The sequence below is a fragment of the Vigna umbellata genome, chromosome 4, assembly GCF_029865625.1.
Source record: "Vigna umbellata cultivar VRB3 chromosome 4, Vumbellata_1.0, whole genome shotgun sequence".
NCBI lineage: Eukaryota > Viridiplantae > Streptophyta > Magnoliopsida > Fabales > Fabaceae > Vigna > Vigna umbellata.
This window is the reverse complement of record NC_142168.1, coordinates 5108519-5224394: the sequence shown is the minus strand read 5'-3', so window position 1 is coordinate 5224394 and position 115876 is coordinate 5108519. Positions and strand designations below refer to the sequence as shown.

General features: G+C 33.5%; 3 protein-coding genes, 1 long non-coding RNA gene and 2 pseudogenes across 13 annotated transcripts; 1 reads left to right on the top strand and 5 right to left on the bottom strand.

Annotated features, from left to right (window-relative positions):
• Positions 1–7933: 7933 nt before the first annotated feature.
• On the bottom strand, positions 7934–24662 carry LOC148199090 (uncharacterized). 2 transcript variants are annotated; one of them, XM_088114377.1, is made up of 15 exons: positions 24423–24662; positions 24213–24314; positions 22730–22779; positions 21543–21641; positions 17010–20063; positions 16618–16851; positions 15790–16506; positions 14834–15646; positions 13529–14242; positions 12614–13441; positions 11635–12375; positions 10700–11530; positions 9277–10026; positions 9102–9173; positions 7934–9005 (listed from the first exon to the last, which is right to left on the bottom strand). In XM_088114377.1, exons 5-15 carry the CDS (start codon positions 19995–19997, stop codon positions 8229–8231), a joined length of 9465 nt encoding a protein of 3154 aa, XP_087970503.1. In that variant the 5' UTR covers positions 19998–20063; positions 21543–21641; positions 22730–22779; positions 24213–24314; positions 24423–24662; the 3' UTR covers positions 7934–8228. The 2 variants fall into 2 exon arrangements, with proteins under 2 accessions (XP_087970503.1, XP_087970504.1); XM_088114378.1 differs by lacking the exon at positions 21543–21641.
• Positions 24663–40399: 15737 nt separating this feature from the next.
• Positions 40400–45416, top strand: LOC148199089 (uncharacterized). Of its 2 annotated transcripts, XR_015786014.1 has the most exons (6): positions 40403–40678; positions 40769–40825; positions 40920–41005; positions 42520–42567; positions 44840–44944; positions 45264–45416. It is a non-coding gene; the product is annotated as an uncharacterized LOC148199089 (long non-coding RNA). The 2 variants fall into 2 exon arrangements; XR_015786013.1 differs by having other exon boundaries at positions 40400–40678; positions 40769–41005.
• A 2053-nt stretch (positions 45417–47469) lies between these two features.
• On the bottom strand, positions 47470–49361 carry LOC148199088 (FT-interacting protein 3 pseudogene; annotated as a pseudogene).
• Positions 49362–53941: 4580 nt separating this feature from the next.
• On the bottom strand, positions 53942–92697 carry LOC148199087 (uncharacterized). Of its 7 annotated transcripts, XR_015786172.1 has the most exons (18): positions 92587–92697; positions 92246–92325; positions 92047–92101; positions 88914–88987; positions 85730–88804; positions 78542–78775; positions 77718–78428; positions 76689–77501; positions 75495–76238; positions 74545–75369; positions 72707–73450; positions 71759–72586; positions 69045–69791; positions 68107–68934; positions 67602–67662; positions 58342–58509; positions 58206–58252; positions 53942–54215 (listed from the first exon to the last, which is right to left on the bottom strand). XR_015786172.1 is itself a non-coding variant. In XM_088114018.1 (16 exons), exons 5-15 carry the CDS (start codon positions 88736–88738, stop codon positions 67645–67647), a joined length of 9501 nt encoding a protein of 3166 aa, XP_087970144.1. In that variant the 5' UTR covers positions 88739–88804; positions 88914–88987; positions 92047–92148; positions 92246–92325; positions 92587–92697; the 3' UTR covers positions 53942–54215; positions 67602–67644. The 7 variants fall into 7 exon arrangements, 6 of the variants coding, with proteins under 6 accessions (XP_087970144.1, XP_087970140.1, XP_087970143.1 ...); XM_088114018.1 differs by lacking the exons at positions 58206–58252; positions 58342–58509 and having other exon boundaries at positions 92047–92148; XM_088114014.1 differs by lacking the exons at positions 58206–58252; positions 58342–58509.
• A 1059-nt stretch (positions 92698–93756) lies between these two features.
• On the bottom strand, positions 93757–95488 carry LOC148199086 (2-hydroxyisoflavanone dehydratase-like; annotated as a pseudogene).
• Positions 95489–105669: 10181 nt separating this feature from the next.
• Positions 105670–115193, bottom strand: LOC148199085 (uncharacterized). 2 transcript variants are annotated; one of them, XM_088111531.1, is made up of 5 exons: positions 114987–115193; positions 114779–114878; positions 106511–107266; positions 106281–106415; positions 105670–106190 (listed from the first exon to the last, which is right to left on the bottom strand). In XM_088111531.1, exons 3-5 carry the CDS (start codon positions 106568–106570, stop codon positions 105828–105830), a joined length of 558 nt encoding a protein of 185 aa, XP_087967657.1. In that variant the 5' UTR covers positions 106571–107266; positions 114779–114878; positions 114987–115193; the 3' UTR covers positions 105670–105827. The 2 variants fall into 2 exon arrangements, with proteins under 2 accessions (XP_087967657.1, XP_087967658.1); XM_088111532.1 differs by lacking the exons at positions 114779–114878; positions 114987–115193 and adding an exon at positions 107370–108255.
• Positions 115194–115876: the final 683 nt, after the last annotated feature.

The following is a 115876-nucleotide window of genomic DNA, read 5'->3' as shown; positions in this document are numbered from 1 at the left end:
TACACCCTTGACGACCAGTTACATGACATCCAATGACATTGTGTGTCTTGAGGGGAAGAGCATCGATGATAGGATACCTAAAGTAGCTTGGGTAGATAAGAAGACATATGATGGGTCACAATGTAGGAGGTCATGACCAAGACAGAAAATTGAAGGTTATGCCCTGTGTAACTAATAGTTTAGTTGGCAGATAAAGGAGTGTGAAAGTGTTTCTGTTCTAAAGGATATAAGCATGATTTTAAATTGCAGTCTGCAACCGCAATTGTGAGCACAACATTACTGTTGTGGAGCATCTTACAAAGGCAACAGTCCACAAAATAATGCATTCATAACATAACTACAATGGAACCTCAGCACCATTCAATTTCACATTTTTGTCAAAAGAAAAAGGAAACAAAGATTCAAATTTCAATCTTCTAATGTAACTCCTTAAGTTTCAATGGTTAAATGGATGGGATGTTGGGGAAGTGCAAGAGGCACTTTAGTTGGCAGATATAGGAGTGTGAAAGCGTTTCTGTTTTAATGGATATATGCATGTTTTTAAATTGCAGTCTGCGACCGCAATTGTGAGCACAACATTACAGTTGTGGAGCATCCTACAAAGTCAACAGTCCACAAAATGATATATAATGCATTCATAACATTACTACAATGGACCGCAATGGAACCTCAGCACCATTCAATTTCACATTTTTGTCAAAAGGAAAAGGAAACAAAGTTTCAAATTTCAATCTTCTAACGTAACTCCTTAAGTTTCAATGGTTAAATGGATGGGATGTTAGGGAAGTGCAAGAGGCTGTCCACGGTGGTGTACTGGAAGGTTGCATGATGTACTGATGAATAATTGTAAAAGATATATCAATAGTTAAAATAATTGAATAATTTATGATCAGATTAAACATAACAATTATAATGACCACAACCCACATCACAATAAATACAACAGCTTCAACTACAAGAACAATCTCAATCGCAATTCAGAACCATGGGTACAAGGTTAGAGAGTGATACGATAAAATTTCCAAAGGCTTGTACAATACAATAATCTGATACGAGTAAATCCCATTCTCCCTCCCAGGTGCAATAAAAAATCAAGTTTTTCATTCTGGAGGATGATAAAGTTGTGGTTTGTTTTTGCTTCTCATTCAGTTTAATAAAGTTGAAGGTATCATGGTCCAGCGTGATTAACATTTGAATTACAACGCTCACAGAAATCAGGTGTTTATCCTACTTTGGTTTCATTTTTTTCCTTTTGAGTTGAAGGCAATTAAGCACCACTAAAATGGGGCAGAAATTCATGCCAAAAATCACATTTAAAGCCTGAATCAAATAGACATACAACCATCATATTTAATGGGGGAAAACCAGCTTCCAATGTAAGTTGTTAAACTTGAAATAAAATGCATGAAACTCTGCTATGACAGGACTACAATATTTAGAAACTTAAATACGGAATTTTGACATTTTACTCCAATTTAATGCTTCAATTCTACAATATCAATCCAAACAAAAAAGATGCAAAATTTGCATGATAGAAAATTCACTTTTAACTAGATAAATACATATAAATCAAATACACATAGAAGAAAAAAGGCCAACCTATGATGGCAGTAGTACCTGATAACAGCCTTCTTGAAACCCTATGATTTCATCAACTAAACGTGCTTCGTTGGTTTCTTGAACGTCCTTAGTTCTGAAAGAAAATCACAAATATGGTCAGTTCAAAAGCACAAAGTGCACAAAAAACTAGAATGTGCAAAATGTTCATAACTTGTGTAATTCCAAGTTACAGTTCAACCTATAAGTCAGAGGAGTTGGGACTTTCTCACTTCCTAAAATTCTGTAAATATGAGTCAACTCTAAAACAAGTTCATGTTCCCACACCCATGAACCTAGTTAACTCGCCCGTAAACTTGTTTTGTAGTAGACACTACATAAGCCCCCTTTATATATTTGTTTACATAGATCACTCTGGAAAAACTGGTGCAAATATTTAGCACCATATTCAGGATTTAAAACCGAGGCCTTTGATTAAATAGGAAAAATTTTGCATGTTAATTCACACATGTAATCACATTTAACATCTTAATCCTTATGCTCCTTTTAGGTGATGAGAGGAGTGCAAGTTGCAGAGAATCTAACAAGGCAGCAATTGATGTAGGTGATTGTTGCTCCAACATCATACATTTTTTTCTGCCTTCAAAATCTGAAAAGGTTATGCTAAGCATGCTTGAACAACTTCATGCTGAGCCAATGAAAGTACACAGCAACAACAATTATAGGGAGAGTCAATGTCACCAAGAAGCAGTAGTACCTGTTATATTTGTCAAAAACAAAATCAGAAAAACAATTAGTTTCTCTTTCTTCCTCAGAGAGAGACAATATTAGTTACAAAGATAACAGAAATTGCTTATACAAAAAATGATAGCAACAACACATAATTTATTCCAACGATATATCTAATTGTCCATGATTATCAAACAAGTCAAATTTATTTTTCTTATTTTAGTCCAAGAGTTCAAAAGAGGATGAAAATTTGGTTGTGGTAGACAGACAGTGGTAAAAGGTAGAACTCCTAACCTAAGGAGTTAATGCATATGAAGCATATACCCAAATTTGGAGGATCCAAGCCCTTATGAAAGAAAGAAAGAATCACTTAGGAAACTAAGACAAACATCATGCTGGACCAAGAGTAAAATGGTACTTCATTAACTACTTCATCACAAAAAACCTCTCTCCTCAAGTCCAACAATTTGTTGGTTCTTCTGATTTGATCATTTCCCTAACAATTTTTTTTCAAAGCATCATCAGTGAGGCTATTATGCTACCAATTTCACTGCCTTGAGTATCCAAGATGTTTGATTTAGGCTGCAATAGAGTATGAAATGTTTCATGAGACGGTATACATAAACTACCCCTAATCTTGACTCTTAAGTGACGGGCAACTTTGGGGTGTATTCGAACAACTTTCCATTAGCCATAGACACTTTTCTTATTCTAATATAGATCTAAAAGACAAACTCATTTTGCCCCTCGGAGATGTATGAAACAAGCAGACGCAAACGTGTTACAACCCTCAAGCTTTCACTTACCCGATACACAAAGTGACAAGAAAGTCAAGAACAGAACCTTGTCTAATTTCTTACCACATTCGAGTCATCACCAAACACAAATTTCAAACTAAACAAATCAGATTCGTGTCATGAAAGGGACAACCATTTACTGTGTATCAGGAATGTGTTCGTGAGACGCACAATATAACACACTCGCTATAATCAGCATATAAAACAAAACAGCAATTAATGTCAATATTAGGAGCAATCAAATGGTTAATTACCAGTCATTTTGCAATGCAGAAATGAGGGGAACATGAGAAGGTGGCAAAAGCTTGGAAATCACAGCAACAAAGAAAAACCCAACAAAGAAAACAGAACCAATTGACAGAAACAAGCATCCCCACAATTTTCTCTCATCAAATGAAGCCAACCAACGCATTGCATCACTCAACCTTCTCCACAATCAAATACCTCTGAAGAGATTTCTGAAAACAAAAATATGAGAATAAAATATTTGAGCTTCGTTCTATGATTAGAAAATGTAAATTATAAATGGGATTTCATTTATTAAAAAAAACAATTCACCCAAGAAAACAGTCGTGCTTATTAAAATAGAGTGTTAACTCGTAAAAACGTACGACGACTATACGATACCACAAACATTGCCCAAGTTGAATCGTAAGCAAACTCGGTTTTGGAGCGGGATCGGTGGGCTCGCCGAGAACTCAGTAAGCTCCACCAAACTCGCGAGCTTGCAGTCGTGTTGGTGAGTTCAGACGGTATTATTTAAACAAAAACGACGACATTCATTGTCGTTTCGCGTGCGAAAATAAACGAAACTTACCGCGATTAGGGTTCGTTTATCTCCTCTACTGCTCGCGGGGTAGGGTTCCTTTTTCTGTCGTCTACTGCTTGCGGAAGACCGACACAGCTGCCTCTACTCGCGGATGCTTTCGGGGCTCTCTTTTCCTATCCCCACGGAAGGCACTCTTAGTTCGCGAGGCGCTGTGGTTCTCTTTGTTCTCCACGCCGTCGTTGTTGCCGCAGTTTGTGTGACGTCGTTGTCGTCCGGTCATCGGCGTGGTGGCGTGTGGTGGTTCTCTTCTCAGGTCACCACATCGCTGCCGTTCCTACCGGCACCGTGGTTCTCTTCTTCCTTTCGGAAGTTTGTGCTCGGCTCTTCGTGCTGGCTCTGCTGTTAGGTTTGTTTATTGTTTTCTTCACTACCATTTTCCAGAAGCAATTAATTAGTTAAGTCCACATCTCTAAAAGTTTTTAACATGAAAGCTAACTAATTATATTTTAAAATTTCTTTTATTTTGTTTACATTTTTATAATGTAATTAAATTTTACTTAACATTCTTAAATTAATGGATTAGAAAAAAACATTTTTAAACACTAATTTTATTTTATTCGAAATTGTTATAATGATATAAATTAAATTACTATTTATCTTATCATAGTATAATTTTTTTAAAATAAATATGTATAATATTTTAATGATTTTTATAGGACTTGCATATAAATCATTTGGTCAACTTAAAATTCGTGGATGAGGAGAGATCTCCTATCAAATCATTCTTTCACGAAAGTTCTAAGACTCTTGGAGCTTCTCGACCGATAAGGAGCTACCTGATTATTTTTTCAGCCTAGGAATGTTCCAAGACTCCTAAAGTGAACTCTCATTGCATCGTCATTTATACGATCTAGGGAAAGTTTCCAGAAAACTTCTAAAGCTCATCGAGACAAAATAGAAAGGGACGAAGACTTAAAGCGCATCGAAAATAGACTTTCTATACAACACGAAAGACCTCTCTCGAGTTCACAATAATTCTTGTGCATCTCTTTCAATAAAGAACATGTTTGGGCTTGGGGGGCTTGTGTACTATATGACCACCGATCAACGAAGGACTGATCGACCATCCAACAAGGAAATGATAGACCGATATGGAACGATCATTAACTGATAATTAATTTGAGCAATAACAACTATTAATGAGAATAATAGTCATTGATTGACAATTAATAGGAATAATGTCATTTATTGGTTATAAATGAGTTAGAGTAAGCTCAATATAATATTTATAAATATATGTCTGAAGTGGGAGGTCAAGTAATTAACTCTTATTACTCATCTTTGTTACAATACTATTGAGTAAATCATGAGAGAGCGAACACCATAGCTAGGATGAGAGGACCATCAGGAAGTTCATCAAGTCTTCAGAATAACTTAGAATGTTTTAAGAGATCTCAACACCTTACCCAAAACAAATTTTGACAAATAATTAAAATATTACACAAAAAGTTATGATTACTAAAAGTAAGATCTAAAGGCACACTCGTACATTCATTTTAATAATTTTGATATATTTTTTTTACTAAATATTTATAAACGGACATATTTATTTATTATTTTGAATCGAATAATAAAATTATTCTCTCAATTTTTCAAAACTTTAAGTATCCTTTTTAATTCAAATAAATTGTTGAGTTATTTCACTTTTCTAGGTTTAATTAAAGAAACATGTATAAACATTAGTATGACAAAATATGGTCAAGTTAATATATAAAACTAAATATTTTATCTAGATTTATTGATTTGAACCATATTTTGTGGGTTAGGGTAAAACAAAACACAGTTGGGAATTTGGTTCCATTCAACATTGGTACACATGGATTCGAGCTAAAAAAATTACAAGATAAAAATTCTTCATTAAAAAAATTCACAAAATCAAAAACTTCATAAAAACTGGCTGGTCTGGGTCGATCTATGATTTTCTTTTTAAACATGGATTTTTTTAAAATATATTATTAAATCTTTAATTTAGGACGATCTATCATTACTTCATCCAAATTGATTAGGGTCCACCTTTAGCCTAGGTTGGTCAACTTGGCTCGCACTAATTTTGACCTTCAACATGGGTCAGTCGTCTAAACCTTCATTACGAGTGGTCCATCTTGATCATCAACCCGATTCGTCCCATCTCAACATTTTAGCCAGATTTACTCGATCAAATTCAACCAAATTTTGGTCAAGGTTGACTCAATCGAATGTGGCCAAATTGAATTCGACCAAATTTTTATCGAACTCGACTTTGTAAAATTCAGCCTAATTTTGACCAGGGCCAACTCGAGCGAATTTTGCCAAGGCTGACTCGGCCAAAACTCGGTCAGAACTGACTTGACCTAAATTCGATTAGGATTGACTCAACATAAATTTGGTCAAGCCTGACTCTACTGAATTCGACCAAATTTGAGTTGGGGCTGACTTGATCGAATTCAGCCAAGTCCAACTTGTCAAATTTAAGTTAAGGCCAACTCGATCAAACTCGGGCAAATTTTGGTTGGAGCGACTCAGTTGAATTTGACTAAAATTTGGTTCGAACCAAATTGGATGGATTCAACAATTGAGAATGTATTTTGATTAAAGGTAAAATCTTTAACAAGAATTTAAAAAAAAATCACTTTGACTAATTAGGTTTTTACTTGATAAAAGAGGTAAAAAATTAAACAGGATTATTCATATTAATATTTAATTGAGGAATTACTTTGCTTAAATTTGCTATGATTAATTTAAAAAGTTATTGACTTTGATTAATAAGTTATTTTTGTTAATAATAACGTTTTTACAAATTAATTAAGAAGTTACATTGATTTGAGATTTAAGACAAAAATCAATTGAATAGTAGTCTTTAGAAGATTAATGATAAATCTTATTTAAAAAAAACAGTGCAACCTATTGTAATTTTATTGTTTAAGTCATTTTTATATTTTTAAAATTTTTATTTTATTTTATTTTATAAAATTTTTTATCTTAATTTTTTATTATTATTATTATTATTATTATTTTATTTGATTAACCTTTTCGGTATAGATTTCATAAGTACTATTTTGTTAAAACTATTTTGGTAAAGATCAATTTCGAGTTTATTATTGAGAGACAAGTTTGAATTATCTAGCCATATTAATATTTTTCTACTTTCTTGATAATGTTGAAGTTATTATAGATAATTAATATTTATTTAATTGTTTCAATGATAATGTTGTCAAATTGGGAGTCATTGAGAACATAGTTACAAATGTAAACATTTTAGTTTTTATTTGATATTTGTTATTTTAATTTTATTTTAGTTTATTACTAACTTGCTTTTTATTTTTCTATTCCTCCTAACATTTTTTACTTATTTCCTTTTGTTATTTTAATTTTTTAAGTTTATTATTTTTAATCATAATTTTTGTTTGATGAGTTTTGTGAAAAAAATTGTGAAATTAGTTGGACACTTTGACTAAGAAAAGATAAAGTAATTAAATTATTCATTGAGCGCTCATATCTTTTCTATAAGTCTATTCAATGACCATTTAATTTATTCTTTCAAAAAACCTCTTTCAAAAATGTATTTTTTTTTTGTTGAAAATAATCAACAATGTATTTTTCACATGAATTATAATTACTATTTATGGTTTTCAACAACAACAACTTGTGACATGTACTATTGCACCTACTAGAAGCGCCTACTAGAAGGAGACTAAATATATGTGAACTTAATGATCTATGGGATCATCTTTTTTGGAGTATGAATTTATCCACGAGAATAATCATATGTTACACTTGGTTCTCAACATCAATAACATGCACAACACAAGTTGCAACAACCAATGGTCATCCTTTATGGACAATATGAAATTAATGCTTGGAATAAGAAGAGAGCTAAATGCCATGGATGAATCTTTGTGTATTAACCCCAATAGAATTGTTTGGGATTCAGAAGTGAAGGAAATCATCTCACCTACTAATGAAAATCCACCCACCATGCCTAATGCCAATATGTGATCAGGGTGGTAAGGTGCCTGTAGAAGCGAAGCCAAGAGACTTTCGATACAAAACATGTCGATTAAGTCATTAATCAAGTTTAAAAATGTTTGGATTGTAATTAAATCAATCTTACACAAAAACCAATTAGGAAAACTATAAATGCGGATCCAGGTAAAGTGGTTGATTATGCATTTATTACAACATTTATTATCCTTGCATTTGAACTTGAAGTGACTTTAGTATTAAAACACCTTTGATAGGTATTCCCGATTGGTTGACCAAATACATTCATGTGAATTTTCTAACAAAATGTATTGACTTTGCTAGTTTATACCTGTCAACAAACTCAGCTCTTCCAATTAAGTTTGCTCCTGAGGCTTGAATTCATGCAAATCAGGTACATAGGAGTATTTCATTTGAGGGCATTCCTTTAAAGTCACTTGATCCAAGCATGGGAACTTTAACTTGGAAGTCCCTGAGTAAATTCCTACGATGTTTGGTAAAGATTCAAGAGACAAAAGGCTGAGCTGGTCAAATGTTATATCTTCATCTTCATCTTCTGATTCATGATCTTCCTCTTTGGACACTATTTCCTGTATTGCTTGACAATCCCGTATGGATATGTGCTTCAGTTGACCTAGTCTTTTGGCTGTTGAGGATGTGAACACATATATCAATCCATGGCATTCACCGACATTCAAAGAGGTAAGATTTGAAAAAGACAAGGTGGATGGCACCAAAATTTTCATGGTAGGGCATGAAAACACTTCCAATGTTTCTAGTGTTTTAAGTAAGGGTTCTACCCACGAGTGCTCTAATCCGATGGCATTAAGCTGTGGGAGATTCTTCAGATGTAATCTTTTCAGCTTTGAAAGTACTTTGCTACAATCAGTGGTAGGTCCTTGAGAGCAGAATATTTCAGTGAAGGAACTGCAAACCACTTCAAGATTTTCAATGTTGGTTATCTCTTCAAGTAATCCTCCGGAGAATATATTTGACTTATCATCTTCATGATAGCACATTAATTTGAGAAGTTTTAAATTTTGCAGGAGGTGTGCAACATTTGCTCCAAATTGTCCTTGTCCAATCATAGTGTCCTTCCAAGTGATTTCTTGGCGTTCAATGCTTGGCATAACCTAAGAAATTTCGGAACAAAAAAAGGTATATGAATACCAAAAGGTGTCATTCGGGGAGAGTTATGAAACCAGTAAAATTTTAGAAACTGTCCTTGCCTGGAGCTGTCCTTGCGAAATTGCCATGGCGTCTTCCTTTTTGAGTGATAATTGCACCAACTTTGGAAAAACCTAGCAATTGTTCAAAACATTTGATAAATTTCGCACTAATTTATTCATATGGAGACACGCAAACACAACATGAAAACTGCATAGAGGAAAGATATTTTGGTACCTTTTCAACCGAGAAAGCAGCTTGCTGATGTATTGAAATACCGAGTTGATCCTCTGTATCTGCAAATTCATCACTATGATGCTCAGTTTTAAACAATTTCAACTGATCACAATGATATATATCTAGATGTGTTAGCATTGGCCATTCCAGAGTGTGTTTTCCAGGGTACAAGTATTTGAGCTCTGGCAATTCCCATAGTGTTAATGAGGTCAGACAATGGAAATTGAACTTCTTAGTTTCTCCATTGATGGCTGCATCAGCCACTGCAAAAATTTCTACCAATGTTGCACAAGCTCTCACATGAAGCTTAACAAGATGATTGGCCACTGATGTTGGAAACAAACTTTTAAGGGTTTGACAGTTAGAAATCGACACTTGTTGCAAGTCTTGAAGGCTCAGAATTTCATCAGGATTCAGATTCCAGATGTGCTCCAGATTTGGCAACTGATTTAGAATGAGTTTCTTCAAAGGAAGAGAAATCGGTTTCATATCTGCTGCTGCACCATTCACATCAAATATTGCCTTCACAGATTGACAGTTGCTTACCTCAATCTCTTTCAAGTTACATAGAAATGGAAATAAGTAAAAAGGAATGACATTGGGAAAAGATTCACATTCCACCACAGTTAAAGATTTCAAATTGTTGAAAGAATTGTTTGTTGGGATTGGAGCTACACCAAGCCAAATCTCTTGTATGTGTGAATGATCACCAAATTTTAAATGCTCTATATCGCATGCAGACTTTTCCACCTGTATGTCAAACAATAATTGATTGTAATATTCTTATGCAAGACAAAATTTTCACTTATTTCAGATAATGATAAAATGAATGCTTATGCATGTTTAGTATGCCAACGTGTTTTGGATATTATGATAGATAATATTAAAAATAAATTATATTAATATTTTGTTCGGAATATAAATGTAAGTCTAAGTGCATGGTGACAAGACTTAAACTTATATTTGTGTTAAAGATAGTATAAGTCTCTCATGTAACTTTGACTTAAGTTTCATTTGTTGTTAAATCTCTCTCAAAAGACCTATATAACCCACTCATATTTAAATAAATATAAATTTTAAAATTAATTTAATTTAGCCTTTTGAACTTTAACTTTAATATAATTAATTCTGTTTAATCTTTTACTCCAACTGTTAAACTATCTCTATTTGAGTGTATCACATAACTGAAACTTTAACTAATTAATACTATTGCAGTATTTAAAATACCATCAAAAATTAATTTAATTACTTTAAATGTGAATAAATAGATGAATCTATGTAGAATTGAAGCAACAACACAAACTTTTAAATTACTAAAACTAAACTTGTGAATAAAATAAGAAGAAAAAAATTAAAGAGAATAAAAGTACAATTTAGCATAGAAAATATAACAATTGAATTTATTAGATGAAGAATTCCTTACCTGTCTTTTAAACAATCTCTGAAATGATGTGTTTAGATCATCATGGAAGAATAAATCTGAATCCTCATATGACGTTTTAATCCCCAAAAACCTTGGCGCAGTTAGGACTCCTTCGGAGAAAGTTTTCATATTGGGGCAATTAATTGCATATGCGTTTTTCAAACATGAAAACTGCATAGTGGCATTCCCTGATAAGAAGCTTTGTAGTCGAGGTAAGCAATTCAAAGTTAATGTTGTTAATCTTTCAAATATGATCTCATCACAATCATCTTCATCTTCCTTCATTGCTATTTCTTTTATTGATTCACAATTCTTTACAATTAGGGTCTCAAGTTGCACTAAACTTTTTGCAGTTGAAAATGTGAATAAATACTCTATTCGACCACAGTCCTTCACATACAACTCTTTCAGATTGATGAAAGACATTGCGCCACGCCCTAATTTTTCCAATCGAGGACAACTGGTGACCCTTAATGTTTGAAGCTTTTCAGAGAATGGCTTTACCCATGGGTGTTCGAATCCTATTGACTCAAGCTCATTTAGTTCAAATAGGGTTAATGCATTCAATGTCGCAGGAATTCCATCATGAACTTGCAATTTCTGAGATGAAAATATCTCCTTGATACCAAAGCATCTCTGCACTTGAAAATGTTCTAAATTAGGTACCTTGTGTAGGAAATCAAAAGGCAAAGTACCTTTCTCATTTTTATCATCCTCAAAGCACAATCGGAGAAGATTTAATTTGCTGAGATAGGCTTCTGGCACATGGGCATCGCTCATCAACATCATGTTTTTCTCATTTAGCGTCAATCCCTTAAGTTTGGGAACAACCTACATTCAATTCAAATCGATTCAAAAGAAAACACGGTGGAAGTTAGAAGGAAGAAAGTCGGAAAATATACAATGAAAAGGAAGAATCTACTTAATATTGTCACCTTTTCAACAATGAACAGAGGTTGTTGTAGGAAACTTATTGGAGCCTCTGCAATTGCTTCTTTGTGACTGTCATGAATTTTTGATGTGAATAGCTTCAACTTGGGACAGTACGCCACATGCATGATTTCTAAATTGGGACATTCCAGATGGTGTTTTTCAGGATAAAAGCAGTTCAGATTTGTTAGGTTATAGAGAGTTAGCAATGACAAACAAGGGAATTCAAACATTAATACTTCAGTTGTTCCGTTTTCAATTGCATCTTCCTTTCCAGCAATTTCTACCAACTTGTCATACCTCTGCTTTTCATGTGTCTTTAGTTTCCCAAGATTTCTGGCAAACAGTGTTTCCAAGCTTCCACAACCATCAACAAACAACTCATGCAAATTAGGAAAACTGACACTTTCTTGAGGATTTTTGTTCAATATACATTTCAAATTTGACAAGTCTTTCAAAATAAGTTTTTTCAGATGAAAGACTGTTTCTTTGGTCTCGGTGTGACTGTCATTCATACCAAATATTACCTGCACCTCATCAGAGTTATGGACATTCAATTCTTCCAAACTCTTCAAATGAGAAAGTACATTAGATGGGATCACAGTATCTCCTTTACTTTTTCCATCAAATTCCAATTTCTTTATATTGCCAAAAGATTTCCCCTGAAAAGCTTGTTTTACAGATCCAATTCCCCTCGTCTCAAAATAATCCAGTAGAATTGTATGCTTTGAATATTCGAAAAAATCCTTAAAAATCAGAAAACTCAATGTTAGAATAAAATTGTTTAAGTTTATATATCCCATTGTGTAAAAAAGTAGAATAAAATTAAAAAGCACAAGAATAATAGAAAAAAGGGCTAAAACAGGTGTTTAGGTTTAGGATAAAAAAGAATACATATATATGAAGAAAAAGGAAGATTAATAAAATTTAGAATCATATCTTGGTTATATTTGAATAAAGAACTAGTGATAATGAATTTCTCACCTTGTGGTAGAACAAACTCTGAATTGTTGTGTTGAGATCATAAAAGAAGGTTAAACTAGAATCATTGATTGAAGAGTTGATCCCATGTAGCATTGGCGCATTTATATTTGCTTGAGAGAAAGTTTCCATATTGGGACATTTAGACAGAATCACTTGTTGTAAAGATGAGAAATGTACAGTGGCATTTCCTGAATAAAAACTTACCAGTCTTGGTAAGGAACACATGCTTAAAATTAGGAGTCGTCCAAATACGATCTCACCATTAACATCTTCTTCTTTTTCTGTTATTTCTTGTATTGACTCACAATTCTCGATAATTAGAGCCTCAAGATTCAACAGACTTTTGGCCGTAGAAGATGTGAATAGACACTTTATTTTTCTACAATTCCTCACAAGCAATTCCTTCAGATTAATGAAAGATGTAGCACAACATACTAATCTGTCTAACCGAGAACACCGAAGAACTGCTAATACTTCTAGCTTTTCAATGTATGGCTTTACCCAAGGGTGATGTAAACCTATAGACTCCAACTCAGAAAGATTCAGTAGGCTTAATGTATTCAATTTCGTTAGAATCCCATCGTGACCATCCAGGTTTTGAGAGGGAAATAACTCCTTCAAACCAAAACATCGTCTCACAACAAGACTTTCTAAATTGGGTACCTTGTGAAGGAAATCAAAAGGAAAAGTATCCTTCTTATCTTCGTAATCTTCAAATGATATTTGAAGGTAATTTAGTTTGTGAAGGAGGTCTTGTGGTGAATGTCCATCATCCAACAAGATAATATTTTTCTCACTGAGCGTCAATTCCTTCAATTTTGGAACAACCTAGGAAGATAAAAAAAAAGTTCAATTAGGAGGAAAATAGTAAAAAGAAAAAGAAATCAAAACATTGATTGCTAATGGTTTTGTCACCTCTTCAATCGAGAACATAGGGTGTTGTAATGGACTATCATGAAATCCTGACTTGAATAGCTTCAGCTTACGACAATAGGACACATGTAACCTTTCTAACATTAGACATTTGAGATGGTGTTGTCCAGAATAGAAGCAAATAAGTTGTGGCATCTTCCAAAGAAACAATTTGGACAAACAAGGGAATTCAAACTTTTCAGTTGTTCCATGTATAGTTTCCTCTTTCTCTTCAACAATTGCTATCAACTTGAAGCACACTTGTATTGTAAGTGTCTTAAGATTCCCAAGATTTTTGGCAAGAGTTAAAGGGAATAATGTTACCAAGGTTCCACAATCATAAACAAACACTTCTTGCAAATTGGAAAAATTGACTATTCCTTGGGAGTGTTTGTTCCACACACATTTCAAATTTGACAAGTTTTTTAAAGTAAGTTTTTTCAAACGAAAAACTATTCCCTTAGTCCGAGTCTCACTCTCATCTAGGTCAAATATTACCCGTGCTAGTTTGCAACTATGCACATTCAATTCTTCCAAGTTCTTCAAGTAAGGTAGTACATGGGATGGAAGTACAATCTCTCTTTTACTTACTGCATCAAATTCCAATTTCTTCAAACTACCAAAGAAGTTGTCTGAAAAAACAGGTTTGCCATAACGAACTTCCTTCATTTCAGGATAATCTACTAGCTTCATATCCTTTGAATGCTCAAAAAATACCTTAAAAAGGGAAGAAACTCGTTATTAGATGTGTATGCAAGAAAATTATATGCAAGAAAAACTAATGAAATTTGCTTGAAAAGTATTTAGGTCTCCAAAAAGGAAAGCAAGTTTCAGCTAGGCATATATTTTTTACATAAATACATTTTTTGTTTTTGTTTTCTTTTGTTAGTTTTCTCCCTAGTTTTTAAAGGATTAAATATGTTTTCTCTCTACACGAAAATGTTTGAATTCCTATGTTATACTATTAATTATTAAATTAAGTATAATACAAAAGTGAATATTACTTTCTCGCTTGAATATCATAAAATAAGTCTACAATTTCATAAAACTTGATTACTACGAATAAGAAAATGTTAACCAATCGACTTACAGAAGGAATATATCTTACTAAATATGTAGAAATGCACATGCTTCATATAATTTTACCCATAAATGCCACAACATATCATTTATGAATGTTTGTCACTATGACAGCTATCCGATTGTAGAATATTTTATTAAAGTTTGAAATGAAATGAAAAATGGTAATAAGTGAAGGTATACATTTGACCAAAATTAACAATAATGAATAAATACTATGATTCGTACCTGATATGGAAAATATTTTTGCAGAGTTGCATTTAAATCACCTTCCCAATACCATTTGTCTTTTTCCCCGGCCACAACATGTACTTTTTGTAGGTGTGGAGCACTTAGGACTTCAGAGAATTTTGTCATTTGAGGACATTCACTCACTACTAAATTTTCCAATAGTGAAAATTTTAAGACACACTTATCAGCAGTCAAAAAACTTGTAAGATTTGGTAGAGCAAACAATTCCAATGATCTTAATTGTTTAAACTCAATCTCTTGCACATTTTCCTCTTCATATTTTTCAACAATGGCCACAATCATTGGACAAGAACTTACCTTCATAGTTGTGAGCTGATCCAAGGTTTTAGCAGTTGAGTATGTCATTAAATTTTTCATCATACAATTCACCACTTCTAAATATGTCAAGCGACGAAAAGATACCGAGGATGATGCCAAAGTTTTCAATTTTGTACATCTTTCAATGATTAAGTGTTGTACCCTTTGAAGAAGCATGTCATGCTCAAAGCCAATCTCCTCTAGAGACCACATGTCTCTTAATTCCAACTCTTTAAGTTGCATAACTACTCCTATTTTTTCACGTGAAATATCAGTTAATGGAGCCCAAATCCTTCTCATTTGACAAAATCTCATTATTAACCTTTTCAAATTTGGAAGTCTATGAAGAAACCAAAAGAGAACTTCAACATTTTTCAATCCGTGCAACACAACTGATTGCAGGTTGTGCATTTTGTGAACATTGACAATGTACTTCTGCAACCACTCTACTTCTCCCAAGCTCATCGCCATATATTCCAAGTTGTATATCACCTAAAAAATATATAAATAAAAATGTTATCAATATCTAAGTGTACTTGGAACAACATTTTTATCAAAATATTTAATATCTTTTTAGAATAAATAAAGGACTTAGTATTCTTTGATCTTGTAGTGTGAGGTTTTGAATTATCTACCTTTTCTGTAGCCAAAACAATTGGTTTGGCCTGTGAGTTTGAGATTTCTGTGGTGATCCCTTCAAGCTTACCACATCTTAGTATAGACAAATCCTTTAATGATGGCCACTCCAAAGTATGAGTTCCCCCATAGAAACTCACAAGTTCCAATAATGAACGTAATGATACAGTTTTTAGATGAGGAAACTTAAAGGTGATAACATTTTCATTTGAACCTTTGTCCGAAGCAACAATCTCCTTCATTGTCGTGCAGTTAAATACCTCAAGCGATTCCAAATTTTCTAGGTCGTATGTAACAGAAAGTGGGAAAACATATTTCAAATTTGGACTCCCAACAATTTTTATGCTTTTCAGATTATTATGTTTAAGTATTTCCCCGGTGTCATCCTTCCATATGCTCACTAAATCTAGTAGCCCTTCTAGAATAATATTATGCAAGTTTGTTTCATTTTTATCACAAGTTTGTGAAATATTCGCAAAGTCAAATATGTTTTTCACTAACTTGCAATTAGTAATGGTCAAGCTTTGAAGATTTTGAAATCTTTGCCTCATAAAACTAGGGAAAATTGTTTCAAGTTTGTGGCACTCTCTTATTATCAAATAGTCTAAGCTACGAAAGGAATGAAGACCAATATGAGATTGCCAAATGGTATTGAGTTTCTCCATGCACATGATCTCCATTTTCTTCAACTTAGGAAAAACACAATCAATATTCCCCTACAATAGAAAATGGTAGTTAAATAAGCAACTAGAAGACCTTACGAATTAATGTAATTAAACAACAAATAATAGTAAGAATCAAACTCGACACTAAATGAATCCACACACCTCAACATCTTCTGGACAAAATATATCCTCCATCATTTCACATTCACCGACGAAAAGGCTTTGGAGATTCTCCAAATGTTTAGCCATGGAGAATGACAGTAAATATTTCAAATTACCACAATCTCTCACATTTAATGTAAGCAAATTTTTAAAACAATGTTGAGATTGGTCACTCCATATCTTTTGGATGTTAATCGAGGATAACTCCAACCACTCTAATTTTGGAATCAAAACCTGTAAGAACATGTAATGTCTTAGCAGTATAATTTTTATTTTCACAAATTGATTTGTCCTAGATTAATGACAAAACTTATACAAATTAAATTAGAGATTATAAAGAAGGATTGAAGAGGATACATACTTTCATATTTTTGGATAATATTTTACATTACCTTTTCATTGAAGAGAGAATGACAAGAACTGGTGCCATCTAGCTCAACTTCAGTGATGATATCTTTGTTCACGTTTCCCCCTTTGTCTTCAAATGATTGTGCACAAGGTATCTTATCATTGGTATACAAAGAAGTAAATGCATGTAAAGATTTTAATGTTAAAAGTCGTAACTCAGGGAATTCAATATTGTCACCATTGTTAATATGGGTTTGTCTTTCAACTGAAATTATATCCTCCAAAGAATCACAATCACACACTTCAATTGTTTCAAGCTTGGTGAGGTGTCCAACCATGGAAAATGGGAAAATGTTTTCCAATTTTACACATGATTTGATCTTGATGATTTTTAATCTGGAGAAAGAGGCCTCAAGAAGTTGATTGTTACATATTTTCTCCAAATTATCAAGTTTGTAAAGATACAACGACTCCAAATTGGGAAAAGCCAATAAAGGGTGCAGCTGTTCCATTGAGTTAATGATATATTGAATGCCAAAATTGTTTACAATGGATAAATGTTTCAATTTCAGAAATCCTTCAACATTTAACTCATAGAAAACATCATGAACATTAATGAGTTCTCCCAGCCACAAATATTCAACACTTTTTAACAACATTTTAATCCATATTTCAGAATGGATGTCAATACCTTCTTTTAGGTTCAATACCAAAAGTTTCACCACTTCATACTTGTCATGGATTTTGAATTCTCCCTCCGTGAGCATGTTGAATTCACCAATGATAATCTTGTAACTATCCAACTCATCAAAAAACAAGTTCTGTGGAACACAGACAACATTTTGAATGTGAATGTCTAGGTTTCGTAACTGATTTAAGTGACTCAATTCACAAAGACTACCATTTCGACTTTGGATATTCTCTTTGGTCTCCCACTGAATCAAGCTGTCTCTCATATAAAATTCTTCCAAAATGTTCATTCTTGATATGACATTGGAAGGTATTAGTCTTAGTTTTGAGCAACTACTTAAGTCAAGAAGTTGCAATTTATCAAGCTGCCCAAATTCAAAGGGAAAACATTCAATGTTGGATCCTGAAAGAGTAAGAATTCGTAGTTTCTTTAACTCTCCAATGATTGATAAGTTCTGCCCCAGAGTGCACTTCTCTAGACTGAGCATTCTTAGTTTTGTTAAGCATATAAGTGAAGAAGGTAAACATGGCAAATTCAAACCAGTCAATATCAAGACTCTGAGTTCAATCATGTCTTTGAAAAAGTCATCTGGTATTTTCAAAAACTGATCTTTACTTTCAATATGTAAGACTTCAAGTCTAGGACAATATATACTCCCAGGAAGATCATCAACGATATAACAAGAGTGTACAAAAATAGCAGTGTAACTCTCAAGTTGATTTTTGTGAGGCCACTCATCGAGTATGCTATTTTTCATAAAAAATACCTGCTTTTCTTTTGATGATATTGAAAGAGCAACATCACGCACAATGTCGTGCATGTTAAAGCGGTTGCTAGAGTAACTTTCCAACAGCAAACTTGATTCTTTTAGCTCTTCTATCAACATATTTACTTTGTTTCTCGCTTCTCTAATTGTGTGGACTCCTTGTAATAAACCTAAACCAATACAAAACTTCACCAAGTCCATAACCAAAGCATCGTTTCCCATTCTTGCACATTGTAAAAAAACAGACTTAAGTAGTTCATTTTCTAGATGATCATAGCTCAACTTTATAGAGAACTCAATAGGTTCTTTCCCTTCTATGTAACTTTGCTTTTTCATTTGTTGATAAACATCCTCCCATACAAAGGAGCTTTTATTTTTTAATGTCCTTCCTATGGAAACTAATGCAATAGGCAAACCATCACACATTCTTGCAATTTCAATGGCTTTGTCATCATACACAAAATTTTGGATGTGTATTCCAGCCACTTTCTTAAGCAAAGTCTTTGCCTCATTTTCATCAAGGACTCCAATAGAGAAAGTTGATCTCTCCTTCACATCCATTTGATTACACAATACTTGTTTTCTTCTAGATGTTAGAAGAATTTTGCATCTTTTGTGATTACCAGATAACTTCTCTTCTGTCATGTTATTGAAATCCGAAGATAACTCTTCTTTTTCCATCTTATGGTAACCAGAATTAGATATATCATTGACATCACGTTGGCTTCCACCATCTTCATCACTATTTGGAATCCCCAGTCTGTTCAAGTCCAACCTATCCCATAGATCATCTAGGATTATAAGGGTGTTCTCCTTTTCTTTCTTTAATCTCTTTCGAATGCGATCTGCTCTCACGATCTCACTTTCCTCTTCCAATCTCATTCCTAATATCTCAGCAATTTGTCCTTGAATTGTTATGATGTTAGGATTTCTCGTTATATTTGCCATAACCACCACAGTGAACAACTTCTTTTCTTGAGCTTTCTTAGCAACTTCTTTGACTAAAGTGGTCTTACCCACACCACCAACACCATAAAGACCAATCATATTAACTGTAGAATCTTCCAATGCTTGCATAAACATATCGATAGTTTTTGTTCTTGATGCAAAGCTTTCATAGCTAATGTTCGTCAAAGAAACATTAATGGATGGGAGTACTCGATAGGAAACTTCATCAAACATTTTATTCCAAAGTTCTTCTACTTTCATTTCCTCTACCATCTTTGTAGCATTTCTGCCCAATCGATACCTCAACGACAAGTTACTCGGAAAGAAACCAATGGAACATCTTGTCTTCGAATGATATTCATCGTGAATAAATTGTTCATACTTTTCAATCTTCTCATCCAACTGTTTTAAGCAATATTGAACATCATCTTCAATTTCTTCTGCATTCATTTCTGCATTATTAACTTGATGTTGTATCCTCTTCCTAGTATTATCCAACATCTCAATGTAACGTTTAACCTCTTCAAATTTGTCATTGTAATTAAAAAAGTAGCTCAACTGTCGTTTCACTGCACGTCCTGCAATTTGCAGTGCACTTTCAGTCGTCGTAGAGACAACTGCTTCCATGCTCCCTTGATAATTGAGACCTTCTCCTTTGCTTTAATGGTTTCTACCAGGGCTACTTTTTTTTTCCTGATACATATTCAAAATTTAAAAGTTTGTGACTTATAAGGGAACCAATATATAAACATTAAGTAAATAGAATTGATAAAAGCTGATGCAAACATTCAGGAAGTTCATATAAAATTTTATAACTGCATATGACATTTGTAGTAAGTGGAGTGATGTTTTACATCATGAAATTATATCATGTATGGAATCAACACTATATTTTCTATCATTGATAGCAACTATCCGACCACTCACATATTTGATTATGAAAAAAACTCGTATTAAGTCTTTTTTAATGCATATAAAAAGGTGTTGAATGGTTTTGAAATATATCTTCAGAGGTAAAGTGGGACGGTTATGGTGGAAAACAATGTGATGAAAGAGTTTGTGGCTATTTTGAATTGTTCCCACACGAGGATGGGGTGGAAAATAATAGGATGAAAGAGTCCGCGGCTATTTTTTCAATGTATGCTTCAAAGTCTAGATGGAGGATACATACTGCTAATATTTACTGCAACTTCGGTCACCGTCAAACTGCCCTAGTTCAACATTTTATACTTTTTATTATTTCCAGTTCTGTAAATAAAGGCTTGGTGCTTATAAATTTAATTTTACATAATCAAGAAATCAAAGCGATCATCAACATCTAAATAGTGATTTGTGATTTATAAGACAACTATATTTCAGAATATAAGTCATGGGAACACTAAAAAAAGTTAGACATTCGGCCAAATGCACTGGATTTTAAAATCATTACACTAATTTATTAATATTAACTTTTGAAAGTCAGACTTTAAATAGTGTCAACCAAATGGATGTTAATAAAGTTTTGGAAGTCTCACATCGACTAGAGATAAAATCAATATATAATATATAAATGAGTGTAAATCTTTCCTTACAAGCCAGTTTTATAAGTTGAGTTAGGTCTAAAGTTCATTTTTTAATATGGTATCAGAATTAAGTTATCCTAATGATATTTATGGTTTGTTGTGCATAAGAAAAAAATAGTTGTGTGGGATAAAAATTGTTATATGGTAAATGAAATTGATAAATGTAGATGAAGGAGATTACTCATATGAATATGAAAAAGACGAATGTGAATGAAGGATATAAGTCTTGATGAAAGTAATGAATGCGAAGAAATTTATATATATAAAAAAAAGTTGTGTTTTCTAACTGGTTAATCCAATCAAGCTAACATGAAATAACACTTTTGCCATGTTTAAATATGAACCTTTGAATTAATAGGTGAATTCATAATACATGATAATGAAATATGTAATTATGTAATGAAATTATGAGGCTATACTTAATGATCCTAATTAACAGATATTATACTACTAATTACATCATTGTATAATTAGTTATTGACAATAAAGAATGTGCAATTATATACACATGTCCAATTTATTTATAAGTTCAAGACTGTGATCCAATTTATTTATCAAAAGATATAAACAATATATTTATAGAAAGATAAAGGGATACTAGAATAGGTACATATAAAGAATCCCCTATATCATCTCATAGAGCTATAGCCTCATTGCTGCTCATCATGATCACCTGTAGAATCCCCACTAGGATCATCAACTTGATCCTCTACTTGTGCATAATACATATAAGATTGGTGGGTTTCACAACACCACATAAACAAAGGATAAGTTAGTGAAGGTTTAAAATACTTACATGTAACAATTCATATCTAAATTTAAAATTAACAATTCTTATCAAAATCAAATGTTTATCACACAACACAACTCTTATGATTCAACCCTCATGGCTCTAGATAACAACATTATTCGACTATCACAACTAGTTATCTTCTTCTAATGACTAACAAAATCATAATAGGCTCTTTGAAGTCTCTTAATACACTACCTAACATCACCTTCAATGAAGTAGTTAGTTACATTCCCATAATCCATTCATAATAAATCACACATCAAAGTAAATTATGATTCTTGCCATAGTTCCACTTAGTCACTCACTCATACAAAATAGTAGATTATGACTAACATTTTGACTCTAACCACCATTTTTATTTCACAACATTAAACAATTCATTTTCAAAATTTTATAAAATCTTATAAAAGGTTATCACACCGTCTCATATGTATATTACTTAAATCCACACTCACCACATAACATTAATCATATATTTCTTAATTTTAAATTTAAATACTAATTAATTCATCATTTATTTCCTTTTTCTAATTTTAAGTAGCCTTAAATTATAAAATACTGAACACGGAATGGTTTCGTGGTAAACATACTATGAATTAATGATCTTAATATAAATTTGGGGCGAACATAATAATTAAGTTTATTTTAATTAAAAATAAAAATAAAAATAATTTAAAAAGATTAATTCTTACGTGTCATATTTATTTAAGATTTTAATATGTCACAGTATTATAGTTATTTTAACTTTTTATAATATTATGTAAAAACTAATTTAATATTTTATTATAGGGAAAGTAGCACGGAGGTTATCACCCCACCAGCGATCCTAAAGCCGGATTTTCCGGAATTTCCTATCAACAGTGTCTCATATACAAAAACACTTCTGTTATTAGACACGTTATATAAAAAAGTAGTTGTTGATATAATAGCAAAAGGAGTGAGATTGGTGTAGAAGAGATAAGATAAAGAAAAACAATATAAAAGAGTAAGACATTTTAACTCACTTGTTAACTGCTGCACGTGCTCTGTAGTTCACAGGGTTTCATGAAGTTGTCTGAGGCATACACAAAGTAAACATTTTACAAAAGTAAACATAAAAAGGAAAAGGTTCAAACTTTTTTATGTAAATTCTTAATTATTATATTTTAAAATCCATAAATAATATTTAAATTCTAATATTTTATTTTCCCAACCACTATTACGTGGAAACAGCTGTAAGACACAATTATTAAATCTGTACAGTGCTTGTCAGCATTGGCCATCTTTATTTATTATCACTATCATTAGGTCTAGGTCTGATCCATCGTGTTTCCACAAATATATAGAGTAGGTCATATATAAATAACCCTCTACGTTTCCATCCCTTTCTTTTATTAATATCATGCCAAATATTAAAACTTTTATATCCTTTAAAAATAATTACATTCTTTTTATAATTTTTTTAATGATACAATAATATATATTATTATTTTAATTGAAAATTAAATAAATATAATTAAAAAATATTATTTTAAGTTGTAAAACAATGATTTTAGTTACACGTGCTAAATGATCGTTACAAACAAAGACTAATAACTTTTATGAATTATGATTTGTAAACCATATCAATTGTATAATATGAATAAATCGAAGTAAACAATTTGTTGCATCTAAGATTAAAAATTTAATTTTTAATTTTTATAGTATTATATTAATTATTTATTTTATTATAATAAATAAAAATATTAATATTAATAAAAAATTAAAAGTACTTGTTACCTTGTCATAACCTTAATTGGGTTTTCTCTGGTGCTTGATTTCATATTAGATCATATACCAGAAATGTAAGATTTCATATTAGATCATATATCCAGAAATGTAATATTCCGAAAGAAAATTTTAAAAAATTCTAATCCTTTATAAAAATAAAAATAAAAATAAAAACACTCAATAAGTGTTGATAAATTGTGGGAGTGTTGGGCCAATGTCTCTTAGGGCAAAGAAAATAATAATTGAAGTAATGGTGGCTTGTGGGGTTGGGTTGGTGGCTGTCTAAAGTCAATGATATGTTGTGTGAATTCATGAAGTCTTTCTACTTACTTTTTTTTATTATTAATAGTTGTCTGTTTAAATATTTTTTTATCATAACGTGCTTTTCTACATATAAAATTTAAATAATTTATTTATGATTTCAACAACATATTCATATTTGAGAGTATCAAAGATGCATCACAAACAAATAAAAAGAGCACACAAATATAACAATTTTAAACAAATTCAATGCCTTTCTTGTTCCTATTCTTCCAAATATTTATTCTTAAACAAGAAAGATGCTCACAAAAATAATTTTAATATTAGCCATAATTTAAACTAAGTAAAGGATAATGAACATAAATAATAACAAAAATAGAAATATGAGGAAAAAACTGTACTGCAAGTCAGTCACTGAAGCTGTAGATACATGACTTTATATATATAGAGAGAGAGGTTTATATGATAATGTTTTACCTTGTATGAATTTGACAGTTCTGACTTAATGCATCTGAGTCTTTTAGAGGGTTCTTTGGAGAAAGAAGATGTTGTAGAGTTTGGTGAAATAATTCTTAAAGCCTTGTAATTAAGAAAAGTTGAAGAAGTTAAATAATGAAAAAGGAAGGAAGAGAGATGTGCAAACTAAAAAGTGTGCTGAGTAAATACTGTGAATAGAAGAAGACTTACAGATTGTGTTGCACTGAGCTTATCTAAGAAAATGAGTTTCTGCAGAGGATGAAAGTTGGTAGTTTGAAGAGTATGGGGTTCTTTCTAACACAGAGTTGAAGATGTAAATGAGTTTCTGCAGAGGATGAGTGATTTGAAGAGTAGGGTTCTTTCTAACACACAGAGTTGAAGATGTGAATCAGATTTTAGGAGAAGAAAGAGAGTGTTGGTGTTGTTTTACGATAAATAAATAAAGATGAATATATGGTTTGGTTAGTTGTGTTGTGTGTAGGTCCTCTCATTTGTTCTTTCTCTGATTGGTTCAATCTTGAAACATATCCCCAAATTGTTTATAGATGTGGATATTTATCAAACTTTTTTAAATAAAGTATTTGTACATTATTTTAAAATATAAACTGAAATAATTTTTTTATCTTAAAAATATAATCTAAATAAATTATGTAATAAATATCAATATAAGTAAAATTAATTTGAAAAAGCGAACTTAAATAAGTTGTACCATAAAAATATAAATATAAATGTAAATAAAATTAATTTTTTTAATAAATAATTTTATAAGTATAATTAAAAATATAAAATTATAACATCATTCAACTCCCAATAATTCTTCTATTATTAATATTTTTTAAATAAATTTATTTTAATAATTTAATTCTAATAAATGGATGGTTGATATCTACATGTATTATGTATCCACAAGTAGATAAATTTTTATTTGTCACACCGATAATAATATCTATTAGAAACATATGTTTTATATGTTATAAATTTAAACTAAAAAATATAGAGACGTGATAACAAATCAAATTAATATAAAAACTTTCTTTATAAATAAATTAGTATAAAATTTGAATATTTTAAATATAAATTTTCACATTGTTTTGATTTTCTATCGTTGACGTAAAGTTAGAAAAGTTAACCAAGCATAAGTGTTCTCATTAATTAAGTAAAATGTTCACTCGTCAAAAGTTTAGGTCCATTTGTATCATCAATTAATGGAAACTCAAAGTTACATGGCTATGTAATTCTTAAATCACATACGGACACACGGAATCACACATATGCACACACGCAGAGACTTCCACACACATGAACACTCCCACGCACCCACAAGCACACACACCCACACACGTGTAATGAAACTTTGAATCGTTACTATACTATATAGTCAAATGTCCTTACACATAAGACCGAATGAAAAAGGTCATAAGGAGGGAGAGACCGGCCAAACAGGTTAGAAACCCATCAACACGCACCATGCGATCCAGCCAAGCAACATATTGACTGCTCGATCAAGTAAGATGAAAGACCGAGCGGACACCTCCCAAATACAAACAAACAGGGATGAGACAACCAAAAGAAAACACAAAATATAGATAATACAATCAAACTCACCCACAAAACTCAAGTTATTTAATTCCAATTCATCAATCATTCAATAACTTATATCCAAATCATTGACACATTAGAAGGATCCAATTCATCAGTCATTCAATAACTTATATCCAAATCATTGACACATAAGAAGATCACATAATCTCAATATATATAATCATCGATGAAATACTCGCATGCAAAATAAGATTAAGTGTCACCTCTCACCATTATTTTACATAACTTCACCGAGTAAGTATCCACTGATACATATAATCATACTTCATTAAGATTCCCTAAACACCTCTAAACATCACCTCAAATAAAGATTATTGGTAAGCGTTACTTATCATGTAATGGATCACAGTTGGACCATGATTAGAGTTTCACTAATCTCATTCTCATCTCGAAACGTATAAATAGAGACCAAATGTAAGAAGGTAGGTAACTGCATTTACTGTGAATTTAAGATTTTACTGTGACTCCCGATCGGATTAATTACTGACCTAAGCGTCGAAATGCCTTTAACAAGTACACCTCAACGATTTGGAAAACATACAAGAAAAAACGTTGGATTAGAACATATAGAAATACCTAAGCTAATTTGGACAAAAGCGTGAAAGAGTGTTTTTTTAGAGATACTCGACTCTACACCCGAAATAGTTACACAAGAAAGTTCATTTAGAAAAATTCTGACCCTCAAATCAGTAAAAGATTTTAGAATGAGTATGTGAGTAAAAATGATTATAAGATTGTATGTACTCTATGTAATAGCATGTATTTATAGTCTTTTTAAACCTATGAATAACATGTTAATAGGTTATGTTATTTGTTAGAATAATTACTAAGTCTACTTGTTAGTGTAGTCAGTAGGACTAAAATAGGGGTAGTGTGTTTGGTTATTGATGACAAATTTATGAACACCGAAAAATGGCGCCACAAACTTGTTTAACAATCGGCAAGTGTGACCGAATCGTATCAAGTAATAAAACAAGGTAAGACCAAGTATCGTTTTCCCAAAGGACTCACGGCCTAGTTTAGCTATGTGATTTGTTGATTATTTAAGACTTAAGAACAAATTAATTGTAGGTTTCAATGCAAGAGACAGTAATTAAATATGTATGCATGAATTTGATCAATGGTAAAGAACAAAACAAACACTTCAATAGATGGATGAGTATGTTGTTGGGGTTATCAATTTCATCTTATCCACTCTCATATACTTTTAGGAATTCATCATTCTTATCATCAATGCTAATGCCACTCTCTAAATTACCTTACAAGAAGGCCTATCTCTAATTACGAGTTCATACAATTCCTAGCATTCCTAGTAATTAGTTCTTAAAGTTCAGGAGCTTAAAGGCAACCAATATGCTATTGGGAGAAATTCCCCGGATCTAGACTTCCCCGTACGTTTCCGTATCGACAAAATCAATAATCATGGCAATGAATGAGTTAAACAAAGCAAGCAATAAGCAAAGAGGAAAAACCCTAACTAAAGATGAAAGAAAACATATATCTTAATATAAGATGTTAAAACAAATTCCATATGTGAGAGTTTCACAAGACTACATTGATTCCCCAACAACAATACAAGGTTTAGTTCACCATATTCATGGTGAAACTAGATGAACAATAATGAAAGAATGAAAGATAGAACCCTAGAAAGAGGGGGAGATAGCCTGAGCATCCAAGATCTTCCTTCAAGGGGTGGAAAAGAGAGTGTTTGCTTCGTCTCTACCAAAGATACAAACCCTGGGACGTCTTAAAGCTTATATACTATTCTAAAATTACAGAAAATTAGGCCCAAGCCCAAAATAGTACCGCTCAACGGTAAGTGCGTGAGTTGTTTTCTTCCCCTCAGCGGCCAAATCACCCCTCAACGGATCCAACGTGACTGCCTGAGTGCCGCTCAGCGGTAAACTGCCGCTGAGCGGCAGTTGCGGCTTCTCCTTTTGCACTTTTTGATGTCTTTTCTGATTCCATCTTTGTCCTTCTTCACTTCTTTCACCAAGTTCACCTTAAAACCTGCACAAAAACACTGAAATCAAGCATAAACCTGTCTAGCTCTCTTATTTCTAAAAGTATAACCAAAAGCATGATTTCAAGCTAGTTTCTAAGTGTTAAAGGTTGCTTTTAGTATCAATTTTAAGCATGAAAACAACAGTTTTTCAACTGTTATCAGTTATCTCTAATCATTGTACCTAGCAGTCTAGGACAGTGACTTGACCTTCTATCTCTCTATTGTATCAACTCTTTATCTATATAAATAACAGAACATGAGAGATGTCTTTTAAGCCCTCTAAGAACATATTTTTATCTCAAGTTTATTGTTAATAGATTCTGTTTATATCAAAAATTATGTCATATATTATATAAATATTCTCTCTCCCTTATTTTAAGGAAGTTAGGATCTCACATGGATCTCACATTTGGATCCTTTGCTTATAGGACACTTTTAGGGTTTGTCAAATAATAATAATAATAATAATAATAATAATATTTGTTAGCAAAAATCAAAGATGTAGTTTTGATGATGAACAGATTTGCACAAGTCAAGATCCACAAAGACAAATTGAAGATCTCTGTATTTTATAAAGCTTTTATAATAATCAAAGTTGATGTAATAGTGCTCAAATATGTATTAGGGTTGATTCTTGTAATTTATATTTGATTTATTTAGTTAATCGATTATTCTTGAGAATAATCAATTAACACTAGCCGTTGGGGGTTTCAGATTTGAAAAACTAGCCGTTGGAGGTTTCAGATTTGAAAAACTAGCCGTTGGGGGTTTTAGATTTGAAAAACTAGCCGTTGTACTCATTATTAATCGATTAATATTTATGTTAATCGATTAAATGCGTTAGATGGCCCGTTTTCGAAGAATGGAAGGGTATTAGGCTGAGTCTATAAAATGGCTCACTCTTTATCTCAAAAAAAACTCTTCCCTTGTGCTCTAGTACTCATAAATCATTGAGACTTGTGTGCTCTTATTCGGCTTGTGAAACTCTTGTCTGTGGAGCTGGTGAAGTGCTACTACGGTGACAAAGGAAATAGCCGGTTCATCCTTGGTGTGTCTAAGGAGGTGTTCGGAAGAGAATCATCCTTCGTGAAGTATTCGGAGGAGGTGTTCATCCTTTGTGAAGACTCAAAGGAGGTGTAGGTTCATCTCTTGTGGTATCAAGAGAGGTGGTTTCTAAACTTTTACAAATTGTGTTTCTTTGTGGTTGTAATTTGTAATTGTTTTGTGTTAGTGAAAAAGGTTTATCTTGTTTGAGATAAGCGACTGGACGTAGGATTGGTAAGATCCGAACCAGGATAAAATCATCTGTGCAAATTTCTCTCAACCTTACTCTCTTTATTTGTCTTTATTATTTGCTTGGTAAGTTTAATTGAGTAGAAATTAAAAGGCACACGTTAGTATTAAAAACCCTCTTGGTTTGTTATTCCACGCTAACAATTTCGCTGCAGCGATTCTAACAATTGGTATCAGAGCTTGCTTTGATAGTCATTCAAATGGCAGGATCACATCAAACCTTTGCAGAGGGTGCATCAATCAATAGACCCCCACTATTCACAGGTGAGAACTATGCATTCTGGAAGGTAAGAATGCAAATATTTATTGAATCTATTGATTGTGAAATTTGGGATGTTATTGCGTCTGGCTCTTCTGTTCCTACTAACAATACACAGGAACCAAAGCCCCGTGGTCAATGGACCACTGAAGAAAAGAAAAGATTTCAGAATGATGTAAAAGCCCGGAATATCATTGCATCAGCATTGACTGTTGATGAGTTCTACAGGGTCTCTGTCTGCAAAACTGCTCAAGAAATGTGGGACGTACTCAGAGTGACGCATGAAGGAACAGATGATGTAAAGAGGGCAAGGAAGAACTCCTTAATCCAAGAGTATGAAATGTTCCGGATGAAGCAAGGAGAAACAATTTCAGACGTTCAAAAACGCTTCACCAACATTGTCAATCATCTCATTGGACTGGGTAAGTCATTTGATACCGATGAACTTAACATTAAAATCTTGAAGTCTTTAGACAGGTCGTGGCAACCAAAGGTGACTGCAATCTCGGAGTCACAGAACCTCAACACCATGACTATGGCGACACTCTTTGGAAAGTTGAGGGAACATGAACTAGATCTTGGAAGACTTGATGAAGAAGAAGCAAAAGCCAAAAACAAGAAGAAGAGTTTGGCATTAAAGTCGGAGGTTGAAAGAAGCAAAGGTAAATCGGAAGATGAAGACTCAGGCGAAGAAGAAAATTTGAGACTCATGATAAAAAGGCTCAACAGGTTCATGAAATCAAAAGACAAAGGAAGATTAAAATTCGAAAAGAAAGAAAATCAAGGATCTTCCTCACACCATAAATGTTATGGTTGCGGAGAAAGGGGGCACCTAAAAGCAGACTGCCCAAATCAAAAGAAGAGTGAAGACAAAAAGGAGAAAAGATTCTTCAAGAAAAAGAATGCCTACATTGCATGGGAAGATGACAACGAAACAATTTTCGATTTGAGCGAATCTGATGAAGAAGCAAACATTTGTTTAGTGGTGAACGACGACGCTGGAAGCCAAGTAAGTACATCTAGCAATTCTGATAATTATAGTCAAATTAGTGAAGATAAATTGCATGAAACTTATGCTGCTTTAATAGTAGAATCTGAAAAATTAGATAAAGCTCATAAGAAATTGAAAAAGGATTTCAAAAATTTAAAATTAAATTTTGAAAATATTTCTGAAGAAAATAAAAATTTGAAATCAGACTTTGAAAATATTCTTGAAGAAAATAAAAATTTAAAATTAAATTTTGAAAATATTTTTGAAGAAAATAAAGATTTGAAAAATAAAGTTTTATTTTTTGAAAAGGGTAAATTTACTAGTAGTGATGAATGTGCTTCTTGTGAAAATTTTAGGAAACTACTAGAACACACAACCTTAGGAGAATGTAGTAAAAATAACGAAAATAAGGTTGTTAAAAATAAGTATGTTCCTAAAATTAAAAATAAACATAATAATAGAACCCGTAGAACATGGGTAGAAAAAGGAACAACTTATAGGAACACAAACTTTGTATCATGCTTTTATTGTATGAAAAAGGGTCATACTTCAAATAAATGTAAAATTAAGCATTATGGTGTTCCAAGTGGTAGATATGTTTCGGTTGTAAAATGATTTCTTTTTTCTAAATCTAACCCAAAGGACCCATACAAGTAGTTGGGTACCTATTGTTTAATATTTAGAATTTCTTTAAAACAAAATTTAAGAAAATTTTATTCCAAGGCCGATGAAACTATTTTTTTGGATATTTTCTAATATACAAAGCATATATAGTTTTCAATCGGAAAACATTTGAAATAGAAGAATGTGTGCATGTTGTCTTTGATGAAATTGTAGACCTTGAGGCAAAACCTCTTGAGTCAGTTGAATTAGATGCAGGCAATGATGAAGATTTGTAGAAGACAACAAATGAAGCGAAGAATGATGACAATCCTCAAGATGAAGATCTAAACAAAATGTGGAAACAACCTGGAGGATTATCATTACGAAGTTGGAGGCATATCTAAAGGGGTAAACATTAGAAGAGATCTAAGAATCTTTAGAAATATCTTAGGATTGAATTTTTAAATGCGTTCCAGTTTTGCAATTTTGAAAAACTAGCCATATTTTTGTATGCTTTAAAATTCCTATCTTATATAGTTCAATGTATGTTTAAACAATGTTTTATAAGTTCTTCATCCTAAAATTATTTACTTTAAATATCCTATTGTGTATGTTTGAATGAATCTTTAAATTTGAAATATTTTTAGCTCATATGCATACATGCTTTTATTAAGGGGGAGTATTATCTTAGGGGGAGAACATCAAACACACCTTTTTAATTATGATCAAAAAGGGGGAGAAAGTGTTTAAAGCTTATTTAAGCTTATTTGCTTATTTGTGTTTATTCACTAATGCACTTTTTCTTCCATAGTTGTGTTATATCCAGATTATTACTAAAAGCTTTAAATCAAAGGAGTTTTTGATCATCATCAAAAAGGGGGAGAATGTTAGCAAAAATCAAAGATGTAGTTTTGATGATGAACAAATTTGCACAAGTCAAGATCCACAAAGACAAATTGAAGATCTCTGTATTTTATAAAGCTTTTATAATAATCAAAGTTGATGTAATAGTGCTCAAATATGTATTAGGGTTGATTCTTGTAATTTATATTTGATTTATTTAGTTAATCGATTATTCCTGAGAATAATCAATTAACACTAGCCGTTGGGGGTTTCAGATTTGAAAAACTAGCCGTTGGAGGTTTCAGATTTGAAAAACTAGCCGTTGGGGGTTTTAGATTTGAAAAACTAGCTGTTGTACTCATTATTAATCGATTAATATTTATGTTAATCGATTAAATGCGTTAGATGGCCCGTTTTCGAAGAATGGAAGGGTATTAGGCTGAGTCTATAAAATGGCTCTCTCTTTATCTAAAAAAAAACTCTTCCCTTGTGCTCTAGTACTCATAAATCATTGAGACTTGTGTGCTCTTATTCGGCTTGTGAAACTCTTGTCTGTGGAGCTGGTGAAGTGCTACTACGGTGACAAAGGAAATAGCCGGTTCATCCTTGGTGTGTCTAAGGAGGTGTTCGGAAGAGAATCATCCTTCATGAAGTATTCGGAGGAGGTGTTCATCCTTTGTGAAGACTCAAAGGAGGTGTAGGTTCATCTCTTGTGGTATCAAGAGAGGTGGTTTCTAAACTTTTACAAATTGTGTTTCTTTGTGATTGTAATTTGTAATTGTTTTGTGTTAGTGAAAAAGGTTTATCTTGTTTGAGATAAGCGACTGGACGTAGGATTGGTAAGATCCGAACCAGGATAAAATCATCTGTGCAAATTTCTCTCAACCTTACTCTCTTTATTTGTCTTTATTATTTGCTTGGTAAGTTTAATTGAGTAGAAATTAAAAGGCACACGTTAGTATTAAAAACCCTCTTGGTTTGTTATTCCACGCTAACAATTCCGCTGCAGCGATTCTAACAATATTAATATTGTAAATATATGCCAGGTAGTATATAAGTCCTCCGAGCATGAAAGTTAATTTTTGTAGATGAACCATGTTGTTTAAATGAACGAATTTATATATGTTACTTTTAACTCTTGATTGAGTTGTACTTCTGTAGATGAACCATGTTGTTCAAATGAATTAATTTATATATGTTGTTTTTAGCTCTTGATTGAGTTGTACTCAAACACTTATATTGTCACGCTTTTGTATGCTTAATTTATACTCTTGACTAAGTCTATAATCGGACACTAATAAAGTTCTTGGAGTTTCCCATGTAAGTTCATGGTCTGACACTCGTAAGAAGTAAGTTCATGATCAGACATTTGTAAAATACTCGGGTTGTTTTTTGAGTAGGTCGGATAATACTTTGGTTGTTTTCTAAGTACATCGTAAGGTATTTGGGGTGTTTGCCAAGTAGATTATAAGGTACTTTAGACGTTTTCCAAGTATGTCATAAAATAGTTTAGACATTTGTAAGTTCTTTGACCCTTACTAGATTCACATCAAGATCTGTGTATCCTGTGAATGCTCTCCAACAATCATTCTATCATATGTCTCCATTCCAAGGTCTATAAAAGAGTCCCTTGAGCTTCTAAGCTCATCAAAACCCATGGACATAAGTACTCCCTTCCTAGCATTGCTAAGAGGACCTCAAAATTGTTCATATGCATGGAAAGCACAATGCATGAATCCAATTTTGTGTGCACTGTTGAACAAACTCCTCAACCCAACCAAACCCCTTCATGAACAAGTCGAGTGACACTACTACATCTGCCAGCCAATCGCATTGGTGATCAGACGGGGCTGCAGAATGGCTGTCACGTGGAGGTTTGAACAGGTTTGGAAGGCGCCGAGCCACAAATGTTTTTGTTGGGGTTGGAGGTGCTTGAACATCCTTCGTGAGTTGTTGAGTGCTTACCAACGTGTAAACATAAGGTCACCACTCACCTTTTCTGGAGGGTAGTTTCATTGTAGAAGCCTTTGAATTGTCGTAATGGAGCTGGGTTGGTTAAGGAAATACATTGTATAAAGAAAGAGTTTTTAGTTCTTCATTCTTTGTATTCTTTTTCTTTAAATAGGTTAGAGTAGAAAGAAGAAAAGCCCAGATCACCTATACCTTTACATTCCAACAATTTCAGTTTTACGGAGAGTAGCTTTGACCATTTTTATCAGGAGTTTTGGAGAGTTTACGCTGGAAGGAAGTTAGAGAACCAGACTACAATTTGAGCAGAGTTTTTCCAACTATCACATGGTAAATGGGGTCTTAACCTCTTTCACTTGTACTCAACTCTTAATTCAATGCAGATTTACATTTTTTTTCACTATTGTTTCTGTTGATTAATGACTATTGGAAATTAAAAAATTAAAATTATATGTTATGCTATTTTTTAGGAAAATAAAAGTCATGTTGACTAGTAGAATTTATTTGCTATTTTCTAGGCACTAAGAGCACTAGTTTGTTAGTGGTTATAGAGGCCAACATTTTCGTACATTTACGTTCACTTATTTGCTTTATAAAAGCAATTGCACTCCAAAAAATAATATATTAAGCAGTTTAATATTCCTCTGTTCCATTCTCTCAGTTTTCTCTGTTCCACTCTCTCAACCTTTCCTTCAATAAAATAACCAACAAATTGGTATCTAGAGCTACGGCTTACGGGACCTATGGATGCTGAAACAAGTTTCTCTCAAGTTGCTCCTCCTATCTTTGATGGAGATAACTATGATCTTTGGGCCATAAAAATGAAGAACTTCCTAGAGGCTTTGGATCTTTGGGAAGTAGTGGAGGAGGATTACGAAATTGCTCCACTGCCTGACAACCCCACTATAGCCCAGATGAAAACCTACAAGGAGAAAAAAACCAGAAAAGCAAAGGCAAAGGCATGTTTATTTTCTGGTGTTTCAAAAATAATTTTCACCAGGATCATGTCTCACAACACAGCAAAAGCAATTTGGGATTACTTGAAGGAAGAATATGCAGGAGATGAGAGGATTAGAAGCATGCAAGTATTGAATTTAATGAGAGAATTTGAGCTGCAGCGAATGAAAGAATCAGACACCATAAAAGAGTACTCAAATACGTTGCTTGGCATTGCCAACAACGTACGATTGCTGGGCACCACTTTTTCTGATTCAAGAATTGTTGAAAAAATTCTTGTATCAGTACCAGAGAGATATGAAGCTTCTATAGCTACCTTGGAGAACACAAAGGATCTATCTAAAATCACTTTGGCAGAGGTGATGCATGCCTTACAGGCCCAAGAGCAAAGAAGACTTATGAGGCAAGAAGGATCTGTGGAGGGTGCTTTTCAAGTCCAATTTCAGAGCAATGGCAACAAACAGAAAAAGAAGCAGAACAATGACACCAAACCTGGAAGATTAAACAAGATCAGCAAGAGTAATGTTAATCAGGTTTTTCCACCTTGTCCTCATTGTAAAAAAACCAATCATCCACAAAAAAGGTGCTGGTGGAGACCTGATGTAAAGTGTCATAAGTGTGGGCAGCTAGGGCACATGGAAAAGATTTACAAATCTCATCAACAACAAGGAGAAGTTAAGGTTGCTGAGGATCAACCACAAGAGGAACAATTGTTTGCTGTTACATGCTTTGCTGCCAATAGCTCCACAGAAAGTTGGCTCATAGACAGTGGTTGCACAAATCATATGAGTTATGATCGAGAGCTCTTTAAAGAACTTGACAAAACTGCACTTTCTAAAGTCAGAGTAGGTAATGGAGCATATATTGCAGTAAAAGGCAAAGGAACAGTGGCAATTGAAGGTCAAACAGGTTTGAAACTAATTTCAGATGTTTTATATGTTCCAGAAATTAACCAAAACCTGTTGAGTGTTCCTCAATTTCTTGAAAAAGGTTATAAGGTGTTATTTGAAGATAAAAATTGCATAATCAAAGATTCAGCAGGCAAGGAAGTATTTAAAGTTAGAATGAAAAGAAAAAGCTTTGCTTTGGACTTCATGAGTGAAGAACATGCTGCAGTGCACAAAGAGGTCAGCAATACAATACTTTGGCATAAAAGATTGGGCCATTTTCACCACAATGCTCTAATATTCTTGAAGAAGAATAACATGGTCAGAGGCTTACCTGATATAGAAGAAGAATCTCCTACATGCATTGCTTGTCAGTATGGAAAGCAAACAAGACTCCCATTTCCACAAAACAAGACTTGGAGGGCTATACAAAATCTACAATTGATACATACAGATGTTGGAGGACCTATGAGCACACCATCATTGAATGACAGTAGGTATTATATTATTTTCATTGATGACATGACAAGAATGTGTTGGATATATTTTATGAAGTTTAAATATGAAGTTGCTGCCATTTTTTGGAAGTTTAAAACTTCGGTGGCAAATCAAAGCAAGTGCAAAATGCAGATGATCAGATCTGACAATGGAACTGAATATACTTCAAAAAAATTTAACAAGTTTTGTGAAGATACAGGTGTAGAACACCAGCTTACAGCCCCTTATTCACCTCAGCAAAATGGCACCGCAGAAAGGAAAAATCGGACGATTATGGAGATGGCCTAGGTGCTTACTTCATGACAAAGATTTGCCTAAAAAATTCTGGGCAGAGGCTGCAAATACTGCAGTGTTTTTACTCAATAGACTGCCAACAAAAGCTTTACAACAGAGAACGCCTTTTGAATCATGGTACGGTTACAAGCCTGAGCTGTTTAATTTAAAGATATTTGGTTGCTTGTGTTTCTCTTATATTCCTCATATTAAGAGAGACAAATTGGACAAGAAAGCAGAACCTGGAATTTTTGTAGGCTATAGCTTGATTTCAAAGGCCTACAGGATCTATCTTCCACACAAAAACAAAGTCATTGTTAGCAGGGATGTGAAATTCTTGGAGTTTGACTGTTGGAGCTGGAAAGACAACAAATTCCTTGAACAATTTGATTGTTTGAACTGGAAAGGCAACAATGAGCTTGGATTGCAGGAGGATAATGAAGATGTGGATGATGAACCTGTCAGAGGAACAAGATTGCTTTCTGACATCTATCAAAGGTGTAATGTTGCTGTCATGGAACCTGGTGGATATGAAGAGGCTGCAACTGACAAAAAATGGATAAATGCTAGGGAAGAGGAGCTCAAAATGATTGAAAAAAATCAGACGTGGGAGTTGGTGGATAGACCTAGTCATAAGAAGGCCATTGGAGTAAAGTGGGTTTATAGAACCAAGTTCAATCCCGATGGTTCTATGAACAAGTACAAGGCAAGACTTGTTGTCAAGGGATATGCTCAGATGTTTGGGATGGATTTCTCTGAAACATTTGCCCCAGTTGCCAGGCTAGACACAATAAGATTGCTGCTAGCACTAGTTGCACAAAAGGGCTGGCTTATACATCAATTGGATGTAAAATCAACATTTTTGAATGGATATTTGGAGGAAGAAATTTTTGTGGAACAGCCAGAAGGTTTTGCTCTTCAAGGACAAGAAGACAAGGTTTATCTACTGAAAAAGGCATTATATGGTTTGAAACAAGCACCAAGGTCTTGGTATAGCAGAATTGATGCACATTTAATGAGCTTAGGCTTTGTGAAAAGTCTGAGTGAGTACACCTTATATATTAAAAAGGTGAATGAAGATATACTTATGGTATCTCTGTATGTTGATGACTTATTTGTTACAGGAAATTATAAGGAGATGATTGACAAGTTTAAAGAAGAAATGGAAAATGTCTTTGAAATGACAAACCTTGGAAAGATGACATTTTTTCTTGGTATGCAAGTGCAACAAAAGAAAAATGAAATATTTGTGTGCCAAGAAAAGTATGCAAAGGAAGTGCTTATGAAGTTCAACATGGGAGAGTGTAAGTCAGCTGCAACTCCAATGAACCAAAAAGAAAAGTTCTGCAGAGAAGATGGTGCTGAAAAGGTTGATGAAAAGCTGTTTAGATCCTTAATTGGATGCTTAATGTATTTAACTGCCACCAGACCAGACATCATGCATTCAGTGAGTTTGTTATCAAGGTACATGCATTGTGCTAGTGAAATTCATTTTCAAGCAGCAAAAAGAATTCTTAGATATGTTAAAGGCACAATTGATTATGGTATATGGTTCAAGAAAGTTGAAAGCTTAAGTTTTCATGGTTATTCAGATAGTGATTGGGCAGGATGTGTTGATGATATGAGAAGCACTTATGGTTATTGTTTCTCACTTGGTTCTGGAGTTTTTTCATGGTGTTCCAAAAAACAAGAAATTATAGCACAATCAACAGCAGAAGCAGAGTATGTTGCTGCTGCAGCTGCTGTAAATCAAACTGTCTGGATAAGGAAGATCATGACTGATTTACACATAGAACAAGAAGACAGCACAAAGATTTTTGTGAATAATCAAGCTGCAATTTCAATTGCCAATAATCCAGTTTTTCATGGCAAAACAAAGCATTTTAAGATAAAACTTTTCCTTTTAAGAGAAGTTCAAAGAGAAGGATAAGTGAAACTAGTCTACTGCAAATCAGAAGATCAAGTGGCTGATATCCTAACCAAGGCACTTCCAAAATCTAGATTTGAGTTCTTGAGACAAAAGCTTGGAGTTTGCAGTTCCAAAGTCAAGGAGGAGTGTTGATTAATGACTATTGGAAATTAAAAAATTAAAATTATATGTTATGCTATTTTTTAGGAAAATAAAAGTCATGTTGACTAGTAGAATTTATTTGCTATTTTCTAGGCACTAAGAGCACTAGTTTGTTAGTGGTTATAGAGGCCAACATTTTTGTACATTTACGTTCACTTATTTGCTTTATAAAAGCAATTGCACTCCAAAAAATAATATATTAAGCAGTTTAATATTCCTCTGTTCCATTCTCTCAGTTTTCTCTGTTCCACTCTCTCAACCTTTCCTTCAATAAAATAACCAACAGTTTCATTGATTTATTGTTTTCCATTTTACTTTTCATTTCCATTTATGTTGCTTGCAATTTCATAGATTTCTTTTACGAGTTCTTGCAAGTTAAGATTCATGTAAATTCTCTCAAAATACAGACAGCCAACTCCAACAATGAGACTTTTCAATCTCTTAACAGACAGTTGTTTCCTTTAAATTAAAAGATAACAATAGATTTTAATTTTTAAAATATTTCCTTGAGCATTCAACATAATATATTAATCTATATGAAAATTCACAATATTTACATGCTCTCAATGTTCAACCACTTCAATAATTAAAGACCACAACCATGATTGGAAGATCAAATACAAAACACACCATGACTGACTAGAAAGCAAGGGGAGAGGAAGACTGGTTCAGAACTAAGCCATAGGACAAATCATCATTCACAACACAGCAAATCATGGTAGCTTTCTTTAAAAGTAAGTATCCAGAAAATCAGTAGCAAACAAAAACAAGAGCACCAACTAAGCCAACATCACAGAGACACAAAAAAGCAGCATCTTCTCTTCGAGTTCATTCTTACTGTAATTGATTGCTATGGAGTAATAATGTCTATTCAATCCATGGATTAGAGTTTGAAAAGTAAATTGCAAAAACAATAAGTAACGACAAAAAGGAAAAAACAACAGCATCTATACTTTTGGAATGAAATAAAGGAACACTCACTTGGATAGATGGCTTGTTTAGATGGCCCAAGTTGGAAGTTGTTTGACCTGGCTTGTTTAGGTAACCCAGGCGACGAAGAGGCACTTCTGGTAGTAAACGAGATGTTGTAGGATGATCTTGGGGACCCTCACCGACGGGTTCTATAAAGCCAGCAGATGTGGGCACATCAAATATTGCTGAGTGAACGACAACCTCTGTTTCCAACTCCTGGTGACTCTAAGCTTATAGATCGTAAAAAAGAAGACCTTTTACTTGACTTCTAGACTGCGATATACCCTCTTGTTTTCTCTGTCTTCTGCGTTCTGTTCTGATTTCTTAATTTCTTGTAGTCTGATGAGCTAGCTATAGGCTCCTTCGGGATCCTTGGTAAGCTCATTGTGTGAACCTGATAAAATTTTCCTTTTAGTCATGCAACGAGGAATATAAACAACATGTTTTAAATTTTTATGACCCTCCTAAAAAATGTAAGTCATGGAAAAGATACTATTACTATATTATATGTTTACCTCTTTAAACTATTTTTCCTTGATGGAAAACAACAACGATATCACTTGTTAAGTTTCTTTACTCAGGAAACCTAAATGGTAAACTCTCTTCTCACTCACACACTCAATAGCAGAAATTATACTATATGTATATGTATTTTATTCAATCTATGGTGTAAAGAAAGAAGAAAATACAAGTAAATGTCACTACAAGAAAATAGCTAGTTACCCGCGGATCATTATATACGGATTAGATCGGTATGTAATAAACATATTATATACGGATCTTATATACGGATATTGGGAAATCCATTATATACGGATAAATCCGTATATAATAATAAAAATATTTATATACGGAGGATCCGTATATAATTGCCGTACATAACGTTGGCGCCTTTGAACTTGAAGCTTTGCAGGGATAGTTCGTATCTAATATCTGTGTATAAGCTGATTTTAGAAAAAAAAACAAATAAAAATTAAACTGAAAGCTCCAAAATTTCCCCCCTCTATCACTCTCGAAAAAAACACATCTTCTCCCTCTTCTCGAACCTCTCCTCGAACCTTCAGTCCACTTCTCCCTCTTCTCCCTCTTCTCCCTCTTCTCGAACCTTCAGTCCACTTCTTCACTGCACTCTCTTCTCCGCTGTCAGTCCACCTCGCCGGCAGCGAGCCTCTGGTTCAGTGAAACCCGCACTCCACGTCACCACTCGCGATTTGTGTGGATTCAGATTTCATTTGTCGAACACGGTGAGTAATCGAAGCTTTGAGGATTATTTTTGATTTCGTTTTCTCTTTTTGTTGTTTGGAGGTTTGAAATTGTGACTTTGGAAACCCTAGGTTGGTTTCTTCGAAGTGGTAGAGATAAGCTGGAGTTGTAGTTGCGTTTTGCTCCTGGTAAGTTTGAATCGTTTAGATTTGAGGTTTGTTTGAGTTATCTTTTCTCTGGGTGTTGTTACATTGTCCTATTTTTGGTCGTTGTTTTTTCGAGGTTTGAAATCGCGAATTTGGAAACCCTAGGTTGGTTTCTTCGAAGTGGAAGAGATAAGATCGAGCTGCTATTGCCTTCTACATTTGGTAAGTTTGAATTGCTTATATTTTGGTTTCTTTTTATTGGCTGTTATTGAAAATGGGTCTTGACCAAAACTAGTCACTGAAAATGGTTTGCTTCGTTTTGGGTGCTTTTATTGCTTTCAGATATTAGTCATCATGGTTTTGACAATCATGTTAGTGGATCCTATTTTTTCAAAAAAGTGGTAACATGGTTTGAAGTTGTTTCCTGGTTTGAAGTTGTTTCCATTTGAAATGTATATATAACTATATATGGGGCATAATATGGCACGGGAAGGGCATAACAAAGAGTACATATATATTTGCAATAAGTTCAATAATAGTTGCAACATGCAGCTGGCTAGGTAGTTCCTCTAATCTGAAAACAGAGAACAATGTTGGAGGTAGTTCTTCTAATCCTTCCTTACCCCCTTCCAAAGATGGTGGAATATGTTGGAGGCAGTTCCTCCAATCCTAAACATAGTGGCATTAAGGAATAAGACCATTTATTGACAATAGCCAAAATTGGGAGGATCATGAAGCAGATTTTGCCTCCTAATGCAAAAAATACCTTTTTCTACACTCCTAGTTTATTTGCTAAAGCTCTTTGAACACACTGTGTTTTTTTAACACTGTCACAAAAACAATAATTGTTGCACACCAACCAATTCCATCCCAAAATCTACTTTTGTCTTCAAACATCTTAGCTGTCTCCCTCTTGCTGTCATAAAAGAACAACCATGCCTGTGAAATCAACAACCATACCAAAGAAACAAGATAGTTGGCTAAAACTCAATGAACCATGTTTAATGAGTCAAAACAAATGTTAACTTCAGTTTCCTGACTTTGGAACTGATCAATGCTCTCAAAGTGGTGCTCTTACGCTGATTAAAGATGGAACAATGATAAATTCTAGCAAAAGGAGAAATTTGTCAGTTAATTTCATTCATTTTGTTCCAGCTTTTAGAGTTTTCAAACTTAAGGGTGGTCTAATGTGTGTGTAGGGAAATTGACATATATGGGTGGCGTTTTGAGCCTAATGATAATGGAAATGCATATCTAACATACAACTTTGAAAAACCTGCAATGTTTGGAATCCTTACCGTAACCCCATATGGCACATTAAAATTGGTAGAGTTTTATTTTTTAAAAGAACCAAGTTTCTGGAACTTGAGGTGGATCAAAATAAATGTGAATTTTATGGCAAGTGTGAACCCTTTGGAAGTTGTGATAACTCCACATCAACAAATTCCAACTGTTTGGATTTAAGGACTTGGTTATGACTTAATTAGCATCCAACATATATTGCAATAATATTCATTTATTTAACAATATGATTAGTCTAGGCAGAGGACAATACATGAAGCAATGAAGTCATTGGTTACTCAGTAAAATAATTACATATGCATTTTAGTACAGTAGTAGATATGTTACAAAGTTAATGCCCCTCTTTTTTTGTCCATGTACCTTTATGTTGTCCTTGTACTATAAAACTAGTTTTTTTAATTGATACAATGCATGTTGTGACTTGAAATCATCAGGTAAAAAGTTTCCCCATTTTCTGGTCAAACAGTGACATCAAAACCCAAGTAAGTGGTTCTAACCTTTTATTTGTATTTAGTGTGGGGAGGTAAATTAGCCTTGTGATTGTTTGATGTTCAATTGCATTGTGTCATTCTCGTTAGTCACTGAAATTTGGTTATGGATGTAGTAAAGTACTGAAATGTGGTTATGGATGTAGTAAAGTATGTTAGTTTTAACATGTGTTGTTTCTATTTTAGTTAATTTGTAGTTTGATGTTCTGTTTTAAATTGATATACGATTCTGTATACATATTCCATATTATAAAAACTTTTAATTAAAAGATGTATTACTTATCAAAAGAAATTAAATTAACTAATGTAATAATAATGATCATACTAATATTACAGAGTGATATACAGAGTGAGAGTGATATTATAAGGGATGATAAGTAGAAAAAGGAATATATATATATATATATATATATATATATATATATATATATATATATATATATATATATATATATATATATATATATATATATATATAAGATTTGAAAGGAAAGGTGGAAAAGAGAGGCGTGTTGAGGTGTGGCGTGGTGGCTGCTATGGTACATGTGGGTGGCTTCCCTTTGTGATGAACAAGATATGCATCTTATCCTCATTTTGTCTTTTAGTGGTCTTTGATTTAGTCACCCTACTTCTGAATGCCTCACTTCTACGCATGCTATGTGTTGCTCCCAAAACGTAACACCAATCCTTCATTCTCCAAGAAAATAACTCAATGCTTCTCCTTTCCTCTCCAACTTTCCGTATGCGTGCAGCTGCTCCCCAAGACGTGACAGCAGCAACTCTTCTCGGTGACACCCTTCCACCCAATCTTAATTCATATAAGAGCTCTCTTTGCTTCCACCAGTGGCACCTCCAACACGTAACCATGCATACCACTTCACCTACTATGGTCAAACATGCACCTCCAATTCATTCTCAGCATGAACCCAAATTAAATATTCAATTGTAGTACAAAACCAATGTCACATCTACACGACTTTTGCTTCCATCTTCCATTCTCCCATCAAATCAACAAGCTATGACAATTACATCCACTAAAAGAAGAAAACAAAGTAATCTCTAACATGCTGCACGTTAACTTCCACAAAGAGTTAAAATACACTCCTTTTCTCTCCCCAAAACCGTCACACCTATTCCCATCTAGCTTCCACCTTCATTTTTTTATTCATCATGGCATAAGTCACACTTCTAGACAAACTTTTTCTGAATTTTAAAGAATGATGTGTTTTTCATTGCAAAATGCCGTGACCACTTTTCTGTCATCATATCACACTTTCTTCTAACAAAACCAAGAACTTATCTCTTCCTAAAAGCAATTAAATAAATATTCTACTCTTCCATCACAACAAACATTGAGTACAGCCGTGTAGAAGTAAAAAGCTTATGGAATAAAATAAGATGCAAGTAAAATAAGCAACCAAATGCAATTCAAATTGGAAATGATACTACATAAACACGTTAACAGCAAAGAGGGAAGGGTACGTTTTCTTACACATGTTTAGAACAATAAATTCACTCTTTGTTCAAGCATTAAGAGTAAGACACACAGAACCTATTGAAGTTAAACTCCATTCTCTGCTGGGTGCCGTGCTCATCAAAACTCAGCCAGAACTCTTCTCTTCCAGCAGCCGTGACATCTACTCTACTCCTTGCTCTCCAACCAATTTGATGTTCTGCAGAGAACTCCAGCCAAGAGAGTAGTGTCTCCCCAACAAAAACGTTGACAGCCAAAAGTTCCAAACCAAAAACCCAGAGTGTGTGTGTTGTCGTGAGTTCTGTAACCAATAGTAGTGTCCAGACTCCGAGTCGTCCCCTTCCTCTTGTGTGTCTCTTCATTTTTAAAGGGAAAACCAGCCAGCCATGAGCCAACTCTTCCGTCTAGTAGTGGCCCCTTCTCCATGTCCGTGTGCAAGCTTTTTCATTGAGGATAATATTCCCTTCAGTAGCTGCTCCCTCTTTTTATCCCAACGTACATGTTTTATGAATGCTTAGTTGTCCATGGGCCGTGTGTTTTTTTTATCTTTGCTGCACCGTGAGTTATACTTAATTTATTTATTTTTCTTTTATTCTATTTTCTATATTTACACTACAAGAAAATTGCATTTTACTATATATGCCCATATTTGTTAATATTAAGTATTATGCAATTTTTGTATCTAGCACTACATTGGCGTATGAAATTTGGGGCAATTTTTTTAAAGTCACAGTTCATAATGAAGACCATCAAGTGGCTTTTATATAAATCAACAACTTTTATTTGTTTCAGAGTCCAAATGGTGTTTGGAACATTTTTGGTGGCAAGCTTTCATGGGACTTGAAGCAATTGTATGTGATGATCCAAATTTTGAGGGGCGTAGAAATCCTTCCAGTGGTATATTTATATTATATTTATTTATGTTTCAATTATAGCAACCATGTTAGCCTGTTGGTAGCATTTCAAGAGAACGGAAGTAGAGATTTGTGGTTTGGGATAGTAGAAATTAAAGAAGATTTTGTCAGTGAACTTTTAATGGTTTCTGAAATTTGCTGAGATTTGTGGTTCAATTTGATTGATCTTTTTTATCCCCTAATTCTAAGCCATCATCTGTTAGAGAACTTTTAATGGTTTTTGAAATTTTCTTTAAATATTTTATTTGTCCATATATATTGAAATGTGTTTCAACTAAACTTTTTGTTAATTTTTGGTTCAGGCACTGCTTAAGGCTATAGGAGCTAGTGTTTACTTGGTCAGGAAACCGTTAGAAAATGTAAAATCATTCTTGTAATTGTCTTTATGAATAAGAGTTGTATTTTTTTAAGTTCTATTTATAGAATTATCTAATAAAGTTTTCATATTTTAATTATTTGGTTCAAGCACAATCATATGTAAATTTGTTACATTTGTAATCTTGTAATTATATTATACATTATATATTATGAATATATTTGGCAATTTTTCTGGCAATTTAACAGTTATGTTTGATTCTTATCAATTATATGAAATTTTTAGGTATTAGGTGTAAACGTGGAATTATCTAATTTTTTTTTTATAAAACTATAAAGTTATATACGGATTACATACGGATTATCCGTATATAATTATATAAAAATTATATACGGATTTGTCCGTACATAATTATATACAGGTAATTATATACAGAATTTATATACGGATTTTTTCGTATATAAATTATATACGGATTTTTCCGTATATAAATTATATACGGATTTTTCCGTATATAAATTATATACGGATATATCCGTATATAATTTAGCTACGATCATTTTATATACGGATTTTTGTCCGTATATAATCCGTATGTAACACTATTTTATATACGGATTTTAGGTCTTACATACGAATTTTGGTCGTATGTAATTGTATTTTTTCTTGTAGTGTGTTCTCAAGGAAGCCTTCCCTCCTTCGCTAGCCAAGAGGTCCAGTCTAATCCCAAAACAAAATATCTGATGATGCCTTTTCCCCTCATTCTATTTACTATTTATACTATATCTCTCTTCTAACAACCTAACATCTTTTCTCACCTCTACCGTTCGGATTCTTCTCACTCCTCAAATTCTACCGTTCGGTTTCTACTTTCCCTAATACAGTTCGGCCACCAACCTCCCAATACCAATCGGCTACTCACTTCCCCAATACAGTTCGGTCATTCGCTCTCCTTTTACCCTTCGGCCCTTATTTCTCTCCTTTTACCGTTCGACTCTTACTTCTCTCCATTTACCGTTCGTCCCTTACTTCTCTCCTCTTACCGTTCGGCCCTTACTTCTCTCCTCTTACCGTTCGGCCCTTACTTCTCTCCTCTTACCGTTCAACCCTTACTTCTCTCCTCTTACCGTTTGTTAACTCTTTGGCAAGCGTACCAAATCGTTTTAAGTAATAAACCGGTAAGACCGAATATTGTATCCCAAGAGACTCGTATGACACTTTACAATTGTATAATTATCTAACTAATTTAGACTAAAGAATATTTCCATTTAATGTGAATTTAGTGCAATGAAAATAAACATCATACATAAGTGATAGATTGAACTTTTTGGAGTTAAAACACTTGAAAATTAATTGATTAAAGATGATATGATATGGAATGAAGATGTTGGAGAATGATTTTACCTACTACACTCTCATGCAAATGCACATTACTACTACTTCATTTAATTGCTCATGTCAACCTACTACATTACTCAAACCCAATCCCTTGGTAGAGAGAGCCTAGACTCACTCATTAAATTCCAATCCCTTGGTAACCTAAAAAGTTCATCTGCATTAAGAATAATGGTTTAAGGCAACTAAAGGGCCAAGCTCTATCCCTAGACACAATTTCCTTTAGGTGTTTATTCCAGTTCAAGGTTCACACAATACTTCCCAATATCAAGCAAACCTAAGAATCATGCTATGGTTGATCAAGTCACAACAAGCTTTAAGAGAAGGAAATAAACACTCACAATAAATGAAAGAAGCTTATATTAATTAAACACAAGTGCATTTACAAGAAAGTTTCGTAGTTAAATCATTCCCCAACAAAATGAACTTAGCTCTCCCTAGTCATGGAGAGCTTGAGCTTACAATGGAAGAAAATGGAAGAGATGGAGACCCAAGGAGGAAGAATGGAGAGTTCCCAATGCTCAAAACCAGCTCCCGGAGGTCCAAAAATGATGTTTCGAGCTTTAGCCGCCAAGAAGATGGCACCCTCGTTGAATGGAAGCCAAATAGGTCTAGGGTGGCATGTCAGCAAAAGTCGCGCCCAGCCCCCCTCTCTAGGGCGCCCAAGCGCGAGGTCTGCGCAGGAATTGTGTGAAGAATGGCGCCCGCCCCCTGTCTAGGGCGCCCAGGCGCGAGGTCTGCGCAGAAAATGGGGCTCAGCCCCCCTTCTGGGGCACCCTGGCGTGAGAAACCTTCCATGATCCTTCAAAACACTTGCTTTTTGTAGCTTTTCCTAGGCTCCCACTCTTGGTAGTTTAGATGCACCTCCAAAGCACACAAATTGCCTAGAAACTTGAGGAATTAGTGATGAAAACTCCTATGTATAACCTAAGCTAAACTTATTCACAAAGTTAGATAAAAGAGAGGATTAAGCATGTTTCAAGCTTCAAGAGAGTCGATTTGGTAAGAAAATTGCACCACACATAATGGTAAGAATTACCGTTATCACCGTTCGACCCTTACTTCTCTCCTCTTATATTCCTAACATTACTCCACCCCTCAAAATCAACCTTGTCCGCAAGGTTGAAGTCAGGGAACTGTTACTTGACGTAATGTTCTTCTTCCCAGGTGGCGCCCTCTAATTCACGTCTGGAGGCTTGGGTGGTGGCAAATCCTCTTCCACTATCTTCCATTCTTCCTAGATCCTATTAACTTCCAACATTCTGGTCACCTCTTTTCCAAAATCCTACTCCATCTTCATGCTTAGTTGCCACCAATCTACTTTAATTTCTCCCCAAGTTGTCAAACAGGTAGCTCCTAAATTCACATCTAGCATGTATTCCACCACCTCCTTCCTCAGTGGTGGCTCTGCCCTGCTCAACCTCATTGACACAATCTGGATAGCCGGATGCCTAAGACTGTCTAGTTGAATCACAAACAGAGGATGGATGTGGTGCATCTTTGGCAACAAAGGTTGTGTATACATAGACAACATGTGTATCACAAATAAGCTTGTGAACCTTACAACCAACTACACCTCGCCCATTTTCTTCACACCAGAATTATGCAGTACTAAAAGAGGATAAGGGTGTGTGTACACCCTATTAACTTCAAGAGTGGGCAGCCTAATTCTCACCTTCCCTATTCTTGAATCCTTTGATGCACCTGATTTCTCTCCAACATGTAAAAGACCATTATCATGGACCCCTACTGTGATAATAATACATGGATCAAAAACCTCCCAAATGTATTTCTCATTCCACCTTGGAGCAAGACTATCCACAATTGTCCTAGTACGGATCCACTTCTGCCCATATATAGTTACACAATATGAATTTGTGGCTCCTCTACCATCTCTAGTCTTCATTGGCATCAACCCTTGTGCACTTATAATCCACAGCTCTAGAATTCCAATGTTGGCCTTCGATAGCTGCTTTGTTGTTGGCTTAAGATCACTACTATAATGAGTTGATTCATCGAGCACATGGTAGCCACCTTCCAAGTAAACCCTCAAGTGTATCCTACTTGAGAACTTGGTCTCTTTCTTCTTTTCCTCTTCAACAACCACATGTTTTTCAAGGTTAAACCACCTTGTGTTCATAGGCTTATGGTCAAACCTCCTCTGCACATTGTGTAAAGGACTGACACATCTTCCCAGGATTTCATCTTTGTTTGGACCAACCCTATCTTCTGCAGTCAGAACCAAAGGCTCCTTAAATGGCTCAGCTGCAAGAAACATCAAGCCCTCATTCCACATGCGATTTATGGTTTAACTTTGAGATGCTCTAGTTCTTGAAAACTGATTTCTCGTATTGGTCTTCACAAAGACTTCAGGATACCAGGTTTTGTCACTTGGTACCAAGTCCTAAGCCTCAATAACATTGACCCTGACATACCAAAGCTTAGGTGAAAGGTAAACCTTTGATCTTATGTTTGTAACAGCCTCAGGACCAACAGTTGCTGCATCAGAATGCCATGCATCAGGAAATGCCTCGTCTGCTTGAGTTCCCATCCAAACTACCAACATTAACTCTCCCTTGGCTTTCTCACGTCTCTTGTCTTCTAGTATGTACCACTATGGAGCCAAAGGGCTATCTGGTGGCACACTTTTTGGGATTTCATTTAGATCAAACATCACTCTCCCTACAGAGTCATCCACAACAACATCTTTGTCTTTCACTACTCCCTCCAGAAGAGAAGCTTGAATCCTTTATTTGGAGAAGGCAAAAACATGATTCCACTGAGGATTGGACTTTTTCTCAAAGTGCTTGGTGAGGCCCTTGTAGTTTCCAAGCTTCACTTCCACATAAGGATCCACACCACCAGTAATAATGCTAACTCCAAGATTGACAGAGACAAAAAGTAAAGAGTGATCTGGTTTTTTCGATGCTTGCGGCACCAAAATTTCCAACTCCTGGATGTCCTTGTCGACGCTTCCCTCCTGTCGCTCCGCTGTCAACTCCTCACAATCGGTGCCCGATTTAGTCTGCCAAACCTTCACGTCAGAGCATTAGTGAACATCTTCTAAGTCGGATTCGTGGTTTTCTTCCGCCAGAAGCGGAACCAATAGCTTGCCAAACCTCCATCCATGCATCTATAGACAAGCTTCATCTTCTCCTTCTCCGTCACGCTCTAGAGATTGAAGAGTGTCTCTACCTGTGCGATCCAGCCTATGGGATCCACACCTTCAAATGTAGGTAGTTCAACGCGCTTCCAACTACGTCGAACTTCTCCTCTGTTTTCTATTGATTTCTCCTCCGAGTTTTCGACTGTCGTCGTCTAGCCTTGACGGAATCACGTCTTCCTTTGGAGCTCTAATCTCGGTTCCTGGCGCATCGTTCGAATGTTCGTCGGAACTCGAGAGTCATCGATTGCACCTCCACCTTCAATTCCTCCATTGTCGACTCCATCACTGCCATTCGTCCCTTCAGTCTTCCTTCTAGTGCGTTTAATTTTCCCTCCTTTCTTCGCTACCATTCCTTCTCGCTAGCTCTTCTTCCCTCCGAAACAGATCCGGTAGGTCGGACCAATTTGTTAGGTTTCTTTACTCAAGAAACCAAAATCGTAAACTCTCTTCTCACTCACACACTCAACAGTAGAAATATTATTGTATGTATTTGTATTTTATTTAATCTGTAGTGTTCCTTCCTCCACTGGCCAAGAGGTCCAGTCTAATCCCAAAACAAAATATCTGATGATGCCCTTTCCCCTCATTCTGTTTATTATTTATACTATCTCTCTCTTCTAACAACCTAACATCTTTTCCCGCCTCTACCGTTCGATTTCTTCTCACTCCTCAAATTCTGCCGTTCGGTTTCTACTTTCCCTAATACCGTTCAGCCACCAACCTCCAGCAACCTCCCAATACCATTCGGCTACTCACTTCCCTAATACAGTTCGGTCGTTCGCTCTCCTCCTCTCTTCCAACCTTCGTTCGATATTAATATACCGCTTGGCTCTTACTTCTCACCTCTTACCGTTCGGCTCTTACTTCTCTCCTCTTACCGTTCGGCCCTTACTTCTCTCCTCTTACCGTTCGACCCTTACTTCTCTCCTCTTACCATTCCACCCTTACTTCTCTCTTCTTATATTCCTAACAAAAATGACAGTTGTTTTGTTTATCGTTATTCTGCCCAATGCCTCTTATACAATTCTCTCAGATTCAGTATCAAGGGCACTTGTAGCTTCATCCAGAAATAGGATTCTTGGGTCTTTCAAAATCGCTCTTGCTATCGCCACTCTCTGCTTTTGACCCCTAGAGAGCCGAGTTCCATGCTTACCAACCATTGTATCTAGCTCTAAAATTCATAAATCATATAAAATTATAGAGGTGAAAGGACCCTTTCTAATAAAGATAGAAGTAAAAAAAAACATATTTTGTCATGTACACTATGAAGATAAAAGTATCACTGTTAAAAAAAACATGTGAATCGAAATATAGTTTGCCAGAAATACATATTATAAGTCTAATCCTTGGATTCCTTCGATAGAGACAGGAAGAGAGAATCAAGTATTTGAAATTATAGATTATTAGAAACCAAAAGAAATACACAACTTACATAAAGCCAGTCAATACAATACAACAAATATAACAGTCACAACTTCTCCTCCTATGTATCCTTTCTGGATTATCATTTTCGCACTAAACCGAATGCCCAAAGCATAACTGCAGATAAAGACAAAGTATAGCATAGCAAAACCCAAACCAGAAGCTCCTGCCTCCTGCACTCCATTGATGTAAGCCTTGATTAAGGACTGATTGTATTTAGTTATTGCTAGCCTCTCCACAGTTAATGAAGCAACCTGCATTAGAGAGATAAAGGTGATTTATATATCAGCAGTAACAAAAAGGAAAAATGAAGAGTTTGTTTTAGCCTGTGTGCCTACCGTCTGGATAGAGCCAATTTTATGCTCTACAACACTTGAAGCTTTGGAATAAGCAGCTTTGAAACTTTTTCACCTGTTGTGACGATCACAACCATAAGATTTCTTCTCTCCATTGTCGTTTCTCGTAAATGGTTTTTACACCAGCTTGACTTTGATAATGCATTTTTGCGTGGTGATTTGGATGAAGAGGTTTATATGAAACCTCCCCCGGGATTGATTCTTTCGGAACCTCATTTGGTTTGTAAATTGCACAAGTCTTTATGTGGGCTTCGACAAGCTTCTCGACAATGGAACTCTAAACTCACAACTTCCTTAATCTCTCATGGTTTTTCTCAAAGTCCCGCTGATCATTCCTTATTTATTAGACAATCTGCTACTTCTTTTACTGCTCTTTTGATCTATGTGGATGATATCGTTTTAACTGGTGATAACATGGCGGATATTGTTGATGTTAAGAAATTTTTACATCAAGAATTCAAAATCAAAGACTTGGGCAATCTCAAATATTTTCTTGGTTTTGAAGTTGCTAGATCATGACATGGTCTTATCTTGAATCAACGAAAATACTGTTTAGAAATTTTAGTCGAATTTGGTCTCACTGGTTGCAAACCAGCACCTTCTCCTTCGAACCCTACTGATAAGCTCAAGAATGATGATGATGATCTTCTTCCAGACCCTACTCCTTATTGGAGATTAATTGGTAAGCTGCAGTATCTAACAAATAGCCGACCTGATATTTCTTTTACTGTCCAGCAAGTTAGTCAGTTCATGTCCAAGCCTAGATCCTTTCATCTCAATGCTATTTTCAGAATCTTGAAATATCTCAAAGGTTGTCTTGGCTTAGGTCTTTTTTATCCTTCCAACAATCCTCACAGACTTCAAGCTTTTTCTAATTTAGATTGGGCTACTTGTTGCATCTCTAGAAAATCCACCACTGGTTATTGTGTATTTTATGGGAGTTGTCTTATATCTTGGAAATCAAAGAAGCAATCCACCGTGTCCAGGAGCTTTATTGAAGCTGAATATAAAGCTTTAGCCTTTGTTGCTTGTGAATTGCAATGGCTGAAATATGTTGCGGATGATTTATGTCTTCAAATTCCACTTCCTTTCCCTACATTTTGTGATAATCAATCTGCCATTCAACTGGCCAAGAATCCTTCCTTTCATGAACGCATTAAGCATATTGAAGTGGATTGTCACTTTATTCGTGCTAAAGTTCTTGATGGGCTCATTGTTCTTTCTCATGTTCCTTCGAAGCATCAACTGACAGATATGTTCACTAACCACTCTATCCCAGACCTTTCAACATTAATTTGTTCAAGATGGACTCGCTGAACATTCACCACCCATCTTGAGGGAGAGTGTGAGAAATATCGTTTTTGTGCTTTTGCTATGTTTGTTATATTAGTTGGCAAGATATTTTATTTTCAGTCAATGAGTGGTGACCAGGCTGTATTTCTTTTCCTTTTTATTCTCTTTCGTTTTGCTCAAGATATGCTGAATATATATTGAGCATTCTGTTGACTCTTTTGTTAGGTTGGAATAATGAGGATTAAAGTTCTATTCATTTCACTTTATCATTTCTCTGTCATCAGTTTTCACATCAAATTAAATCAAAGTTTAAAACATGAATGAATTTCAATTTGGTGCACCCCTAGCATTCCGATATGGTTGATAACAAGGAGTAAGACAGATCCAAAAACTAACGTATTTTCGGTAGTCCATTCTACTCCCTTAAACATAAGGCATTACGAAAATACATGACAGATATCATAGAACATACACTCTCACAGAATCCATTTGACATTATAATCCTAGAAGACACCCCATGAGAGCTCATGTTTCTTTATCAACAACGGTTAAAATAATAATATATATGAATATTTACAGCCACATCGTTTTTACAAATATCCATTTTTGCGGATAAGTAATATGTACAGCTTATCCCTTATCTCGTTTACTCTTCCTCTCCTTTCCTTTATATTCTTACTTAGTCTCCACAAGGGTATGAGATAACTATAATAATTAACACCTAATTCAATTCACAGAGTCAAGTTATCAAACCTTTGGTGGTTCTCACCACCTTCAATAACATGACCTTTCTGCAACTTCATATATAACTATAGTACATTGCCTTTTCCTAACATTTTACTCGCAGTCACCCTCACGCAGGTCTATTTGAAACCTGATAGAGATATATCTCTCTGTGATGAAATACAAATATATCCCTGCCCACCGCTTCCAAAACCATGACCCCCAAAATATACAAAGAATATAAAACTTAAAAATAACAGGGGTAGAAAATTAAAAATAAAGGACTAAATTCCTAAAAGATGTAAATAATGGATGATCTTAAAGTCTCAATTCAAACACATTTTTAAGGTGTTGCAGACATGACATTGTTACGAAGTTCAATCTTCAAAGTATTTTAAGTTCAGGACTAACATGCATACAGAATATAACTAACTTAATCCCATACAATAGATGGCCATGTATATTTGTATTTCAAGCATTTCAAACAACAAAAAAGAGACTTAGAATAAACTTTTGTTCATGATACTTGTATCATCATTGTTCCCTCCGCCTCTGAGAATGCAATGCGGAAATCACAGCTAACCTAACAAAAAAATATAAATAAAAGCACAATTATATGTACAGAAGCTTAACTAATTTGTTTCAAATAAGTAATCAAATTCGTGCAATGACAAGAAATGAGAATTATATTCAACCATTCTGATGGGGCCTACAGTCCCTAGTAAATAGTTATGAAAAGGTATCTGGTAAAACAGCATACTCTTACTGTATTTCTTATATTTACAGTGATCCATGTGTAGTTGGCAACCTAATTTATTCAAATGAAATCCTACGTATTTTAAAAAGAATTCTTTTTATTGTTTTGAGATTTAATGTCCGATCTTATATGTGTCTCCACTTATTAAATAAGAGAGACAATTAAGAGAAAATGAATAAACACGGGTCTCCATACTTTACTTTTCATGTAACGAAATTCATCATACTTATCTTTTGCTTATTTTAAACTAGTTATTATAAATACCCGGTTGGTTTATGAGCATTGTTACATAGGTTAACCTGTCTGTATAATTGATAATTGTTTTATCAGTTATATTCTTCTTTATATAACTCTTCTTCTCTCTGTTTTTAATCACTAATAGTAAAATAAATATTTTCTTCCTTTTGCACCCTTTTGCCTCTTTCTCCTTAATTATATGGTATTTAGAGCGAAATTTTTTCTCCATGAGTTCGTCATCTTCCGCCACTATCAACTCTGATTCATTTCCTTCCTCTTCCAATTTTTTTCCTCATACTTTTCATATACCAATTTCTCTAAAACTTGATGATGACAATTTTCTTCTTTGACACCAATAAGTTCTTGCCACCATTCGACGACTAAAATTGATGAAGTTCTTGGATAGATAAGTGACTCCACTAGTGTTAAATGGGTTTTTAACGTCTAATATTCAACGTCAGCTAAGAAAAAAGTTAACTTAAAAAATGACTAGTGATATGTTTTGTAAATAAAATGACCAATTAAACATTAGACCTTTCATAGAGCCGATGTCATATGTACTTCAGACGTTTGTTCAAGGGGAACTCAAGTCTAATTCTTATTAAAATTTTAAAAAACTAGCTGGAAAAGAATGTTTTCGAAGAGTTTGACGTCGGACAATCAAGGAGCCAACGTCATAATGCATTAGACGTCGAATAGTCAACTGGTCGTCTAATAATTTTTAAATAATTAAATAAAATCTTCATGAAAAGACCTTTCCTGTATCCTTCACTAGTACAAAATCTGTATTTTAAATCGTCCATTGTCCTTCGGTTTTTGAAAAACTGAAGCATATAAAAATGCGGTGGGAAAACTGTAATATTTGAGACATTATATACCTCGTAAGGGAATATACTGCCTCTGTTATTCAGGAGACCGAGGCACAAAACGTTGCTGACCCACTATATTGCCTCGGTTCTACGAGGAAACGAGTCAGAAACCTCTGCCACCTCGTAGTCTCTTACAAGCTCCTTCACCCACTCAAACTTGGCATACTCGAACAGAGCCCCTTCCAAAACCCTAACCACTCTCAAGCCCAATCTTGAGTCCGAACTACAACATTCCCCTTCGGCGTCGCCTTCAGAATCTCCCTCGCTAGATCCAACGTCGTTCTTCGACGGTCATCTTCCACCTCAGGAGCCTTTGCTCACTATACAACAGGCAAGGCTCCTTACCATTTGCGTGTTCATGTTGCTGCTAATAGGAAATGGCGTACCCTGAAATTTCAGTTTTTTGTCACCAAAGGCATTCTGTTTATTTTTTTGTCTGTTAAGCTTGTAGGTGATTTGTTTCTATTTGTCTAGCCATGTATATACTTGTCCATTTGTACTTTGTGAGTGCGTATAGCTAATCTGATTCAACCCCTTCAATGCTTATGCAGGTCATTGCATCACTAACATATTTGGTTTATTTAATTGATGGTTATCAACAATATTGGCTTCGTCTTCTTTGGGGTTTTGATAGTGAAATGAGCTTTTACTACATATGTGGTAAATTGCGATTAACTTTAATTGTGTCATCAACATGCTAATGCAATATTTATTTTGTGAATTATTGAGTCCATTGCCTTGAGTTTAATGTTTCATTGTTCCAAAGTCAAAAAGATATTGGTTTTGGTTAATTTTTTGTTGGTAATTTCTAATGTAGGAGCTCTATTATTTTTCATACCACTTGGCTTATCTGGGTGCTTCATTACTTGTTATGACCGAAGAGTTCGCAATGACTTAGCTCAACCTTGTAGAGAGTTATGTCTTTGTTGCTGTCAACCTGGGTAGTAATCTTGATTTTACATATTCCAAAGCCTCAGTCATTTTTAGAACACATAATGGAACTCTTAGCATCTTCATAAGGCTTCATTATAATGCTTGTTTTCTTGTTTCATTTTAGGATGCCAAAAATTTTGCTAGGAGTGCAATATATAAGATTTAATTTAGGCTATATTTCAAATCCTTCTTTTAAGAACTTTTACTCAAAGATATATAAAATTAAGTTTCTAATTATTCATGGTTGCTTATGCTAAGCTGAAAAGGAGGAACTTGCAATGTTGTGTATGAAGAAGCGAGTCTGTGATTCAGAAGTCTAACTTTTTGTGTTGAATGATGTTGTTGCAAAGTTTGTGTAGACTGTCATTTGCCTGACACTCTTTGTATGTGGACTGATTGCACCACTTGCTTTGAGAGTTGGGGAACCATGGAAATTGAATGTGCTGGCTGTTTGGGGGGTGCTGGTGAAGCAGGGCTACCATTAGTCATATTGTCGAGTATGTTTTTGGAGTTGTAATTAGGATGGGGTTAGTTGACAGGAAGTGTTGGTCTCTTGACAAACATACACTATTATCAACATTTTATGAAAATTAAATTTTACCAATCTAACTTGGATGAAAGTTTTAAGGCTTAATACCCCTGATGGTCCCTATTTTTGTCAAGTGCGTTCGATTTAGTCCTAGTTTTTTTTCCTGTTCAATGTTATCCTAAAGAATGTATTTTTTGTTCAATTTAGTCCTTTTTGCAAACAACGTTTAAATTGTTAACAACCATTGCTCAAGCTGTGCAATCTTCTTCTGAGATGGCATTTAACTTCTGCCACATCACCATCTTCTTCAAGCTTCAGCCCAAACAGAAACGGAAACCCTACTTTCTCTCTAACCTTAGCGCCGCCACCGAACCCTAACGCCACCACCATCGTAGAAATTAATTATTAGCTGCTATTAATTTTGAATTTAGAGTAGACATATTTTATTGCTTTGCGTTCCAATGATTGCTGAAACCCGACGAAGAAGAATCGTCGATTCAATCACTACTCCGATGATTCCGACGCGTCTCCAGTGACTTGCTCCGTCTCATTAGGGCAACACCACCTCCTTTGTCCTTGATTTGGATTATCGAAAATCCAAAACGACCGAGCCAAGCAATGGAATTGCCCAACGCTAATGACGATAATAGGTTTTCGAATCTAAAAGCGAACGCGACAGCCTCAACCTCAGGTTTCACGTTCAGTAGCACCTCTTCCGCTTCGGGCCTGTCCTGGCCCAGATTCGTCAAGGTTCGGAATCCCAACAACGTCCCCGCTTTCAATCCATTTCGCAACGGTGATGCCGCCAATGTCGCCAATTGGCGATCGATTCCAGAATCTCAAAATCCGCAAAGGTTTAGACACCGCATGCCATGGTGAGTTTGTGTTCGCTACTAATACTTCTTTGCGTGTTGACAAAAACTCGGTCTCTGAATAGATGAACAAGTTGAACAAGGTGGAACAGGTTTTAGCGAATCGGACCTACGAAATGACCTGAGGAAGAAATTGAACATTAAGAAAAGGAAGATGTAATAATGCTGCTACTGAGAACTCAACTCAAGTTTTATGTCAGTTGAAGAATCTGAATGTGAATGACTCTATTGGTAGTAATATTCGCAAGAGTAAAGTTGATGTTAAACCTAGTTTGGAGATTGTGACTACATTTGGAAAATGTGAAATGGGAGCGAATTTGTTGGAGAAATTTGAGAAGTTAAACCTAGTTAAGGAGGAGGAGGGATTTGTGTTTACTGGTAAGCAAGATAGTTTGGGCTTGTCTTTTGTTGAGTTTGAAACACCTGCACCAAAAGTTGGCAAAGAGGGAAAACATAAGCAAAAGAGTAGCAAAATAAGGATGAGTAGAATTAGAGAAAATCTGAAGCATTACAGCATAACCCAACGATGACATGGAGAGGGTTTTCTTTCGAAGGAAAGTGTTTCCCAAGACCAACTACACGGTTCACCGATGGATGTGTCACCATATCAAAAAAAGCTGCCTGAAAACGAATGGTGACGTGGCCGAAGTTAAATGCCATCTCAGAAGAAGATTGCACAGCTGCAGCAATGGTCGTTAACAATTTAAACGTCGTTTGCAAAAAGGACTAAATTGAACAAAAATTACATTCTTTAGGACAATATTGAACAGAAAAAAAAACTGGGACCAAATCGAACGTACTTGACAAAAATAGGGACCATCAGGGATATTAAGCCAAGTTTTAATATAATGGTTAGTTTATATTTTTCATAGAATTAAATTAATTGGTATGTTTGTGCTTCACATTATTTTTATAAACATTTTACTATTTATTATATTAGAAAAACCATTATTATAATTATATCACATGTTCATGAACCTTTAAATTATTTAATTTCTTTAATATGTTATATATTATTTTATTCAATAAAATGATTAAGTTGTAAAAGTTGTCATTTATATGAGTTATTATAAAGTAACCGTGAAATTTGCAAACATTTGCATATATTTCATTTGCTGCGAGTTTACCACAAAAGTTAGAATTTTTATTTTTATTCCTTGATAACTATAATTTGGGAGACATAATCTTGTTGGATTATAAGACAATAAGACAAGAAAATCAAAGAAAGTGAGGGAAACGAGGAAAACAGAAGAGAGATAAAATTGAGTGAAAAATATCACTTAATTTAAAAGAAAATTAAAATTATTTCATTTTTTGCAGAAAAAGATACGAGGGTACAAATATGGAAAAGTCCAAGATACTACCTCGGTTCAAGGAGAACCGAGGCGAAAAGTCCTTTAAAAAAAAAGAGGAAAATCCTACTACTTCGGTCATCTTAGAATCGAGTATCTTTTTTGCCTCGGTCTACAACCGAGGCAAAAAGGGGTAGACTTTTTGCCTCGCCTGTATATGCCTAAGTTTTGGAACCGTTGGCTATGTGTGAAAATAATCGTTGTCGTTTCCCTTGACTACATTAGTGCTTATGATGTCGAAGAGTCAATTGGCCGATGTCATATCACATTGGACGTCAGATGGTCCCAAGGACCGACGCCTAATTCTGTTTAAATCATTAAAAAATGCAGTGCAAAAGTAATCTTTTACACCCATTAGACGTTGGTCCCCCTACTTGTCTGACGTCTAATGTGATATGACGTCGGTCCCCGAGAGTATTCGTCGATATTTTATAAATTAAAAAACAACATAAGAGAACATTTCCCTTCCACTCTTTCTTAGCGCTCTCTCTTCTCAGCCCTTTAAACTATTCTAGCAACAATTGCGAACACCACCAAAAGTAATTTTTGCTTCATTTAACGCAAATGAATGTTGCTTGGATGCTTTGGGTATGATTTTCTTTCATTTTGATAGATTGTTTTCGTGCATGAACATTATTTTTGAACAGTCACGAGTTCTCTTGACAAGTTCTGTTTTCTTCCTCACTAGCGTCGACTCCTTCACTTCGATTGTGACACCACCCTCAAATATTCACTGTTAGTTTTTGGTTTTCGATATACATCGCACTGATGTGATTTTTGTGTTTTCCTTTTCCAAATTTTTGGATACCACATTTTGCATATAGTTAGCCAAATTTTTTTAGGAATTTGATTTGATTAAATTGTATTTAATTCTAATTGCACTTTGTCTTTTGTTCCTTATATCTGGTATTGGTTATATTTTGTGTAAGGGTCTGATAAATTATTAGTCCATTGGGCCTTACATGGGGGCAAATAGGCCCATCACTCTAAGGCTAACCAGACCTTAGGAAGGGTTCCTCAGATTTCTAACTTTCCTGAGCTCTTTTCTCTCTCTAAACTCTTGTGCCCTAAAGTTTTCTCTGCCTTCTCTTTAGATTTCCAACTCTCTAAACCGTAAGAATTCGAGATAGGCGCTACCCAAGCGTTCGCGGCATAGAGAGCTTCATTTCTACTGAACGTTTTCTCCGTTCCGACCGGTAAGTCGTTTTTCCCTTTTTCATTCGTTGTCTTTGAGCCTAGGGCATGCAATATTACTGGTTGCATGTCACCAGTGAAGTTTTCTTTTCATACTCTCTGTCAAATCAAGCTCTAAGAGTTGTTGATGTCACCACTTGGGTGGTTTATAGGGCGTGGTGGAATTTTCGTGGTGTGAGACACCATAAAGGAGTGTTCCTGTGAGCTTGGTAGTTCAACTCTAAGGTAAGGGGAGCTAGTTATTTTTGGTTGAAATTAATGTATGAGATATATGCATGTTGAATCATGAATTGGTGTGTTGATTTAAATTGTTATGTACCTGTTGAGTATAAATTGGCTTGTGTTATGATGCTGGAAAATTGTGCATGTAAAAATGTATTGGTGGTAAGTTGTTATGATGGAATTGATTGCTAAAATTTAGATGGGTTTAGTGAAGATAAAAGGAATGGAGTTTTCTGCATATTTAACATATCAGTACAGGTACTGTAAGAACTTTTGTTTGAGAAATATAAAAAAAGGAAGAAAAGGGTTTCGTGAGAATTAAAGTGATGTATAGCCTTTGGGTAATTGGAGTCTAAGACACATAGTACAGTTTGCAGGATTTTATGAGAGTACGTTGTTGGTAGGATAGAGGAACCTTAAAAACCTGAGTTGGCACATCCCTGATCATAAAGCAGCCCTGGCTTGGTCCAGTCAGTTGTGACTAATCATATGTGCTTTCGTTGAAGGTGAGTTTGATGCATTCAGACATTGGGTTCTTCTCCGATGACCAATTGGGCTATTAAGGCAGTCTTAGCAAGTGGATTGTGACTTGTTTGAGTCACCAAATTGGTCAGAATAGGTACAAAGTGTTAGAATTGGGTTTGGGGTCCTCTAGTTATTGAGTGTGATGTTTTGGAGTAGAAATTGAGTTGGTTTAGTACATCTAATTCCTATCCAAATGACTAATGTAATACTTTACTTTCATTTATAAACATGTTTCATATCAATATTAGTGTTACAGATTTTAAATTGTTCAATTGGATATGTCTAAGATGCACCAAAACCAGAAAAATCACGTTGCTGTCAAAAACTGATAAGAATAATCGATTATCTCACTTGATAATCGATTATTCTAGTCAAAGAGTTGTATCATCTTCAAAGCTCTTGCAAATAATCGATTATCACATATGATAATCGATTATTGTCGTCGGAAAATCATCCAGGACAGTTTTGGGTGGTTTTCGGGGCTCTGGATATCATTTTTGGACGTTCTTTAGGTCGTTTTAGAGGTTTTGGGCCTTTCCAGAACTGTTGGTGATAGTTTCAAAGTTATTTTCCTGGTTTAAGTATGCGGTTAAGGGGTTTTGTGTTGTTTAGTGTGTCTTCTTGGACTGTTATTGTCTGTTAATGTACATGGAATGGTTTCATGTGAGTTTTGATGACTTCTTAAGTTGTTTGTGGTCTTTTGAAGTACAATTAGTATTATATCTATGTTTGTATGTAATGTAAAAGTGAAAGTATGTGATTTTCAAAGTATGTTTGATGGACGTAATTCCATGGACCTTAGAGGGGGGTTACATGGTGGTGCCTCATGTTGTGATCCATAGTGAATTCTCTTGTTTAGATTGTGTATATGTTGATTGTGGCAGAAAGTATATGATTACAAAGTGATGAAAGTATGATCCAAGTTGTAAATCAAGTTCCATATGTGTAGGATCTCTTGGTGAGATCCTTAGTGTTTTAGAATGAAAGTAGGAGCTCAGTCTTGGGGGTCATTCTGAAACTCCAATGGCTAATCATACTCAAGTAGAGGGATTAATCCATGTGGTGAGGAGTAGCAAGAGGTCTTAGTCTTGGGGGCTTCCAGTATGCCTCAAGGCCCGGAACAGGCTAACCTCATGAGTATGGCAGGGTGGGGAACCCAAGTTTCATAAGTCACCACGAGTGCAGGATCCGCCATAGCTCGAATATCATTCTAAAGTCCGGACGATTCAAGTCTAGTAGTTAACATGGTAGGATGTATGCCTTAAACTGCTTTGATTTAAGTTAACTCTTGTATGTTATGTGCTTGATATGATGCATGCTTTTATATAATTAGCTCACCCTTGCTTGTTTGTGTGCTTGTTGTATGTGTTTTCTTTTGCAATGATCATCCACTTGGATGTGAGCAGAGGAAGATGAGGTTTCTCTGGAGACAACATTGGAGAGAAATGAAGATGATGCTGCAGCTTAGACTCACTAGGAATTCTTAGTTCTCTTATGTCATTTTGAAGAACCTTGTTATGTTTTAAGTTTCAAATTCTGGACATATTTTGGAATACTCTAGTGCTTGAAGTTTTAATTTCTTAGTAAATTCTGGAAGACTGTAATCCTACAATACTTTAAGTACATCTCTTAACTGCTTTCTAATATTATAAATTGGTGATGTCTTTGCATATATATTTGCTATATATTTGGGATGTCACATTTTGTCTTTATCATTATTGTTTTTATATTAGACAAATTTTTAGTGTATGTTTTGATATCTTATTTTTGATTAAATTTTTAAAATATTTGTAGGATGAAATTTATATTTATTATTAGATTTGTATGTTTAAATAATTTTAATTGTAATAAGATTTATTATAATGATAGTTAAACATTGAGTGAACTTTAGTTCACATTTGAGATTTAGTACAAATGATTTAACTTTTAATCACTTGTATTAAATCTTGAATTTTCCGATCGAATAGTCAGAAAAAGTTATTTCTCATAATTTGCTATAATGTGTACATTAAAGTTTATGCATAAATTTTATAAACTTTCGGTTGAAATTATTTTGTGTTGTTCTCCAAATGAAAACTTGATTGTGAGCCACGAGTGATCACTTTCATTTCATGTCTTTGGAAGACCATCCTATAATACCTAGGTTGAAACGATTGTTTTCCATTAAAAAGATGCGAAGAACCTGAAATGGCACATCGATGAAAAAAGTATGATAATCTTCTTCGACACCCAGCTAATTCCCCACAATGGAAGAAGATTGGTAAACATTTCCAAAATTTGGTGTAGAGCAAGGAAACTTAATACTTGAACTTGCTACAGATGGTATGAATCTTTATGGGAACTTAAGTAGCAACCATAGTTCATGGCCAATTTTGTTGATGATTTGCAATCTATCTTCTTTATTGTGCATGAAGAGAAAATATACGATGTTGTCTGTGATGATATCGAGTCCTAGACAACCTGGAAATGACATTGATGTATACCTAAAGATATGTAGATGATTTGAAAATGTTGTAGGAAGAAGGCGTCAAGGTCTTTGATTCATATTCTCAAGAAACATATTGTACTGAGTTGTTGACGAGTCCAACTTTGAGAAGATTGCAAGTGCCAAATCTTCAAAAGAAGCGTGAGATATACTAAAGAAGGCGTATAAAGGGAATGACTGAGTGAAGCAAGTCTAACTTCAAAAACTCAAGGGTGAATTGAAGACTATGAAGATGAAGGAGGCCGAAGGTGAAGCCAAGTACATAACTCAGGTTGAAACCGTGGCGAACCAACTTGGCAGAAACGGAGAGACGGTACCCACTAGCTAAGTTGTGGAGAAGATTTTGAGGTCGTTAACTAACGATTTCGAAAATGTGGTTTGTGCAATTGAGGAATCTAAAGACTTATCATTGTTCACGGTTGAAAAGCTTGTTGGGTGCCTTTAGACTTATGTGGAAGAAGAAGAAGAAGAGGGCAAAGCCACTTGATTAACTACTCCAAATGAAGGGAGAGACTCATAACACTCATGGGAGAGGACGAGATTGAAGAGGTGGAGGAAGTGGTCCTAGTAATAGAAGTCGAGGACAAGAAGAAGAGAAAGAACAATCTGGGAAAAATTGGTGCGAAAGAGGAAGTGGTCCATGGAGAGGAGGTCGATTGAGAAACTCAAAGTATGACATGTATGGTCATTATGCAAAGGAACGTTACTGATATAAGTGTTTCAACTACGGTAAGGTTGAATATTTTGCTAAAAATTTAAAATTGTCCATTTAATGGAAAAGAAGACACGATCAACCTCACAAAAAAAGTTAAAGAAGAAACGTCATTGTTGATGGTGAGACGTAGCTTGGGAACTGAGCGAGTGGAGAACTCGACAAGGCAACCGAGTAAGATAGAGAGGTCAGAAAGATATGTAATAGCCCAAGCAAGATGGTGGAGCAAGCGAATAACTCAAATAGCTCGATGGGAAATTTGGATAGCTCGGTAAGAAATCTAGATATCTCGATAGAACAAGTAAACAAGTTGGAAAGCTCGGTGGGGAGCCTAGGTAGCTCAATGGAGCATGTAAATAGCTCGAATAAGTCGATGATCAAGTGGAGAGCTTGTATATCTCAATGAGGTAGGTGTTTGGAAACCTCATGGGTGCATTTGTACAACTTGGATAGCTTGGACATATGTGGAGACGAGCTTGTTGCTCGAAGGTTAAAACTTGCAAAAGTTGATTTGAACAGAGAATTGGAAATGAGGTTAGAGGCAATGTAGAGTTACAAGCAAGCTTAGAAAGAAAAAAGCAGGATTTGCATAAGAGACAATTGGAACTTGAACAAGAAGTTTTAAGATTGTAAGAACAATTGAAAGCTGAGAAGGATATGAGAGTTGCACTTGAGGTGCAAGATAAGAAGTAGAGAAATGAAATGAATGAAGAGATTGGTGCAATTGAGTGCAATAATACATGGGAGTGGTTCAATCTCTCAAAAAGAACTCTGTCTGTTGACAAGAACCCGGCGAGTAACAAGTTAGCCAAAGAGAAGAACAAGTCTGCCACCGAGAATGCAAAGAATAAGTCAGCTACTGATAGAACAAAGAACAAGTTGGCCATAGTGAAAACGAAATATAAGTCAGCCACAGACAAAGTAAGAGTGTAGTCAATCATGAAGAAAGAGAAGAACTCGACTGCCAGCATGATGTGAGAAGAGTTACTACACATGGGAAGCTTGAATAAAGAATAGAAGAACGGAGATGAACAACAAAAGAGACATTTAAGTTTATGGGAGAATTTTGTTGGTTTGCTATAAATTTTAATGTATTAGTCGTTGTGGGTAATTAATGGTTATGGGTACCTAATGTACTAGCCGTTGGAGTCTGGGTAGTTAATGAGTTAGCTGTTTATAGTTGTTTTTGTCTGTTTTGAGTACAACTGTTAGAAAATTGTAGGTTTATAGATTGTATTGTTGATTGTATGAATAAGACAACAACAACATAGGTGAATCAAGTTTTTTTTACAATAGAGAGTTGTTGTCTACCATCCCAAACCAAATATGTCGATGATAATCTCCAGAAAGCGAATATGTTAAGTTGAAAAGCTCAGCCAAGTCCTATGATCTCCTCTCTTCATCTTACTCATGATGGATCCTACGGTTTAAGATGTCACTCTTTATCGCTCCATTGTAGGTACTTTACAATACTTAACAATCACAAGACCAGAAATATATTTCTATGTTGATAAAGTATGTTAGTTCACGCATTCCCCTCAGCAACATCATTGGATTGTTGTCAAGCGTATTATGAGATATCTCTTTGACACAATGAAACATGGTTTGCTCTAATAGCCATCCTCTGATCCATCATCGGTTTCAGCGCAGTATATTGGGCCACTAACATAGAAGATATAAAATCCACAATATGTTTCTGCATTTATCTTGGAACTAACCTCATCTGGCACTCCCAAAAACAAAAGGTAGTCTCTGTAGCAGCACCAAGGCGGAATGCAGAAGTGCGACAATTGTTTTTACTGAGATACTCTGAATATAGTCTCTTCTTGCTGAACTTCACATCAATGGAGGAATACCAAAGGTTTATTATGATAATTTAGTTATTGTTCTCATAACTTCAAATCCATTGATGTATTCCAAGTTCAAGCATTTTGAAATCCACCTTCAATTTGTTTGTGATCATATCCAGCAACATCACATTCAGTTGATTCACATTTCAGCCATGTTGTAAGTTGTCGACATCTTTGCCAAACCAGTTTCAAGATCTTCCTTTGCTACACTATTAGAAATAAACTTATGGTTGTTCATTGATATTATTTTCAAGGGTCTTTGAGTTTTATTATAATTTTTATCTTTTAATTAAATATAGGAAATAATAATTAGTAACGAAAATTAAATGGAACATTAGTAGATATTGAATATAAGTTATGAGGACCATTCTCCTAACTTATCATTTCCGTTATCATATTTTTTTAGTATAGCGTCAATATCTTTCTTCAAACTGAATATCAAAACGGACATATCCTTAATTTTTGATCATCATATCTCACAATAATTTTAAGGGGTATTACAAAGTGTAATCTGTTTGTATGAGTTTGAGGGGAGGTATTACATAGTGTAATCTGTTTGTATAACTGATAAGTGTTTTATGAGTTATATTCTTCTTTACATAACTCTATGCTCTCTGTTTTTAATCAATATAATAGAATAATCCTTTTCTTCCTTTTGCACTCTTTTCTCTCTGTCTCCTTAATAAGCATTTCTACTTAAGCTCGTTAAACAATGGAATATTTATGATATATTTGAGACAGAAGTAATTTAACAATATAATGAATATGACTTTTGAAGATATATACAATGTAAAGATCTCAAAGAGCAATGAGAAACATATATAAGTTGCTAATTTTGTGTAAAATATGCATTTTACCCAAAATTAATGAATTTCCGCTAGAAAATAATTTTAAAAGATTAATCATTTTCACAATGTTGATATAAAAAGAAAGAGAGAATTTAATTGTTTCGAGAGATACAAAAATTTATAATGAACGAATTTTATTGTATTACTTTTAATGTATAACTGCAATTAAATTTGAAACAAAATAAATAAATCTCACACAATCATAATAATAGAATTAAGAGTATAGTTATACCTAAAAATATATAACTACTCCTTTCAAATTTATGTATACAACGAAAGAAAATATATAATTTTGGGTGTGGCATTAATTGGTAAGTGCTCTCCAACTTGGACATATAAAATGCGATTGTATCTTTGCAATATATTATTGAAAATATAACATTGGGAATTTTGAACTTTGTGAATCGTTGAATGCGACTAATCTTTCTATTCTGTTTTATTTAGTCATTAATTTCATTTTCTAGTGTTGTATATAAATATGAAGAAAGGGAAATTACGGTGAATAAAATATCAAACACTATTAAGATTTAAAAGGGAAGTGAATTTGCAGTATGGTTGACATGCAGGAATACATATATACTTACCAAATGGTACAGGAAGAAGAACTCCAAACGCTCATTACTGTCATCATGACTGATGGATTACCTGAATATATGAAAAATAGTGAGTTGATAGGAAAAACTTTATATAAAAGATTCAGGTTTTTTTTAAGCTAAAAGATTTTATAAAGAACCTGGGATTGTTCGTAGGACAAAGATTATAATGAGATCTTACTCAATTTACTATGAAAGTTTTGATATTGTATTGAAAAAAAACTTTCAATTTCAATTACGAAAAGTGCTAGGAATACACTGTTTGACACTATCTTCTGAATGCTCCATGTTCTATTTTCTCAATTACGAAAGGTGTGAACATTAACAACACACACTTTATTATATCTAAAATTCATTGAGTATTGGAAAATAACAGATTGCATCAAAATAACGGACATGCACCAATGAGCTTCATTCTAAAAGTATCAAGAGTGAAGAAAAGACTTAGGATATATAACATCATTCTATTACTAAAATATTATTAATGAGTTTTTACCTGATTGTGAAACAACTTTTGGATCATTGTGTTAAGATCATCGTGAAATGTTGAATCAGAATCTTTTGATGTTTGAATCTTCAAAAAGTTTGGCACTTTAATGACTCCTTGAGAGAAAGTTATCATATTGGGACATTCAGCTACCATCACGTTTTTCAAATATGAGCATTGCAAAGTGGCATTCCCTGGATAAAAGCTTACTAGCTTTGGTAAGGATTTCAGCTTAATTGATCTGAGCCGTACAAATACTATCTCATCACAACCATCTTTATCCTCCTTTTTCACAATTTCTTTGATTGATTCACACTTCTTTATGCTTAGAGTCTCAAGTTTCACCAAACTTTTGAATGTTGCAAATGTGAATAAATATTCCATCTTTTCACAGAGCTTCACATATAAATATTTAAGATTGATGAATGACACTGCACAAGAAACCATGCTTTCTACTCGAGGGCAAGTGCGAAGGCTTAAAAATTCAAGCTTTTTGGAGTATGGTAGTACCCACGTGTGCTCTAAACCTACACACTCTAACTCACTTAATTCGAACAGAAATAAACGTTTCAATCCAGCAAGTACTTTGTCGTGAACTTGAAGCTTTTGAGATGGAAATATCTCCTTCAGACCAGAGAATTTCTGTACTGTAAGCCATTCTAAATTGGGTAGCTTGTGAAAGAAATCAAAAGGCAAACTATCTTTCCCATTGTTATCATCCTCAAAGGATAGTATAAGAAATTTTAATTCACAAAGATGGTCTTCTGGCAAACGAGCATCACTCATTAGCTTAATGTTTTCCTCATTGAGTGTCAATCCCACCGGTTTGGGAGAAACCTGACAATTGAAGTCAAAACAATTCAAAAGACGATGTGTTGATGTTAGTTCGATACTATAAAGAGAAAAGGAAAGGAAACACAAAAGGTTAAATTATAATGCTTCATTACCTTTTCAATCGAGAACAAAGGTTGTTGTAGTAAGTTAGTTGGAGTCTCTAAAGCTTCTTTTTTATTATCATCATCAAAGCTTGATCGGAATACCTTCAGCTTAGGACAACATGCCACATGTAACCAATCTAACAAGGGACATTCTAGATGATGCTTTCCAGGGTAAAAGCAACTCAACAGTGGCATCTTTTCAAGAACTAGATATGTGAAACAAGGGAATTCAAACATTATTGTCGTCCCGTGTTCCATTTCATCTTCCCTTCCAACTATTTCTACCATTTTCTCACACTTCTGTATATCAAGTCTCTCCAACTTCCCAAGATTTTTGGCAAGTGATAAAGGGAACAATGTTACTAGGCTTCCACAACCATTAACAACCACTTCTTGCAAATTATGAAAGCTGACAATTCCTGAGGAAGTTTCCTTCCATACATGTTTCAAATTTGACAAGTTCTTTAAAGTAATTTTTTTCAAGCCAAAAACTACTCCCTTCGTCTTGACCTCACTCTCGTCAATGTCGAATATTATTTGCATTGCATCGGATTCTTTCACATTCAATTCTTCTAAGTTCTTCAAGTAAGGAAGTACATGAGATGGAATTAAAATAGTTCTATTGCATGTTGCATCAAATTCCAATTTCTTGAAACTACCAAAGAAATTGTCTGAAATAGCAGGTTTTATGTGCTGAACTCCTGTCATCTCAAGATATTCATCAAGAATCATTCGCTTTGAATATTCCATAAATTCCTTCCAAGTCAAGAAACTCAACGTCAGAGTAATGGACAAGTTTCACATGCTTGATATTTGATTAAGATCACTTGGATTTTTGAATGAATACTTAAGTCACATTTTGGTAATAGGCCTGCAGCTTATTTATTTATTCATTTATTTTTATAATAGGTGTCAATTATCTAAGATATAAAAAGAGAAAAAATGATGGCTAACGGTTTTCTGACCAAAATGAAAAAAAAAAGTTATAAAAGGACAATGGAATGATAACAAGTAACTTTGTTTTGAGAAATAGACCGACCAGTTGAATCGAAAAATCGATTAACTCATTTAGTGTTTGGCCTTTTAGAATTACAGACTCAATCTCCAATCGAATTGTTCTATAGTATTTGGTCCATTACACTTTCAAATCCGTTCTCCAATTGAATGGATCAAAAACTGGAAAACTTGAACAAAATCGGCTTCAAAAATTACAGTTTTGTCCTGAAGAATTAATTGGAATTTTTTAAAAATGTTTTGTAAATTTTATTTTGAAATTTCCTTAAAAGTAAAAAACCTAAAATATTTTGTATTTCTTTTTAGAAACCATTTACTTTTAATTTTTATGCAAATTTTGAAAGTTATTTTTTCATTTTTAATTTTTTTTTAAGTTATGATATTATATTTTTAATGTTATTTTTGTATATTATTTTATATTGTTTTATTTATTAATACTAATTTCAATCACCGTTCAACTATATGACAAGTTTAACCAGTAAACCTTGTGATGTCCCGAATGGTTTGGTTTTCAAAGCATAGAATGACCACATAACGGTTTTAGCCCATGCAAACTCAACATGTAGAAAAAATTGAAGGTAATTTTCAATTCATATTTTTTCAAATTTCAAAAGTATGATTTTAGTACTTAAACAATAACTTTGAGGGTTAAAATAATTTTAGTCACTAATATTAGTGTTTGGAAATTAAAATAATATTTTTCAAATATTAAAGATTATTTCTTTTTTAAATTTAAGAGTCCAAAGCTACATTTATCTTAAATTTCTATTAATAAAAGCATAATCAGACCTTCTTTTATTGAGAGAGATTAAAAGAATAAAAATATTCAAAAAGAACAACACTATATGTCATTAATATTTAGGATAGTTTTTAGAGAAAAATAAGTAAGTTTAAAACAAATTTAATCATATAAGTGAATTATCTATTTTTTAACACATACCTAATCAGATCTTTAAAAAGGAGAGGAGAGAGTAATAACGATAGAATGTTTTGGGCTCATAATTAAAGCGGAAAATAAGGCCAAGAGATCCAATTAGAATGAAGGTAGGAAAATAATAAAGGAAAAGTACAAAAGGATAAAAAAGAAATGTGTTGTTTAGGCTCAGTAAAAGAATGAGCAAATATATATGAAAAAGAAGAGAAAAAAATATACAATATATAAACCAAGTAAAAGAAAGCAAAATATTTGTTGAATTTCGACAGTAAATGTAAATGGGGAGAAAAGGAAGCTGAAGAAGATGAAGCAAAGTAAACATGGGATACTTATAAAATCAATAGGGTGACTAATGTAACAACTTAATCTTTTAAAATTTACTATAACACTAAAACTAATTAACTTTTAATATTTTACTGTCAAAGGCATCTTAGTCAAAACTAATTCATAAATTAGTTATATTTTATATTAAGAGTGGGTAATTTCGAAGCTAATTAACTTTTTAATTTATCTGAGTGATTATTAAGTCTCCTGACAGTTTATAATTGAATGTTATGTAACAACTTCTATATGTTAATATAAAGTTATTAACATTTACAGTTTTAGAATCGATATGTAGTGTTATTTGAAGACCTTAACATATAAATGTATTAGGAGGCCGCCTGCAATTTTCTTATTAAAAGAAAATTTTCACTTATTTATTAATGATAAAATGAATGCATAGCATAATTTTTCAGCTGGCGGTAATAATTGAATTGAGAGAATGAATTCTTACCTCTTGGTGAAACAATTTCTCGATAGTTGTATTGAGATCGTCATGAAAGGTTAAATCAGAATCCTTAGATGTTTGAATTCCTGAAAGCATTGGCACTTTGATGACTCCTTCAGAAAAAGTTATCATACTTGGACATTTAACTACCATGACGATTTTTAAATACGAGCATTGCAGAGTGGCCTTCCCTGAATAAAACCTTACAAGTCTTGGCAATGATTTCAGCTCGATTGATTTGAGTCGTCCAAATACCATCTCAGCACAACCATCTTCATTTTCATCTTTAATAATTTCTTTGATTGACTCACAACTATTTATGATTAGGGTCTCAAGTTTCACCAAACTTTGAACTGTTGCAAATGTGAATAAATACTCCATCCTTTCACAGAGTTCCACTCGCAGTTCTTTAAGATTGATGAAAGACACTGCACAATGAACTAATTTTTGTAACTGAGGGCACTTCTCAAGCCTTAACTCGTCAAGCTTTTCAGAGTACGTTTTTACCCAAGGGTGTTCTAAGCCCACCAACTCTAACTCTTTTAGATCTATCAAGAATAATTGTTTCAATCCCGCAAGTCCTCCATCGTGAACTTGAAGTTTTTCAGAGGGAAATATCTCCTTCAAACCAAAGAAACTTTGTATTCCAAGCAAGACTAAATTGGGTAGCTTGTGAAAGAAGTCAAAAGGCAAACTATCTTTCTCGTTGTTAAAATCCTCAAAGCACAAAAAAAGAAAGACTATATTGCAAAGAATGTGTTGTAGCAACTGTACTTCTCTAAATAACATAATGTTTTCTTCATTGAGTGCCAAATGCTTTATGTTGGGAGAAACCTAACAATTAATGACAAACAAATTCAAAAGAAAACGTGCATGTGTTGTAAGTAAAAGCATTAAAAGGAAAATGGAAAGAAAAGGAAACTCAAAAAAGTGTAAATGTTGATGCTTCGCTACCTTTTCAACTGAAAACATAGGTTGTTGCAGTGGGCTAATTTGAGCCCCTATAGCTCCTTTCTGATTTTCATCAAAGTCTGATGTGAATAGCTTCAATTTAGGACAATAACACACAAATAAGTCTTCTAATAACGGACAATCCAGATCATGCTTTCCAGGATAAAAGCAACTCAAGAGTGGCATGTTTACAAGAAATAGCGAAGACAAACAAGGGAGTTCAAACATTATTTTGGTTCCATGTTCCATTCCATCTTCCTTTTCAGCTATTTCTAACAGTTTTCCACAATCGATTATTTCAAGCTTCTTAAGTTTCCCGAGATTTCTTGCTAGGGATGAAGAGAACAATGCTATCAAACTTCCACAACCATTAACAACCACTTCTTGCAAATTATGAAAGCTGATAATTCCTGTGGAATTTTCCTTCCATACATGTTTCAAATTTGACAAGTTGTTTAAAGTAAGTTTTTTCAAACTAGAGACTATTCCCTTTGTCTTGTCCTCACTCTCATCAATGTCAAATATTACCTCGACTGCATCAGAACTATGCACATTCAACTTTTCTAAGTTCTTCATGTAAGGGAGTACATGAAATGGAATTACGATAGCTCTTTTGCATGCTGCATCAAATTCTAATTCCTTGAAACTACCAAAGAAATTGTCTGAAATAGCAGGTTTTATGTGTTGAACTCCCGTCATCTCAAGATAATCATCAAGAATCATGTGCTTTGAATAGTTGAAAAACTCCTAAAAAAGCAAGAAATTCAATATCAGGTTATAATTAACATGTTTCATACGCTTCGTATTTAGTTAATAAGATCACTCAGATTTACCTTTAGGAGGCCAAAAAGTATACCAAAATTTTCAAATTTTTTTTTCTAAAGAGGAGATATGGGCTCGATTCTTTCATAACCGTTGGAAAATAAACTTTCTACTTTAGTTCTATGAACAATCATGGTCAAAAGGTTGATTAAAATTTTAAAATTATCACTCTGGGATATCTAGATAAGGTAAGGATGAGTTTGATACAGTTCGACCAAGATCAAATATAGCTCCATCAAGTCGGATACAGCTCGACTAAGGTAGATACAACTCGTACAAGGACGGTTACAATTCGGCCAAAATTAGATACAACTCTCTTTTTATTCGAGTTTTTTTAATAGAACATATGGTCTCGGTTGGTGAAATAACTTATGCCATATATGTACTTTCTATTTCGGTTCCATGAACAACCAATGTTAAAAAGTTGATTGAAATTTTAAAACTGTCATTTAAATTTATAATTTTTTATCTTATTATTAGTCTTTACGCTTCAATTTTATGAATAATTGATGTTATAGAGTTATAATTATAATTTTCTAAATAATTATCCATCAAACAAAACCTACTACTAAATAATATAATATATTCTAATTGATTTAAGGTTAAGAGAAGAGTATTTTATAACACAGGAGAAAAAAGTAGTAATGTAATACAAAAGAAGATTATTTAGTTTACATACAAAAATTTAATTAGGATAAGTAATTCTCACCTTTTCATGAAATAAGCTTTGGACAGTTGTGTTGATATCGACGTGGAAAGTGAGAAAAGGATATGATGGATATTAATGAGTAATGTTAGTAAAACATTTAATTCATATTTGTGTACCTAGTAAAATAATTGTTTTAAAATAGTTATCCTTCAAACAAAACCTATTGCTAAATAATATAATATATTATAATTGATTTGAGGTTAATTAAGAGAAGAGTATTTTATAACACAAGAAAAAAGAAAGTAATGTAAAAAAAACAGAAGACTATTTAGTATATATAAAAAAATTAAGTAGGATAAGTAATTCTTACCCAATGAAATAAGCTTTCGACAGTTGTGTTGAGATCGACGTCGAAAGTGAAATCAGAATCTGCAGATGTTTGAATTCCCGAAAACATTGCTAGTTTTATGACTCCTTCAGAGAAAGTTATCATATTGGGACATTCAGTTACCATCACATTTTGTAAACATGGGCATTGCAAGGTGGCATTTCCTGAATAAAAGCTTATTAGCTTCGGTAAGTGTTTCAGCTCAATTAATCTGAGTCGTCCAAATATTATCTCATCACAACCATCTTCCTCTTCATTTCTTGCAATTTCCTTGATTGATCCACAATTATCTATGATTAAGATCTCAAGTTTCATCAAATTTTTGAGTGTACCAAATGTGAATAAATACTCCATTCTTTCGCAGTGCATCACAAATAAATATTTAAGATTGATGAATGACACAGCGCAAGAAACTATTCTTTCTACCAGAGGGCACTCGTAAAGATATAAGAGTTCAAGTTTTTCAGTGTATGGTTGCACCCACGTGTGCTCTAAACTTATACACTCTAACTCCTTTAATTCGAGCAAATATAATCGTTTCAATCCAGCAAGTACTTTGTCGCGAACTTGAAGCTTTTCAGAGGAAAATATCTCCTTCAGACCAAAGCATTTGTGTACTGTAAGCCATTCTAAATTGGGTAGCTTGTGAAAGAAATCAAAAGGCAAACTATTTTTCCCATTGTTATCATCCTCAAAGAATAGTTGAAGATATTTTAATTTACAAAGAAGGTCTTGTGGCAAACGTACATCACTCATTAGCTTAATGTTTTCCTCATTGAGTGTCAGTTCCTCCAGTTTGCGAGAAACCTGACAATTGAAGTCAAAAAAATTCAAAAAAAATATGTTGATGTTAGTTAGATACTATTAAGAGAAAAATATATCAACGAAAAGAAAAGGAAGCACAAAAGGATTAAATTTGAATGTTTTGTTACCTTTTGAATCGAGAACAAAGGTTGTCGTAGCAAGCTTATTGGAGCCTCTAAAACTTCTCTTTTACTATCATCATCAAAGCTTGATCTGAATAGCTTCAGCATAGGACAACATTTCACATGTAATTTATTTAACAAGGGACATTCTAGATGATGCTTTCCAGGGTAAAAGCAACTCAACAGTGGCATATTCCAAAGACGTAACATGGTTAAACGAGGAAATTCTAACATTAATGTCATTCCATACTCCATTTCATCTTCCTTTCCAACTATTTCTACCATTTTCTCACATTCCTTTATATAAAGTGTCTCCAACTTCCCAAGATTTTTGGCGAGTGATAAAGGGAACAATGTTACTAGGCTTCCACAACCATCAACATCCACTCTTTTCAAATTGGAAAAGCTGAAAATTCCTTGGAGATTTTCCTTCCATACACATTTTAAATTTGACAAGTGTTTTAAAGTAAGGTTTTTCAAACGAAACACCATTCCATACGTCTGGATTTCACTCTCATCTATGTCAAATATTAGTTGTGCTGATTCACATTTCTCCACATTCAATTCTTCTAAGTTCTTCAAGTAAGGTAGTACATGAGAGGGAATCAAAGTATTTCTTTTACATGCTTCACCAAATTCCAATTTCTTCAAACAACCAAAGAAATTGTCCGGAAAAGCAAATTTACCACGTCGATCTTTCCTCTCGGGATAATCAACAAGATTTATATCCTTTGAATATTCAAAAGAAACCTTAAAAAGAGAAGAAACTAAATGTCAGATGTACATGACAATCAATGATTGAATAAATATATAAAAAGTCTTTTATACTAATTCTTATGGTATATGTGACCCGCACTTTAGTTCATTATATAATTTGTTATAAAACCAAATTTGGAAAAATGAAAAAAAGTGGAAATTGTTTCAAATAATTCGAAGAGTATATGAATGTGAAATTATGCTAGACATTTGGATATCAAATCCAACTTGATAATACAATCCATAAACCTTGACCTAATGAAAATAGGAAATAAATTACTTAAATATGTACAAAACGACATAATGTTCATGCTTCATAATATTTATGTTTTGCAAAAGAATTGAATTATTAGTTATGAACATTTTCAAAGAAATTAACATTAAATTATCTATGGAGTATGATGCAATGAAAATTTGTGATGATCAACATACTTTAATGCATACCTGGTTTGTGAAATGTGTTTGTAGAGTGGCATTCAGATCACCTTCCCAATACCATTTGTCTTTTTCTCCTGCTTCAACATGTACTTTTTGTAGCTTTGGAGCACTTTGGACTTCAGATAACTTTTTCAGTTGAGGGCATTCACTTACTACTAATTTTTCTAGTAGTGGGAATTTTAAGTCACACTTCTCAACATTAGAGAAATTTGTGAGATTTTGTAGAGACACCAATTCTAATGATTTTAATTGTTTAAACTCAACCTCTTGTACTTTTTCCTCTTCATTTTCTGCAACAATTTCCACAATTAATGGACATGAACTTACCTTCATCGTTGTGAGTTGATTTAAGGTTTTAGCAGTTGAGAGTGTCATTAAATTCCTCATCATACAGTTCACCACTTCTAAGGATGTTAAGTAACTAAAAGATACCGAGGATGATGCTAGATTTCTCAATTTTTTGCATCCACTGATGATTAAGCGTTCTACCCTTTGAAGAAGCACATCATGCTCAAAACCAATCTCCTCTAGAAACCACATGCTACGTAATTCTAACTCTTTAAGTTGCATAACACCACCTATTTTTTCAGGTGAACTAAGACTTTCACGAGTACAAATTCTTTTTATGTGACAAAGTCCCAATGTTAAACTTTTCAAATTGGGAAGTCTGTGAAGAAACCAAAAGAGAACTTCATTATTCTTCAACCGGTACAAATTAAGTTCTTCTAGTTTGTGCATTCTGTGAACATTAACAATGTATTTTTGCAACCACTCTGCTTCCTTCAAGCTCACCGACATGTATTCCAAATTATATATTGCCTAAATAAATTAATAAAAAGACTTATTGTTAGTATTAAAGCATACTAGTTGAATCATAATTTATTATTTTGATTTAAGAAATAAAAGGCGTAATCTCACATCCTTCTTAAAGGTTGAGGATTCACGCTTTTCATAAAAAACAGGACATATTCTATATTTCCAAGAACAAGCTTCAAAAAAGAACTTCTGATTTGTATCTGAACGAACTTTATGTACCTTTTTTGTTGCTAAAACAATTGGTTGTTCTGATGAATTTGTGATTTCTGAAGTCAATCCTTTGAGCATGCTACAGTCGACTATTTTCAATTTCTTTAATGGTGGCCACTCTAAAGTATGAATTCCTGAGTAGAAACTCCTCAATTCATGCAAGTCTATTAATGATAGAGTGTTTAGATGAGGAAATTTAAAGGTGATAGCAGTTGCACTTGAATGTTTGTCCAAAGCAATAATCTCTGTCATTGCCCAACAATCCCGTATCTCAAGGACTTCTAGTTTTTGTAGGTCATTGGCAATAGAAACTGGAAAGAGATATTTCAATTTTGGACTCACATTAACTCTTATGCTTTGCAAATTATTACATTTGAGTATTTCACCAGTGTCACCCATCCATACGTTCACCAAATTTGGCAGGTTTTCTAGAAATATATTACCCAAATTTGCTTCAATAATATCACAAGTGTGCGGAATATTTGCAAAATCAAATATGTTTTCAACCAATTCGCAATCTTTAACTGTCAAGCTTTGAAGGCTTTGCAATCTTTGCCCCATATAATTAGGAAAAATTGTAACAAGTTTATGGCACTCTCTTATCATCAAAGAGTTCAAATTACTAAAGGAATGTAAACCAATATCAGATTTCCAAATTGTACAGAGTTTCTCCATGCAGATAATCTCCATTTTCTTCAACTTAGGAAAAACATCAATATACTGTTACAATAAAAAATACTTTATAGGTGAGCAATTAAAAGACCTGATTACTTAATATATCAAACAACAAAGGATAACATTAATCAAACTCAATATTAAATGAATCCACACACCTCTGCATCTTCCGGACGAAATATATCTTCCATCATTTCACATCCACTTACAAAAATGCTTTCAAGATTCACCAAACTTTCAGCAATAGAGAATGATAGTAAATACTTTAAATTACCGCAATCGGTCACATTCAATGTGAGCAAATTTTCAAAACAATGGTCATATTCATCACTCCATATCTTTTGGATGTTGATTGAGGATAACTCCAAAGATTCTAATTTGGGGATTGAAACCTGTAAGAGCACATAAAATGTCATAACAAGAAGATTTCATTTCAAAAGATATGTTTTTCCCAGTAGAAATGTTAAATTATGATGCAACTTCTATAAAGTTAAAAAAAAAACTAAAATTAGGTGAAGTTCTAAGAAATTCTAGATCATTGTGAAGAAACAATCTCATGCCTATATATGTGGTGAAATTTTTCAATATGCTCAAGTAACTTTATAAAACATAATAAAGTTTAGTTCCATAAAATCAATCACTACCTTATGTAAAACTCCTCCATTACCCACCGTTTCCAAATCTACCTTCTACAACATATATTTACTACAATGCTACTCACCTCACTAAGCTTGTCAAACTCTCCTTAAATTCTAATAGTGTTACCAAAGTTACACATGGTAATCTAGTAGGCGTAGATGTAATACCCAACTATTTCTAAAAAAGACTTTCCTACTATATTCCGTATCAATCGCAAAAATTTTCTAAGAAATGGCCAATATGGATCCTTCTTCGACTTTTGTACCTATTTTTATTGGATAAAATTATGATTCACTAGTGTAAAAGGAGCTTTTAACAATGGTTAAAATGAACCTTTGAAGATGGTTCAACCCATCGTCATAAGTTTAAACAAAAATGTCATTGTTGATGTTATTTTTCCAAGAGTAAGGAATGACGTAATTGTCAAAGAGGTGTGGAGCACATTAAAGGATGAGTTTCAAGAAAGTGTAAAGATATGTACTGTTAAATTTCAAACTCTAAGGCATGTGTTGAGCTAATAAATGTGAAGAACATTGAAGATTGTTATTTAGAAGAAAAGAAATAAAGCAAATTGGAGCATGTGAGGAAAATACTCTTGACAAGAAAATTGTCGAGAAAAAATCTAAATTCTATTCTCAATAAATATGATGCAATGACTACAATCAAATAAATCAAGGATCTATCGATCTTAAGGAAAAAACTAATAGACTTTCTTGAAGTATATAAGCAAATATTAAAGAGGTATAATGATGACTTTGTCAAAAATTTCTTTCAATCAAAACAAAAAGTTAAGGTCTCAAAATAAAGGAAGTGGAGGAAAGAAAATAGGTAAAGTTATAGAAATAAATAAAACATTATAGAAGCTTCTCTGATTCCAAATTAGATAAATATCTTCATGTGACATTTGCAAGAAGTCAAGTCACTTGGAAAAAGAATGTTGACATTGCAAAAGGCCACGGTGTCAACACTATAAGCAATTTGAACTCATGGAGAATAATTGTCACGAAAAACCATATGTCGAATAAAGAAACATCTTCCTTAGGCTTCTCGAGATTCTAATGATGGAACAAATGGAAATTGGTTCTTGGACTGGGATGCAATAACCACGTGACCCTAAACGCAATTAGAGCTGTTAAATGAGTCTCTTTAATAAGATTTGGTCCTAATCCCATGTGGATTAGGACCCAAAAAATTCTTCATTAAAAAAGCTCACAGAACCCAAAAAATTCTTCATTAAAAAAATTCACAGGGTTAAAAACTCCTAAAGCCCTATAGGCCAGGGTCATTCCATGGGTTTTTCTTTTTACAAAATTTAATGTTCAAAAACATAATATCATCATACAAGTAATCACAAATCATATGTATATTTTATCCAACTTTCATTTAATATTTGTCACTAATAACTTATATATGATTCATGTGTAATTATATTTTTTTGCCGATAAAATTAATTTTCTACTTCATAACTATTTCTATATTAATTAGTTTAATAATAATGCTTTTATACAATTATTCCTTAATTTCCAAATTCTGTTTTGATAATCTTTTTATCTTAATTTTGGTTTGTAAATTTGACGTTTAAGAGATATCAACATAAAATAGGTTTGAAAGTTAAAAAAGTTAATTTAGTTTGTAAAATTTTGATGGACTAACGAATTTATTTATAGATGATAATCTATTTTGTCACTAATTTAAATCAATATCATTCGATTAAGATTTGTGATCAAAATTACATTTTTTTTAATTGATGTGAACATGTTAAAATTTTGACATAATAACTTTTTAACTTTTTTAATTTTCCAAATTTAATAAAATTAAAATTTATTATTTATAAAGTTATATAATTCTTTTAGAATTTTTTTATGAAACATATAATTTAGTCATTTACATCAATTTATATATTTTATGTCTTTTCACATATTTTATATTATATTTATTTGTCTTTTTTATTAGTTTCTTATTATGAGACATTGATGTAATTTATTTATTATTATAATTATTATAATTATTATTTATTTTATATGTTAATAATTAAATACAATAATAATTTTAATATTAGTGTTATAAATTATAACATTATATTTATTTAAAAATATTGTATCTATTATTTAACTATTTTTTATTATAATCGGCTCAATTATGATAAATAATTCAATAAAAAATGATCTTTGTTGGATAAAGATAGGTCTGATTTTAAAATATTAATTTAATCTAAAAGGTTAGAAAAAAAATCTGAATTTATAACCATTAGGATTACATCTAGATCTTGTATACTAACATATAGGGATGGCAATTTTATCCGCGGGCACGGGTATCCGGGGGTAAAATCTGTAGCGGGTAGTAACTATATGCGGATATTTACTACGGGTAGCGGGTATTTTAATACCCGCTTTTAAACGGGTCGGGTACGGATAGTATACTACCCCTCCCGCGGGTACCCGTTACCCGCAAAAAATAAAAAATAAAAAATTTATATTTTTTAATTAAATTTAATTAAAAATAAAATAAAATTATATTTTATTAGGTTAAATTTAATTAAAATTAAATTTTGTTTTATATTTAATTTAATTTTTATTATATATATATATATATATATATATATATATATATATATATATTTGTACTTTTATTTTCAAAATGTATTAAATATATTTTTTACTTTTTACGGGTATACGCGGGTACCCGCGGGTATTTTTTAAACGGGTATCCGACGAGTAATGGGTCGGGTAGCGGGTACATATTTATCCGGCGGGTGGGGTTGCAGGTAGGCACTACCCGTGCCCTACCCGACCCATTGCGATCTCTACTAACATATATGATATTTATAACAATTTTTCTAACAAGAATTTTTCACTAATAAATTAGTTATTTTATTACCTGAAATTAATTTTAAACTTTATAAAGTTTGTGGTTTAATTTTTTAATTTATATATATGTCTATACAAAACATTCAACAAAAGAATTTTACATGAAAAACTATAAAAAATAAAATTTTTACACTGATATTAAAAATTCACCCAAACAGTAGATTTGAATTTAAAATTTATCCATAATTAATATTTCAAATATTTATATAGATATTAGAATTCGATTATTAAAAAATCGAATTTTGAACTGTGTTACTTTTATAATTGATTTTTTGAAAATTTTTTCATTTTCTTTTAAATAAAAATAATAATAAAAATTTTCTTTTTTAATTTTCCAAAATAATAAAATTATAAATTTAAAATATACTTATAATTAAAAAATTATTTTAAATAATTTTTTATAAAATCACTATTTATATATTAATATTTAATTAAAAAGACATTAAATATTAAGTAAATTTTAAAAATTATTGAACTTGTAAAGTAAATAAAAGAAATAACTAAAAAATATTAATTAATTTAGTTTGGTTTGGGGGCTAGTTCATCCTAACTCTATCGCAACCCACTTTATATGGGTTTTAGAAGTTGGGGTTTTTAAAAAGCCCATATTAAGTGGGCTAAAAAATTGAGACTTGAGAAGTAGTCAAGATCAATCAAGGAATTCAAATGACATCTCTGAATGCACTAATGAAGTTAAAAGGAAGGGGTATTGATGTGGTGGAAACATAGAAAGGTATGTGACTAAAAAAGAGGTATTGATTGTAGCACACGGGTGTGACAAAGATGACACCCCTATGGTTTGTTGACTTGCATTCTTTAGATTAGATGTGTTACCTTTGATTTAGATTTTAAGTTGTTTATAATTTGAATGTGGATTAAGTAAAAGTGTTGTTGGTATCAAATTTTATTTTGTTTAATTTTAATTTCACTATAATGAACAGGGTATAAAAGATTTTGGAAATAATTGCATGCAGTTCACCTAATATTATTTATGGATTATTTAGTATGTAACTTATCCAATATTATCTACAATTTTTTTTTATGTAATTCACCTATGAATTATGTCCTATGTAACATAACTATGTATTTTGAATAAATTATCTACGAATTATCTTGTATGTAACTTACATACAAATTATTTCATATTTCATATGTAATTCACCCTGAATTACATACAAAATTTTTTAAGGATTCTATTATTTATATGCATGTAACGTTTTATTTAGTTTTTTTTGTATGTAAGATTAATGACGTCTATATTACATGCAGATTCTTTTCATACGGATTTTTTTCATACGTAATCCGTGAATAATATTTAATTACGGATTTTATGCAATGTACTGATTTTGTCTAGAAAACGTTGATTTTTTTTTTTGTTGTAACGGGAACTCGTAGATTGTCCATATGAAAAATATATCATTGAATTTAAATGAATTTATAAAGCAAAACCAATACAAAAGCATAAAGCTAGGTTGGTAGCAATCTAGAATTGCCTATAATTAGACATTCACCTAGTTACTCACCTGGACACAAGAGCTCTAATACACTAGTGCAGCGAGGGGTTTTTACCGCGGTTATTTTTCACTATACGTCGCGGTTTACGAACCGCGGCATATTCAGCCGCAGTAGTAAGTCAGAGACTTTAGGCCGCGGTTATAACCGCGGTATATAGGTTGCGGAATATGCCGCGGTTGTCCAAAGAACCGCTGCCTAAATCCTTTTTTTAAAAAAAAAAAATTTGTCCACTATATGCCGCGGTTGGGGTTACAACCGCGGCATATTCCCCTACAGTTTTTTAAAATTGCAGGTCTGTTTTTGTGATATCCACTACCACAAAAACAGACCTGCATATAGTAGTGTCTTGAATCTCTGCAAAAGACAATTCATATTAATTAGTGTATATGAATTCAACATTTGGGAAAAAATCAAAATTTGTTAAAGTTACCACTATGAAGAAATCATGTTAAGAATGCAAAAGGGCATAAATACCTGGAACAGGGGCGGCGAAAAAGCTTGGTGCAACAAAGGGGAATGGCAGCGGAGAGGAATGACAGGCGTTTCAAACGATTTTGATCGGCTAAAACTGTTTGTTATCGTCAAAAATGGGAAATGACCGAACAATTTTGAGTTTAAACGGTGAAGAAACGAGGGAACTGAGATGGGTGGTCGGCGGGAGAAGAAAACTCGAAGTTGTTGAGCGTCTGCGCGAACAAGACGATACTGTTCCAAAGTTTTATTTTTTAACTCTGACTGGGGAATCTACCGCGGTTCACTACTTAACCGCGGTATAAGATGGCATTTTTGAAATTATTTTTAAACTATATGCCGCGGTTCGGCGGCAACCGCGGTATAAGATGGCATTTTTGAAATTATTTTTAAACTATATGCCGCGGTTGGGCGGCAACCGCGGTATAAGATGGCATTTTTGAAATTATTTTTAAACTATATGCCGCGGTTCGGCGGCAACCGCGGTATAAGATGGCATTTTTGAAATTATTTTTAAACTATATGCCGCGGTTCGGAGGGCAACCGCGGTATATTCCTCTAAATATTTCAAATTCATTTTAAATTTATTTCAGGTAGGAGAATAGGTTGCGGTTACTCTCAGAACCGCGGCATATACCCCTGTAACTTCTGAAATTCTCTGACTCAGTCAGCCCCTGCAATAAATTGGCAGGGGTATAGGCCGTGGTTTTCCAGAGAACCGCGGCATATAGGCTGTTATTTAATTTTTTTTTCAGACGTGGCGTCAAAGGGGATGGTTGACTGGCGTATATGCCGCGGTTCCCCTCTGAACCGCGGCATATTCCTTCGATTTATTTACAAAACTGCCATCGCGCACCATTATGCTGCGGTTTCTAGTGAACCGTGGCATAATGTGCGCTGTAAAAACCCAATTTTTTACTAGTGATAGCTCTTTTAACACAAAAAGGATGGAGCATTCACTATTTGGATTTCAAATAAGCTTTGTAAATGATGTTCTTGAAGAAGAAATATATGTGGTGCAACAAAGAGGATTTGTAAGCAAATTTGATGAAGCTAAAATCCTAAGGCTAAGAAAAGTTCCATCTAACTTAAAACAAGTTCATCCAACATGGTATAACATAATTGATGAGCTCCAATTAAGGATTTCAGATAAGCAAGAATGAGTCAACATAAAACAATAGGAAGATGATGATGGAATTCAAACAAGACATGATAAAAACAATCAATATCACCAACCTTGAATTGATTAACTACTTTCTCGACATAAAGGTCAACCAACAAAAAGAAGCAATATTTATCTAAAAAAAATATATATTTACACTTTACCAAATAAGTTGAAGATGCATGGTTTCAAATATGTTTATATGCACACACCTCCTTCCACTCTCCTCCTCTCTCGGTATATATATTTATATGCACACACATTATCCGAGCAATCTAAAAAAATAAGTTAAATATTCTTTTTTCTAAGAACCTATTATAGAAAAGTTCTGAAAAATTATAAATGTCTCTCTCTATAAATTGAGGCTTGAGGCTTATAATGATTTATAATTTTATATATCACATACATATATATATTTCATTGTATACAAGTTCATAAACTCAATACAGTTTCTTTCCATTAGAGCAATTGTTACCTTATTCAAAACTACTCGACATTCCTCATCATCTCTGAAGTTTCCTTCTATAATATATATTTACTAAATTACTATTCATCCCACAAAACTCCTCAATCTATCCTAATATTCTAACATGAAAAGAAATTAAATGAATAGTATTTTTATGCTTCTTTTAAGGCAATAACAACATACAAATTAAACATTACACATGTAATTATGATAAGGTTTTACGAACCTTTTCATTGAAGAGTGGAAGGCAAGAATTGGTGACCCCATGCTCAGCGTTAGTAACAATATTTGTGTTCTCGTGGCCTTGCAGCAATGGTAAACTACCAAGCATCTCATCAACGACATATAAACAAATAAATGTTGGTAAAGACTTTAATGTTAATTGTCGTAACTTGGGAAACTCAATCATCTCATCACTCATAGTTTGAGTTTGTCTTTCTTTTGAAACTATCTCCTTCAAAGAATCACAGTCACACACTTGCATTGTTTCAAGCTTTGTGAGGAGTCTAACCATGCAAAATGGGAAAAGGTTTACCAATTTAATGCATGTTTGAATCTTGATGACCTTTAAATTGCGGAAAGAGGTCTCTACAAGCTGATTGTCACATATTATTTCCAAATTATCCAATTTGTAAAGCCATATGGACTCTAATTTTGGAAAAGCGGCTAAAGAGTGAAACCGCTCCCTTGGATTGATAATATACTTAATGCCAAAATTGTTTACAATGGATAAATGTTTCAAATTTGGAAATCCTTCAACATTTAATTCATAGAAAATATCTTCAACATCATTGAGTTCTCCCAACAACAAACATTCAACACTTTTGAACAACATTTTAATCCATTTTTCAGAATGAATATCGATACCTTCTTTCAGGTTTAATGCCAAAAATTTCACCTCCTCATACTTGTCAGGGACTTTGAATTCTCCCACTTTAAGCAAGTTAAACAAGTTGAATTCACCAATGACAATCTTGTAACTATTCAACCTGTCAAAAAACAAATTCTGCGGAAAATGTGAAGAACTGTGGATGTGTATGTCTAGATTTTGTAATTGATTCAAGCGCCTCAACTCAGAGAGACTAGCACTTTCACTTTTCATATTCTCTTCAGCCTCCCATATAATCAAGTTGTCTCTGATATAAAACTCCTCTAAAATGGCCATCCTCGGTATGATATTGGAAGTTATTTGTCCTAGTTTTAGGCAATTGCTTATGTCAAGAAATTGAAGCTTATCCAATTGCCCAAATTCAAGAGGCAAATTTTCTATATTAGATCCTGAAAAAGTAAGGATTCTTAAATTCTTCAACTCACCAATGATTGATAGGTTCTCTCCTAAAGTGCATTGCTCCAAACAAAGCATTCTCAACTTTTTTAGGCATTTAATTGATGAAGGTAAGCAAGATAAATTAATATCAGTCAGTATCAACACTCTGAGTCGAACCATAGATTTAAAAAATTCATCTGGTATTTCAAAAGATTCATTTTTATTGTCAATATGTAAGACTTCAAGTCGAGGACAATGTATATTCTCAGGAAGCTCATCATTGATGTCACAGAAGTGTAGAAAAATGGCAGAGTACCTTTCAAAGTCATTTTCGTGAGGCCACTCATCAAGTATTGCATTTTTCATATAAAGCACATGTTTTTCCTTGGATGATATTGAAAGAGCAACATCTCGCACAATGTCATGCATGTTGAAGCGGTCAATAGAATAACTTTTCACCAACAAACTCCATTCTTCTAGCTCTTGTATCATCTCCTTTATTCTTCTCTTCGCATCTGTAAATGTGTGGACGCCTGGAAGTAACTTCAAACCAACACAGAATTTCACCAAGTCCATAATCAAAGCATCATTTCCCATTCTTGCACACTGTAAGAAAATACACTTAAGCTCCTCATTTTTTAGATGATCATAGCTCAACTTTATTGAGAAGTCAGTAAATCCCCATTCTGATGTAAAATTTTCTTTTTTAATTTGTTGACAGACATCTTCCCATGTGGATAAGCTTTTATTCTTTAGTGTCCTTCCTATGGAAACTAAGGCTATTGGAAACCCAGCGCTCCATTTGGCAATTTCAATAGCATTCCTATCAAACTCAGAATTTTTCACACCAGCAACTTTCTTAAGATAAGTCTCCGATTCCTTTTCATCAAGGACTCCTACCGGAAAAATTGAGCTTTCTTGCACATCCATTTCATTACATAATACTTGTTTATATCTAGATGTTAGAAGAATTTTGCCTCCTCTATAATCGTTAGACAACTTTTCCCTTTTCATCTTATCCAAATCAACTTTTGACAACTCTTTCATTTTTGTCTTATTATAACCAAAATCAGATATGTCATTGTTGGAACCAAAATCAGACATGTCATTGACTTCTTGTTGGCTTACATCATCATTACATGGAATCCCAAGTTTATTAAAGTCCAATCCACCCCAAAGATCATCAAGGATAATAAGGGTGTTCTCCTTTTCATTCTTTAACCTCTTTCGAATACGATCTATTATTGCAATCTCACTTTCCCCTTCCAATTTCATTCCTAGTATGCCAGCAATTTGCTCTTGAATTTTTTTGAAGTCAGGATTTCCTGTAATATTCGCTATGATCACTATCTTGAACAACTTCTTTTCTCGAGCTTTCTTAGCAATTTCTTTGACTAAAGTGGTCTTACCCACACCACCAGGCCCATAAAGTCCAATCATACCAACGGTAGAGTCTTGCAGTGCTTTCATGATCATCTCCATAGTTTTAGTTCTTGATGCAAAGCTTTCATAACCATTGTTTGAAAAAGTAGCATCAATGGATTGAAATTCTTGGTACGAAACATTATCAAAAGAAGTTTTCCAAAGCTCATCTTCTATGATTTCCTCCACCATCTTTGTAGCCTTTCTACCCAGTTGATACCTCAGTCGGAAATTATTTGGAAAGAAACCAATTGAGCAAATTGTCTTTGCATGACAATCATCATTAATATAACCTTTATATTCTTTTATCTTATCATCCATGAGGGTTAAGCAACGTTGAACGTCCTTCTCAATTTCTTCTGCACTCCTTAGTGCACTATCAACTTGATGTTGTAGTCTCTCCTTATTATGTTCCAACTTCTCAAGGTAAGATTCCAACTCTTTAAATTTGTCTTTGTAATTAAAAAAGTAACCCACTTGTCGTTTGACCACACTTACTGTAATATTAAGTGCACTTTCAGTAGCTGTAGAGACAATTGGATCCATGGTCCCTTGATAATGGTCGTTTTCGTCTTAATTGTTTGCTTATTACTACGATTAGTCCTTTTTCTCCTAAATAATACAAATGCAAAATTTCATTTATAAATATTAAAATAATTTATAAATAAACACAACATTAAAAGGGCATCATAAGGTCGTTAATGAAAAAAGAACAAGTTACATTTATAGTCACATTTATAGGTGGAGTGGCGTCTATTATTTCCAATGTCACTTGTATACTGTCTTCTGGACTATCTGAAAATAAAATTTGTGATGAATAATTTTATTCACATATAACTGATAACGATCATTTTAATATCCATCTATAAATTATTTGAATGTGGATATTATATTACTCATACTTATGAATATTTGATATTTGTAAAAAAAATAATTAAAATTTATTTATATTTTATTAAGTTAAATTTAATTAAAATTAAAATTTAATTTGTATTTTGTTAGGTTAAATTTGATTATTTTTTTATATTTAATTTAATTTATATTATATTATATATTTTTTATTTAGATTTTATTTTAAAAATTTATAATTTTTTTTTAAAAAAGATATCTTAATGATAAGGAGACAAGAAACTAGTTGGATTTATCTTTGCAGGTAGGATGTGTGTCGAGTCCAATCTATTGTCATTCCTATTAGTGTCTATTATTGTAAATTAAGATTTTTTAGCTGTGTTTTGAGTGTTTTTTTTTTTGGCTTTTATTTAAAAAATAAAACCTAGTATGTAAGGGTTATTGACGTCAACTCATAACATAGACATAATTTATTTTATTGTGGTTAATTAGGGGTTCATAGTCTTTATATTTATATTTTTGTTATAAAATTAAAAAGTAAGTAAACTTTGAGTGTAAATATTAGTATATTACGAGATACATTTTGATCTTTTATTCTGTTTCTAATTTTTGGTCTATTTTTATCTTAGTTAATTAGGTTTCTTTAATAAGTTATATAAGTAATAAAAGTTTTAACACAATATTTTTAACTAAAAAAATATAAATAAATACAAGATTCAATACAAATTTGATATAAAATTATATAATTTTTATTTAAATTTTAAAACTCAATTAGTTCTTTATCATTTGTTTATCCATACATTCATTATTTTCAAATTTGGTGATAGGGTATTTTTGTTAGGTTGGATTCCAATTGGGTATGAAAAGTCCAACTTAGTTATACTCGTTTTCTCTCACTTAATCTAAGAGGAGAGAGGTCTTTTAGGTGAAGAGAGTATGAAAAAGTTGTAGTCTTTGTAAGAAAAAAAGATAGATAAAATTTGTTAATAAATTCACCTAATCGTCTTTATAAAATTGTGATTGTTGCTTCATTCACCATTAAATTACACTGAAATTTTTGTAGCACGTTCGTGACATATAGTTTATTAGTTTGACCGTTGAGATCGTCAATTTAAAGTTTTTGAGTAGGGAAATTTGTCTCTTACGGTTGCTTCTTTTTACGCTTCTTTTTTATGTTTCTCTTTTTTTGTTATTCATATTTTAGAACATTTTTGCTCTGGAGTATTGGTCGATTTTAATCACTTGTTTGTGGTCTTTTACTTTATTATACCCATATTTGATCTTAGTGAAGTATAATTAATTGGTTTGTGTCCGTGAGTTTTTACTTCTCACGTTGAGAAAGTTTTCTCATGTTAAAAATATTAGTGTTCTTTTATAATTATTGTTGCTATTTTTATTATTGTTACTCTTCATAAATTTTTGCAAGTTTAGAAAAATTATTTTTATGAGATACTTTAGTATTTTTAGTTGGTGTGTTGTTTCCCTCATGGTTAGTGAATCTATTTTGGACCTATATTTACTTGTTTGAACGTAGACAAAAACAAGTATAATTACTTTAAATAGTACAAATTATTGATTACAAAAAGACAAGATGGGAGATTTCTTTGTGAAAAAAATTGAATCTTCACGTCTTTGCTGAATAAAAGCCATATTTTATGTTAATAAAGAATGTGTAATAATTGTTATTTTTGTTGTTAATAATATATATATATATATATATATATATATATATATATATATGATCTTAAAATAAAAATAAAATTATCATATAAAATAATAAAAATATTATTATTATTATGATTAAAATAATTATTATTTTTTATTTTATTACAAATGAATGTTCTGCACCTCGCACAACTGTAAAATGTAAAAAATCTGTTAAAATAAAATTAAAATTATCATTTAAAATAATAAAAATATTTTAAATGGAAGGATCACTCTCCTTTGAAGCAACTAGAGGCTTACGGATTGTGTTGCACTGAAGTAATGTAAGAAAATCAGTTTTTGAAGAATAGGTTCCTTTGTAACACACAGTTGAAGATGTGAATCAGATTTTAACAGAAGAAAGTGTTGGTTAATTGCTGTGGTTCCTTCTCATTTGTTTGTTGTTCTGATATAAAAAAGTTATGTTGTTCACAGCTTTTATTACCTGTCCTAAAATGATAGTTACAACAAAGACTAATAACTTTTATGAATTATGATTTGTAAATCATATCAATTGTATAATATGAATAAATCGAAATAAACAATTTGTGGTATCTAATATTGAAAATTTAATTTTTAACTTTTATTTTTATAGTATTATATTAATTATTTATTTTATTATAATAAATAAAAATATTAATATTATCAAAAAAATTAAAAGTACTTGTCATAACCTTAATTGGGTTTTCTCTGGTGCTTGATTTTTCATATTAGATATTATACCCAGAAATGTAATATCCCTAAAGAAAATTTTAAAAAATTATAATCCTTCATAAAAATGAAAATAAAAACACTCAAGAAGTGTTGACAAATTGTGGGAGTGTTGGGCAAATATCTCTTAGCGCCAATAAAATAATAATTGAAATAATGGTGGCTTATGCGCTGGGTTGGTGGCTGTCTAAAGTTAATGATTTTTGTGAGTCTCTCTACTTCTTTTTATTAATAGTTGTCTCTTAAATTTTTTTTTATCATAATGTGTTTTTCTACATATAAAATTTAAATAATTTATTTATGATTTCAATGACATATTTATACTTGAGAGTATCACAGGATGCATCACATATTTATAACACTTTTAAACAAATTCAATGACTTTCTTGTTCCTACTCTTCCACATATTTATTCTTAAAGAAGAAAGATGCTCACAAAAATAATATTAATAATAGTCATAATTTAAACTAAGTAAAGCATAATGAACATAAATAATAAAAAAATAGAAATATGAAAAAAAAAAAAACTGTACTGCAGGTGAATCACTGAAGCTGTAGACACACACGTGTGTATATATCATAGTGTTTTACCTTGTATGAATTTGACAGTTCTGACTTAATGCATCTGAGTCTTTTACAGGGTTTCCTGGAGAAAAAAGATGTTGTAGAGTTTGGTTGAATAATTCAGAAAGCCTTGTAATTAAGAAAAGTTGAAGAAGTTAAATAATGAAAAAGAAAGAAAAGGAGATGTGTGAACTCAAAAGTGTGTTGAGAATAGAAGAAGACTTACAGATTGTGTTGCACTGAGCATATTTAAGAAAATCAGTTTCTGCAGAGGATGAAAGTTGGTAGTTTGAAGAGTAGGGGATTCTTTCGAACACAGAGTTGAATATGTAAATGAGTTGAAGATGAAAACAGCTGTCAGACACAATTATTACAACATTTTTTCTAATATTTTAACATTGTTTTCGTATTTGAATGATCAAAATCAATTACAGAATTATACATAAATAAGATATTATAAAAAAAATATTATCAAAATATTTGATATAATAGCAAAAGGAGTGAGACTGGTGTAGAATAGATAAGATAAAGAAAAACAATATAAAAGAGTAAGACATTTTAACTCACTTGTTAACTGCTGCACGTACTCTGTAGTTCACAGGGTTTCATGAAGCTGTCTGAGGCATACACAAAGTAAACATATTTTAAAAGTAAACATAAAAAGGAAAAGGTTGAAACTTTGTTTATTCCTCTTTATGGTATTTTAAAATCCATAAATAATACTTAAATTTTAATATTTTATTTTCCCAACCACTATTATGTGGAAACAGCTGTCAGACACAATTATTAAATCTGTACAGTGCTTGTCAGCATTGGCATCTTTATTTATTATCACTATCATTAGGCCTAGGTGTGATCCAGCCGTGTTTCCACCAATATATAGAGTACGTCATATATAAATAACCCTCTACATTATCACTTTCTTTTATTAATATCATGCCAAATATTAAAACTTTTATATCCTTTAAAAATAATTACATTCTTTTTATAATTTTTTTAATGATACAATAAGATATATTATTATTTTAATTGAAAATTCAATGAATATTTAAGTTGTAAAACAATGATTTTAGTTACATGTGCTAAATGATCGTTACAAACAAAGACTAATAACTTTACTTCTATTAATTATGATTTGTAAACCATATCAATTGTATAATATAAATAAATCAAAGTAAACAATTTGTTGAATCCCAAAAGCTTCCTCCACTTATCTACCCTTGGAATACTTTGCGGTTCTATATCACACAAATTCTAACTAGAGAAAACCATATAAAACATATACATAATTAATAATATATAGGGTTAATATCTCTTTTTGTTCCTCTTTATAAGGAAAATGTTCAAGTTCGTCCTACCTTTTTTAAAAAGTTCAATATGGTCTCAAGTTGTGAAAAAAATGTCCAATTAAATCCTTTTTGGTCACGACGTTAAATATTTAACGATTCAGCTGACAGCGTGGAGTGATCTGTGCAACGGGGCTGTTTACCTTCATAACGTTACAGTGACAGTGTTTTTCATTAAAGTTGATGTGGCAGTGACAGTGATTAAAAAATTCTGAGTTAGGGTTTGGGTATTCGAAATCGTGATTTGGGGATAAGCATTTTGGAAGAACTGAAAATACAAATTGGGTGATGAAATCTGCAGACCAAATTGTGCGTTTGCCCTTTTTGAGAGAGAAAAAGGAAGCCCCACACTACTCTAAGACTACATTTAATTGTCAAGTTCTTGTAATTTTTACACCTAACAACAATATAGTTGTTTTCAGTGTTTAGAAAGGAAAAACAGAGCCAACAAAAAATGATCGTGGGAGGATTCTCCGTTGATGCTTCTTCAACCAAGGGCTTCGACGGCAAAATCACACTCTCCGTTCTCATCACTTGCTCTTGAAACAATTCCAGTTTTCCTTGCCACCCACTCTTTCTCACACCCTCCAAGTACCAAACCCCTCTATCCCTAATTTTATCCTCGCTAGCCACACACACAATAATCTTGGAACACCCAAGTTCATCCAAGCTTGGTGCCCCAGGAGCGAAGGGGTTGACCATGGGGTTATCAATGCCACCCGGCACAGAAGGGTACACAAAGTCCCAAACTAAATAGAACAAACGTTGTTTGTGCCCTGTAACAGCTTTGGATCCAATTGGCTCTGAACTACAGAAGTAAGGATGGGAGAAAATAGCTCCTAATATTTTAACATCACAAGGTAAGGGTTCAGTCCCAGCACGCATGCCAATGTTGTGAACTATGTTCCCACCTGCACTGTCCCCCCCAAAACTCTTTGGAAATTACCCTGGGAAATCAGCCAAGGATCTTCATTGGTGGTGTTGTTTTGATCGGAATGGGACGCAACTGATCAAAATGTTTATCCCAAATCACGATTTCGAATACCCAAACCCTAACTCAGAATTTTTTAATCGCTGCCACGTCAACTTTAATGAAAAACACTGTCACTGCCACGTTATGAAGGTAAACAGCCACATTGCACAGATCACTCTATGATGTCAGCTGGATTGTTAAATATTTAATGTCGTGATCAAAAAGGATTTAATTGGACACTTTTTTCACAACTTAGGACCACATTGAACTTTTTAAAAAAGGTAGGACAAACTTGAACATTTCCTTTATAAAGAGGGACAAAAAGAGGTATTAAGCCTAATATAAATTATATGTCATAGTCCTTAAAGATTGTGTAAACATACCTTAACACGCCTCTTAATGTTCACTCAATTTCCTAACAACGCACCAAAGTATTCTACAACACACCAACCAAACCAAACCCCATTTTGTGCCCGAAATACCAAAGAACAAAAGGATTTAGGATTTTCTCATTTTTTTACAAATGAAATCACTTAGGAATGAACAAAATTTACTTACCACAACAATCACCAATTCAGCATATCTACAACATCGAACACTGAAAGATGCTTAGACATTCGAACTTCTTCTTCTCTATGAATCACCACAACATTAAACCACTACACACCAAAAAAATAAAGATATATATTAAAGGAACAACATTTTGGACTTACCACAGAGTCACTGAGACTGAATAACGGTGACCCAAAATCAGAGTGTGAGAACAACAGTCCTAGGGTTCCTTTGCAACTTGAAGATTAATGAAATATGTAATTATGTAATGAAATTATGAGGCTATAATTAATGATCCTAATTAACAGATATTATACTACTAATTACATCATTGTATAATTAGTTATTGACAATAAAGAATGTGCAATTATATACACATGTCCAATTTATTTATAAAGTTGAAGACTATGATCCAATTTATTTATCAAAAGATATAAACAATATATTTATAGAAAGATAAAGGGATACTAGAATATGTACATATAAAGAATCCCCTATATCATCTCATAGAGCTATAGCCTCATTGTTGCTCATCATGGTCACCTGTAGAATCCCCACTAGGATCATCAACTTGATCCTCTACTTGTGCATAATACATATAAGATTGGTGGGTTTCACAAGGATAAGTTAGTGAAGGTTTAAAATACATGTAACAATTCATATCTAAATTTAAAATTAACAATTCTTATCAAAATCAAATATTTATCAAACAACACAACTCTTATGATTCAACCCTCATGGTTCTAGATAACAATCTTATTCGACTATCACAATTAGATATCTTCTTTTAATGAATAACAAAACCATAATAGGCTCTTTGAGGTTTCTCTTAATACACTACGTAACATTGTAAGGACCTAAAATTTTATTATTTTAAAAAGGGGATAGGGGGAGCAATCAGTGCTGGGAAACACTAGCTGCCATAGGGAGAGGTGGGATTTTGTTTTATTTGGAAAATAAGGGAGACAAACGTCCAGGTTTTACTCTCATGTTTGGCACCATTCAACAAAAGCTGTAGACGTAGGAAATAAAAGGGGGTACTGGGTTCTGAAATGGGGGAGAAGTTCTTGCTGCAAAGTAGTGAAAGAGGAGAAGTTCAAAGTTGCTGGAGTTGCTTGGTGCTGCACATCTTGAGGGGGATAGATTCAAAGAATTCACAAAGGAAGTCTTCAAGAGGTAAGGGGAGTTAGATTTTGTTCGTTTGATTGTTGAATTTTACTGTCTTTGAAGCAAATCTGGGAATTTTGGGGATGAAAAACAGGTTCTGCAATTTCTGGAAAACCTGCTTGCAATTCTGCAGAATTCTGCAGAAACGCCGTTCGTCCAAAACGGGGTACGACCATTTGGTCGACCAATTTCTGAACGTTCGGTATTTTCCTTCTGAATGTTCGCCCAATACAGCCAAATTAGTACGTTCGTTCAAAAGGCTCGACCAATTAGTGGCTCGGCCAAAATATGCTGAGCGTTCGGTTTTCAGTTTGACGAGCGTTCGCGTTCGTCCTATGAGTGTAGCGTTCGTCCTATGAGTGTAGTGTTCGCTCTTAATAATGATAGCGTTCGGTTTTAATTGGGTAATCTCTAATAGTAATTTAGAGCGTTCGTCTGAGTGAATAATGGACTTTGAGCGTTCGTTATTAAATTGGTAAAATTAGTAGTATCAGGCTTGAATCTGGAACGTTCGTTTTTGGGTATTAGTATAATGTGACATTCTTAGTTTAAGAGCTCGAACGTTCGTTTTAGTGAAGTAGTCATCATAATGTTCGGTTTTAAATTTGATATTTTCTGTTTAAATATTGAACGTTCGGTTTTGAGGAGATATTCTAATTGTGAGCGTTCGGTCTTGGCTTAATTCTGATTATGAACGTTAGGCCTTTGTTTGATTATGATGGTGAACGTTCAGTCTCGGTTTTGTTGGGAGCGTTCGGCCTTAAGTAAGCATTCTTAAGTAGTTTGTAGCGTTCGGTCATAATTGGATATTATAAGTTTAACGATCGGCCTTAGTATATTAGAGAGTATGAGCGTTCGTTTTAACGTAGTATTTTTGGGTACCAATGTTGAGCGTTCGGTTTTCATTTGATAGTCTTAAGCTTAAATCTTGAGCGTTCGGTCTTGTTCTGTTGAGCGTTCGGTTTTGATGGAGTAGTCTCGCTTGAGAGCGTTCGTTTTTAATTTAGATTCTTAAGTTTCAATCATAAGCGTTCGTTCATGGATATTTATGATTTTTAGCGTTCGGCGGAATAGAATTTAATCCAGTGAGGCGTTCGTTTTAATGTTCGGTATAACTTGACGTTCGGTTTTAGCGTTCGGCTGAAATCTCTTAACGTTCGTTCAAATTGTATTGTGTTCGGCAATGTGGCTGTCGGCAGATAGCGTTCGTCCATATCATTTTGGTGAATGACGTACGCCCAAAATAGGGTTCGGCTTGATGTTTGGAAAACGACGTTCGTCCAGTAACGTTCGTTCCACAAGTGTTCGGTGAATCGTGGTCATCCAAATGGTATTCTACAATGTTGTCTAAGTTTATTTTCTCTTTGAATTGAATTATGTGTACAAATGTTTGAAATATATACTGTGAAAGTATGTGAATGAGTGAGAAACGTGACAAATTACTGTGACGACCTGATTGTAATTGTAAATGATGAATTTGAGAATGATTCGAACATCTCGGGGAAAGATGGATGAAAGTGGTTATGTGAAATATCGTGGTTGTTTCTGTATAATTGTATGGAGCTTTGAAATGGTATGTCTATCCCTAAACTCAAAGCATTGTTCATACTCAAGTAGAGAAGAACATTGTGAGTGGTGAGAGTAGAGGGAGATCCTCGTCTATAGTCTTTGAATTTAGACATAGACAGATTGGGGGATTCACCTTGCTAGTGTTGGAGAAACACCAGCTGAACTATGCAAGTACAAAGACGACCAATAGTTCGACAGTTATACAAATCTGGATGAGTCGTGTGAATGTGTGAGTTGTGGTTTAAATGAGCATGCATAAATTGTTCTTTATATGAATCTATGTATGATAACATGCTTTTTATATCTAGCTCACCCTTGCATTGTTTGTGTTGTGTGTCGTATGGATATGTTCCTTTGGCGATGATCATCCACTTGGATGGGAGCAGATGTTGTCGAGGAGAGTCCTTTGGAGCAAGAGCTGGAGAATACTGAGGTTGCGGAGTAGTCTTCTTAGGAATTTCCTATCTGAACACGCGTAGTTTTCGAATCTATAAACTGTTTAAGTTTAAATTTTCAGTTTCTTTTATTATGGATGACTGTAATTTCGCACTTAAATTACACGTCGTATTCTGACTATTCTCTATATTTGAATGATGATGTCTTTATTATGTAATATTTGTTATTATATAATTGGGATGTTACAAACATCACCTTCAATGAAATACTCCTTCCGTAAGGTTAGTTACATTCACATAATCCATTCTTAATAAATCACACATCAAAAGTAAATTATAATTCTTGCCATAGTTCTACTTAGTCACTCACTCATACAAAATACTCACACCGTCTCATATGTATATTACTTAAATCCACACTCACCACATAACATTAATCATATATTTCTTAATTTTAAATTTAAATACTAATTAATTCATCATTTATTTCCTTTTTCTAATTTTAAGTAGCCTTAAATTATAAAATACTGAACACGGAGTGGTTTCGTGGTAAACATACTATGAATTAATGATCTTAATATAAATTTGGGGCGAACATAATAATTAAGTTTATTTTAATTAAAAATTAAAATAAAAAATAATTTAAAAAGATTAATTCTTACGTGTCATATTTATTTAGGATTTTAATATGTCACAGTATTATAGTTATTTTAACTTTTTATAATATTATGTAAAAATTAATTTAACATTTTATTATAGGGAAAGTAGCACGGAGGTTTATAATCGTACCAAAAATTGAATGGAGACCACAAGATATACATATGCGAAAGGTCCAAAGACATAATATGCTCACCCCACCAGCGATCCTAAAGCCGGATTTTCCGGAATTTCCTATAAAGTACAGTGTCTCATATACAAAAACACTTCTGTTATTAGACACGTTATATAAAAAAGTAGTTGTTGATATAATAGCAAAAGGAGTGAGATTGGTGTAGAAGAGATAAGATAAAGAAGAACAATATAAAAGAGTAAGACATTTTAACTCACTTGTTAACTGCTGCACGTGCTCTGTAGTTCACAGGGTTTCATGAAGCTGTCTGAGCCATACACAAAGTAAACATTTTACAAAAGTAAACATTTTACAAAAGTAAACATAAAAAGGAAAAGGTTCAAACTTTGTTTATGTAAATTCTTAATTATTATCTTTCCTCTTTATGGTATTTTAAAAATCCATAAATCATACTCAAATTCTAATATTTTATTTTCCCAACCAATATTACGTCGAAACAGCTGTTAGACACAATTATTAAATCTGTAGAGTGCTTGTCAGCATTGGTCATGTTTATTTATGGTTTAATACCTCTTTTGCTCTTTCGAGGGTAAATGTTCAATTGCGTCCTACGTTTTTTTTCGAAGTTCAATGTGTTCCCGACTTATAAAAAAATGTGTAATTAAGTCCTTTTTGGTAACGGCGTTAATTTTTTAACGGGCGAGCTAACAGGGTGGACTGAAGTTTGCAACGTGTCTGGGAAGGTTAATACGTGGCTGTGTGAGGGTAATGTGTAAGGGTAAACGTGTGTATATTATTGTGGTTAATAAATCAGAGGTTAGGGTTTGGGTTGCAGAGAAATTATGATTTGGGGATTTATCATTGTGGAGGAAGTGTCTTGAAATAAGGATGTTCTTGAAGCTGAAATCTGCATAGTGAATTGGAAACAGCGAGTTAGCAGAAACGAAAAGGAAAAAAAAAAGCAAAGAGATTGGTGACCTGCGAAAGAAAAAAGGGTTTTGGAATCCAATCTTTGGCGGTTGGAAATGAAGATGACGTGATGGGAGTGAAGTGCTACATTGAATGCAAATTGAAAAAAGCAGAGAAGTTTTCCCACTGAACATTGATTCATTTGTTCGTTCACTGGTAAAAATATAAACAAGAAATTATAGATGGAAAATGAAGAAAGAGTGAGAAGAAAATACGAACGAAGAAGGAGGACCAGAAAGAAGAAGCAGATTCGAAGGGTTTTGAGAAGGTTGAGGAAAATGGCTGCTACAGAAGAACATCTCCATCAAAGAGGAAGCTATTCCGATTACACGACAACCTCAAAATTATATTTTCTCGTTCTTAATTCAAACAAAATACAAACGCAAAAAATTATGATTACACGTTTACCCTTACACAGCCACGTATTACCCTCACACAGCCACGTTGCAAAACTTCAGTCCACCCTGTTAGCTGGCCCGTTAAAAAATTAACGTCGTTACCAAAAAGGACTTAATTGCACATTTTTTTCATAAGTCAGGAACACATTGAACATCGAAAAAAACGTAGGACGCAATTGAAAATTTACCCCCTTTCGAGGGACCAAAAGAGGTATTAAACCTTTATTTATTATCACTATCATTAGGCCTAGGTCTGATCCAGTCGTGTTTTCACAAATATATAGAATAGGTTATATATAAAGGGAAATGATACTTGAACAACATAATAATATTTTGATATAGGATAAATGTTAGTTCACATAAAAAATGGTTTGAGAATTTTTAATGATGTGAAAAGAGTTTGTAAAGAGATTTGAAATTTCGGAGTTTGTATTTCCAGTTTTCACATTTTGAATTTGGGGCATTGGTTAGACAAGAGAAGATTGAGAGAGAGCGGGAATCCTAGAGTGAGAGTGCGTCTTCCTCTGACCAGCCACGAGTGCCGTCAGAGTCCATGTTCTTCCACTCAGCCAGTTCCGATTGAGGGTCGTCGTAGCTCCAGCGTTGGCAGACGAAACGAAGACGACATCATCTTCCCTCCGACCCAGCCAACTAAGGGCCCGTTTTGTGTCTCGATTCCTCCCACCCGCTTCCTTCCCTGTGTCGGACCCTTGCGGTGGTCGTGGGAGTGCCACTAGAGCATCTCTGTTGCCGGAGTGTCGCCTGAACAGAAGGAATCATGAACGGTAGATAGAGTCCCTCTTCCTCCCTTGACCGACGCGGTGCCTTGTTTGCCGGAGTTCCGGGTGTGTCGCCGGAGCATTGTCGGAGTGTCGCCTGAACAGAGGCCGAAAAAGAAGACTTTTCGGGATTGTTAGTCCAACTCACACATTTTTCTTCGTGTGTGTTCCCACTGCCAGATGTGTTCATTAAATGTTGGTTTATTTGTATTTAGTGGAATGAATTTATAATAGATGTATGATGTTGTTTATGTATGATGTTGCTTATGTATGATATGGTGTTTGTAAGTTGTACAAATATGACATGTTGGATGGCGGTGGAATGTTATTTATGTATGATGTTGGTGGTTTGTTAATACTATTTGTTGAACAAATAAATTGTGTGGTGATTGATACTATGGACATGAGAACATAAACATTCTTGGTTTGACGATACTGAAAATGTTTCTCCCAAGTGCCAAAATTTATGGAATAGAGGACCTCCAAAAATAATGTAATTTAAATTTTTTTGCTTTTCTTGTAATATAGATATTTGATAAGTTAATAGATGAAATAAAACTGGTGGGATGAATTGGGTTTTTAAGAAGGTCCTTTGATATAAATAAATGATATTGTCTGGTTGTCCATTTCTTATTTATCCTTTACAATTTGACATATAATTGAAGTCTATTGCATTTTGTAGTGTTATATTTTTTTATAGATGTTGTTTGTTAATCTTACATTGTTTTTGTAATTTTGTTGGATTGGTAGTCATGGATTGCACAAAAAAAGAAGGTTACAAGAATGTAAGTATATTTAATATTATCAAAACTTATAACTTTGTTTGAAAAGAGGTTATGATGGTTTTATTGTTTGAAAATGAATTGTAGTTGCGGTTGCGGGCATGGAGTTACACAAAACCGATAGTCGACATTAATTTTATACTACGCCAAAGTGATAGGACACGTATCGAGGAGACTCCATTCAAGTGGTGTCTTTATATGAACAGAGCAATTGAGTTCTGCAGTCCTTTGTTCAAGGAAATGGTTAGACGTTGGGTTTGCCGCAACAAATGTTTTATTTTGAAGCAAACAATGGTACCATTTACAGTTGGCGATGTTTGCATGGGTTTAGGGTTGGGTGTTAGTGGTTTAGATGTAAATTTTGATGATAACTTTGATGTTGTTCGTCAAAGTCGTTCACTCTAAAAGATGTCATACATAGGATAAAGTTCTTAATACAAAATAATGACATGGATGTTGATGGTGTTTGTCGTTTGTATATTTTAGTGTGTTTTATTGTTTTCTACTTTCCTAGACATTCAAAGGCAGTTAGTAACATGCCTTTTACAGTATTAGATAACATCGATAATTTGTACCAATATAATTGGGCAAAAGCTGTGCACACATTTGTGGTAAATAGTTTAGGAAATGCTTCAAGGATGATAAGGCAACGTGACATAAGGGACCTAGGTCTTAGTGGGAATGTTGCAGTGTTGCAGGTAAGAATTTTAAAATTTTATTACATTTCACGTGACTGTAATTTGTTTATTATATGATTATCGTTTTGGTTAATATTTGTTTTTTAGCCATGGGCGGTTGAACGTTTGGGTTTAGCGGACGGTGCACATCACATTGTCTTCCCGCGAATAATAAATTGACCTTCGCTTAAGTTAAGGTCAAATAAAATAGAGGACTTGTTTAAAAGGAAAGAGGTAAGTTAGTTCTTATTTTTATTTACATTTTTACGAAATGCAGTACATGAATTATGTTTTTTGTTATTTCATGATTAGTTATATTTGGATGTTTATAGATATGTTGGGAGTGGTTTTTATTTTTCGTTTCAAAAATAAAAAGAAAGGAGGATTTGAAATGCGAGATCTAAAAACATATCTTTCCGTGGCACCAGTAGTAAGTACTTTATGGTTCGGGGCTTTGGCGGGTCTATTGATAGAGATCAATCGTTTTTTTCCAGATGCATTGATATTCCCCTTTTTTTCATTTTAGTTATTGACACGGGAAGGGGTGAAGAAGATTAAAAGTCCAATGATATATTAAATATGTGTAATTAACCTACTCTTCTTTTTTCTTCTTTTTTTTTTAGGAAAGAGAAAGAAGAAAGATTAAATTGGCCTCATTCAAATTCGGAGTGAAACTCGGGATCTGGTCCAGGCTTCAATGGAATTGAATTAATAATTCAATTCCTATGAAAAATAAAGTGAAAGCAGAAATCCAATGGATAGGTTGGGGCAACAATATCATAAAAAAGACTTAAAAAAAAACTAAAATACTGGCAATTTGAAACGAAATATAGTTCCAGATCCATGTATTCTTTTTGTACTATCTTTTTTGTACTAGATTCAATTAAATTGGAACGAAATCTTTCATCATTTTTCGAATTCTTCTTTTTTATCTTAGTTGTTTTCATCTTTTTCTTAGATTCGAATCCGAAAAGAGTTATCAGTTAATTAAAAACCCAAAGGAGGGTCATGTCCAAGGGTAAAGATATCCGAGTAAGTGTTATTTTGGAAGGTACTGGTTGTGATAAAAAGAGTCTAAATAAGGAATCAAGCAGTATTTCTAGATAGATTACTAACAAGAATCAACACAATACACCTGCCTAGTTGATTGGAATTGATAAAATGATGTCGATGTCCCCGTCGTTATATAACAACATATGCTAAAGAACAATAAAAAAAAAAACCAATCCTTTATTATAATTATATTTCTTGAAATCAATGTTATTTTTGGAATAGGAATAAATAAACTATGGAAAAATCTAAGCGACTCTTTATTAAATCCAAGCGATCTTTTCGTAGACGTTTGCCCCCGATTCAATCGGGGGACCGAATTGATTATAAAAAACTTCGTTTGAAACGAAAAATAAAAAGCAACGTGCGGCTTGAAAGACATGATTCAATTAGGGGTGGATTCTGATATCCGCCATTTTTTCTAGTATTTTAGAAATGAACATGCTCTTGACTTGACATCCTTTTTTCTGTTCCACTAGACCCCCCCTTTTTTTGTTTTGGGGACAGGAAAGGGATTAATGATGTAAATAGTACATGATGGGGCTCGAATTTATTCATTTCTCGGGAACAAGTATCTAAAATTTAATAAATTATAAAAAGTTCATAAGTATATTTTTTTTATAAAAATAGAAAGGATCTTATTTCCGCAAGGTTAAAAAAAAAATGGTTGAAATTAGTCAAACTGCTTTTTGATCAAAAAGTTTATCCGCAGGAATTAACTTTTTGTATAATTCTTTCAGAGAAAAAAAGGTATGTTGCTCCCCTTTTTTTAAAAAATTGAAGATTCCCGGAGTAATCTCTAAACCCCAAGATTCAAAGAAAATCTAAAAAATCGGGGAATTAAGGAAATACCATTTTCAAATTGTATCATCAATTCTATTATCAAAAATTTTTGGTAACGTCCCGGCAACTCACAGGGACCGTTGACTGCCCCCACAGAGCACCACCAGGCTTTCTAGTGTGCTTTGTCCTTACTCGCACACTTTCTGGGAAAACTTCCCAGAAGGTCACCCATCCCAGAATTACTCTAGGCTAAGCACGCTTAACCATGGAGTTCTTATGAGTCAGGCTACCGAAAAGTAAATGCATTTTGGTGATATTTGTAGTCAAATCAATTCCTTTAAGTTATCCTTCAACTGTATAGTCCCATACCTACACAGTCTCCTGATCCCTCTCATTCCGGTGTATGTTCGATTCATCCATGTACCCCTTCCACCCGAAGCTGCCAGGAGCCGCTCCTTGTCTGTGCCTCCTGCACCATGCTTCTTGCACCGGCGTCACTCCCCGCCCTCGTCTCCGTGTCCGGGTGTCACAGTGGTGCTACGCTGTGAAGATTCCATCACTGCAAATGTTTGCACTGGACTCTTTTGGGCACAAAAGAAAAGAACGACAAAAGATTGACAATGTCATTGTATGTGTAGTAATTGATGTTTACTTTGTAATTACAAATTTATAAAGGGAGTATGTTTTTTTCCAGTATGTTTGTAATGTTGATTTTTGTATACTCCAATCCAACCAAACAAGTATGTTTGTAATGTTGATTTTTGTAAATATAATATTTTATTATATCATTGATATGTTAAATATCATACTTGTGTTGTTGGACTTGTTTTGTTGTAGATTTGATTGTGGAGTAATTGTTTTGAAAATTATGGAGTTGTGGGATGACATTGAGAAATACAAAAGAAACACAATGCCCACTTACAAAACTATAAGCTGTACAAATTTATATGTTCTGGATCTTTCATACAAATGTTGCATTTGATTCATGTGTTGTGCATTATTGTCTTTGCAGTAAGAACTACAACAAGTTAGGGAGCAATATGTTTGTCAATGGATTTTGGATGTGGACAACGTGCGGAGGAATCAAGTGTTGCAAGATTTAGGCATTTTGTAGAATGTTGGGAAATATTGATGAAAGAACACTTGTTGTTACATTTCATATTTATGTATTGGTTGCACATCACATTTGATTTCAGACATTGTTGAGAAATATATTTCGCAGTTGAAATTCAATTTGTTGTACTTAATTGACTTTCATGTGCAAAACGTTTTACCCAATTTGTTGTTTTGCTTATGGTACCAGTTCTGTTCCTGCACCTGTATTTTGCCTATGGTACCAGTTATGTTCCTCCTTGGTTCTGTCATAAGCCAGTACAGACAACAAAAATAAATCATGACAATTCAAAAAAGGATTCCAATGTTTTCAAAATTCAACCAAGTTTTTGAACAAGATTCCAAACATCATAACATTATCTAACACTTAAATTTCTAATGTAATTCAACTTATTGAAGTACTCATTGTTTTCTTCTACCATCTGCAGTATAAGGACTTCTTTTTACGACACTCTTAAGCCGTATTCAGGGTTGTGCTTTCATACGATCATACATTGTGCTTTGTTGCATTTCAAAACCACCTTCAAACACCGGGGTTTGCTGCTCATATTGAACCGGTGTACTTTGACAACGATCTTCACTTCCCCACAATGGTTCTTCCACAAAATCTTCACCCTTATCTTCATTTTTTGCTTCAACCAACTTTCTTAAATCGTTAATACTACTTTTCATGTCCGCAATAACCTGTGTTTGTTCTTGTACAACAAAAATTAATTTTTCCTTATATCCTCTATTTTGCTTGTTAAATGAAATACCAAATTTCTCACAAGCGTCTTTCACCATACCATAACAAAGCTCCTCTTTGGACACACCAACATCAATAACAACCTGTAATATCATTAACAAATTTTATTTCATAAAAACAGAAATCATAAATTACTTTGCACCAACACATTCATATAATCAACAACTACTCACCGATCCCTTTTCCAAAGTAGTTTTGATAAACTTATCCCCAATATTGATATCAATCCAGTTCAACAACCTTGGGAATTTTGTTACCCGTGTACTATAAATGGACTTCGATGTCACAAAATGGTGACAAAGCCATACCTGCAAATTTTTAATCCATCAACATTGACAATAAAAATGATGAAAACAATAACAAATCATTGTCTTTGATTAATAATTACATAACAAACATGTACCTGCAACAGGTAAGCACATCCTTGAACATGAATATGACTTTTGCTTGTTTCATTCTTCATTGTTGTTGAAGCACTACACACACTTTTAACAAAGTACTGAAAAACTAAACTGCCCCAATTGTACTTACCCACACACCCCAACTCCTAAACAAGGTCAAAAAGAATTGGAAATAGTACTCCGCTTCGATTGGGAAGCAAGAACTCTGATATCCCTACCAATATATACAAGCTGCAAAAATGTTCTATTAAAAAATTTTCATGTTCCTCTAACAAAAAGTCATATACCATGCTCACATCTACTTTCCCCTCAGGGAAGTACTCCCTACAAACACTACGATGCCCAACTTTATTTAAATCTATCACTTCACCAACAATAGGCAACCCTAACGACAAACACACATCAAATTTAGTAAACTTAATAACTTTGTCACCAAAATAAAACCCACTCATGTTATCTACCCATTGACCACATAACTTAGATAACAAATTCCTACCTATCTTAATACAACCTGGCAAGTATAACAGCCAACCAAAAACAGTATTCTCAATGTAACCCTTCTGCTCAAAAGTCAACCGTTCGTTCAAAAGACCTATCATCTTGGTTTTGTAGTAGTGTCTAAACACTAACTGCATACGAAGTCATGCTTACTATTTAAATACAGTCAAACAATAAATGTATGCAAATCAAATACAATCCTACATACCTTCTTCCTTGTATCTCGACCTTTACTTTGTTCACCAAGTTCATCCATCACACTACACCAACACAAAAACAACCATAGACAATATATCAACCACAACCATCAAAATAACGTTACCAAAATCGGGCCTAAAAAATTACAAATCAAATAAAACACACCTACGCACAAAGGATTGTCACGCTCGACACTCCGTGGGTCACGGGTTCGGACAATAGTTCCACACCCTGAACTCTGACGGACAAGGCACCGCGCTGGTCAAGGGAAGGAACCAAGTGGGAACACGCTACTACCTCAAAAAACCACAATGTCTGCCTAGGTCGGAGGGTAGAAGAGGGACTCTATCTACCGTTCACGATTCCTTTCGTTCAGGCGACACTCCGGCGACGACGATGCTCCGGCGGCACTCAGGCGGCCACTGCAAGGGTCCGACACAGGGAAGGAAGCGGGTGGGAGGAATCGAGACACAAAACGCGCCCTAAGTTGGCTGGGTCGGAGAAAAGACGATGTCGTCTTCGTTTCGTCTGCCAAAGCTGGAGCTACGGCGACCCTCAATCGGAACTGGTTGGCTGGGTGGAAGAACACGAACTCCGGCGGCACTCGTGGCTGGTCGGAGGAAGACGCACTCTCACTCTAGGGTTCCCACTCTCTCTCAATCTTTTATTCTCTCTCTACCAATGTCCCAAATTCAAAATGTGAAATCTGGAAATGCAAACCCCGAAATTTCAAACCTCTCTGCAAACTCTCTTTCCACGTCATTAAAAATTCTCAAACCATTTTCCATGTGGACCACTAGCATTTTGACACCTGTCCCGTGTCAAGATGTTGTCGATTGTTCAAGTATCATTTCCCATATATAAATAACTCTCTACATTTCCATCACTTTCTTTTATTAATATCATGCCAAACATTAAAACTTTTATATCCTTTAAAAATAATTACATTCTTTTTATAATTTTTTAATGATACAATAATATATATTATTATTTTAATTGAAAATTCAATAAATATAATTAAAAAATATTATTTTAAGTTGTAAAACAATGATTTTAGTTACCTGTGCTAAATGATCGTTACAAACAAAGACTAATAACTTTTATGAATTATGATTTGTAAACCAGATCAATTGTATAATATGAATAAATCGAAGTAAACAATTTGTTGCATCTAAGATTGAAAATTTAATTTTTAATTTTTATTGTATTATATTAATTATTTATTTTATTATAATAAATAAAAATATTAATATTAATAAAAAATTAAAAGTACTTGTTACCTTGTCATAACCTTAATTGGGTTTTCTCTGGTGCTTCATTTCATATTAGATCATATACCAGAAATGTAAGATTTCGTATTAGATCATATACCCAGAAATGTAATATCCCGAAAGAAAATTTTAAAAAATTCTAATCCTTTTATAAAAATAAAAATAAAAATAAAAATAAAAATAAAAACACTCAATAAGTGTTGATGAATTGTGGTAGTGTTGGGCCAATGTTTCTTAGAGCAAAGAAAATAATAATTGAAATAATTGTGGGGTTGGGTTTGTGGATGTCTAAAGTCAATGATGTTGTGTGAATTCATGAAGTCTGTTTACTTACTTTTTTTTTTATTAATAGTTGTATGTTTAAATTTTCTTTTATCATAATGTGTTTTTCTACATATAAAATTTAAATAATTTATTTATGATTTCAACAACATATTCATATTTGAGAGTTCAAAGGATGTCTTGTAAGGGCATGTAAATTTAACAAAGGGCTTTTGGGTCTTAGGTGGAGCAGCCAGACCCATCAAACTAATGTCAATTTGACTTTAGGAGGGCTTTTCAGAACCCATTCTCTTCTCCTGAACTTCATTTCTCCTTCTCTCTAAAACTCTCATGCCCTAAACTCTCTCTGCCTTCTCTCTAGATTTCCAGCTCAAAGAACCGTAGGAATTTGATTTTTGTGTGACCCAAGCATCCGCAACATAGAGAGCTTCATTTCTACCAAACGTTTTCTTCATTCCGACTGGTAAGTCGTTTTCCCCTCTCCTCCACTGTTTTTGGAACCTAGGGCATACTAATTTACTAGTTGCATGCAGCTGGTAGCTTGTCCGTTTGTTTTCCATATCCATCCCAGCTCTAAGAGCGATTTCTATCACATTTTTGGTGGTTGTAGGGCACTGTTTAGGTCCTTACTGTGAGGTACTGTTAGAGCGTTCTAGTGGGTTGTGCTGCTCAACTTCAAGGTAAGGGGAGCTAGTTATTTTGTTTGATATTAATTTATGAGATATATGCATGTTGAATCCTGAATTGGTGTGTTGAATTAAACTGTTATGTTTCTGTTGATTTACTTGTTGAGTATAAATTGGCTGGTGTTGTGATGCTGGAAATTGTGCATGTAAAAATGTATTTGTTGTAAGTTGTTATGATGTGAATTGGTGATTGTGGTTTTGGTTGGACTGAGCAATATTTCAAATGTGATAAGTTTAAGGTTTCGGTTCTGTCAAAGGAGGGTTAGATGGAAGGTAAGGTAAGTATGCACTGTTCTGAGTAAATTGGTAGTAGTCCAGGTCAATTCAAGGGAAGTGACATAGTGATTTTGAGTAACAGAGGTCTAGGGTGAGTTTACAGTGTTGAAACAATTTGGAGAGATCAATTGTGACTTGTTGAGAGCACTTTATTGGTAGGATAGAAGAATATTAAAAACCTGAGTTGGCACATCCCTGATCATAAAGCAGCCCTGGCCTGGTCCATTCAGTTGTGACTAGTCATATGTGCTGACGTCGAAGGTGAGACTGATGCGTTCAGACATCTGATTCTTCTCCGATGACCAATTGGGTTAGGGAGATGTGGTTGAGGTGGAAATCCTGTGTTAGTCATGTTAGATGAGTAAAAGGTTAAGAGAGTATTGTTTTTGGTCCTTTGAGAGGAACTGAGGTAGGGAGTTTGAGCATAGGTGGTCTTGAGTGCAATTGGACAGTGTGACTAGCTTGTATGAGTCAATTAGAACAGATTAGGGTCATAAAACTGAGTAAAGTCATGTTTAAAATGGTAGAATCAAAATTGGGTCCTTGGGTTAATGAACTTGGAAATTTAAGTTGAAAACTTGGTAGTAATCACTTTAGAATCATGCTAAGAACGTTTATAATCATCTAGACTAGTTTAATTAGGTGTGATACAAGAATTAAGAGGGTTAGAAGTTGGGGAAAATAACTGAAAATGGTAAGGATTAGTGTGAGTGTGTGATTCTGCAGAATTCACGTTCTACAGAATTCACGTTCTGCAGAATTCACGTTCTGCAGAATTCACGTTCTGCAGATTATGCAGTGTCGCTATGCGAATTGTCTCGCATAGCGAGACCCTGTAGAGGGTGCTCACTGTCTTGGTAATTCGCTGTGCGAGTTGGTGCCCTGTCGAATTACCAGAGGGTGATGCTCACTGTTTATGGACTCGCCATGGCGAATCCTGTCACTATGTGACTGGTGGTGGTCTGGGATCATTGCCCATTTAATTCGAAGAGCGAGTGAGGTGCATAGCGAAAGCTTTGGGGATGTTGGTCTCTGTCTGGGTTCTCGCATAGCGACCTGGGTGCGATATACGAGAGGTTTGAAGTCTAATGTATGCTGCGACTTAATTCGCTATGCAAATTAAGGTGCGCTATGCGAATTTTAGCTGTCCTCTTGTCAGGAAAATTCGCCCGGCACATCAAGGGGGTGCGCTATGTGAATTTTAGCTGAAAAACACTCCCCTCGTCAGGAAAATTCGCTCAGCGCACCAAGGGTGGTGTGCTATGCGAATTTTTGCTGTCTTGTCTTGCATCTTGGTGCATTGTGAGACCTGGTTCAGTGAGTTTCATATTTTTCCACATCTGCTTGAGCTGTTTGATGTTGTTTGACTGCCAGGATGTATGTATGTCCATATATTTGAATTGTGTGGCTCGAAATAATGTGACTTCAAATTGAAATGATGAAATTGAGTGTGAACTGGACATCTCAGGGTGAGATGATTGAAAGTGATGTGTGGGGTGTTGTTGTTGCTCTGTATAACTGTATGGAGCTTTGAACTGGTATGTCTATCCCTACACTCGAAGCACTGTTCATGCTCTAATAGAGGAGAGCAGTGTAAGTGGTGAGAGTAGAGGGAGGTCCTCGTCTATAGTCTTAGAGTTTAGACATAGACATATGGGGGGATTTACCTTGCATAGTGTTGGGGAGTGCCAGCTGAACTACGCAAGTGCAAAGATGACCAATAGTTCGACAGTTATACCAATCCAGATGAGTCGTGTGAGTTGTTGAGTCATGGTTCAAAGGGTATGCTTTAATTGTTCTTTTATATGTAACTAAGCATGATGACATCGATTGATTGTACTATATGATTATTGCTTGTTTATCTAGCTCACCCTTTGTCAATACCCAATTTCGTCTGGATAAATAAAATTCATCACAAAAATAAATAAAAAAAACATAAAAAACCAAAATGAAAAATACTATTTATTTTACTTTTTGCACCCCCAAATTTTCTTTTAAACACTTAATCCAATGGTCCAAAATAATCTCTTATTTTTTTACTTCCTCACCACCCCTTTTCTCTTATTACACCCCACTCTCCACATCATCATCCACATCACCCTCCACATCTCATTCCACATCATCTACTTTTTTCATTTATTTTTTCCACATCATTTCTATATTAATTTTATATATCAACTTTTCTAATTATTCCACTTACATTTTTTAATTATATCTTCTCATCAACATTTTTTATTATCCATTTTTCTCCACCTTATTTTTCCACCCACTTTTTATATTATTTCTTTCACTTATTTTCGACATTAACTTTTACTATTCACTATATTTTATTTCACCTAATTTCTCCACCAACTTTTTATATTATTTCTTTCACTTAATTTCCGCACCTAATTTCTCCACCAATTTTTTATATTATTTCTTTCACTTATTTTCCACATTAACTTTTTCTATTCATCTTTTTTATTATATTTTATTTCATCTAAATTTTTCACCAACTTTTTATATTATTTCTTTCACTTATTTTCCACATTAACTTTTACTATTTACTATATTTTATTTCACTTACTTTCTCCACCAACTTTTTATATTATCTCTTTCACATATTTTCCACATTAACTTTTTCTATTCATCTTTTTTTAATTATATTTTATTTCATCTAAATTTTCCACCAACTTATTATATTATTTTTATTCATCAACTTTCTTCATCCTTAACTCTATAAATACCTACATTCCCTTCACTTCACACACACAATTACATAATATCCATCTCTTCTCTCTCAAAACCTCTTCATTCCATCCCAAAACTCTACTTCATTTTTCTCTCACATTTTACTATTTTCTAATCCCTCTATACATAGTAAATTCCATACCACATTTCTACTATAAATTCATCTTATTCACCATCAATCTATCTCTCCTCACAACTTATTACAAGCAAAGTCTTGCTTCATCTTTCAAATCTTCAACAAGGTACACATTTTCTTTTCATTCTATTTATATGCGTTTTGATCATTTTTTTAGTTTATAAATTTATCCTATTTTCTACCACAATTTTATCCTATGCTTTTCCACATTTTCATGTCATAGATATTTCAACTCACCTCTCTTTCTTAATAAAAAAAAATAAAAAAAATATAAAACTTTAAAAAACATGTAATGATATAAATATCGGTATGAGTACTTGTGCGATCGTACGCATCAGCCTAGCACTTATTACCCAAAATATAAAATAAACAAAAAAGTCGTATGAGTACTCGTGCGATCGTACGCATCAGCCTAGTGCTCAATACGCAAAAAAATAAAAAATAAAAAAAAAACCGTGTAAGTGCTTGTGCGACCATACACATCAGCCTAGTGCTCATTACGCAAAAAATCTAAATATTACATCAAAATCCAAAAAAAAAATATTTTAAAGGTTAAGTACATGTGTGATCGCTCGCATCGTCCTTGTGCTAAAAACCTTTTCTTCTTTCTCAAATAAAATTATAAAAATAAAAAATAATATTAAGCACATGTGTGATCGCTCGCATCGTTCATGCACTAAAGACCTTATCTCTGTCTTTTATAAAAATACCAGAAAAAATATAAAATCGTCAAAAACTAAAAACATCAATACTTTCAAAACAACAAACGATATTGCTAGCCAGAACTACGTGATCCTTGATTCTCCATCAAAAGTGGAGATACGAAGGAGCAAGGCTAAACCTTGTCAGGTTCACTTCCCCAAAAGCCAGAACTACGTGATCCTTGATTCTTCATCAAAAGTGGAGATACGTAGGAGCAAGGCTAGTCCTTGCCAGGTTCACTTCACAAAATGCCAGAACTACGTGATCCTTGATTCTCCATCAAAAGTGGAGATACGTAGGAGCAAGGCTAGTCCTTGTCAGGTTCATTTTCCCAAAAATTCAAATTTATCCACAATCAATTTCTCAAACAAATTTTCTAAACAATTTCTCAAACAATTCCTCAAACACACTTTTTTGTTTTTTTTTTTCCAAAATTTATCCATAATAATTTTCTAAACAATTTCTCAAACAAAATTTTCAAGCAGTTTCAAAAGGAACTACGTAACCCTCATTTATCATTCTGAATGAGAATACGTAGGAGCAAGGTCAATCCTTGTCGGGCACAAAAAACTAAAAAAATATATTTTGTTTATTTATAGTTTTATTTTAAGGGATAGTTAAACATTTTGAAAACCACATCATATTCGCATATTTAGTTAAAGGTATTGCCTTAGGGCAGGCGTTGTAGGGTGCTAATACATTCCCTACATGTAACCGACTCCCGAACTTCGAATCTCATTTTCGTAGACCATTGCCTTATCATTTTATGGTTTTTTCGTAGTTTTCCAGAATAAACTATGGTGGCGACTCCAATCTCTTTTTTTTCAAAACCAAACGTTTCAATCTTTTTCGGGTCGTCGTCCCGTCGCGATTCCGGTTGCGACACCCTTGCTTCTTTGTTGTGTGTTGCTTTTGTATGTTTTCCTTTGCGATGATCATCCACTTGGATGAGAGCAGAAATTGTTGAAGAGATACCTTTGGAGCAAGAACTGGAGGACACTGATGCTGCAGTGCAGTCTACTTAGGAATTTCCTATTTGAACGCTTGAAGTGTTGAATACTCTAAACTGTTTAAGTTTAAAATTCTGTCTTCTTATTTGGATGACTGTAATTTCGTACTTAATTGCAAGTCATACTCTAGCTGTTCTCTTTATTTGGATATTGACGCATATAATATATGATTATTGTTATTATATATTTAGGATGTCACCTGCATCACAAACAAATAAAAAAAGCACACAAATATAACAATTTTAAACAAATTCAATGCCTTTATTGTTCCTATTCTTCCAAATATTTATTCTTAAACAAGAAAGATGCTCACAAAAATAATTTTAATATTAGCCATAATTTAAACTAAGTAAAGGATAATGAACATAAATAATAAAAAAATAGAAATATGAAAGAAAAAACTGTACTGCAAGTCAGTCACTGAAGCTGTAGATACATGACTTTATATATAGAGAGAGAGGTTTATATGATAATGTTTTACCTTGTATGAATTTGACAGTTCTGACTTCGCATCTGTGTCTTTTAGAGGGTTCTTTGGAGAAAGAAGATGTTGTAGAGTTTGGTGAAATAATTCTTAAAGCCTTATAATTAAGAAAAGTTGAAGAAGTTAAATAATGAAAAAGGAAGGAAGAGAGATGTGCAAACTAAAAAGTGTGCTGAGTAAATACTGTGAATAGAAGAAGACTTACAGATTGTGTTGCACTGAGCTTATCTAAGAAAATGAATTTCTGCAGAGGATGAAAGTTGGTAGTTTGAAGAGTATGGGGTTCTTTCTAACACAGAGTTGAAGATGTGAATCAGATTTTAGGAGAAGAAAGAGAGTGTTGGTGTTGTTTTACGATAAATAAATAAAGATGAATATATATGGTTTGGTTAGTTGTGATGTGTGTAGGTCCTCTCATTTGTTCTTCTTCTGATAGAAAATGGTCGTCTGGTTCACACTTGAAACATATCCCCAAATTGTTTATAGATGTGGATATTTATCAAACTTTTTTAAATAAAGTATTTGTACACTATTTTAAAATATAAACTGAAATAATTTTTTTTATCTTAAAAATATAATCTAAATAAATTATGTAATAAAATATCAATATAAGTAAAATTAATTTGAAAAAATAACTTAAATAAGTTGTAATATAAATATAAATAAAATTAATTTCTTTAATAAATAATTTTATAAGTATAATTAAAAATATAAAATTATAACATCATTCAACTCCCAATAATTCTTCTATTATTAATATTTTTTAAATAAATTTATTTTAATAATTTAATTCTAGTAAATGGATGGTTGATATCTACATGTATCATGTATCCACAAGTAGGTAAATTTTTATTTGTCACAACCGATAATAAAATCACTATATATAATATGTATCTATTAGAAACATATGTTTTATATGTTATAAATTTAAACTAAAAAATATAGAGACGTGATAACAAATCAAATTAATATAAAAACTTTCTTATAAATAAATTAGTATAAAATTTGAATATTTTAAATATAAATTTTCTCATTGTTTTGATTTTTTATCTTTGACGTAAAATTAGAAAAGTTAACCAAGCATAAGTGTTCTCA

Excerpts from the sequence above, each read along its gene's own strand:
- LOC148199090 (XM_088114377.1), bottom strand. The coding sequence starts at position 19,997 with ATGGAAGCAGTTGTCTCTACGACGACTGAAAGTGCACTGCAAATTGCA. Across the intron at positions 13,442-13,528 it reads CTATGTTCTCGATTGAAGAG|GTTGTTCCAAAATTGAAGGA; the intron begins GTGACAAAACCA and ends TTATCTTCCTAG. Across the intron at positions 10,027-10,699 it reads AGAGATTGTTTAAAAGACAG|GTGGAAAAGTCTGCATGCGA; the intron begins GTAAGGAATTCT and ends TTTGACATACAG.
- LOC148199087 (XM_088114018.1), bottom strand. The coding sequence starts at position 88,738 with ATGGATCCAATTGTCTCTACAGCTACTGAAAGTGCACTTAATATTACA. Across the intron at positions 78,429-78,541 it reads TTCGTCCGGAAGATGCAGAG|TATATTGATGTTTTTCCTAA; the intron begins GTGTGTGGATTC and ends TTATTGTAACAG. Across the intron at positions 72,587-72,706 it reads CTATGTTTTCAGTTGAAAAG|GTTTCTCCCAACATAAAGCA; the intron begins GTAGCGAAGCAT and ends ATTAATTGTTAG.
- LOC148199085 (XM_088111531.1), bottom strand. The coding sequence starts at position 106,570 with ATGAAGAATGAAACAAGCAAAAGTCATATTCATGTTCAAGGATGTGCT. Across the intron at positions 106,416-106,510 it reads GATGTGCTTACCTGTTGCAG|GTATGGCTTTGTCACCATTT; the intron begins GTACATGTTTGT and ends AAAAATTTGCAG. Across the intron at positions 106,191-106,280 it reads CTACTTTGGAAAAGGGATCG|GTTGTTATTGATGTTGGTGT; the intron begins GTGAGTAGTTGT and ends ATGATATTACAG.